General features: G+C 45.7%; 1 protein-coding gene, 1 long non-coding RNA gene and 1 pseudogene across 3 annotated transcripts; 2 read left to right on the top strand and 1 right to left on the bottom strand.

The window, feature by feature from the left end:
* Window positions 1-29530: 29530 nt before the first annotated feature.
* Window positions 29531-122937, top strand: LOC309621375 (uncharacterized protein; the record flags this gene model as incomplete). Its single annotated transcript, XM_082408886.1, has 9 exons — window positions 29531-29836; window positions 30197-30432; window positions 61567-61682; window positions 77257-77948; window positions 79294-80601; window positions 80836-81197; window positions 103316-103730; window positions 103849-103897; window positions 121036-122937. Coding segments are annotated over 9 exons (4896 nt in total), but the record flags the coding sequence as incomplete, so codon positions are not given.
* Window positions 122938-123218: 281 nt separating this feature from the next.
* On the bottom strand, window positions 123219-124318 carry LOC309621373 (heterogeneous nuclear ribonucleoprotein A3 pseudogene; annotated as a pseudogene). Its single transcript has one exon. The product of its transcript is annotated as a heterogeneous nuclear ribonucleoprotein A3 pseudogene (transcript).
* Window positions 124319-128457: 4139 nt separating this feature from the next.
* LOC309621374 lies at window positions 128458-138341 on the top strand. Its single transcript, XR_014239976.1, has 2 exons — window positions 128458-128594; window positions 134386-138341. It is a non-coding gene; the product is annotated as an uncharacterized lncRNA (long non-coding RNA).
* The last annotated feature ends 5838 nt before the right edge of the window (window positions 138342-144179 follow it).

Genomic DNA, 144179 nt, shown 5'->3' with positions numbered 1-144179 from the left:
GTATTCACTAAAATAGAGTGGGCAAAATTCACTTTCATAATATTGCATGGATAGTACAGAATGCCATTTGTTAGTAAATTCATTAGGCTTCGATACTTGCCACATACCCCAGTTTTCATTAATATCTATGGATTTCTTTTTCGTTAACGTAATATGCTTGTCATGATTTTTCTTTGTCTTTCTAGAACTTATTGTATCTTCCTCCATATAAATCATATGCAATAGATCAGCTTATTCATCTATTAATTATTACTGCTATTATTATTGGTGGTGGTGTTATAACCACTTTATAGGTGAGGAATCTGAAGTAATCAGATAACTTTTCCCTTTCCAAAAGCACTTAAGAAATCCACTTTCGGGTAATCATTTTGAGGTAGGATGAGAAACCAGGCTTGAAGAGGGCAAAAATGACTCTTTCAATTCACCAGTTGGACTGAGCTGTACGTCACCTCTAGGTAATAGCGTGGGAACTGCACAAGCAAAGGGAGACACTGAAGACGACCATGGTAATAGCCGTACTGTTTTCTAATGGACAAAAAAAATGCCTATATTATAAGTTCTATTTCTCCTGCTTTCTGGCAGTATCATGCTCAGAGTGGAGTCCTGGCAAGGAAGTCAGGATACTTAGGTTCTGAAACCTGGTAATGATACTAACATAATGAGAGAACTTGAACAAGTCAACCCGACCTCTCTGAGCCTCAGTTTCCTTACTCACGAAATGAGACTGAGAACATCGAAGTTCTCTAAGGGCCTCCTAGTTCTAAAATGCTTCCAGTCTAGGAAATAGCATAGAAGTCAATACGAGTGCAGGCTGAAGGGAAAGACAGGGCAGGGAGAAGGTTGCTTCCAGCCTAGAGAACAATCTCTGAACCACACCACTTGGCTCTTCTGCCCGTCTGTGCCCAAGATGGGAGCACAGGCAGTTAATAGAGAAGAGTGGAAAACTGCTCAGTCCTTACAGCCATCATTAACTGTCTGATTTTGGGTTTCTCAGGAAGTAGTGATAGTAGAGGTGTCCTGATAGCAAGAACCTTCAGATGATGCCGTTCCTCAAACGTAGTGAGAATTTCTCAACCTCCCTGAGTTTTTCATGACCCTCTTGTTCTTACAGAAAATTTCCAACATCCATCTCTACTTGGAACTCTAAATTCTCTGCAGCATTCTCCTCCTGTGGTGAGCAATGCAACTTCCCTAACACGAAGTGTCTGCAACTTCTCCAGAGTCTCTGCCCCTGCCGTCAGTTCGGCATCGGCTACTGGTACCCCTTTCCAGACACTCATGGGTAGTGCCTACCTTTACCAACATTCTAGCACGACTATGTTATCTGGAGTTACTGACCACAGCCAGATCTCCACTTCAGCTGCTTCCTATCCAGGTGTTCTTGAGTGGGACATCACAGCAAGCACTGAAAAGAATTCTTCTTCACTCGGAGACTTTACTCTGGCACTCACTGACCGCCACACAGCTGCCTCCTCCATGTTTCTGGCAGCCCAGTATGATAAAACTTCAGACGCCAAGAACATGGTCCCTCTACATCGATCGCTTTCTGCCAGCCTTGCTCAGGGAACACCATCTCAGATTCCAAATCAGGGGCAGAGCCGCCTGCCACTTCCCTGCCAGGAAGGAAGCCAGGTATATTACTATAACCAAGGCACACTGGGGTCTTTACTGTATGGAGAACTTGGCTCCTGCCCGCAATCCTACGGCTCGGCGTCATACACAGGAAGTCGGGCCTCTGGGCAACCAGAAATGGGAATGGGACTGAAGGAGATTCAGCCCACAAATATCCGACCACCAGCTTCCACCTCTGCAGTCTGCCACCCTGTGTCTGCTCAACGCATCACAGAAACAAGTTTTCAAGGTGAGTATAACAAACGCCAGAGAAAGTTGAAGAATGAGGTCGGCACTCAAAAATGGGGTCAAATCGACAGCTGGGAAGGGGTGTAGAGGCAGGTAGAATTTAGATCCTGAGCCTTTAATAACCACTACCTTCGCTCAGTGCCCTCTGTTTTTAGACTCTCTATGAGAACACCTAGGGCTTCCCTGGTGGCGCCGTGGTTAAGAATCCGCCTGCCAATGCAATGCGGGGGACACGGGTTCGAGCCCTGGTCTGCGAAGATCCCACATGCCGTGCAGCAACTAAGCGCATGTGCCACAACGACGGAGCCTGCATTCTAGAGCCCGTGAGCCTCAACTACCGAAGCCCACGTGCCTACAGCCCATGCTCCGCAACAAAGAGAAGCCACCGCGATGAGAAGCCCGCACACCGCAACCAAGAGTAGCCCCCGCTAGCCGCCAACTAGAGAAAGCCCGTGCACAGCAATGAGAGACCCAGTGCAGCCAAAAAAATAAATACGTAGAATAAATAAGTTCAAACAGTAAATAAATACATAAACATAAATTACAAAAAAAAGAACACCTAATGCAGGTGGGAAGGTGGGAGGGCCACTGTAGAGGTCATCTATGCTACATGTACAAGAACCCCGAGAGCACACCAATCGGTACCACACTTTTCACTGCTGTAGCCGATCGTTCCCCCTGTACTGCCACACTGTAGCACTCCCTTCCCTCATCTACTGCTATAGTCTCTTCGGAAGGTGTTTCAGAACTCTTGTTATGAGAGTGCCAGTTGAACTGTCCTCACTTCCTTCATTTATACCAGGATTGAAGACCTTGTGGTCCGAGATCCTGTCCAGAGAGCAAGCAGGCTAAGACTCTGTCTTTGTTGATGTATTTCATCAGCAAGGGCTCTACCCCCTCTCCTAGTTCATGGTGTGACGTGTTCTTGGCCTCTCGGGAAAGTGGGGAGAATGGAAAGGACCCTATATGAGAATGCTAGGCTTTGTAAAACATTTCAGGTTTTTAAAAATAAGACTCATTTTGTATTGGACTTATAACAGTCCTATGAAATACAAAGCGAGCCGAGAATCAGCGACAGGAAAGGCTCACCAGTAAGAATTACAACAGTCACCGCTTACCTCGTAGCATAGGGCACTGTCCATGATCCTTAAGAAGAGTTAGTAGAAATGCCTTGCCCATCTTGCCCCTGAACCCCTTGAAAGGTACACGACTGCTGTGTTGGTGTTTAGGGGGAGCATCTCACTTACCAGGGACTGACTTCTCCCTTGATCCCTTTGTAGGGATGGAGACCTCCCCCCTGGTGATGAAAAATTCCCTGGGATTGCAACCTCCAAGCCAGACGTTTTGTGTGACACAAAGTCAAGAACTCCCCAAGTCCTGCAGTAGCAGAAACAGCCACATACTTGAGAGTAACCCACCATCTGAACTTGGGGACATTTCAGTGACAGCTCCAGTCCAGAGTGCCAGGCGTCTCCTGGCCCTGCCTCCAGCTCCAAGCCAGGGACAAATAGAGAGTAAGCACGTGGATGATATCAAAACCAAGCTTTCAAAGCCTCTGGATGCCTACCAGATCCCAACAGAGAACCAAGATCCTCCACTACTCCCTTTAGGAATCCCTGATATTCACCAGCCGCTGGCCTGCACCGATCCCCTCAGCCAAGAGGAGCAGCCTGGTTCTGAAAATGCTGATCTGGGAGAGAACAGCCGGAGTCGTCAGGACCTAGGGACACTTGAAAATGGGATTGAACCTAGCAGTGGTCTTGCAGACATTACTACACTGGCGGAGGATATTCACCTTCCCCAGCTCTTTAATCCTTTGAAAGATCTTGATCAATCCCAAGGTCCCAACGTGATCAAAGCTAAAGACACCAGAGCCATTAAGGTGAATCAGGTGCAGGAAAAGCCAAGTGTCATAAAGGTTCCCTCTGATCAACCCAGGAAGAACAAACAGAAAGCCTCTGAGCCTATCAGTGGCGCTCCCAAGGCCAAAATCCAGCCAAAGAATCCAGAGTGCCTGTTAGGGGGAGAAGTGGTTACATGCCACGCTGCAGTCAGTGACAGGGCTCCTGTGAACACGGCCAAGCACTCTCAAGGCAAACCTCAGAAAGCTGCATCCAGAAAGATCAGCAAAACTAAGAGCCACGGGCAGGAAAAGACCAAAAGGACCAGAGGGAGAAACAAGGCTGAGGAGAACAAGCAGTCAGGGAACAAAGTCAAGGCAGAAGAGAAGCCAGCAATCCCCCACACGAAGCGAAAGGAACACCAAACTGAGCTTCTCCAACAGAGCTTTCAAAAGCCTCGAACCTCCCTTGGCGTGCGCATGCTGGAGTCTGTGAAGGTTCTTCATGCGCTGGGGAAGAAGAATGAGACGAAAACTGGGCTCTCTTCCTGTCGGCTCTTGGGAAAGTCAAGCAACCCCAAAGACCCCCAGCCACCCCCAGCTATCCAGCCATGGCGGCATACCCCACGTGAGGGGAAGGGTCCTGAGAAAACGCAAGTCCAAGCCCAGAAACCAGACAGCAGTGCTGAAACAGAGTGTCCGTCTCCAGCCCAGTATGAGCGGCCTCCTCCTGGGAAGGTCAAGTTGATACCTCTGCCTTTTTCTGCCTGGGACAAGCCTCAAGCTCGACCCGCTCCTCGGAGGCCACAGTCTCTGGCCTCACATCGGCCTGCTGGGGCTTACCGTGCCCAGCCTGGTTCTACTGACTCAGCTCAACCTGCTGCAGCCAATTCATCCCAGCCAGCTCCTGCCTCTTTGCCAGGCCCCGCCAAACCAGCTCAGCCAACTGTGACCAACCCAACCCAACCGGCTTGGACCAACCATACCCAGCCTCGTGTCCCTCAGTCTGCTGCTCCTAGGCCTGCACCCTCCAAAACTTCATCTGGCGCTCCTCTCCAGCGGGAGCCTGTTCCCCCTGCTGTGAATAAGCGCCAGTCCCCACCCAAGCTCCAAACCCAATTTCTACTCCAAGACTTCAGCAAGCAACGAGTTCCATGGAGGGAACCCAACGTGCCTGAGCCAGTCATGTCAAAGCCCATCGAACAAGAGCAGAGGCCAGAGCGAGAGGCCATGAAGAGGCGGGCTCAACAACAACGGGAGAATGCTGCCAGATACACCTCTTCGGGCAAGCTGCAATTTTTCACCGAGAGGGAAAACGAAATGGAAATTGCCGACTACTACGGATACGTCAAGTGAGAGCTGCTAGGATTCTTGGTGCCACCTTGGCTACCAGCTGTTCTTCCATACACAGGTAAGACAGGTATAGAACTGAGTAAGTAAATGGAATACAATTAATAGACGAGTAACAAACCTTTCGAATTTTCAGATGCTGCTAACTGGGGCGTGAGAAAGGAAGGACTGAAAGTTGGATGGGAGAATGAAGGAAAGGGGTAAAAACTGAGCAAAGAGGAAGGAACTTGGCCCAGGGCTAGGAAGGCCAAAAGAGACGTATGGATTTAGGAAAGGAAGCAGGAGCGAGGATGAAATGGCAGAAGTAAAAAGCAGGGTCAGAGGTCTGGGTTGAAAGAACACAATTGGAGTAGAGTTGAAGGTGACAGAAGATGAGTCTAGGTTTACTAGGAGAAATAGAAAAAGTCTCTCGGGGACGCTGGCCTTAAGTCTCACAACCACCAGATAGGTATTTCAGAAAACAAGAGGTTCAGGACACATCTCTGAAAGGTCTGAGTTGCCTTATTCAGGTGTGACTGTAGTGGGGGAATAGGGAAATCTACCAGAGAAGTGGCTAGGGCTCAGAGTTATCCTAGGGGCAGCTGACGACAGGGGCAGAGCCAAGGGAACTGCTGGATCAGGAGGCCCACGAACAAAGCAGGGGCATAGCCGCCTGTCACTTCCCTGCCAGGAAGGAAGCCAGGTATATTACTGTAACCAAGGCACACTGGGGTCTTTACTGTATGGAGAACTTGGCTCCTGCCCGCAATCCTACGGCTCGGCGTCACACACAGGAAGTAGGGCCTCTGGGCAACCAGAAATGGGAATGGGACTGAAGGAGATTCAGCCCACAAATATCCGACCACCAGCTTCCACCTCTGCAATCTGCCACCCTGTGTCTGCTCAACGCATCACAGAAACAAGTTTTCAAGGTGAGTATACAGACGGCAGAGAAAAGTTGAACAATGAGGTCAGCATTCAAAAATGGGGTCAAATCGACAGCTGGGAAGGGGTGTAGAGACAGGTAGAATTTAGATCCTGAGCCTTTAATAACCACTACCTTCTCTCAGTGCTCTCTGTTTTTAGACTCTATATGAGAACACCTAGGGCTTCCCTGGTGGCGCCTGCCAATGCAGGGGACACGGGTTCGAGCCCTGGTCTGCGAAGATCCCACATGCCGTGCAGCAACTAAGCGCATGTGCCACAACGACGGAGCCTGCATTCTAGAGCCCGTGAGCCTCAACTACCGAAGCCCACGTGCCTACAGCCCATGCTCCGCAACAAGAGAAGCCACCGCGATGAGATGCCCGCACACCGCAACCGAGAGTAGCCCCCGCTAGCCGCCAACTAGAGAAAGCCCGTGCACAGCAATGAGAGACCCAGTGCAGCCAAAAACATAAATACGTAGAATAAATAAGTTCAAACAGTAAATAAATACATAAACATAAATTACAAAAAAAAAGAACACCTAATGCAGGTGGGAAGGTGGGAGGGCCACCGTAGAGGTCATCTATGCTACATGTACAAGAACCCCGAGAGCACACCAATCGGTACCACACTTTTCACTGCTGTAGCCGATCGTTCCCCCTGTACTGCCACACTGTAGCACTCCCTTCCCTCATCTACTGCTATAGTCTCTTCGGAAGGTGTTTCAGAACTCTTGTTATGAGAGTGCCAGTTGAACTGTCCTCACTTCCTTCATTTATACCAGGATTGAAGACCTTGTGGTCCGAGATCCTGTCCAGAGAGCAAGCAGGCTAAGGCTCTGTCTTTGTTGATGTATTTCATCAGAAAGGGCTCTACCCCCTCTCCTAGTTCATGGTGTGAAGTGTTCTTGGCCTCTCGGGAAAGTGGGGAGAATGGAAAGGACCCTATATGAGAATGCTAGGCTCTGTAAAACATTTCAGGTTTTTAAAAATAAGACTCATTTTGTATTGGACTGACAACAGTCCTATGAAATACAAAGAAGGCCGAGAATCAGTGACAGGAAAGGATCACCAGTAAGAACTACAGCAGTCACCGCTTACCTCGTAGCATAGGGCACTGTCCGTGATCCTTAAGAAGAGTTAGTAGAAATGCCTTGCCCATCTTGCCCCTGAACCCCTTGAAAGGTACACGACTGCTGTGTTGGTGTTTAGGGGGAGCATCTCACTTACCAGGGACTGACTTCTCCCTTGATTCCTCTGTAGTGATGGAGACTTCCCCGCTGATGAAAAATTCCCTGGGATTGCAACCTCCAAGCCAGACAGCTTTCCTATGGAATGACAGAGAACTTGTCAAGGTGAAACACCAGTCTGCGGGAGAAAGGGAGGAAGAGAATGATGGAAATCGTTTCTGGGAAACTATTTTTACATTATGTGTTGTTTGTTCCCGGTAAATAAACTGAAATCTTCTTAACAGTACAACAAAATCTAAACCACTAAAGCCAACAATACAGGAGTATAACGTTCGACAAAAATTTCTTTGGCTGCGCAGCATGTGGGATCTTAGCTCCCCAACCAGGGATTGAACCCACGCCTGCTGCATTGGAAGCGCAGAGTCTTCACCACGGGACCACCGGGGAAGTCCCAGGACTATCACTTTTAAAGGAGAAGGTACAAACCCCTCGGTTCTATGAACTGGAGATTTTTAGTAAGAAGTCAATATATTTGTTGTTAGGCACATTTTATGTTAGGCTGTCTCCCTGCACAGGATGCAGGCGCCTTGAGAATGGAAGTCATATCCCTCTATAGTACGTCCCTCTTCTTTCTGCTTTGCAGTTTGCTGCTCCACTTGTTCAACCCCACCTAGTAATAACCTATACTTCCCTTGTTCCTGTTTTCCCATCTGGAAAACAGACAAAAGGCAACCAAACAACGCAAAGGTCTCAACAAATAAGGGATATCCAAAACCAGAGATGGCCAGAACTTCTGTACCCCTGATGAAATAGTCCTCATACAAAACCTGATAATCAAATTCCTTAATGCTAGGAATCACAGTGAAAAATAGTATCTGAACTGACTTCTGTCAGATGAGTGAGAACTAAGGTTAATTCAGTGTATCTGAAGCATAGAAAGTGAGGGCAAAAGTGGCACAAGATGGGACTAGAGAAGCAGAGAGGATTCTAGACCACGCAGAGTCTTAAAGGCCAACAGTGTGTTTTCTATTCTCAAAACAATGTTTGTGAGCGATGTTTATGAGCAACGTTCCAACTTGCTTTGAAGGTTTCTTGTGTGAAGAGTGGATTGGAAGGAAACAAGATATATGGACACTAGTTAGGACCTAATCGCAACAGACAGGCAAGTTCAGTATTAGGAAGTTGAGGAAGAGCTGGCTGACAGATTCCAAAGAAATTCAGGAGATGAACTGAAGCGGGCTTAATGGGGTAGGAGATGGAGGAAAGGAAGGTCTTAGGGAATTCAAGGGTTTACTGCACACATGAGCAAAGTCTCAAAATTAATCATTTGAACGTACAGAGGCGGATCTCCCAAATGACACCGGTTAGGAAGCAACGGTACGCCCTTTAGAATTCCTAGAGACAACACAAATCAACTGTTTCGATGGAAAATTCGGCGGGACTCTTGATTTCCATGGGAATACAGAGAAAAGAGACACTGATCTGGCTTGCAGGTATATTTAGGAAGCTGTTAGCCGGACATCACCTACTAGTATCATGTAAGTAGGCCGTCCGAAGTAGGAAGCTTAGGGGAAAAACCTGGAGGAAAACTTAAAAGCTTAAGCCACACCTCTACACTACACCACCTTTCACAATTTCTTCTCAGATAAGCATCATCCCCATCAGTGAAGAAACTCATTCGTACCTCATAATAGGAAAAACAGGCCTAAAGATTCAATGTGTGTCTTGGGAGGTCCCATCTATGCGATATCTTCCTGGGACCAGAAAAGGCCCCAGGAAGATCCATCTCTGCACCCCTGAAAGCTTACCACCAAGGAAAATGACTAGGTCCATAGATTTCCTCCCTCAGACCAGCTTACCTCACACATAGATCATTAGCAACTCCGCCCTTACTCACATTATCACAGTCACAAGAGTGGTTAGGGAGAAAAGCACTAACCAGGGGAACTAAAACAGAGGCAATCCAGGCCAAGCTGGGCTGGTGGCAGATATCTTGCTCCTTACGCTCGGGTGCATAATGCGACTCACCACAGTGCCTTTTTCACAGACCCTTTTGAACGTTTCTCCACAGAATCCAACAGCTCAAGTTAGTTCATGACGCTTCAAGGTCAACAATCGTCAAGAGAAAAACATGCAATATGTCTTACAATGTTGGATTCCTTACAAACAGGACAAGGAGATAACCATGTAGACAAAACCAGAGCATTTGAAAACATCTGTATTCTACAAACACACCAGTGAATGCTATAAATAAGGTACTATGACATAAAACAAAATGAAAACTAGATGTGAGACTGTTCTCTTCAGTGTACAGACTTCATGGCAGTTGCTGCACACTATCTAGCTACTTAGATCTTTAACTCTCTGTTCTGTTAATACCAAATGAGGCCCAAGTGTGTCAACCTGTTTCCCACAGAAACCAAAAAGTCTACATGCATCTCTTTTCTCCTGTGCCCTTTCACCTTACCTGCTCCCAATTCTCCACCAACGTCCTCCTCTTTCTCTAATTATTCTCCTCTTCATTTTGCTTGGCCTTGCCCCCAAGCATGCAAGACAGAGAGTCCTAGAGGTCCAAGATTCTAGAGTGGCTGTTTGCAAGGCGGAGGAGATTACAGTAACTGCCACACTGTATATACTTCTGTGCAAAGAAAAAGGGACAGTGTTCAGAATGTCTCTCACATATAACAAGAGCTGGAGATGGCAGGATACCTGTGTGGCCCAAGGAACTAGAGCTAGCAAATTATGGGCCAAACAATTGCAACCAAAGGCTGGAAGAGGAAAGGTCTGCAACCAGCTCTGTCTCCTAGCTCTCTGGTATTTGCTGCCAACGGGCAGAGTCTATTTCGTGAAGCATCAAGCACTGAAAAGAAGACTCCTGCTGCTGGAAGTTGACAGGAAGTAACGTCCAATGCAAGATCAAGGCTTGTCCTCGAAGCAATGCCCATAATGGAAGAAAAAAAAAAAAGAGAAAGCGGAAGAGAAACGTTAAGTCGCAAGTCCAACCTGGCCCCCAGCCTAGCCCAGCCCAAGGAAGGTAGGAGTCAAGGAGAAGAAACTAAAAGAGAAGAGCCTTGGACCACAACATTCTCCACAAGGTACACTCAACAAACTTCACCCTACTCTTGAACCAAGTTACAAAAAGAGCTTCTTAATCCCTACTTTGGCTCCTTAAAAGCTGCTATCAGTTCACTCATTAGACACATCTGATTTCAGAACAACTGTAATAGTTCAAACTAGATGGCTCTTTCCTTCCTAAGGATTATTAATTAAAGAAGATCTATATAGCTCTAAGTATATGATACATAAAATAGAATACTCTGTAGAATATAAGTAACTCTTAGTTCAGTGTATTAATGAACGTCTGTAAGAAATGTGGCAATGATTTCCCTAATGGAAGAGCCTGGGGGAGGTAAATCTGTCTTCTAGGATTTCCTCCCCAGAGCTCAGAAACTCAGGTGTTGTTTTAGCTCTCCTACACTCTCTTCACCCAAGCCCGCCTTCCTGTTGGGGATCGGACCTCCCTATTGGCTCTCTCATACCTTTCAACTGCCTGCTTTGTGACATCACTCTCCTACCAAACCTACTACCACTTGGTAGAGTCTTGGGGTTTCCGTGGAGCTGTTTGGACCAGTAACCAGTGACCTCTGTACTGGACACGTGCGCCGTTCAGCTGCAGCCACTCGGACATCCTCTAGTGTTGTCTCCTCATCCCTGGTACCTGCAGTGGATGCTTCCTCTTCTCTGACCATGTCAGGTAAGAAAAGAAACTTTGGAAAGTTTTGCGTTCGATTTCTTTTGCCCCTAAATTGAGTAAGTAGGAGATTCAAAATAGCATGGAATAATGAGGGAAAGTATTGAACTACAAGTCTGGAGACCTAATTTCAGTTTTGACTTTGACGTTTACTATCTGTGTGACTTTGGACAAATCACTGGCTGTCTCACAAAGCCTGTTGCTTTCCTTAACTGTTACGTTAGGATACCACGTTGGGTTGATCACTCTGATCCCCTTCTTTTCCAGTATTGAGCCTTAAAGGGTACCCATGTAGAAAACGAAATCAGACACTTCTCAAGAGTGTTTCAACAGAAACATAGAAAAGCCAGGGGACATAGAAAACTAGCAATATATACCAAGATGTTTCATCTCTAATGGTCTCCCTCCACTAGGATTTCGACTAGTTGAAAAGAGAGAATAGGGAGAGAGGATGGAGAGTACTGGGCTCTACAGGGAGGCACAGAGTCGAGCGTAAGGAAGTTTAGGATGGTTTTCATTAGCACAGGCCAACAGGCACCAAGAGATGGGAGAAAATGTAAGAATGAAGAGGGAAAGCATAGAGGAGCTCTCAAGAAAAACGGAGTTTGCAATGGAATGCTGATGGGAACCAAAGATTTTCAATTAAAGCAGAAACAGCACAGAGGGAAACCTGCTCAGAGCAGGGCAAAACCAAGTTGATGGTAGCAAACCCTTACATTAACAGACTAAGAAGGAAAGTAAGGCCAGAACAGGGGATCACCAGGAAAGGCAGCTTATCAGAAAAGTCATACTCCGTTTTCTTTCTTTTATTGCCTCTCTGAATACAGTTGGCCACTTGACAGTTTTGAATATAAACATTTTAGAAATACGTTTTAGAAATGATGCCTCCTATAAACAAGCAACCACAGTGGTTATCTAGGGGGCTGCTTTTCAGTGTTTTATTCTTTCTAATTTTTAAACTAGGTAGACATTTCACCAATTCAACATTTTAAGTGATATCTTCTAAATTGAATCAGAAGGACTATTTTCCTTGGTGTGATATGTAGGTTCTAAGGCAAGGCTGCTTTTCATTTTTACAGTTATTTCCTTCCTAACACAGAGAGCACATTGATCAACAGCCATCGTTCGCTTGTAGAGCTTAGCTACCGAAGAAGAAGAAGAAGAAGAAGAAAAAGTCAAGCCCCACATCTCTAATTCCCCCCACTTAGGGAATTCCCTGGCGGTCCAGTGCTTAGGACTCGGTGCTTTCACGGCCAGGGCCACGCGGCGCGGCCAAAGAAACAAAACAAACAAACATCCACGTTTATCGAAAACCATATTGTGGAGTCCTGTGGATTTTCTTACATTTGAAAATCTTTTTTAATTGGATTCTAGGCATGATGGTTTTTTGAGGTTTTGGGATGCCATCTTCTTGGATGCTGAAGATGATTCTAATCTAAGTTCTAGGATAAATCCAAAAACCTTCCTGATACATTTTAAGCTTCCTTTCTGCTTATTATATAAGCTATATTCATTGAAATATATATTTCTCCTAGGCTTAATACCTCTTACTTGCTGGGTAAAAATATGAAGGAGCACAATAATGAAACTCTTTTACACTTATTATTTTGCTGTCTGCTTCGTACCGGTTTTCATTGAAATACTTGTCTATATGTGTTGTGGCTACCTATACATGCACATTTATTGCATTCTGTTGCTTGTTATGCATTTTTTACTGACATACCTTCTCTGTCTGTATGCATTGGCTAGGAATTCATTCACCTCTATCACCTCCATCGTGTCTTCTGGTTAATAGTATTCACTAAAATAGAGTGGGCAAAATTCACTTTCATAATATTGCATGGATAGTACAGAATGCCATTTGTTAGTAAATTCATTAGGCTTCGATACTTGCCACATACCCCAGTTTTCATTAATATCTATGGATTTCTTTTTCGTTAACGTAATATGCTTGTCATGATTTTTCTTTGTCTTTCTAGAACTTATTGTATCTTCCTCCATATAAATCATAGGCAATAGATCAGCTTATTCATCTATTAATTATTACTGCTATTATTATTGGTGGTGGTGTTATAACCACTTTATAGGTGAGGAATCTGAAGTAATCAGATAACTTTTCCCTTTCCAAAAGCACTTAAGAAATCCACTTTCGGGTAATCATTTTGAGGTAGGATGAGAAACCAGGCTTGAAGAGGGCAAAAATGACTCTTTCAATTCACCAGTTGGACTGAGCTGTACGTCACCTCTAGGTAATAGCGTGGGAACTGCACAAGCAAAGGGAGACACTGAAGACGACCATGGTAATAGCCGTACTGTTTTCTAATGGACAAAAAAAATGCCTATATTATAAGTTCTATTTCTCCTGCTTTCTGGCAGTATCATGCTCAGAGTGGAGTCCTGGCAAGGAAGTCAGGATACTTAGGTTCTGAAACCTGGTAATGATACTAACATAATGAGAGAACTTGAACAAGTCAACCCGACCTCTCTGAGCCTCAGTTTCCTTACTCACGAAATGAGACTGAGAACATCGAAGTTCTCTAAGGGCCTCCTAGTTCTAAAATGCTTCCAGTCTAGGAAATAGCATAGAAGTCAATACGAGTGCAGGCTGAAGGGAAAGACAGGGCAGGGAGAAGGTTGCTTCCAGCCTAGAGAACAATCTCTGAACCACACCACTTGGCTCTTCTGCCCGTCTGTGCCCAAGATGGGAGCACAGGCAGTGAATAGAGAAGAGTGGAAAACTGCTCAGTCCTTACAGCCATCATTAACTGTCTGATTTTGGGTTTCTCAGGAAGTAGTGATAGTAGAGGTGTCCTGATAGCAAGAACCTTCAGATGATGCCGTTCCTCAAACGTAGTGAGAATTTCTCAACCTCCCTGAGTTTTTCATGACCCTCTTGTTCTTACAGAAAATTTCCAACATCCATCTCTACTTGGAACTCTAAATTCTCTGCAGCATTCTCCTCCTGTGGTGAGCAATGCAACTTCCCTAACACGAAGTGTCTGCAACTTCTCCAGAGTCTCTGCCCCTGCCGTCAGTTCGGCATCGGCTACTGGTACCCCTTTCCAGACACTCATGGGTAGTGCCTACCTTTACCAACATTCTAGCACGACTATGTTATCTGGAGTTACTGACCACAGCCAGATCTCCACTTCAGCTGCTTCCTATCCAGGTGTTCTTGAGTGGGACATCACAGCAAGCACTGAAAAGAATTCTTCTTCACTCGGAGACTTTACTCTGGCACTCACTGACCGCCACACAGCTGCCTCCTCCATGTTTCTGGCAGCCCAGTATGATAAAACTTCAGACGCCAAGAACATGGTCCCTCTACATCGATCGCTTTCTGCCAGCCTTGCTCAGGGAACACCATCTCAGATTCCAAATCAGGGGCAGAGCCGCCTGCCACTTCCCTGCCAGGAAGGAAGCCAGGTATATTACTATAACCAAGGCACACTGGGGTCTTTACTGTATGGAGAACTTGGCTCCTGCCCGCAATCCTACGGCTCGGCGTCATACACAGGAAGTCGGGCCTCTGGGCAACCAGAAATGGGAATGGGACTGAAGGAGATTCAGCCCACAAATATCCGACCACCAGCTTCCACCTCTGCAGTCTGCCACCCTGTGTCTGCTCAACGCATCACAGAAACAAGTTTTCAAGGTGAGTATAACAAACGCCAGAGAAAGTTGAAGAATGAGGTCGGCACTCAAAAATGGGGTCAAATCGACAGCTGGGAAGGGGTGTAGAGGCAGGTAGAATTTAGATCCTGAGCCTTTAATAACCACTACCTTCGCTCAGTGCCCTCTGTTTTTAGACTCTCTATGAGAACACCTAGGGCTTCCCTGGTGGCGCCGTGGTTAAGAATCCGCCTGCCAATGCAATGCGGGGGACACGGGTTCGAGCCCTGGTCTGCGAAGATCCCACATGCCGTGCAGCAACTAAGCGCATGTGCCACAACGACGGAGCCTGCATTCTAGAGCCCGTGAGCCTCAACTACCGAAGCCCACGTGCCTACAGCCCATGCTCCGCAACAAAGAGAAGCCACCGCGATGAGAAGCCCGCACACCGCAACCAAGAGTAGCCCCCGCTAGCCGCCAACTAGAGAAAGCCCGTGCACAGCAATGAGAGACCCAGTGCAGCCAAAAAAATAAATACGTAGAATAAATAAGTTCAAACAGTAAATAAATACATAAACATAAATTACAAAAAAAAGAACACCTAATGCAGGTGGGAAGGTGGGAGGGCCACTGTAGAGGTCATCTATGCTACATGTACAAGAACCCCGAGAGCACACCAATCGGTACCACACTTTTCACTGCTGTAGCCGATCGTTCCCCCTGTACTGCCACACTGTAGCACTCCCTTCCCTCATCTACTGCTATAGTCTCTTCGGAAGGTGTTTCAGAACTCTTGTTATGAGAGTGCCAGTTGAACTGTCCTCACTTCCTTCATTTATACCAGGATTGAAGACCTTGTGGTCCGAGATCCTGTCCAGAGAGCAAGCAGGCTAAGACTCTGTCTTTGTTGATGTATTTCATCAGCAAGGGCTCTACCCCCTCTCCTAGTTCATGGTGTGACGTGTTCTTGGCCTCTCGGGAAAGTGGGGAGAATGGAAAGGACCCTATATGAGAATGCTAGGCTTTGTAAAACATTTCAGGTTTTTAAAAATAAGACTCATTTTGTATTGGACTTATAACAGTCCTATGAAATACAAAGCGAGCCGAGAATCAGCGACAGGAAAGGCTCACCAGTAAGAATTACAACAGTCACCGCTTACCTCGTAGCATAGGGCACTGTCCATGATCCTTAAGAAGAGTTAGTAGAAATGCCTTGCCCATCTTGCCCCTGAACCCCTTGAAAGGTACACGACTGCTGTGTTGGTGTTTAGGGGGAGCATCTCACTTACCAGGGACTGACTTCTCCCTTGATCCCTTTGTAGGGATGGAGACCTCCCCCCTGGTGATGAAAAATTCCCTGGGATTGCAACCTCCAAGCCAGACGTTTTGTGTGACACAAAGTCAAGAACTCCCCAAGTCCTGCAGTAGCAGAAACAGCCACATACTTGAGAGTAACCCACCATCTGAACTTGGGGACATTTCAGTGACAGCTCCAGTCCAGAGTGCCAGGCGTCTCCTGGCCCTGCCTCCAGCTCCAAGCCAGGGACAAATAGAGAGTAAGCACGTGGATGATATCAAAACCAAGCTTTCAAAGCCTCTGGATGCCTACCAGATCCCAACAGAGAACCAAGATCCTCCACTACTCCCTTTAGGAATCCCTGATATTCACCAGCCGCTGGCCTGCACCGATCCCCTCAGCCAAGAGGAGCAGCCTGGTTCTGAAAATGCTGATCTGGGAGAGAACAGCCGGAGTCGTCAGGACCTAGGGACACTTGAAAATGGGATTGAACCTAGCAGTGGTCTTGCAGACATTACTACACTGGCGGAGGATATTCACCTTCCCCAGCTCTTTAATCCTTTGAAAGATCTTGATCAATCCCAAGGTCCCAACGTGATCAAAGCTAAAGACACCAGAGCCATTAAGGTGAATCAGGTGCAGGAAAAGCCAAGTGTCATAAAGGTTCCCTCTGATCAACCCAGGAAGAACAAACAGAAAGCCTCTGAGCCTATCAGTGGCGCTCCCAAGGCCAAAATCCAGCCAAAGAATCCAGAGTGCCTGTTAGGGGGAGAAGTGGTTACATGCCACGCTGCAGTCAGTGACAGGGCTCCTGTGAACACGGCCAAGCACTCTCAAGGCAAACCTCAGAAAGCTGCATCCAGAAAGATCAGCAAAACTAAGAGCCACGGGCAGGAAAAGACCAAAAGGACCAGAGGGAGAAACAAGGCTGAGGAGAACAAGCAGTCAGGGAACAAAGTCAAGGCAGAAGAGAAGCCAGCAATCCCCCACACGAAGCGAAAGGAACACCAAACTGAGCTTCTCCAACAGAGCTTTCAAAAGCCTCGAACCTCCCTTGGCGTGCGCATGCTGGAGTCTGTGAAGGTTCTTCATGCGCTGGGGAAGAAGAATGAGACGAAAACTGGGCTCTCTTCCTGTCGGCTCTTGGGAAAGTCAAGCAACCCCAAAGACCCCCAGCCACCCCCAGCTATCCAGCCATGGCGGCATACCCCACGTGAGGGGAAGGGTCCTGAGAAAACGCAAGTCCAAGCCCAGAAACCAGACAGCAGTGCTGAAACAGAGTGTCCGTCTCCAGCCCAGTATGAGCGGCCTCCTCCTGGGAAGGTCAAGTTGATACCTCTGCCTTTTTCTGCCTGGGACAAGCCTCAAGCTCGACCCGCTCCTCGGAGGCCACAGTCTCTGGCCTCACATCGGCCTGCTGGGGCTTACCGTGCCCAGCCTGGTTCTACTGACTCAGCTCAACCTGCTGCAGCCAATTCATCCCAGCCAGCTCCTGCCTCTTTGCCAGGCCCCGCCAAACCAGCTCAGCCAACTGTGACCAACCCAACCCAACCGGCTTGGACCAACCATACCCAGCCTCGTGTCCCTCAGTCTGCTGCTCCTAGGCCTGCACCCTCCAAAACTTCATCTGGCGCTCCTCTCCAGCGGGAGCCTGTTCCCCCTGCTGTGAATAAGCGCCAGTCCCCACCCAAGCTCCAAACCCAATTTCTACTCCAAGACTTCAGCAAGCAACGAGTTCCATGGAGGGAACCCAACGTGCCTGAGCCAGTCATGTCAAAGCCCATCGAACAAGAGCAGAGGCCAGAGCGAGAGGCCATGAAGAGGCGGGCTCAACAACAACGGGAGAATGCTGCCAGATACACCTCTTCGGGCAAGCTGCAATTTTTCACCGAGAGGGAAAACGAAATGGAAATTGCCGACTACTACGGATACGTCAAGTGAGAGCTGCTAGGATTCTTGGTGCCACCTTGGCTACCAGCTGTTCTTCCATACACAGGTAAGACAGGTATAGAACTGAGTAAGTAAATGGAATACAATTAATAGACGAGTAACAAACCTTTCGAATTTTCAGATGCTGCTAACTGGGGCGTGAGAAAGGAAGGACTGAAAGTTGGATGGGAGAATGAAGGAAAGGGGTAAAAACTGAGCAAAGAGGAAGGAACTTGGCCCAGGGCTAGGAAGGCCAAAAGAGACGTATGGATTTAGGAAAGGAAGCAGGAGCGAGGATGAAATGGCAGAAGTAAAAAGCAGGGTCAGAGGTCTGGGTTGAAAGAACACAATTGGAGTAGAGTTGAAGGTGACAGAAGATGAGTCTAGGTTTACTAGGAGAAATAGAAAAAGTCTCTCGGGGACGCTGGCCTTAAGTCTCACAACCACCAGATAGGTATTTCAGAAAACAAGAGGTTCAGGACACATCTCTGAAAGGTCTGAGTTGCCTTATTCAGGTGTGACTGTAGTGGGGGAATAGGGAAATCTACCAGAGAAGTGGCTAGGGCTCAGAGTTATCCTAGGGGCAGCTGACGACAGGGGCAGAGCCAAGGGAACTGCTGGATCAGGAGGCCCACGAACAAAGCAGGGGCATAGCCGCCTGTCACTTCCCTGCCAGGAAGGAAGCCAGGTATATTACTGTAACCAAGGCACACTGGGGTCTTTACTGTATGGAGAACTTGGCTCCTGCCCGCAATCCTACGGCTCGGCGTCACACACAGGAAGTAGGGCCTCTGGGCAACCAGAAATGGGAATGGGACTGAAGGAGATTCAGCCCACAAATATCCGACCACCAGCTTCCACCTCTGCAATCTGCCACCCTGTGTCTGCTCAACGCATCACAGAAACAAGTTTTCAAGGTGAGTATACAGACGGCAGAGAAAAGTTGAACAATGAGGTCAGCATTCAAAAATGGGGTCAAATCGACAGCTGGGAAGGGGTGTAGAGACAGGTAGAATTTAGATCCTGAGCCTTTAATAACCACTACCTTCTCTCAGTGCTCTCTGTTTTTAGACTCTATATGAGAACACCTAGGGCTTCCCTGGTGGCGCCTGCCAATGCAGGGGACACGGGTTCGAGCCCTGGTCTGCGAAGATCCCACATGCCGTGCAGCAACTAAGCGCATGTGCCACAACGACGGAGCCTGCATTCTAGAGCCCGTGAGCCTCAACTACCGAAGCCCACGTGCCTACAGCCCATGCTCCGCAACAAGAGAAGCCACCGCGATGAGATGCCCGCACACCGCAACCGAGAGTAGCCCCCGCTAGCCGCCAACTAGAGAAAGCCCGTGCACAGCAATGAGAGACCCAGTGCAGCCAAAAACATAAATACGTAGAATAAATAAGTTCAAACAGTAAATAAATACATAAACATAAATTACAAAAAAAAAGAACACCTAATGCAGGTGGGAAGGTGGGAGGGCCACCGTAGAGGTCATCTATGCTACATGTACAAGAACCCCGAGAGCACACCAATCGGTACCACACTTTTCACTGCTGTAGCCGATCGTTCCCCCTGTACTGCCACACTGTAGCACTCCCTTCCCTCATCTACTGCTATAGTCTCTTCGGAAGGTGTTTCAGAACTCTTGTTATGAGAGTGCCAGTTGAACTGTCCTCACTTCCTTCATTTATACCAGGATTGAAGACCTTGTGGTCCGAGATCCTGTCCAGAGAGCAAGCAGGCTAAGGCTCTGTCTTTGTTGATGTATTTCATCAGAAAGGGCTCTACCCCCTCTCCTAGTTCATGGTGTGAAGTGTTCTTGGCCTCTCGGGAAAGTGGGGAGAATGGAAAGGACCCTATATGAGAATGCTAGGCTCTGTAAAACATTTCAGGTTTTTAAAAATAAGACTCATTTTGTATTGGACTGACAACAGTCCTATGAAATACAAAGAAGGCCGAGAATCAGTGACAGGAAAGGATCACCAGTAAGAACTACAGCAGTCACCGCTTACCTCGTAGCATAGGGCACTGTCCGTGATCCTTAAGAAGAGTTAGTAGAAATGCCTTGCCCATCTTGCCCCTGAACCCCTTGAAAGGTACACGACTGCTGTGTTGGTGTTTAGGGGGAGCATCTCACTTACCAGGGACTGACTTCTCCCTTGATTCCTCTGTAGTGATGGAGACTTCCCCGCTGATGAAAAATTCCCTGGGATTGCAACCTCCAAGCCAGACAGCTTTCCTATGGAATGACAGAGAACTTGTCAAGGTGAAACACCAGTCTGCGGGAGAAAGGGAGGAAGAGAATGATGGAAATCGTTTCTGGGAAACTATTTTTACATTATGTGTTGTTTGTTCCCGGTAAATAAACTGAAATCTTCTTAACAGTACAACAAAATCTAAACCACTAAAGCCAACAATACAGGAGTATAACGTTCGACAAAAATTTCTTTGGCTGCGCAGCATGTGGGATCTTAGCTCCCCAACCAGGGATTGAACCCACGCCTGCTGCATTGGAAGCGCAGAGTCTTCACCACGGGACCACCGGGGAAGTCCCAGGACTATCACTTTTAAAGGAGAAGGTACAAACCCCTCGGTTCTATGAACTGGAGATTTTTAGTAAGAAGTCAATATATTTGTTGTTAGGCACATTTTATGTTAGGCTGTCTCCCTGCACAGGATGCAGGCGCCTTGAGAATGGAAGTCATATCCCTCTATAGTACGTCCCTCTTCTTTCTGCTTTGCAGTTTGCTGCTCCACTTGTTCAACCCCACCTAGTAATAACCTATACTTCCCTTGTTCCTGTTTTCCCATCTGGAAAACAGACAAAAGGCAACCAAACAACGCAAAGGTCTCAACAAATAAGGGATATCCAAAACCAGAGATGGCCAGAACTTCTGTACCCCTGATGAAATAGTCCTCATACAAAACCTGATAATCAAATTCCTTAATGCTAGGAATCACAGTGAAAAATAGTATCTGAACTGACTTCTGTCAGATGAGTGAGAACTAAGGTTAATTCAGTGTATCTGAAGCATAGAAAGTGAGGGCAAAAGTGGCACAAGATGGGACTAGAGAAGCAGAGAGGATTCTAGACCACGCAGAGTCTTAAAGGCCAACAGTGTGTTTTCTATTCTCAAAACAATGTTTGTGAGCGATGTTTATGAGCAACGTTCCAACTTGCTTTGAAGGTTTCTTGTGTGAAGAGTGGATTGGAAGGAAACAAGATATATGGACACTAGTTAGGACCTAATCGCAACAGACAGGCAAGTTCAGTATTAGGAAGTTGAGGAAGAGCTGGCTGACAGATTCCAAAGAAATTCAGGAGATGAACTGAAGCGGGCTTAATGGGGTAGGAGATGGAGGAAAGGAAGGTCTTAGGGAATTCAAGGGTTTACTGCACACATGAGCAAAGTCTCAAAATTAATCATTTGAACGTACAGAGGCGGATCTCCCAAATGACACCGGTTAGGAAGCAACGGTACGCCCTTTAGAATTCCTAGAGACAACACAAATCAACTGTTTCGATGGAAAATTCGGCGGGACTCTTGATTTCCATGGGAATACAGAGAAAAGAGACACTGATCTGGCTTGCAGGTATATTTAGGAAGCTGTTAGCCGGACATCACCTACTAGTATCATGTAAGTAGGCCGTCCGAAGTAGGAAGCTTAGGGGAAAAACCTGGAGGAAAACTTAAAAGCTTAAGCCACACCTCTACACTACACCACCTTTCACAATTTCTTCTCAGATAAGCATCATCCCCATCAGTGAAGAAACTCATTCGTACCTCATAATAGGAAAAACAGGCCTAAAGATTCAATGTGTGTCTTGGGAGGTCCCATCTATGCGATATCTTCCTGGGACCAGAAAAGGCCCCAGGAAGATCCATCTCTGCACCCCTGAAAGCTTACCACCAAGGAAAATGACTAGGTCCATAGATTTCCTCCCTCAGACCAGCTTACCTCACACATAGATCATTAGCAACTCCGCCCTTACTCACATTATCACAGTCACAAGAGTGGTTAGGGAGAAAAGCACTAACCAGGGGAACTAAAACAGAGGCAATCCAGGCCAAGCTGGGCTGGTGGCAGATATCTTGCTCCTTACGCTCGGGTGCATAATGCGACTCACCACAGTGCCTTTTTCACAGACCCTTTTGAACGTTTCTCCACAGAATCCAACAGCTCAAGTTAGTTCATGACGCTTCAAGGTCAACAATCGTCAAGAGAAAAACATGCAATATGTCTTACAATGTTGGATTCCTTACAAACAGGACAAGGAGATAACCATGTAGACAAAACCAGAGCATTTGAAAACATCTGTATTCTACAAACACACCAGTGAATGCTATAAATAAGGTACTATGACATAAAACAAAATGAAAACTAGATGTGAGACTGTTCTCTTCAGTGTACAGACTTCATGGCAGTTGCTGCACACTATCTAGCTACTTAGATCTTTAACTCTCTGTTCTGTTAATACCAAATGAGGCCCAAGTGTGTCAACCTGTTTCCCACAGAAACCAAAAAGTCTACATGCATCTCTTTTCTCCTGTGCCCTTTCACCTTACCTGCTCCCAATTCTCCACCAACGTCCTCCTCTTTCTCTAATTATTCTCCTCTTCATTTTGCTTGGCCTTGCCCCCAAGCATGCAAGACAGAGAGTCCTAGAGGTCCAAGATTCTAGAGTGGCTGTTTGCAAGGCGGAGGAGATTACAGTAACTGCCACACTGTATATACTTCTGTGCAAAGAAAAAGGGACAGTGTTCAGAATGTCTCTCACATATAACAAGAGCTGGAGATGGCAGGATACCTGTGTGGCCCAAGGAACTAGAGCTAGCAAATTATGGGCCAAACAATTGCAACCAAAGGCTGGAAGAGGAAAGGTCTGCAACCAGCTCTGTCTCCTAGCTCTCTGGTATTTGCTGCCAACGGGCAGAGTCTATTTCGTGAAGCATCAAGCACTGAAAAGAAGACTCCTGCTGCTGGAAGTTGACAGGAAGTAACGTCCAATGCAAGATCAAGGCTTGTCCTCGAAGCAATGCCCATAATGGAAGAAAAAAAAAAAAGAGAAAGCGGAAGAGAAACGTTAAGTCGCAAGTCCAACCTGGCCCCCAGCCTAGCCCAGCCCAAGGAAGGTAGGAGTCAAGGAGAAGAAACTAAAAGAGAAGAGCCTTGGACCACAACATTCTCCACAAGGTACACTCAACAAACTTCACCCTACTCTTGAACCAAGTTACAAAAAGAGCTTCTTAATCCCTACTTTGGCTCCTTAAAAGCTGCTATCAGTTCACTCATTAGACACATCTGATTTCAGAACAACTGTAATAGTTCAAACTAGATGGCTCTTTCCTTCCTAAGGATTATTAATTAAAGAAGATCTATATAGCTCTAAGTATATGATACATAAAATAGAATACTCTGTAGAATATAAGTAACTCTTAGTTCAGTGTATTAATGAACGTCTGTAAGAAATGTGGCAATGATTTCCCTAATGGAAGAGCCTGGGGGAGGTAAATCTGTCTTCTAGGATTTCCTCCCCAGAGCTCAGAAACTCAGGTGTTGTTTTAGCTCTCCTACACTCTCTTCACCCAAGCCCGCCTTCCTGTTGGGGATCGGACCTCCCTATTGGCTCTCTCATACCTTTCAACTGCCTGCTTTGTGACATCACTCTCCTACCAAACCTACTACCACTTGGTAGAGTCTTGGGGTTTCCGTGGAGCTGTTTGGACCAGTAACCAGTGACCTCTGTACTGGACACGTGCGCCGTTCAGCTGCAGCCACTCGGACATCCTCTAGTGTTGTCTCCTCATCCCTGGTACCTGCAGTGGATGCTTCCTCTTCTCTGACCATGTCAGGTAAGAAAAGAAACTTTGGAAAGTTTTGCGTTCGATTTCTTTTGCCCCTAAATTGAGTAAGTAGGAGATTCAAAATAGCATGGAATAATGAGGGAAAGTATTGAACTACAAGTCTGGAGACCTAATTTCACTTTTGACTTTGACGTTTACTATCTGTGTGACTTTGGACAAATCACTGGCTGTCTCACAAAGCCTGTTGCTTTCCTTAACTGTTACGTTAGGATACCACGTTGGGTTGATCACTCTGATCCCCTTCTTTTCCAGTATTGAGCCTTAAAGGGTACCCATGTAGAAAACGAAATCAGACACTTCTCAAGAGTGTTTCAACAGAAACATAGAAAAGCCAGGGGACATAGAAAACTAGCAATATATACCAAGATGTTTCATCTCTAATGGTCTCCCTCCACTAGGATTTCGACTAGTTGAAAAGAGAGAATAGGGAGAGAGGATGGAGAGTACTGGGCTCTACAGGGAGGCACAGAGTCGAGCGTAAGGAAGTTTAGGATGGTTTTCATTAGCACAGGCCAACAGGCACCAAGAGATGGGAGAAAATGTAAGAATGAAGAGGGAAAGCATAGAGGAGCTCTCAAGAAAAACGGAGTTTGCAATGGAATGCTGATGGGAACCAAAGATTTTCAATTAAAGCAGAAACAGCACAGAGGGAAACCTGCTCAGAGCAGGGCAAAACCAAGTTGATGGTAGCAAACCCTTACATTAACAGACTAAGAAGGAAAGTAAGGCCAGAACAGGGGATCACCAGGAAAGGCAGCTTATCAGAAAAGTCATACTCCGTTTTCTTTCTTTTATTGCCTCTCTGAATACAGTTGGCCACTTGACAGTTTTGAATATAAACATTTTAGAAATACGTTTTAGAAATGATGCCTCCTATAAACAAGCAACCACAGTGGTTATCTAGGGGGCTGCTTTTCAGTGTTTTATTCTTTCTAATTTTTAAACTAGGTAGACATTTCACCAATTCAACATTTTAAGTGATATCTTCTAAATTGAATCAGAAGGACTATTTTCCTTGGTGTGATATGTAGGTTCTAAGGCAAGGCTGCTTTTCATTTTTACAGTTATTTCCTTCCTAACACAGAGAGCACATTGATCAACAGCCATCGTTCGCTTGTAGAGCTTAGCTACCGAAGAAGAAGAAGAAGAAGAAGAAAAAGTCAAGCCCCACATCTCTAATTCCCCCCACTTAGGGAATTCCCTGGCGGTCCAGTGCTTAGGACTCGGTGCTTTCACGGCCAGGGCCACGCGGCGCGGCCAAAGAAACAAAACAAACAAACATCCACGTTTATCGAAAACCATATTGTGGAGTCCTGTGGATTTTCTTACATTTGAAAATCTTTTTTAATTGGATTCTAGGCATGATGGTTTTTTGAGGTTTTGGGATGCCATCTTCTTGGATGCTGAAGATGATTCTAATCTAAGTTCTAGGATAAATCCAAAAACCTTCCTGATACATTTTAAGCTTCCTTTCTGCTTATTATATAAGCTATATTCATTGAAATATATATTTCTCCTAGGCTTAATACCTCTTACTTGCTGGGTAAAAATATGAAGGAGCACAATAATGAAACTCTTTTACACTTATTATTTTGCTGTCTGCTTCGTACCGGTTTTCATTGAAATACTTGTCTATATGTGTTGTGGCTACCTATACATGCACATTTATTGCATTCTGTTGCTTGTTATGCATTTTTTACTGACATACCTTCTCTGTCTGTATGCATTGGCTAGGAATTCATTCACCTCTATCACCTCCATCGTGTCTTCTGGTTAATAGTATTCACTAAAATAGAGTGGGCAAAATTCACTTTCATAATATTGCATGGATAGTACAGAATGCCATTTGTTAGTAAATTCATTAGGCTTCGATACTTGCCACATACCCCAGTTTTCATTAATATCTATGGATTTCTTTTTCGTTAACGTAATATGCTTGTCATGATTTTTCTTTGTCTTTCTAGAACTTATTGTATCTTCCTCCATATAAATCATAGGCAATAGATCAGCTTATTCATCTATTAATTATTACTGCTATTATTATTGGTGGTGGTGTTATAACCACTTTATAGGTGAGGAATCTGAAGTAATCAGATAACTTTTCCCTTTCCAAAAGCACTTAAGAAATCCACTTTCGGGTAATCATTTTGAGGTAGGATGAGAAACCAGGCTTGAAGAGGGCAAAAATGACTCTTTCAATTCACCAGTTGGACTGAGCTGTACGTCACCTCTAGGTAATAGCGTGGGAACTGCACAAGCAAAGGGAGACACTGAAGACGACCATGGTAATAGCCGTACTGTTTTCTAATGGACAAAAAAAATGCCTATATTATAAGTTCTATTTCTCCTGCTTTCTGGCAGTATCATGCTCAGAGTGGAGTCCTGGCAAGGAAGTCAGGATACTTAGGTTCTGAAACCTGGTAATGATACTAACATAATGAGAGAACTTGAACAAGTCAACCCGACCTCTCTGAGCCTCAGTTTCCTTACTCACGAAATGAGACTGAGAACATCGAAGTTCTCTAAGGGCCTCCTAGTTCTAAAATGCTTCCAGTCTAGGAAATAGCATAGAAGTCAATACGAGTGCAGGCTGAAGGGAAAGACAGGGCAGGGAGAAGGTTGCTTCCAGCCTAGAGAACAATCTCTGAACCACACCACTTGGCTCTTCTGCCCGTCTGTGCCCAAGATGGGAGCACAGGCAGTGAATAGAGAAGAGTGGAAAACTGCTCAGTCCTTACAGCCATCATTAACTGTCTGATTTTGGGTTTCTCAGGAAGTAGTGATAGTAGAGGTGTCCTGATAGCAAGAACCTTCAGATGATGCCGTTCCTCAAACGTAGTGAGAATTTCTCAACCTCCCTGAGTTTTTCATGACCCTCTTGTTCTTACAGAAAATTTCCAACATCCATCTCTACTTGGAACTCTAAATTCTCTGCAGCATTCTCCTCCTGTGGTGAGCAATGCAACTTCCCTAACACGAAGTGTCTGCAACTTCTCCAGAGTCTCTGCCCCTGCCGTCAGTTCGGCATCGGCTACTGGTACCCCTTTCCAGACACTCATGGGTAGTGCCTACCTTTACCAACATTCTAGCACGACTATGTTATCTGGAGTTACTGACCACAGCCAGATCTCCACTTCAGCTGCTTCCTATCCAGGTGTTCTTGAGTGGGACATCACAGCAAGCACTGAAAAGAATTCTTCTTCACTCGGAGACTTTACTCTGGCACTCACTGACCGCCACACAGCTGCCTCCTCCATGTTTCTGGCAGCCCAGTATGATAAAACTTCAGACGCCAAGAACATGGTCCCTCTACATCGATCGCTTTCTGCCAGCCTTGCTCAGGGAACACCATCTCAGATTCCAAATCAGGGGCAGAGCCGCCTGCCACTTCCCTGCCAGGAAGGAAGCCAGGTATATTACTATAACCAAGGCACACTGGGGTCTTTACTGTATGGAGAACTTGGCTCCTGCCCGCAATCCTACGGCTCGGCGTCATACACAGGAAGTCGGGCCTCTGGGCAACCAGAAATGGGAATGGGACTGAAGGAGATTCAGCCCACAAATATCCGACCACCAGCTTCCACCTCTGCAGTCTGCCACCCTGTGTCTGCTCAACGCATCACAGAAACAAGTTTTCAAGGTGAGTATAACAAACGCCAGAGAAAGTTGAAGAATGAGGTCGGCACTCAAAAATGGGGTCAAATCGACAGCTGGGAAGGGGTGTAGAGGCAGGTAGAATTTAGATCCTGAGCCTTTAATAACCACTACCTTCGCTCAGTGCCCTCTGTTTTTAGACTCTCTATGAGAACACCTAGGGCTTCCCTGGTGGCGCCGTGGTTAAGAATCCGCCTGCCAATGCAATGCGGGGGACACGGGTTCGAGCCCTGGTCTGCGAAGATCCCACATGCCGTGCAGCAACTAAGCGCATGTGCCACAACGACGGAGCCTGCATTCTAGAGCCCGTGAGCCTCAACTACCGAAGCCCACGTGCCTACAGCCCATGCTCCGCAACAAAGAGAAGCCACCGCGATGAGAAGCCCGCACACCGCAACCAAGAGTAGCCCCCGCTAGCCGCCAACTAGAGAAAGCCCGTGCACAGCAATGAGAGACCCAGTGCAGCCAAAAAAATAAATACGTAGAATAAATAAGTTCAAACAGTAAATAAATACATAAACATAAATTACAAAAAAAAGAACACCTAATGCAGGTGGGAAGGTGGGAGGGCCACTGTAGAGGTCATCTATGCTACATGTACAAGAACCCCGAGAGCACACCAATCGGTACCACACTTTTCACTGCTGTAGCCGATCGTTCCCCCTGTACTGCCACACTGTAGCACTCCCTTCCCTCATCTACTGCTATAGTCTCTTCGGAAGGTGTTTCAGAACTCTTGTTATGAGAGTGCCAGTTGAACTGTCCTCACTTCCTTCATTTATACCAGGATTGAAGACCTTGTGGTCCGAGATCCTGTCCAGAGAGCAAGCAGGCTAAGACTCTGTCTTTGTTGATGTATTTCATCAGCAAGGGCTCTACCCCCTCTCCTAGTTCATGGTGTGACGTGTTCTTGGCCTCTCGGGAAAGTGGGGAGAATGGAAAGGACCCTATATGAGAATGCTAGGCTTTGTAAAACATTTCAGGTTTTTAAAAATAAGACTCATTTTGTATTGGACTTATAACAGTCCTATGAAATACAAAGCGAGCCGAGAATCAGCGACAGGAAAGGCTCACCAGTAAGAATTACAACAGTCACCGCTTACCTCGTAGCATAGGGCACTGTCCATGATCCTTAAGAAGAGTTAGTAGAAATGCCTTGCCCATCTTGCCCCTGAACCCCTTGAAAGGTACACGACTGCTGTGTTGGTGTTTAGGGGGAGCATCTCACTTACCAGGGACTGACTTCTCCCTTGATCCCTTTGTAGGGATGGAGACCTCCCCCCTGGTGATGAAAAATTCCCTGGGATTGCAACCTCCAAGCCAGACGTTTTGTGTGACACAAAGTCAAGAACTCCCCAAGTCCTGCAGTAGCAGAAACAGCCACATACTTGAGAGTAACCCACCATCTGAACTTGGGGACATTTCAGTGACAGCTCCAGTCCAGAGTGCCAGGCGTCTCCTGGCCCTGCCTCCAGCTCCAAGCCAGGGACAAATAGAGAGTAAGCACGTGGATGATATCAAAACCAAGCTTTCAAAGCCTCTGGATGCCTACCAGATCCCAACAGAGAACCAAGATCCTCCACTACTCCCTTTAGGAATCCCTGATATTCACCAGCCGCTGGCCTGCACCGATCCCCTCAGCCAAGAGGAGCAGCCTGGTTCTGAAAATGCTGATCTGGGAGAGAACAGCCGGAGTCGTCAGGACCTAGGGACACTTGAAAATGGGATTGAACCTAGCAGTGGTCTTGCAGACATTACTACACTGGCGGAGGATATTCACCTTCCCCAGCTCTTTAATCCTTTGAAAGATCTTGATCAATCCCAAGGTCCCAACGTGATCAAAGCTAAAGACACCAGAGCCATTAAGGTGAATCAGGTGCAGGAAAAGCCAAGTGTCATAAAGGTTCCCTCTGATCAACCCAGGAAGAACAAACAGAAAGCCTCTGAGCCTATCAGTGGCGCTCCCAAGGCCAAAATCCAGCCAAAGAATCCAGAGTGCCTGTTAGGGGGAGAAGTGGTTACATGCCACGCTGCAGTCAGTGACAGGGCTCCTGTGAACACGGCCAAGCACTCTCAAGGCAAACCTCAGAAAGCTGCATCCAGAAAGATCAGCAAAACTAAGAGCCACGGGCAGGAAAAGACCAAAAGGACCAGAGGGAGAAACAAGGCTGAGGAGAACAAGCAGTCAGGGAACAAAGTCAAGGCAGAAGAGAAGCCAGCAATCCCCCACACGAAGCGAAAGGAACACCAAACTGAGCTTCTCCAACAGAGCTTTCAAAAGCCTCGAACCTCCCTTGGCGTGCGCATGCTGGAGTCTGTGAAGGTTCTTCATGCGCTGGGGAAGAAGAATGAGACGAAAACTGGGCTCTCTTCCTGTCGGCTCTTGGGAAAGTCAAGCAACCCCAAAGACCCCCAGCCACCCCCAGCTATCCAGCCATGGCGGCATACCCCACGTGAGGGGAAGGGTCCTGAGAAAACGCAAGTCCAAGCCCAGAAACCAGACAGCAGTGCTGAAACAGAGTGTCCGTCTCCAGCCCAGTATGAGCGGCCTCCTCCTGGGAAGGTCAAGTTGATACCTCTGCCTTTTTCTGCCTGGGACAAGCCTCAAGCTCGACCCGCTCCTCGGAGGCCACAGTCTCTGGCCTCACATCGGCCTGCTGGGGCTTACCGTGCCCAGCCTGGTTCTACTGACTCAGCTCAACCTGCTGCAGCCAATTCATCCCAGCCAGCTCCTGCCTCTTTGCCAGGCCCCGCCAAACCAGCTCAGCCAACTGTGACCAACCCAACCCAACCGGCTTGGACCAACCATACCCAGCCTCGTGTCCCTCAGTCTGCTGCTCCTAGGCCTGCACCCTCCAAAACTTCATCTGGCGCTCCTCTCCAGCGGGAGCCTGTTCCCCCTGCTGTGAATAAGCGCCAGTCCCCACCCAAGCTCCAAACCCAATTTCTACTCCAAGACTTCAGCAAGCAACGAGTTCCATGGAGGGAACCCAACGTGCCTGAGCCAGTCATGTCAAAGCCCATCGAACAAGAGCAGAGGCCAGAGCGAGAGGCCATGAAGAGGCGGGCTCAACAACAACGGGAGAATGCTGCCAGATACACCTCTTCGGGCAAGCTGCAATTTTTCACCGAGAGGGAAAACGAAATGGAAATTGCCGACTACTACGGATACGTCAAGTGAGAGCTGCTAGGATTCTTGGTGCCACCTTGGCTACCAGCTGTTCTTCCATACACAGGTAAGACAGGTATAGAACTGAGTAAGTAAATGGAATACAATTAATAGACGAGTAACAAACCTTTCGAATTTTCAGATGCTGCTAACTGGGGCGTGAGAAAGGAAGGACTGAAAGTTGGATGGGAGAATGAAGGAAAGGGGTAAAAACTGAGCAAAGAGGAAGGAACTTGGCCCAGGGCTAGGAAGGCCAAAAGAGACGTATGGATTTAGGAAAGGAAGCAGGAGCGAGGATGAAATGGCAGAAGTAAAAAGCAGGGTCAGAGGTCTGGGTTGAAAGAACACAATTGGAGTAGAGTTGAAGGTGACAGAAGATGAGTCTAGGTTTACTAGGAGAAATAGAAAAAGTCTCTCGGGGACGCTGGCCTTAAGTCTCACAACCACCAGATAGGTATTTCAGAAAACAAGAGGTTCAGGACACATCTCTGAAAGGTCTGAGTTGCCTTATTCAGGTGTGACTGTAGTGGGGGAATAGGGAAATCTACCAGAGAAGTGGCTAGGGCTCAGAGTTATCCTAGGGGCAGCTGACGACAGGGGCAGAGCCAAGGGAACTGCTGGATCAGGAGGCCCACGAACAAAGCAGGGGCATAGCCGCCTGTCACTTCCCTGCCAGGAAGGAAGCCAGGTATATTACTATAACCAAGGCACACTGGGGTCTTTACTGTATGGAGAACTTGGCTCCTGCCCGCAATCCTACGGCTCGGCGTCACACACAGGAAGTAGGGCCTCTGGGCAACCAGAAATGGGAATGGGACTGAAGGAGATTCAGCCCACAAATATCCGACCACCAGCTTCCACCTCTGCAGTCTGCCACCCTGTGTCTGCTCAACGCATCACAGAAACAAGTTTTCAAGGTGAGTATACAGACGGCAGAGAAAAGTTGAACAATGAGGTCAGCATTCAAAAATGGGGTCAAATCGACAGCTGGGAAGGGGTGTAGAGACAGGTAGAATTTAGATCCTGAGCCTTTAATAACCACTACCTTCTCTCAGTGCTCTCTGTTTTTAGACTCTATATGAGAACACCTAGGGCTTCCCTGGTGGCGCCTGCCAATGCAGGGGACACGGGTTCGAGCCCTGGTCTGCGAAGATCCCACATGCCGTGCAGCAACTAAGCGCATGTGCCACGACGACGGAGCCTGCATTCTAGAGCCCGTGAGCCTCAACTACCGAAGCCCACGTGCCTACAGCCCATGCTCCGCAACAAGAGAAGCCACCGCGATGAGATGCCCGCACACCGCAACCGAGAGTAGCCCCCGCTAGCCGCCAACTAGAGAAAGCCCGTGCACAGCAATGAGAGACCCAGTGCAGCCAAAAACATAAATACGTAGAATAAATAAGTTCAAACAGTAAATAAATACATAAACATAAATTACAAAAAAAAAGAACACCTAATGCAGGTGGGAAGGTGGGAGGGCCACCGTAGAGGTCATCTATGCTACATGTACAAGAACCCCGAGAGCACACCAATCGGTACCACACTTTTCACTGCTGTAGCCGATCGTTCCCCCTGTACTGCCACACTGTAGCACTCCCTTCCCTCATCTACTGCTATAGTCTCTTCGGAAGGTGTTTCAGAACTCTTGTTATGAGAGTGCCAGTTGAACTGTCCTCACTTCCTTCATTTATACCAGGATTGAAGACCTTGTGGTCCGAGATCCTGTCCAGAGAGCAAGCAGGCTAAGGCTCTGTCTTTGTTGATGTATTTCATCAGAAAGGGCTCTACCCCCTCTCCTAGTTCATGGTGTGAAGTGTTCTTGGCCTCTCGGGAAAGTGGGGAGAATGGAAAGGACCCTATATGAGAATGCTAGGCTCTGTAAAACATTTCAGGTTTTTAAAAATAAGACTCATTTTGTATTGGACTGACAACAGTCCTATGAAATACAAAGAAGGCCGAGAATCAGTGACAGGAAAGGATCACCAGTAAGAACTACAGCAGTCACCGCTTACCTCGTAGCATAGGGCACTGTCCGTGATCCTTAAGAAGAGTTAGTAGAAATGCCTTGCCCATCTTGCCCCTGAACCCCTTGAAAGGTACACGACTGCTGTGTTGGTGTTTAGGGGGAGCATCTCACTTACCAGGGACTGACTTCTCCCTTGATTCCTCTGTAGTGATGGAGACTTCCCCGCTGATGAAAAATTCCCTGGGATTGCAACCTCCAAGCCAGACAGCTTTCCTATGGAATGACAGAGAACTTGTCAAGGTGAAACACCAGTCTGCGGGAGAAAGGGAGGAAGAGAATGATGGAAATCGTTTCTGGGAAACTATTTTTACATTATGTGTTGTTTGTTCCCGGTAAATAAACTGAAATCTTCTTAACAGTACAACAAAATCTAAACCACTAAAGCCAACAATACAGGAGTATAACGTTCGACAAAAATTTCTTTGGCTGCGCAGCATGTGGGATCTTAGCTCCCCAACCAGGGATTGAACCCACGCCTGCTGCATTGGAAGCGCAGAGTCTTCACCACGGGACCACCGGGGAAGTCCCAGGACTATCACTTTTAAAGGAGAAGGTACAAACCCCTCGGTTCTATGAACTGGAGATTTTTAGTAAGAAGTCAATATATTTGTTGTTAGGCACATTTTATGTTAGGCTGTCTCCCTGCACAGGATGCAGGCGCCTTGAGAATGGAAGTCATATCCCTCTATAGTACGTCCCTCTTCTTTCTGCTTTGCAGTTTGCTGCTCCACTTGTTCAACCCCACCTAGTAATAACCTATACTTCCCTTGTTCCTGTTTTCCCATCTGGAAAACAGACAAAAGGCAACCAAACAACGCAAAGGTCTCAACAAATAAGGGATATCCAAAACCAGAGATGGCCAGAACTTCTGTACCCCTGATGAAATAGTCCTCATACAAAACCTGATAATCAAATTCCTTAATGCTAGGAATCACAGTGAAAAATAGTATCTGAACTGACTTCTGTCAGATGAGTGAGAACTAAGGTTAATTCAGTGTATCTGAAGCATAGAAAGTGAGGGCAAAAGTGGCACAAGATGGGGCTAGAGAAGCAGAGAGGATTCTAGACCACGCAGAGTCTTAAAGGCCAACAGTGTGTTTTCTATTCTCAAAACAATGCTTGTGAGCGATGTTTATGAGCAACGTTCCAACTTGCTTTGAAGGTTTCTTGTGTGAAGAGTGGATTGGAAGGAAACAAGATATATGGACACCAGTTAGGACCTAATCGCAACGGACAGGCAAGTTCAGTATTAGGAAGTTGAGGAAGAGCTGGCTGACAGATTCCAAAGAAATTCAGGAGATGAACTGAAGCGGGCTTAATGGGGTAGGAGATGGAGGAAAGGAAGGTCTTAGGGAATTCAAGGGTTTACTGCACACATGAGCAAAGTCTCAAAATTAATCATTTGAACGTACAGAGGCGGATCTCCCAAATGACACCGGTTAGGAAGCAACGGTACGCCCTTTAGAATTCCTAGAGACAACACAAATCAACTGTTTCGATGGAAAATTCGGCGGGACTCTTGATTTCCATGGGAATACAGAGAAAAGAGACACTGATCTGGCTTGCAGGTATATTTAGGAAGTTGTTAGCCGGACATCACCTACTAGTATCATGTAAGTAGGCCGTCCGAAGTAGGAAGCTTAGGGGAAAAACCTGGAGGAAAACTTAAAAGCTTAAGCCACACCTCTACACTACACCACCTTTCACAATTTCTTCTCAGATAAGCATCATCCCCATCAGTGAAGAAACTCGTTCGTACCTCATAATAGGAAAAACAGGCCTAAAGATTCAATGTGTGTCTTGGGAGGTCCCATCTATGCGATATCTTCCTGGGACCAGAAAAGGCCCCAGGAAGATCCATCTCTGCACCCCTGAAAGCTTACCACCAAGGAAAATGACTAGGTCCATAGATTTCCTCCCTCAAACCAGCTTACCTCACACATAGATCATTAGCAACTCCGCCCTTACTCACATTATCACAGTCACAAGAGTGGTTAGGGAGAAAAGCACTAACCAGGGGAACTAAAACAGAGGCAATCCAGGCCAAGCTGGGCTGGTGGCAGATATCTTGCTCCTTACGCTCGGGTGCATAATGCGACTCACCACAGTGCCTTTTTCACAGACCCTTTTGAACGTTTCTCCACAGAATCCAACAGCTCAAGTTAGTTCATGACGCTTCAAGGTCAACAATCGTCAAGAGAAAAACATGCAATATGTCTTACAATGTTGGATTCCTTACAAACAGGACAAGGAGATAACCATGTAGACAAAACCAGAGCATTTGAAAACATCTGTATTCTACAAACACACCAGTGAATGCTATAAATAAGGTACTATGACATAAAACAAAATGAAAACTAGATGTGAGACTGTTCTCTTCAGTGTACAGACTTCATGGCAGTTGCTGCACACTATCTAGCTACTTAGATCTTTAACTCTCTGTTCTGTTAATACCAAATGAGGCCCAAGTGTGTCAACCTGTTTCCCACAGAAACCAAAAAGTCTACATGCATCTCTTTTCTCCTGTGCCCTTTCACCTTACCTGCTCCCAATTCTCCACCAACGTCCTCCTCTTTCTCTAATTATTCTCCTCTTCATTTTGCTTGGCCTTGCCCCCAAGCATGCAAGACAGAGAGTCCTAGAGGTCCAAGATTCTAGAGTGGCTGTTTGCAAGGCGGAGGAGATTACAGTAACTGCCACACTGTATATACTTCTGTGCAAAGAAAAAGGGACAGTGTTCAGAATGTCTCTCACATATAACAAGAGCTGGAGATGGCAGGATACCTGTGTGGCCCAAGGAACTAGAGCTAGCAAATTATGGGCCAAACAATTGCAACCAAAGGCTGGAAGAGGAAAGGTCTGCAACCAGCTCTGTCTCCTAGCTCTCTGGTATTTGCTGCCAACGGGCAGAGTCTATTTCGTGAAGCATCAAGCACTGAAAAGAAGACTCCTGCTGCTGGAAGTTGACAGGAAGTAACGTCCAATGCAAGATCAAGGCTTGTCCTCGAAGCAATGCCCATAATGGAAGAAAAAAAAAAAAGAGAAAGCGGAAGAGAAACGTTAAGTCGCAAGTCCAACCTGGCCCCCAGCCTAGCCCAGCCCAAGGAAGGTAGGAGTCAAGGAGAAGAAACTAAAAGAGAAGAGCCTTGGACCACAACATTCTCCACAAGGTACACTCAACAAACTTCACCCTACTCTTGAACCAAGTTACAAAGAGAGCTTCTTAATCCCTACTTTGGCTCCTTAAAAGCTGCTATCAGTTCACTCATTAGACACATATGATTTCAGAACAACTGTAATAGTTCAAACTAGATGGCTCTTTCCTTCCTAAGGATTATTAATTAAAGAAGATCTATATAGCTCTAAGTATATGATACATAAAATAGAATACTCTGTAGAATATAAGTAACTCTTAGTTCAGTGTATTAATGAACGTCTGTAAGAAATGTGGCAATGATTTCCCTAATGGAAGAGCCTGGGGGAGGTAAATCTGTCTTCTAGGATTTCCTCCTCCCCAAAGCTCAGAAACTCAGGTGTTGTTTTAGCTCTCCTACACTCTCTTCACCCAAGCCCGCCTTCCTGTTGGGGATCGGACCTCCCTATTGGCTCTCTCATACCTTTCAACTGCCTGCTTTGTGACATCACTCTCCTACCAAACCTACTACCACTTGGTAGAGTCTTGGGGTTTCCGTGGAGCTGTTTGGACCAGTAACCAGTGACCTCTGTACTGGACACGTGCGCCGTTCAGCTGCAGCCACTCGGACATCCTCTAGTGTTGTCTCCTCATCCCTTGTACCTGCAGTGGATGCTTCCTCTTCTCTGACCATGTCAGGTAAGAAAAGAAACTTTGGAAAGTTTTGCGTTCGATTTCTTTTGCCCCTAAATTGAGTAAGTAGGAGATTCAAAATAGCATGGAATAATGAGGGAAAGTATTGAACTACAAGTCTGGAGACCTAATTTCAGTTTTGACTTTGACGTTTACTATCTGTGTGACTTTGGACAAATCACTGGCTGTCTCACAAAGCCTGTTGCTTTCCTTAACTGTTACGTTAGGATACCACGTTGGGTTGATCACTCTGATCCCCTTCTTTTCCAGTATTGAGCCTTAAAGGGTACCCATGTAGAAAACGAAATCAGACACTTCTCAAGAGTGTTTCAACAGAAACATAGAAAAGCCAGGGGACATAGAAAACTAGCAATATATACCAAGATGTTTCATCTCTAATGGTCTCCCTCCACTAGGATTTCGACTAGTTGAAAAGAGAGAATAGGGAGAGAGGATGGAGAGTACTGGGCTCTACAGGGAGGCACAGAGTCGAGCGTAAGGAAGTTTAGGATGGTTTTCATTAGCACAGGCCAACAGGCACCAAGAGATGGGAGAAAATGTAAGAATGAAGAGGGAAAGCATAGAGGAGCTCTCAAGAAAAACGGAGTTTGCAATGGAATGCTGATGGGAACCAAAGATTTTCAATTAAAGCAGAAACAGCACAGAGGGAAACCTGCTCAGAGCAGGGCAAAACCAAGTTGATGGTAGCAAACCCTTACATTAACAGACTTAAGAAGGAAAGTAAGGCCAGAACAGGGGATCACCGGGAAAGGCAGCTTATCAGAAAAGTCATACTCCGTTTTCTTTCTTTTATTGCCTCTCTGAATACAGTTGGCCACTTGACAGTTTTGAATATAAACATTTTAGAAATACGTTTTAGAAATGATGCCTCCTATAAACAAGCAACCACAGTGGTTATCTAGGGGGCTGCTTTTCAGTGTTTTATTCTTTCTAATTTTTAAACTAGGTAGACATTTCACCAATTCAACATTTTAAGTGATATCTTCTAAATTGAATCAGAAGGACTATTTTCCTTGGTGTGATATGTAGGTTCTAAGGCAAGGCTGCTTTTCATTTTTACAGTTATTTCCTTCCTAACACAGAGAGCACATTGATCAACAGCCATCGTTCGCTTGTAGAGCTTAGCTACCGAAGAAGAAGAAGAAAAAGTCAAGCCCCACATCTCTAATTCCCCCCCCCACTTAGGGAATTCCCTGGCGGTCCAGTGCTTAGGACTCGGTGCTTTCACGGCCAGGGCCACGCGGCGCGGCCAAAGAAACAAAACAAACAAACATCCACGTTTATCGAAAACCATATTGTGGAGTCCTGTGGATTTTCTTACATTTGAAAATCTTTTTTAATTGGATTCTAGGCATGATGGTTTTTTGAGGTTTTGGGATGCCATCTTCTTGGATGCTGAAGATGATTCTAATCTAAGTTCTAGGATAAATCCAAAAACCTTCCTGATACATTTTAAGCTTCCTTTCTGCTTATTATATAAGCTATATTCATTGAAATATATATTTCTCCTAGGCTTAATACCTCTTACTTGCTGGGTAAAAATATGAAGGAGCACAATAATGAAACTCTTTTACACTTATTATTTTGCTGTCTGCTTCGTACCGGTTTTCATTGAAATACTTGTCTATATGTGTTGTGGCTACCTATACATGCACATTTATTGCATTCTGTTGCTTGTTATGCATTTTTTACTGACATACCTTCTCTGTCTGTATGCATTGGCTAGGAATTCATTCACCTCTATCACCTCCATCGTGTTTTCTGGTTAATAGTATTCACTAAAATAGAGTGGGCAAAATTCACTTTCATAATATTGCATGGATGGTACAGAATGCCATTTGTTAGTAAATTCATTAGGCTTCGATACTTGCCACATACCCCAGTTTTCATTAATATCTATGGATTTCTTTTTCGTTAACGTAATATGCTTGTCATGATTTTTCTTTGTCTTTCTAGAACTTATTGTATCTTCCTCCATATAAATCATACGCAATAGATCAGCTTATTCATCTATTAATTATTACTGCTATTATTATTGGTGGTGGTGTTATAACCACTTTATAGGTGAAGAATCTGAAGTAATCAGATAACTTTTCCCTTTCCAAAAGCACTTAAGAAATCCACTTTCGGGTAATCATTTTGAGGTAGGATGAGAAACCGGGCTTGAAGAGGGCAAAAATGACTCTTTCAATTCACCAGTTGGACTGAGCTGTACGTCACCTCTAGGTAATAGCGTGGGAACTGCACAAGCAAAGGGAGACACCGAAGACGACAATGGTAATAGCCGTACTGTTTTCTAATGGACAAAAAAAATGCCTATATTATAAGTTCTATTTCTCCTGCTTTCTGGCAGTATCATGCTCAGAGTGGAGTCCTGGCAAGGAAGTCAGGATACTTAGGTTCTGAAACCTGGTAATGATACTAACATAATGAGAGAACTTGAACAAGTCAACCCGACCTCTCTGAGCCTCAGTTTCCTTACTCACGAAATGAGACTGAGAACATCGAAGTTCTCTAAGGGCCTCCTAGTTCTAAAATGCTTCCAGTCTAGGAAATAGCATAGAAGTCAATACGAGTGCAGGCTGAAGGGAAAGACAGGGCAGGGAGAAGGTTGCTTCCAGCCTAGAGAACAATCTCTGAACCACACCACTTGGCTCTTCTGCCCGTCTGTGCCCAAGATGGGAGCACAGGCAGTTAATAGAGAAGAGTGGAAAACTGCTCAGTCCTTACAGCCATCATCAACTGTCTGATTTTGGGTTTCTCAGGAAGTAGTGATAGTAGAGGTGTCCTGATAGCAAGAACCTTCAGATGATGCCGTTCCTCAAACGTAGTGAGAATTTCTCAACCTCCCTGAGTTTTTCATGACCCTCTTGTTCTTACAGAAAATTTCCAACATCCATCTCTACTTGGAACTCTAAATTCTCTGCAGCATTCTCCTCCTGTGGTGAGCAATGCAACTTCCCTAACACGAAGTGTCTGCAACTTCTCCAGAGTCTCTGCCCCTGCCGTCAGTTCGGCATCGGCTACTGGTACCCCTTTCCAGACACTCATGGGTAGTGCCTACCTTTACCAACATTCTAGCACGACTATGTTATCTGGAGTTACTGACCACAGCCAGATCTCCACTTCAGCTGCTTCCTATCCAGGTGTTCTTGAGTGGGACATCACAGCAAGCACTGAAAAGAATTCTTCTTCACTCGGAGACTTTACTCTGGCACTCACTGACCGCCACACAGCTGCCTCCTCCATGTTTCTGGCAGCCCAGGATGATAAAACTTCAGACGCCAAGAACATGGTCCCTCTACATCCATCGCTTTCTGCCAGCCTTGCTCAGGGAACACCATCTCAGATTCCAAATCAGGGGCAGAGCCGCCTGCCACTTCCCTGCCAGGAAGGGAGCCAGGTATATTACTATAACCAAGGCACACTGGGGTCTTTACTGTATGGAGAACTTGGCTCCTGCCCGCAATCCTACGGCTCGGCGTCATACACAGGAAGTCGGGCCTCTGGGCAACCAGAAATGGGAATGGGACCGAAGGAGATTCAGCCCACAAATATCCGACCACCAGCTTCCACCTCTGCAGTCTGCCACCCTGTGTCTGCTCAACGCATCACAGAAACAAGTTTTCAAGGTGAGTATAACAAACGCCAGAGAAAGTTGAAGAATGAGGTCGGCATTCAAAAATGGGGTCAAATCGACAGCTGGGAAGGGGTGTAGAGGCAGGTAGAATTCAGATCCTGAGCCTTTAATAACCACTACCTTCGCTCAGTGCCCTCTGTTTTTAGACTCTCTATGAGAACACCTAGGGCTTCCCTGGTGGCGCCGTGGTTAAGAATCCGCCTGCCAATGCAATGCGGGGGACACGGGTTCGAGCCCTGGTCTGCGAAGATCCCACATGCCGTGCAGCAACTAAGCGCATGTGCCACAACGACGGAGCCTGCATTCTAGAGCCCGTGAGCCTCTACTACCGAAGCCCACGTGCCTACAACCCATGCTCCGCAACAAAGAGAAGCCACCGCGATGAGAAGCCCGCACACCGCAACCAAGAGTAGCCCCCGCTAGCCGCCAACTAGAGAAAGCCCGTGCACAGCAATGAGAGACCCAGTGCAGCCAAAAAAATAAATACGTAGAATAAATAAGTTCAAACAGTAAATAAATACATAAACATAAATTACAAAAAAAAGAACACCTAATGCAGGTGGGAAGGTGGGAGGGCCACCGTAGAGGTCATCTATGCTACATGTACAAGAACCCCGAGAGCACACCAATCGGTACCACACTTTTCACTGCTGTAGCCGATCGTTCCCCCTGTACTGCCACACTGTAGCACTCCCTTCCCTCATCTACTGCTATAGTCTCTTCGGAAGGTGTTTCAGAACTCTTGTTATGAGAGTGCCAGTTGAACTGTCCTCACTTCCTTCATTTATACCAGGATTGAAGACCTTGTGGTCCGAGATCCTGTCCAGAGAGCAAGCAGGCTAAGGCTCTGTCTTTGTTGATGTATTTCATCAGAAAGGGCTCTACCCCCTCTCCTAGTTCATGGTGTGAAGTGTTCTTGGCCTCTCGGGAAAGTGGGGAGAATGGAAAGGACCCTATATGAGAATGCTAGGCTCTGTAAAACATTTCAGGTTTTTAAAAATAAGACTCATTTTGTATTGGACTGACAACAGTCCTATGAAATACAAAGAAGGCCGAGAATCAGTGACAGGAAAGGATCACCAGTAAGAACTACAGCAGTCACCGCTTACCTCGTAGCATAGGGCACTGTCCGTGATCCTTAAGAAGAGTTAGTAGAAATGCCTTGCCCATCTTGCCCCTGAACCCCTTGAAAGGTACACGACTGCTGTGTTGGTGTTTAGGGGGAGCATCTCACTTACCAGGGACTGACTTCTCCCTTGATTCCTCTGTAGTGATGGAGACTTCCCCGCTGATGAAAAATTCCCTGGGATTGCAACCTCCAAGCCAGACAGCTTTCCTATGGAATGACAGAGAACTTGTCAAGGTGAAACACCAGTCTGCGGGAGAAAGGGAGGAAGAGAATGATGGAAATCGTTTCTGGGAAACTATTTTTACATTATGTGTTGTTTGTTCCCGGTAAATAAACTGAAATCTTCTTAACAGTACAACAAAATCTAAACCACTAAAGCCAACAATACAGGAGTATAACGTTCGACAAAAATTTCTTTGGCTGCGCAGCATGTGGGATCTTAGCTCCCCAACCAGGGATTGAACCCACGCCTGCTGCATTGGAAGCGCAGAGTCTTCACCACGGGACCACCGGGGAAGTCCCAGGACTATCACTTTTAAAGGAGAAGGTACAAACCCCTCGGTTCTATGAACTGGAGATTTTTAGTAAGAAGTCAATATATTTGTTGTTAGGCACATTTTATGTTAGGCTGTCTCCCTGCACAGGATGCAGGCGCCTTGAGAATGGAAGTCATATCCCTCTATAGTACGTCCCTCTTCTTTCTGCTTTGCAGTTTGCTGCTCCACTTGTTCAACCCCACCTAGTAATAACCTATACTTCCCTTGTTCCTGTTTTCCCATCTGGAAAACAGACAAAAGGCAACCAAACAACGCAAAGGTCTCAACAAATAAGGGATATCCAAAACCAGAGATGGCCAGAACTTCTGTACCCCTGATGAAATAGTCCTCATACAAAACCTGATAATCAAATTCCTTAATGCTAGGAATCACAGTGAAAAATAGTATCTGAACTGACTTCTGTCAGATGAGTGAGAACTAAGGTTAATTCAGTGTATCTGAAGCATAGAAAGTGAGGGCAAAAGTGGCACAAGATGGGACTAGAGAAGCAGAGAGGATTCTAGACCACGCAGAGTCTTAAAGGCCAACAGTGTGTTTTCTATTCTCAAAACAATGTTTGTGAGCGATGTTTATGAGCAACGTTCCAACTTGCTTTGAAGGTTTCTTGTGTGAAGAGTGGATTGGAAGGAAACAAGATATATGGACACTAGTTAGGACCTAATCGCAACAGACAGGCAAGTTCAGTATTAGGAAGTTGAGGAAGAGCTGGCTGACAGATTCCAAAGAAATTCAGGAGATGAACTGAAGCGGGCTTAATGGGGTAGGAGATGGAGGAAAGGAAGGTCTTAGGGAATTCAAGGGTTTACTGCACACATGAGCAAAGTCTCAAAATTAATCATTTGAACGTACAGAGGCGGATCTCCCAAATGACACCGGTTAGGAAGCAACGGTACGCCCTTTAGAATTCCTAGAGACAACACAAATCAACTGTTTCGATGGAAAATTCGGCGGGACTCTTGATTTCCATGGGAATACAGAGAAAAGAGACACTGATCTGGCTTGCAGGTATATTTAGGAAGCTGTTAGCCGGACATCACCTACTAGTATCATGTAAGTAGGCCGTCCGAAGTAGGAAGCTTAGGGGAAAAACCTGGAGGAAAACTTAAAAGCTTAAGCCACACCTCTACACTACACCACCTTTCACAATTTCTTCTCAGATAAGCATCATCCCCATCAGTGAAGAAACTCATTCGTACCTCATAATAGGAAAAACAGGCCTAAAGATTCAATGTGTGTCTTGGGAGGTCCCATCTATGCGATATCTTCCTGGGACCAGAAAAGGCCCCAGGAAGATCCATCTCTGCACCCCTGAAAGCTTACCACCAAGGAAAATGACTAGGTCCATAGATTTCCTCCCTCAAACCAGCTTACCTCACACATAGATCATTAGCAACTCCGCCCTTACTCACATTATCACAGTCACAAGAGTGGTTAGGGAGAAAAGCACTAACCAGGGGAACTAAAACAGAGGCAATCCAGGCCAAGCTGGGCTGGTGGCAGATATCTTGCTCCTTACGCTCGGGTGCATAATGCGACTCACCACAGTGCCTTTTTCACAGACCCTTTTGAACGTTTCTCCACAGAATCCAACAGCTCAAGTTAGTTCATGACGCTTCAAGGTCAACAATCGTCAAGAGAAAAACATGCAATATGTCTTACAATGTTGGATTCCTTACAAACAGGACAAGGAGATAACCATGTAGACAAAACCAGAGCATTTGAAAACATCTGTATTCTACAAACACACCAGTGAATGCTATAAATAAGGTACTATGACATAAAACAAAATGAAAACTAGATGTGAGACTGTTCTCTTCAGTGTACAGACTTCATGGCAGTTGCTGCACACTATCTAGCTACTTAGATCTTTAACTCTCTGTTCTGTTAATACCAAATGAGGCCCAAGTGTGTCAACCTGTTTCCCACAGAAACCAAAAAGTCTACATGCATCTCTTTTCTCCTGTGCCCTTTCACCTTACCTGCTCCCAATTCTCCACCAACGTCCTCCTCTTTCTCTAATTATTCTCCTCTTCATTTTGCTTGGCCTTGCCCCCAAGCATGCAAGACAGAGAGTCCTAGAGGTCCAAGATTCTAGAGTGGCTGTTTGCAAGGCGGAGGAGATTACAGTAACTGCCACACTGTATATACTTCTGTGCAAAGAAAAAGGGACAGTGTTCAGAATGTCTCTCACATATAACAAGAGCTGGAGATGGCAGGATACCTGTGTGGCCCAAGGAACTAGAGCTAGCAAATTATGGGCCAAACAATTGCAACCAAAGGCTGGAAGAGGAAAGGTCTGCAACCAGCTCTGTCTCCTAGCTCTCTGGTATTTGCTGCCAACGGGCAGAGTCTATTTCGTGAAGCATCAAGCACTGAAAAGAAGACTCCTGCTGCTGGAAGTTGACAGGAAGTAACGTCCAATGCAAGATCAAGGCTTGTCCTCGAAGCAATGCCCATAATGGAAGAAAAAAAAAAAAGAGAAAGCGGAAGAGAAACGTTAAGTCGCAAGTCCAACCTGGCCCCCAGCCTAGCCCAGCCCAAGGAAGGTAGGAGTCAAGGAGAAGAAACTAAAAGAGAAGAGCCTTGGACCACAACATTCTCCACAAGGTACACTCAACAAACTTCACCCTACTCTTGAACCAAGTTACAAAAAGAGCTTCTTAATCCCTACTTTGGCTCCTTAAAAGCTGCTATCAGTTCACTCATTAGACACATCTGATTTCAGAACAACTGTAATAGTTCAAACTAGATGGCTCTTTCCTTCCTAAGGATTATTAATTAAAGAAGATCTATATAGCTCTAAGTATATGATACATAAAATAGAATACTCTGTAGAATATAAGTAACTCTTAGTTCAGTGTATTAATGAACGTCTGTAAGAAATGTGGCAATGATTTCCCTAATGGAAGAGCCTGGGGGAGGTAAATCTGTCTTCTAGGATTTCCTCCCCAGAGCTCAGAAACTCAGGTGTTGTTTTAGCTCTCCTACACTCTCTTCACCCAAGCCCGCCTTCCTGTTGGGGATCGGACCTCCCTATTGGCTCTCTCATACCTTTCAACTGCCTGCTTTGTGACATCACTCTCCTACCAAACCTACTACCACTTGGTAGAGTCTTGGGGTTTCCGTGGAGCTGTTTGGACCAGTAACCAGTGACCTCTGTACTGGACACGTGCGCCGTTCAGCTGCAGCCACTCGGACATCCTCTAGTGTTGTCTCCTCATCCCTGGTACCTGCAGTGGATGCTTCCTCTTCTCTGACCATGTCAGGTAAGAAAAGAAACTTTGGAAAGTTTTGCGTTCGATTTCTTTTGCCCCTAAATTGAGTAAGTAGGAGATTCAAAATAGCATGGAATAATGAGGGAAAGTATTGAACTACAAGTCTGGAGACCTAATTTCAGTTTTGACTTTGACGTTTACTATCTGTGTGACTTTGGACAAATCACTGGCTGTCTCACAAAGCCTGTTGCTTTCCTTAACTGTTACGTTAGGATACCACGTTGGGTTGATCACTCTGATCCCCTTCTTTTCCAGTATTGAGCCTTAAAGGGTACCCATGTAGAAAACGAAATCAGACACTTCTCAAGAGTGTTTCAACAGAAACATAGAAAAGCCAGGGGACATAGAAAACTAGCAATATATACCAAGATGTTTCATCTCTAATGGTCTCCCTCCACTAGGATTTCGACTAGTTGAAAAGAGAGAATAGGGAGAGAGGATGGAGAGTACTGGGCTCTACAGGGAGGCACAGAGTCGAGCGTAAGGAAGTTTAGGATGGTTTTCATTAGCACAGGCCAACAGGCACCAAGAGATGGGAGAAAATGTAAGAATGAAGAGGGAAAGCATAGAGGAGCTCTCAAGAAAAACGGAGTTTGCAATGGAATGCTGATGGGAACCAAAGATTTTCAATTAAAGCAGAAACAGCACAGAGGGAAACCTGCTCAGAGCAGGGCAAAACCAAGTTGATGGTAGCAAACCCTTACATTAACAGACTAAGAAGGAAAGTAAGGCCAGAACAGGGGATCACCAGGAAAGGCAGCTTATCAGAAAAGTCATACTCCGTTTTCTTTCTTTTATTGCCTCTCTGAATACAGTTGGCCACTTGACAGTTTTGAATATAAACATTTTAGAAATACGTTTTAGAAATGATGCCTCCTATAAACAAGCAACCACAGTGGTTATCTAGGGGGCTGCTTTTCAGTGTTTTATTCTTTCTAATTTTTAAACTAGGTAGACATTTCACCAATTCAACATTTTAAGTGATATCTTCTAAATTGAATCAGAAGGACTATTTTCCTTGGTGTGATATGTAGGTTCTAAGGCAAGGCTGCTTTTCATTTTTACAGTTATTTCCTTCCTAACACAGAGAGCACATTGATCAACAGCCATCGTTCGCTTGTAGATCTTAGCTACCGAAGAAGAAGAAGAAGAAGAAGAAAAAGTCAAGCCCCACATCTCTAATTCCCCCCACTTAGGGAATTCCCTGGCGGTCCAGTGCTTAGGACTCGGTGCTTTCACGGCCAGGGCCACGCGGCGCGGCCAAAGAAACAAAACAAACAAACATCCACGTTTATCGAAAACCATATTGTGGAGTCCTGTGGATTTTCTTACATTTGAAAATCTTTTTTAATTGGATTCTAGGCATGATGGTTTTTTGAGGTTTTGGGATGCCATCTTCTTGGATGCTGAAGATGATTCTAATCTAAGTTCTAGGATAAATCCAAAAACCTTCCTGATACATTTTAAGCTTCCTTTCTGCTTATTATATAAGCTATATTCATTGAAATATATATTTCTCCTAGGCTTAATACCTCTTACTTGCTGGGTAAAAATATGAAGGAGCACAATAATGAAACTCTTTTACACTTATTATTTTGCTGTCTGCTTCGTACCGGTTTTCATTGAAATACTTGTCTATATGTGTTGTGGCTACCTATACATGCACATTTATTGCATTCTGTTGCTTGTTATGCATTTTTTACTGACATACCTTCTCTGTCTGTATGCATTGGCTAGGAATTCATTCACCTCTATCACCTCCATCGTGTCTTCTGGTTAATAGTATTCACTAAAATAGAGTGGGCAAAATTCACTTTCATAATATTGCATGGATAGTACAGAATGCCATTTGTTAGTAAATTCATTAGGCTTCGATACTTGCCACATACCCCAGTTTTCATTAATATCTATGGATTTCTTTTTCGTTAACGTAATATGCTTGTCATGATTTTTCTTTGTCTTTCTAGAACTTATTGTATCTTCCTCCATATAAATCATATGCAATAGATCAGCTTATTCATCTATTAAATATTACTGCTATTATTATTGGTGGTGGTGTTATAACCACTTTACAGGTGAGGAATCTGAAGTAATCAGATAACTCTTCCCTTTCCAAAAGCACTTAAGAAATCCACTTTCGGGTAATCATTTTGAGGTAGGATGAGAAACCAGGCTTGAAGAGGGCAAAAATGACTCTTTCAATTCACCAGTTGGACTGAGCTGTACGTCACCTCTAGGTAATAGCGTGGGAACTGCACAAGCAAAGGGAGACACTGAAGACGACCATGGTAATAGCCGTACTGTTTTCTAATGGACAAAAAAAATGCCTATATTATAAGTTCTATTTCTCCTGCTTTCTGGCAGTATCATGCTCAGAGTGGAGTCCTGGCAAGGAAGTCAGGATACTTAGGTTCTGAAACCTGGTAATGATACTAACATAATGAGAGAACTTGAACAAGTCAACCCGACCTCTCTGAGCCTCAGTTTCCTTACTCACGAAATGAGACTGAGAACATCGAAGTTCTCTAAGGGCCTCCTAGTTCTAAAATGCTTCCAGTCTAGGAAATAGCATAGAAGTCAATACGAGTGCAGGCTGAAGGGAAAGACAGGGCAGGGAGAAGGTTGCTTCCAGCCTAGAGAACAATCTCTGAACCACACCACTTGGCTCTTCTGCCCGTCTGTGCCCAAGATGGGAGCACAGGCAGTTAATAGAGAAGAGTGGAAAACTGCTCAGTCCTTACAGCCATCATTAACTGTCTGATTTTGGGTTTCTCAGGAAGTAGTGATAGTAGAGGTGTCCTGATAGCAAGAACCTTCAGATGATGCCGTTCCTCAAACGTAGTGAGAATTTCTCAACCTCCCTGAGTTTTTCATGACCCTCTTGTTCTTACAGAAAATTTCCAACATCCATCTCTACTTGGAACTCTAAATTCTCTGCAGCATTCTCCTCCTGTGGTGAGCAATGCAACTTCCCTAACACGAAGTGTCTGCAACTTCTCCAGAGTCTCTGCCCCTGCCGTCAGTTCGGCATCGGCTACTGGTACCCCTTTCCAGACACTCATGGGTAGTGCCTACCTTTACCAACATTCTAGCACGACTATGTTATCTGGAGTTACTGACCACAGCCAGATCTCCACTTCAGCTGCTTCCTATCCAGGTGTTCTTGAGTGGGACATCACAGCAAGCACTGAAAAGAATTCTTCTTCACTCGGAGACTTTACTCTGGCACTCACTGACCGCCACACAGCTGCCTCCTCCATGTTTCTGGCAGCCCAGTATGATAAAACTTCAGACGCCAAGAACATGGTCCCTCTACATCGATCGCTTTCTGCCAGCCTTGCTCAGGGAACACCATCTCAGATTCCAAATCAGGGGCAGAGCCGCCTGCCACTTCCCTGCCAGGAAGGAAGCCAGGTATATTACTATAACCAAGGCACACTGGGGTCTTTACTGTATGGAGAACTTGGCTCCTGCCCGCAATCCTACGGCTCGGCGTCATACACAGGAAGTCGGGCCTCTGGGCAACCAGAAATGGGAATGGGACTGAAGGAGATTCAGCCCACAAATATCCGACCACCAGCTTCCACCTCTGCAGTCTGCCACCCTGTGTCTGCTCAACGCATCACAGAAACAAGTTTTCAAGGTGAGTATAACAAACGCCAGAGAAAGTTGAAGAATGAGGTCGGCACTCAAAAATGGGGTCAAATCGACAGCTGGGAAGGGGTGTAGAGGCAGGTAGAATTTAGATCCTGAGCCTTTAATAACCACTACCTTCGCTCAGTGCCCTCTGTTTTTAGACTCTCTATGAGAACACCTAGGGCTTCCCTGGTGGCGCCGTGGTTAAGAATCCGCCTGCCAATGCAATGCGGGGGACACGGGTTCGAGCCCTGGTCTGCGAAGATCCCACATGCCGTGCAGCAACTAAGCGCATGTGCCACAACGACGGAGCCTGCATTCTAGAGCCCGTGAGCCTCAACTACCGAAGCCCACGTGCCTACAGCCCATGCTCCGCAACAAAGAGAAGCCACCGCGATGAGAAGCCCGCACACCGCAACCAAGAGTAGCCCCCGCTAGCCGCCAACTAGAGAAAGCCCGTGCACAGCAATGAGAGACCCAGTGCAGCCAAAAAAATAAATACGTAGAATAAATAAGTTCAAACAGTAAATAAATACATAAACATAAATTACAAAAAAAAGAACACCTAATGCAGGTGGGAAGGTGGGAGGGCCACTGTAGAGGTCATCTATGCTACATGTACAAGAACCCCGAGAGCACACCAATCGGTACCACACTTTTCACTGCTGTAGCCGATCGTTCCCCCTGTACTGCCACACTGTAGCACTCCCTTCCCTCATCTACTGCTATAGTCTCTTCGGAAGGTGTTTCAGAACTCTTGTTATGAGAGTGCCAGTTGAACTGTCCTCACTTCCTTCATTTATACCAGGATTGAAGACCTTGTGGTCCGAGATCCTGTCCAGAGAGCAAGCAGGCTAAGACTCTGTCTTTGTTGATGTATTTCATCAGCAAGGGCTCTACCCCCTCTCCTAGTTCATGGTGTGACGTGTTCTTGGCCTCTCGGGAAAGTGGGGAGAATGGAAAGGACCCTATATGAGAATGCTAGGCTTTGTAAAACATTTCAGGTTTTTAAAAATAAGACTCATTTTGTATTGGACTTATAACAGTCCTATGAAATACAAAGCGAGCCGAGAATCAGCGACAGGAAAGGCTCACCAGTAAGAATTACAACAGTCACCGCTTACCTCGTAGCATAGGGCACTGTCCATGATCCTTAAGAAGAGTTAGTAGAAATGCCTTGCCCATCTTGCCCCTGAACCCCTTGAAAGGTACACGACTGCTGTGTTGGTGTTTAGGGGGAGCATCTCACTTACCAGGGACTGACTTCTCCCTTGATCCCTTTGTAGGGATGGAGACCTCCCCCCTGGTGATGAAAAATTCCCTGGGATTGCAACCTCCAAGCCAGACGTTTTGTGTGACACAAAGTCAAGAACTCCCCAAGTCCTGCAGTAGCAGAAACAGCCACATACTTGAGAGTAACCCACCATCTGAACTTGGGGACATTTCAGTGACAGCTCCAGTCCAGAGTGCCAGGCGTCTCCTGGCCCTGCCTCCAGCTCCAAGCCAGGGACAAATAGAGAGTAAGCACGTGGATGATATCAAAACCAAGCTTTCAAAGCCTCTGGATGCCTACCAGATCCCAACAGAGAACCAAGATCCTCCACTACTCCCTTTAGGAATCCCTGATATTCACCAGCCGCTGGCCTGCACCGATCCCCTCAGCCAAGAGGAGCAGCCTGGTTCTGAAAATGCTGATCTGGGAGAGAACAGCCGGAGTCGTCAGGACCTAGGGACACTTGAAAATGGGATTGAACCTAGCAGTGGTCTTGCAGACATTACTACACTGGCGGAGGATATTCACCTTCCCCAGCTCTTTAATCCTTTGAAAGATCTTGATCAATCCCAAGGTCCCAACGTGATCAAAGCTAAAGACACCAGAGCCATTAAGGTGAATCAGGTGCAGGAAAAGCCAAGTGTCATAAAGGTTCCCTCTGATCAACCCAGGAAGAACAAACAGAAAGCCTCTGAGCCTATCAGTGGCGCTCCCAAGGCCAAAATCCAGCCAAAGAATCCAGAGTGCCTGTTAGGGGGAGAAGTGGTTACATGCCACGCTGCAGTCAGTGACAGGGCTCCTGTGAACACGGCCAAGCACTCTCAAGGCAAACCTCAGAAAGCTGCATCCAGAAAGATCAGCAAAACTAAGAGCCACGGGCAGGAAAAGACCAAAAGGACCAGAGGGAGAAACAAGGCTGAGGAGAACAAGCAGTCAGGGAACAAAGTCAAGGCAGAAGAGAAGCCAGCAATCCCCCACACGAAGCGAAAGGAACACCAAACTGAGCTTCTCCAACAGAGCTTTCAAAAGCCTCGAACCTCCCTTGGCGTGCGCATGCTGGAGTCTGTGAAGGTTCTTCATGCGCTGGGGAAGAAGAATGAGACGAAAACTGGGCTCTCTTCCTGTCGGCTCTTGGGAAAGTCAAGCAACCCCAAAGACCCCCAGCCACCCCCAGCTATCCAGCCATGGCGGCATACCCCACGTGAGGGGAAGGGTCCTGAGAAAACGCAAGTCCAAGCCCAGAAACCAGACAGCAGTGCTGAAACAGAGTGTCCGTCTCCAGCCCAGTATGAGCGGCCTCCTCCTGGGAAGGTCAAGTTGATACCTCTGCCTTTTTCTGCCTGGGACAAGCCTCAAGCTCGACCCGCTCCTCGGAGGCCACAGTCTCTGGCCTCACATCGGCCTGCTGGGGCTTACCGTGCCCAGCCTGGTTCTACTGACTCAGCTCAACCTGCTGCAGCCAATTCATCCCAGCCAGCTCCTGCCTCTTTGCCAGGCCCCGCCAAACCAGCTCAGCCAACTGTGACCAACCCAACCCAACCGGCTTGGACCAACCATACCCAGCCTCGTGTCCCTCAGTCTGCTGCTCCTAGGCCTGCACCCTCCAAAACTTCATCTGGCGCTCCTCTCCAGCGGGAGCCTGTTCCCCCTGCTGTGAATAAGCGCCAGTCCCCACCCAAGCTCCAAACCCAATTTCTACTCCAAGACTTCAGCAAGCAACGAGTTCCATGGAGGGAACCCAACGTGCCTGAGCCAGTCATGTCAAAGCCCATCGAACAAGAGCAGAGGCCAGAGCGAGAGGCCATGAAGAGGCGGGCTCAACAACAACGGGAGAATGCTGCCAGATACACCTCTTCGGGCAAGCTGCAATTTTTCACCGAGAGGGAAAACGAAATGGAAATTGCCGACTACTACGGATACGTCAAGTGAGAGCTGCTAGGATTCTTGGTGCCACCTTGGCTACCAGCTGTTCTTCCATACACAGGTAAGACAGGTATAGAACTGAGTAAGTAAATGGAATACAATTAATAGACGAGTAACAAACCTTTCGAATTTTCAGATGCTGCTAACTGGGGCGTGAGAAAGGAAGGACTGAAAGTTGGATGGGAGAATGAAGGAAAGGGGTAAAAACTGAGCAAAGAGGAAGGAACTTGGCCCAGGGCTAGGAAGGCCAAAAGAGACGTATGGATTTAGGAAAGGAAGCAGGAGCGAGGATGAAATGGCAGAAGTAAAAAGCAGGGTCAGAGGTCTGGGTTGAAAGAACACAATTGGAGTAGAGTTGAAGGTGACAGAAGATGAGTCTAGGTTTACTAGGAGAAATAGAAAAAGTCTCTCGGGGACGCTGGCCTTAAGTCTCACAACCACCAGATAGGTATTTCAGAAAACAAGAGGTTCAGGACACATCTCTGAAAGGTCTGAGTTGCCTTATTCAGGTGTGACTGTAGTGGGGGAATAGGGAAATCTACCAGAGAAGTGGCTAGGGCTCAGAGTTATCCTAGGGGCAGCTGACGACAGGGGCAGAGCCAAGGGAACTGCTGGATCAGGAGGCCCACGAACAAAGCAGGGGCATAGCCGCCTGTCACTTCCCTGCCAGGAAGGAAGCCAGGTATATTACTGTAACCAAGGCACACTGGGGTCTTTACTGTATGGAGAACTTGGCTCCTGCCCGCAATCCTACGGCTCGGCGTCATACACAGGAAGTCGGGCCTCTGGGCAACCAGAAATGGGAATGGGACTGAAGGAGATTCAGCCCACAAATATCCGACCACCAGCTTCCACCTCTGCAGTCTGCCACCCTGTGTCTGCTCAACGCATCACAGAAACAAGTTTTCAAGGTGAGTATAACAAACGCCAGAGAAAGTTGAAGAATGAGGTCGGCACTCAAAAATGGGGTCAAATCGACAGCTGGGAAGGGGTGTAGAGGCAGGTAGAATTTAGATCCTGAGCCTTTAATAACCACTACCTTCGCTCAGTGCCCTCTGTTTTTAGACTCTCTATGAGAACACCTAGGGCTTCCCTGGTGGCGCCGTGGTTAAGAATCCGCCTGCCAATGCAATGCGGGGGACACGGGTTCGAGCCCTGGTCTGCGAAGATCCCACATGCCGTGCAGCAACTAAGCGCATGTGCCACAACGACGGAGCCTGCATTCTAGAGCCCGTGAGCCTCAACTACCGAAGCCCACGTGCCTACAGCCCATGCTCCGCAACAAAGAGAAGCCACCGCGATGAGAAGCCCGCACACCGCAACCAAGAGTAGCCCCCGCTAGCCGCCAACTAGAGAAAGCCCGTGCACAGCAATGAGAGACCCAGTGCAGCCAAAAAAATAAATACGTAGAATAAATAAGTTCAAACAGTAAATAAATACATAAACATAAATTACAAAAAAAAGAACACCTAATGCAGGTGGGAAGGTGGGAGGGCCACTGTAGAGGTCATCTATGCTACATGTACAAGAACCCCGAGAGCACACCAATCGGTACCACACTTTTCACTGCTGTAGCCGATCGTTCCCCCTGTACTGCCACACTGTAGCACTCCCTTCCCTCATCTACTGCTATAGTCTCTTCGGAAGGTGTTTCAGAACTCTTGTTATGAGAGTGCCAGTTGAACTGTCCTCACTTCCTTCATTTATACCAGGATTGAAGACCTTGTGGTCCGAGATCCTGTCCAGAGAGCAAGCAGGCTAAGACTCTGTCTTTGTTGATGTATTTCATCAGCAAGGGCTCTACCCCCTCTCCTAGTTCATGGTGTGACGTGTTCTTGGCCTCTCGGGAAAGTGGGGAGAATGGAAAGGACCCTATATGAGAATGCTAGGCTTTGTAAAACATTTCAGGTTTTTAAAAATAAGACTCATTTTGTATTGGACTTATAACAGTCCTATGAAATACAAAGCGAGCCGAGAATCAGCGACAGGAAAGGCTCACCAGTAAGAATTACAACAGTCACCGCTTACCTCGTAGCATAGGGCACTGTCCATGATCCTTAAGAAGAGTTAGTAGAAATGCCTTGCCCATCTTGCCCCTGAACCCCTTGAAAGGTACACGACTGCTGTGTTGGTGTTTAGGGGGAGCATCTCACTTACCAGGGACTGACTTCTCCCTTGATCCCTTTGTAGGGATGGAGACCTCCCCCCTGGTGATGAAAAATTCCCTGGGATTGCAACCTCCAAGCCAGACGTTTTGTGTGACACAAAGTCAAGAACTCCCCAAGTCCTGCAGTAGCAGAAACAGCCACATACTTGAGAGTAACCCACCATCTGAACTTGGGGACATTTCAGTGACAGCTCCAGTCCAGAGTGCCAGGCGTCTCCTGGCCCTGCCTCCAGCTCCAAGCCAGGGACAAATAGAGAGTAAGCACGTGGATGATATCAAAACCAAGCTTTCAAAGCCTCTGGATGCCTACCAGATCCCAACAGAGAACCAAGATCCTCCACTACTCCCTTTAGGAATCCCTGATATTCACCAGCCGCTGGCCTGCACCGATCCCCTCAGCCAAGAGGAGCAGCCTGGTTCTGAAAATGCTGATCTGGGAGAGAACAGCCGGAGTCGTCAGGACCTAGGGACACTTGAAAATGGGATTGAACCTAGCAGTGGTCTTGCAGACATTACTACACTGGCGGAGGATATTCACCTTCCCCAGCTCTTTAATCCTTTGAAAGATCTTGATCAATCCCAAGGTCCCAACGTGATCAAAGCTAAAGACACCAGAGCCATTAAGGTGAATCAGGTGCAGGAAAAGCCAAGTGTCATAAAGGTTCCCTCTGATCAACCCAGGAAGAACAAACAGAAAGCCTCTGAGCCTATCAGTGGCGCTCCCAAGGCCAAAATCCAGCCAAAGAATCCAGAGTGCCTGTTAGGGGGAGAAGTGGTTACATGCCACGCTGCAGTCAGTGACAGGGCTCCTGTGAACACGGCCAAGCACTCTCAAGGCAAACCTCAGAAAGCTGCATCCAGAAAGATCAGCAAAACTAAGAGCCACGGGCAGGAAAAGACCAAAAGGACCAGAGGGAGAAACAAGGCTGAGGAGAACAAGCAGTCAGGGAACAAAGTCAAGGCAGAAGAGAAGCCAGCAATCCCCCACACGAAGCGAAAGGAACACCAAACTGAGCTTCTCCAACAGAGCTTTCAAAAGCCTCGAACCTCCCTTGGCGTGCGCATGCTGGAGTCTGTGAAGGTTCTTCATGCGCTGGGGAAGAAGAATGAGACGAAAACTGGGCTCTCTTCCTGTCGGCTCTTGGGAAAGTCAAGCAACCCCAAAGACCCCCAGCCACCCCCAGCTATCCAGCCATGGCGGCATACCCCACGTGAGGGGAAGGGTCCTGAGAAAACGCAAGTCCAAGCCCAGAAACCAGACAGCAGTGCTGAAACAGAGTGTCCGTCTCCAGCCCAGTATGAGCGGCCTCCTCCTGGGAAGGTCAAGTTGATACCTCTGCCTTTTTCTGCCTGGGACAAGCCTCAAGCTCGACCCGCTCCTCGGAGGCCACAGTCTCTGGCCTCACATCGGCCTGCTGGGGCTTACCGTGCCCAGCCTGGTTCTACTGACTCAGCTCAACCTGCTGCAGCCAATTCATCCCAGCCAGCTCCTGCCTCTTTGCCAGGCCCCGCCAAACCAGCTCAGCCAACTGTGACCAACCCAACCCAACCGGCTTGGACCAACCATACCCAGCCTCGTGTCCCTCAGTCTGCTGCTCCTAGGCCTGCACCCTCCAAAACTTCATCTGGCGCTCCTCTCCAGCGGGAGCCTGTTCCCCCTGCTGTGAATAAGCGCCAGTCCCCACCCAAGCTCCAAACCCAATTTCTACTCCAAGACTTCAGCAAGCAACGAGTTCCATGGAGGGAACCCAACGTGCCTGAGCCAGTCATGTCAAAGCCCATCGAACAAGAGCAGAGGCCAGAGCGAGAGGCCATGAAGAGGCGGGCTCAACAACAACGGGAGAATGCTGCCAGATACACCTCTTCGGGCAAGCTGCAATTTTTCACCGAGAGGGAAAACGAAATGGAAATTGCCGACTACTACGGATACGTCAAGTGAGAGCTGCTAGGATTCTTGGTGCCACCTTGGCTACCAGCTGTTCTTCCATACACAGGTAAGACAGGTATAGAACTGAGTAAGTAAATGGAATACAATTAATAGACGAGTAACAAACCTTTCGAATTTTCAGATGCTGCTAACTGGGGCGTGAGAAAGGAAGGACTGAAAGTTGGATGGGAGAATGAAGGAAAGGGGTAAAAACTGAGCAAAGAGGAAGGAACTTGGCCCAGGGCTAGGAAGGCCAAAAGAGACGTATGGATTTAGGAAAGGAAGCAGGAGCGAGGATGAAATGGCAGAAGTAAAAAGCAGGGTCAGAGGTCTGGGTTGAAAGAACACAATTGGAGTAGAGTTGAAGGTGACAGAAGATGAGTCTAGGTTTACTAGGAGAAATAGAAAAAGTCTCTCGGGGACGCTGGCCTTAAGTCTCACAACCACCAGATAGGTATTTCAGAAAACAAGAGGTTCAGGACACATCTCTGAAAGGTCTGAGTTGCCTTATTCAGGTGTGACTGTAGTGGGGGAATAGGGAAATCTACCAGAGAAGTGGCTAGGGCTCAGAGTTATCCTAGGGGCAGCTGACGACAGGGGCAGAGCCAAGGGAACTGCTGGATCAGGAGGCCCACGAACAAAGCAGGGGCATAGCCGCCTGTCACTTCCCTGCCAGGAAGGAAGCCAGGTATATTACTGTAACCAAGGCACACTGGGGTCTTTACTGTATGGAGAACTTGGCTCCTGCCCGCAATCCTACGGCTCGGCGTCACACACAGGAAGTAGGGCCTCTGGGCAACCAGAAATGGGAATGGGACTGAAGGAGATTCAGCCCACAAATATCCGACCACCAGCTTCCACCTCTGCAGTCTGCCACCCTGTGTCTGCTCAACGCATCACAGAAACAAGTTTTCAAGGTGAGTATACAGACGGCAGAGAAAAGTTGAACAATGAGGTCAGCATTCAAAAATGGGGTCAAATCGACAGCTGGGAAGGGGTGTAGAGACAGGTAGAATTTAGATCCTGAGCCTTTAATAACCACTACCTTCTCTCAGTGCTCTCTGTTTTTAGACTCTATATGAGAACACCTAGGGCTTCCCTGGTGGCGCCTGCCAATGCAGGGGACACGGGTTCGAGCCCTGGTCTGCGAAGATCCCACATGCCGTGCAGCAACTAAGCGCATGTGCCACGACGACGGAGCCTGCATTCTAGAGCCCGTGAGCCTCAACTACCGAAGCCCACGTGCCTACAGCCCATGCTCCGCAACAAGAGAAGCCACCGCGATGAGATGCCCGCACACCGCAACCGAGAGTAGCCCCCGCTAGCCGCCAACTAGAGAAAGCCCGTGCACAGCAATGAGAGACCCAGTGCAGCCAAAAACATAAATACGTAGAATAAATAAGTTCAAACAGTAAATAAATACATAAACATAAATTACAAAAAAAAAGAACACCTAATGCAGGTGGGAAGGTGGGAGGGCCACCGTAGAGGTCATCTATGCTACATGTACAAGAACCCCGAGAGCACACCAATCGGTACCACACTTTTCACTGCTGTAGCCGATCGTTCCCCCTGTACTGCCACACTGTAGCACTCCCTTCCCTCATCTACTGCTATAGTCTCTTCGGAAGGTGTTTCAGAACTCTTGTTATGAGAGTGCCAGTTGAACTGTCCTCACTTCCTTCATTTATACCAGGATTGAAGACCTTGTGGTCCGAGATCCTGTCCAGAGAGCAAGCAGGCTAAGGCTCTGTCTTTGTTGATGTATTTCATCAGAAAGGGCTCTACCCCCTCTCCTAGTTCATGGTGTGAAGTGTTCTTGGCCTCTCGGGAAAGTGGGGAGAATGGAAAGGACCCTATATGAGAATGCTAGGCTCTGTAAAACATTTCAGGTTTTTAAAAATAAGACTCATTTTGTATTGGACTGACAACAGTCCTATGAAATACAAAGAAGGCCGAGAATCAGTGACAGGAAAGGATCACCAGTAAGAACTACAGCAGTCACCGCTTACCTCGTAGCATAGGGCACTGTCCGTGATCCTTAAGAAGAGTTAGTAGAAATGCCTTGCCCATCTTGCCCCTGAACCCCTTGAAAGGTACACGACTGCTGTGTTGGTGTTTAGGGGGAGCATCTCACTTACCAGGGACTGACTTCTCCCTTGATTCCTCTGTAGTGATGGAGACTTCCCCGCTGATGAAAAATTCCCTGGGATTGCAACCTCCAAGCCAGACAGCTTTCCTATGGAATGACAGAGAACTTGTCAAGGTGAAACACCAGTCTGCGGGAGAAAGGGAGGAAGAGAATGATGGAAATCGTTTCTGGGAAACTATTTTTACATTATGTGTTGTTTGTTCCCGGTAAATAAACTGAAATCTTCTTAACAGTACAACAAAATCTAAACCACTAAAGCCAACAATACAGGAGTATAACGTTCGAAAAAAATTTCTTTGGCTGCGCAGCATGTGGGATCTTAGCTCCCCAACCAGGGATTGAACCCACGCCTGCTGCATTGGAAGCGCAGAGTCTTCACCACGGGACCACCGGGGAAGTCCCAGGACTATCACTTTTAAAGGAGAAGGTACAAACCCCTCGGTTCTATGAACTGGAGATTTTTAGTAAGAAGTCAATATATTTGTTGTTAGGCACATTTTATGTTAGGCTGTCTCCCTGCACAGGATGCAGGCGCCTTGAGAATGGAAGTCATATCCCTCTATAGTACGTCCCTCTTCTTTCTGCTTTGCAGTTTGCTGCTCCACTTGTTCAACCCCACCTAGTAATAACCTATACTTCCCTTGTTCCTGTTTTCCCATCTGGAAAACAGACAAAAGGCAACCAAACAACGCAAAGGTCTCAACAAATAAGGGATATCCAAAACCAGAGATGGCCAGAACTTCTGTACCCCTGATGAAATAGTCCTCATACAAAACCTGATAATCAAATTCCTTAATGCTAGGAATCACAGTGAAAAATAGTATCTGAACTGACTTCTGTCAGATGAGTGAGAACTAAGGTTAATTCAGTGTATCTGAAGCATAGAAAGTGAGGGCAAAAGTGGCACAAGATGGGGCTAGAGAAGCAGAGAGGATTCTAGACCACGCAGAGTCTTAAAGGCCAACAGTGTGTTTTCTATTCTCAAAACAATGCTTGTGAGCGATGTTTATGAGCAACGTTCCAACTTGCTTTGAAGGTTTCTTGTGTGAAGAGTGGATTGGAAGGAAACAAGATATATGGACACCAGTTAGGACCTAATCGCAACAGACAGGCAAGTTCAGTATTAGGAAGTTGAGGAAGAGCTGGCTGACAGATTCCAAAGAAATTCAGGAGATGAACTGAAGCGGGCTTAATGGGGTAGGAGATGGAGGAAAGGAAGGTCTTAGGGAATTCAAGGGTTTACTGCACACATGAGCAAAGTCTCAAAATTAATCATTTGAACGTACAGAGGCGGATCTCCCAAATGACACCGGTTAGGAAGCAACGGTACGCCCTTTAGAATTCCTAGAGACAACACAAATCAACTGTTTCGATGGAAAATTCGGCGGGACTCTTGATTTCCATGGGAATACAGAGAAAAGAGACACTGATCTGGCTTGCAGGTATATTTAGGAAGCTGTTAGCCGGACATCACCTACTAGTATCATGTAAGTAGGCCGTCCGAAGTAGGAAGCTTAGGGGAAAAACCTGGAGGAAAACTTAAAAGCTTAAGCCACACCTCTACACTACACCACCTTTCACAATTTCTTCTCAGATAAGCATCATCCCCATCAGTGAAGAAACTCGTTCGTACCTCATAATAGGAAAAACAGGCCTAAAGATTCAATGTGTGTCTTGGGAGGTCCCATCTATGCGATATCTTCCTGGGACCAGAAAAGGCCCCAGGAAGATCCATCTCTGCACCCCTGAAAGCTTACCACCAAGGAAAATGACTAGGTCCATAGATTTCCTCCCTCAAACCAGCTTACCTCACACATAGATCATTAGCAACTCCGCCCTTACTCACATTATCACAGTCACAAGAGTGGTTAGGGAGAAAAGCACTAACCAGGGGAACTAAAACAGAGGCAATCCAGGCCAAGCTGGGCTGGTGGCAGATATCTTGCTCCTTACGCTCGGGTGCATAATGCGACTCACCACAGTGCCTTTTTCACAGACCCTTTTGAACGTTTCTCCACAGAATCCAACAGCTCAAGTTAGTTCATGACGCTTCAAGGTCAACAATCGTCAAGAGAAAAACATGCAATATGTCTTACAATGTTGGATTCCTTACAAACAGGACAAGGAGATAACCATGTAGACAAAACCAGAGCATTTGAAAACATCTGTATTCTACAAACACACCAGTGAATGCTATAAATAAGGTACTATGACATAAAACAAAATGAAAACTAGATGTGAGACTCTTCTCTTCAGTGTACAGACTTCATGGCAGTTGCTGCACACTATCTAGCTACTTAGATCTTTAACTCTCTGTTCTGTTAATACCAAATGAGGCCCAAGTGTGTCAACCTGTTTCCCACAGAAACCAAAAAGTCTACATGCATCTCTTTTCTCCTGTGCCCTTTCACCTTACCTGCTCCCAATTCTCCACCAACGTCCTCCTCTTTCTCTAATTATTCTCCTCTTCATTTTGCTTGGCCTTGCCCCCAAGCATGCAAGACAGAGAGTCCTAGAGGTCCAAGATTCTAGAGTGGCTGTTTGCAAGGCGGAGGAGATTACAGTAACTGCCACACTGTATATACTTCTGTGCAAAGAAAAAGGGACAGTGTTCAGAATGTCTCTCACATATAACAAGAGCTGGAGATGGCAGGATACCTGTGTGGCCCAAGGAACTAGAGCTAGCAAATTATGGGCCAAACAATTGCAACCAAAGGCTGGAAGAGGAAAGGTCTGCAACCAGCTCTGTCTCCTAGCTCTCTGGTATTTGCTGCCAACGGGCAGAGTCTATTTCGTGAAGCATCAAGCACTGAAAAGAAGACTCCTGCTGCTGGAAGGTGACAGGAAGTAACGTCCAATGCAAGATCAAGGCTTGTCCTCGAAGCAATGCCCATAATGGAAGAAAAAAAAAAAAGAGAAAGCGGAAGAGAAATGTTAAGTCGCAAGTCCAACCTGGCCCCCAGCCTAGCCCAGCCCAAGGAAGGTAGGAGTCAAGGAGAAGAAACTGAAAGAGAAGAGCCTTGGACCACAACATTCTCCACAAGGTACACTCAAGAAACTTCACCCTACTCTTGAACCAAGTTACAAAGAGAGCTTCTTAATCCCTACTTTGGCTCCTTAAAAGCTGCTATCAGTTCACTCATTAGACACATCTGATTTCAGAACAACTGTAATAGTTCAAACTAGATGGCTCTTTCCTTCCTAAGGATTATTAATTAAAGAAGATCTATATAGCTCTAAGTATATGATACATAAAATAGAATACTCTGTAGAATATAAGTAACTCTTAGTTCAGTGTATTAATGAACGTCTGTAAGAAATGTGGCAATGATTTCCCTAATGGAAGAGCCTGGGGGAGGTAAATCTGTCTTCTAGGATTTCCTCCTCCCCAAAGCTCAGAAACTCAGGTGTTGTTTTAGCTCTCCTACACTCTCTTCACCCAAGCCCGCCTTCCTGTTGGGGATCGGACCTCCCTATTGGCTCTCTCATACCTTTCAACTGCCTGCTTTGTGACATCACTCTCCTCCCAAACCTACTACCACTTGGTAGAGCCTTGGGGTTTCCGTGGAGCTGTTTGGACCAGTAACCAGTGACCTCTGTACTGGACACGTGCGCCGTTCAGCTGCAGCCACTCAGACATCCTCTAGTGTTGTCTCCTCATCCCTTGTACCTGCAGTGGATGCTTCCTCTTCTCTGACCATGTCAGGTAAGAAAAGAAACTTTGGAAAGTTTTGCGTTCGATTTCTTTTGCCCCTAAATTGAGTAGGAGATTCAAAATAGCATGGAATAATGAGGGAAAGTATTGAACTACAAGTCTGGAGACCTAATTTCACTTTTGACTTTGACGTTTACTATCTGTGTGACTTTGGACAAATCACTGGCTGTCTCACAAAGCCTGTTGCTTTCCTTAACTGTTACGTTAGGATACCACGTTGGGTTGATCACTCTGATCCCCTTCTTTTCCAGTATTGAGCCTTAAAGGGTACCCATGTAGAAAACGAAATCAGACACTTCTCAAGAGTGTTTCAACAGAAACATAGAAAAGCCAGGGGACATAGAAAACTAGCAATATATACCAAGATGTTTCATCTCTAATGGTCTCCCTCCACTAGGATTTCGACTAGTTGAAAAGAGAGAATAGGGAGAGAGGATGGAGAGTACTGGGCTCTACAGGGAGGCACAGAGTCGAGCGTAAGGAAGTTTAGGATGGTTTTCATTAGCACAGGCCAACAGGCACCAAGAGATGGGAGAAAATGTAAGAATGAAGAGGGAAAGCATAGAGGAGCTCTCAAGAAAAACGGAGTTTGCAATGGAATGCTGATGGGAACCAAAGATTTTCAATTAAAGCAGAAACAGCACAGAGGGAAACCTGCTCAGAGCAGGGCAAAACCAAGTTGATGGTAGCAAACCCTTACATTAACAGACTTAAGAAGGAAAGTAAGGCCAGAACAGGGGATCACCGGGAAAGGCAGCTTATCAGAAAAGTCATACTCCGTTTTCTTTCTTTTATTGCCTCTCTGAATACAGTTGGCCACTTGACAGTTTTGAATATAAACATTTTAGAAATACGTTTTAGAAATGATGCCTCCTATAAACAAGCAACCACAGTGGTTATCTAGGGGGCTGCTTTTCAGTGTTTTATTCTTTCTAATTTTTAAACTAGGTAGACATTTCACCAATTCAACATTTTAAGTGATATCTTCTAAATTGAATCAGAAGGACTATTTTCCTTGGTGTGATATGTAGGTTCTAAGGCAAGGCTGCTTTTCATTTTTACAGTTATTTCCTTCCTAACACAGAGAGCACATTGATCAACAGCCATCGTTCGCTTGTAGAGCTTAGCTACCGAAGAAGAAGAAGAAAAAGTCAAGCCCCACATCTCTAATTCCCCCCCCCACTTAGGGAATTCCCTGGCGGTCCAGTGCTTAGGACTCGGTGCTTTCACGGCCAGGGCCACGCGGCGCGGCCAAAGAAACAAAACAAACAAACATCCACGTTTATCGAAAACCATATTGTGGAGTCCTGTGGATTTTCTTACATTTGAAAATCTTTTTTAATTGGATTCTAGGCATGATGGTTTTTTGAGGTTTTGGGATGCCATCTTCTTGGATGCTGAAGATGATTCTAATCTAAGTTCTAGGATAAATCCAAAAACCTTCCTGATACATTTTAAGCTTCCTTTCTGCTTATTATATAAGCTATATTCATTGAAATATATATTTCTCCTAGGCTTAATACCTCTTACTTGCTGGGTAAAAATATGAAGGAGCACAATAATGAAACTCTTTTACACTTATTATTTTGCTGTCTGCTTCGTACCGGTTTTCATTGAAATACTTGTCTATATGTGTTGTGGCTACCTATACATGCACATTTATTGCATTCTGTTGCTTGTTATGCATTTTTTACTGACATACCTTCTCTGTCTGTATGCATTGGCTAGGAATTCATTCACCTCTATCACCTCCATCGTGTTTTCTGGTTAATAGTATTCACTAAAATAGAGTGGGCAAAATTCACTTTCATAATATTGCATGGATGGTACAGAATGCCATTTGTTAGTAAATTCATTAGGCTTCGATACTTGCCACATACCCCAGTTTTCATTAATATCTATGGATTTCTTTTTCGTTAACGTAATATGCTTGTCATGATTTTTCTTTGTCTTTCTAGAACTTATTGTATCTTCCTCCATATAAATCATACGCAATAGATCAGCTTATTCATCTATTAATTATTACTGCTATTATTATTGGTGGTGGTGTTATAACCACTTTATAGGTGAAGAATCTGAAGTAATCAGATAACTTTTCCCTTTCCAAAAGCACTTAAGAAATCCACTTTCGGGTAATCATTTTGAGGTAGGATGAGAAACCGGGCTTGAAGAGGGCAAAAATGACTCTTTCAATTCACCAGTTGGACTGAGCTGTACGTCACCTCTAGGTAATAGCGTGGGAACTGCACAAGCAAAGGGAGACACCGAAGACGACAATGGTAATAGCCGTACTGTTTTCTAATGGACAAAAAAAATGCCTATATTATAAGTTCTATTTCTCCTGCTTTCTGGCAGTATCATGCTCAGAGTGGAGTCCTGGCAAGGAAGTCAGGATACTTAGGTTCTGAAACCTGGTAATGATACTAACATAATGAGAGAACTTGAACAAGTCAACCCGACCTCTCTGAGCCTCAGTTTCCTTACTCACGAAATGAGACTGAGAACATCGAAGTTCTCTAAGGGCCTCCTAGTTCTAAAATGCTTCCAGTCTAGGAAATAGCATAGAAGTCAATACGAGTGCAGGCTGAAGGGAAAGACAGGGCAGGAAGAAGGTTGCTTCCAGCCTAGAGAACAATCTCTGAACCACACCACTTGGCTCTTCTGCCCGTCTGTGCCCAAGATGGGAGCACAGGCAGTTAATAGAGAAGAGTGGAAAACTGCTCAGTCCTTACAGCCATCATCAACTGTCTGATTTTGGGTTTCTCAGGAAGTAGTGATAGTAGAGGTGTCCTGATAGCAAGAACCTTCAGATGATGCCGTTCCTCAAACGTAGTGAGAATTTCTCAACCTCCCTGAGTTTTTCATGACCCTCTTGTTCTTACAGAAAATTTCCAACATCCATCTCTACTTGGAACTCTAAATTCTCTGCAGCATTCTCCTCCTGTGGTGAGCAATGCAACTTCCCTAACACGAAGTGTCTGCAACTTCTCCAGAGTCTCTGCCCCTGCCGTCAGTTCGGCATCGGCTACTGGTACCCCTTTCCAGACACTCATGGGTAGTGCCTACCTTTACCAACATTCTAGCACGACTATGTTATCTGGAGTTACTGACCACAGCCAGATCTCCACTTCAGCTGCTTCCTATCCAGGTGTTCTTGAGTGGGACATCACAGCAAGCACTGAAAAGAATTCTTCTTCACTCGGAGACTTTACTCTGGCACTCACTGACCGCCACACAGCTGCCTCCTCCATGTTTCTGGCAGCCCAGGATGATAAAACTTCAGACGCCAAGAACATGGTCCCTCTACATCCATCGCTTTCTGCCAGCCTTGCTCAGGGAACACCATCTCAGATTCCAAATCAGGGGCAGAGCCGCCTGCCACTTCCCTGCCAGGAAGGGAGCCAGGTATATTACTATAACCAAGGCACACTGGGGTCTTTACTGTATGGAGAACTTGGCTCCTGCCCGCAATCCTACGGCTCGGCGTCATACACAGGAAGTCGGGCCTCTGGGCAACCAGAAATGGGAATGGGACCGAAGGAGATTCAGCCCACAAATATCCGACCACCAGCTTCCACCTCTGCAGTCTGCCACCCTGTGTCTGCTCAACGCATCACAGAAACAAGTTTTCAAGGTGAGTATAACAAACGCCAGAGAAAGTTGAAGAATGAGGTCGGCATTCAAAAATGGGGTCAAATCGACAGCTGGGAAGGGGTGTAGAGGCAGGTAGAATTCAGATCCTGAGCCTTTAATAACCACTACCTTCGCTCAGTGCCCTCTGTTTTTAGACTCTCTATGAGAACACCTAGGGCTTCCCTGGTGGCGCCGTGGTTAAGAATCCGCCTGCCAATGCAATGCGGGGGACACGGGTTCGAGCCCTGGTCTGCGAAGATCCCACATGCCGTGCAGCAACTAAGCGCATGTGCCACAACGACGGAGCCTGCATTCTAGAGCCCGTGAGCCTCTACTACCGAAGCCCACGTGCCTACAACCCATGCTCCGCAACAAAGAGAAGCCACCGCGATGAGAAGCCCGCACACCGCAACCAAGAGTAGCCCCCGCTAGCCGCCAACTAGAGAAAGCCCGTGCACAGCAATGAGAGACCCAGTGCAGCCAAAAAAATAAATACGTAGAATAAATAAGTTCAAACAGTAAATAAATACATAAACATAAATTACAAAAAAAAGAACACCTAATGCAGGTGGGAAGGTGGGAGGGCCACTGTAGAGGTCATCTATGCTACATGTACAAGAACCCCGAGAGCACACCAATCGGTACCACACTTTTCACTGCTGTAGCCGATCGTTCCCCCTGTACTGCCACACTGTAGCACTCCCTTCCCTCATCTACTGCTACAGTCTCTTCGGAAGGTGTTTCAGAACTCTTGTTATGAGAGTGCCAGTTGAACTGTCCTCACTTCCTTCATTTATACCAGGATTGAAGACCTTGTGGTCCGAGATCCTGTCCAGAGAGCAAGCAGGCTAAGACTCTGTCTTTGTTGATGTATTTCATCAGCAAGGGCTCTACCCCCTCTCCTAGTTCATGGTGTGACGTGTTCTTGGCCTCTCGGGAAAGTGGGGAGAATGGAAAGGACCCTATATGAGAATGCTAGGCTTTGTAAAACATTTCAGGTTTTTAAAAATAAGACTCATTTTGTATTGGACTTATAACAGTCCTATGAAATACAAAGCGAGCCGAGAATCAGCGACAGGAAAGGCTCACCAGTAAGAATTACAACAGTCACCGCTTACCTCGTAGCATAGGGCACTGTCCATGATCCTTAAGAAGAGTTAGTAGAAATGCCTTGCCCATCTTGCCCCTGAACCCCTTGAAAGGTACACGACTGCTGTGTTGGTGTTTAGGGGGAGCATCTCACTTACCAGGGACTGACTTCTCCCTTGATCCCTTTGTAGGGATGGAGACCTCCCCCCTGGTGATGAAAAATTCCCTGGGATTGCAACCTCCAAGCCAGACGTTTTGTGTGACACAAAGTCAAGAACTCCCCAAGTCCTGCAGTAGCAGAAACAGCCACATACTTGAGAGTAACCCACCATCTGAACTTGGGGACATTTCAGTGACAGCTCCAGTCCAGAGTGCCAGGCGTCTCCTGGCCCTGCCTCCAGCTCCAAGCCAGGGACAAATAGAGAGTAAGCACGTGGATGATATCAAAACCAAGCTTTCAAAGCCTCTGGATGCCTACCAGATCCCAACAGAGAACCAAGATCCTCCACTACTCCCTTTAGGAATCCCTGATATTCACCAGCCGCTGGCCTGCACCGATCCCCTCAGCCAAGAGGAGCAGCCTGGTTCTGAAAATGCTGATCTGGGAGAGAACAGCCGGAGTCGTCAGGACCTAGGGACACTTGAAAATGGGATTGAACCTAGCAGTGGTCTTGCAGACATTACTACACTGGCGGAGGATATTCACCTTCCCCAGCTCTTTAATCCTTTGAAAGATCTTGATCAATCCCAAGGTCCCAACGTGATCAAAGCTAAAGACACCAGAGCCATTAAGGTGAATCAGGTGCAGGAAAAGCCAAGTGTCATAAAGGTTCCCTCTGATCAACCCAGGAAGAACAAACAGAAAGCCTCTGAGCCTATCAGTGGCGCTCCCAAGGCCAAAATCCAGCCAAAGAATCCAGAGTGCCTGTTAGGGGGAGAAGTGGTTACATGCCACGCTGCAGTCAGTGACAGGGCTCCTGTGAACACGGCCAAGCACTCTCAAGGCAAACCTCAGAAAGCTGCATCCAGAAAGATCAGCAAAACTAAGAGCCACGGGCAGGAAAAGACCAAAAGGACCAGAGGGAGAAACAAGGCTGAGGAGAACAAGCAGTCAGGGAACAAAGTCAAGGCAGAAGAGAAGCCAGCAATCCCCCACACGAAGCGAAAGGAACACCAAACTGAGCTTCTCCAACAGAGCTTTCAAAAGCCTCGAACCTCCCTTGGCGTGCGCATGCTGGAGTCTGTGAAGGTTCTTCATGCGCTGGGGAAGAAGAATGAGACGAAAACTGGGCTCTCTTCCTGTCGGCTCTTGGGAAAGTCAAGCAACCCCAAAGACCCCCAGCCACCCCCAGCTATCCAGCCATGGCGGCATACCCCACGTGAGGGGAAGGGTCCTGAGAAAACGCAAGTCCAAGCCCAGAAACCAGACAGCAGTGCTGAAACAGAGTGTCCGTCTCCAGCCCAGTATGAGCGGCCTCCTCCTGGGAAGGTCAAGTTGATACCTCTGCCTTTTTCTGCCTGGGACAAGCCTCAAGCTCGACCCGCTCCTCGGAGGCCACAGTCTCTGGCCTCACATCGGCCTGCTGGGGCTTACCGTGCCCAGCCTGGTTCTACTGACTCAGCTCAACCTGCTGCAGCCAATTCATCCCAGCCAGCTCCTGCCTCTTTGCCAGGCCCCGCCAAACCAGCTCAGCCAACTGTGACCAACCCAACCCAACCGGCTTGGACCAACCATACCCAGCCTCGTGTCCCTCAGTCTGCTGCTCCTAGGCCTGCACCCTCCAAAACTTCATCTGGCGCTCCTCTCCAGCGGGAGCCTGTTCCCCCTGCTGTGAATAAGCGCCAGTCCCCACCCAAGCTCCAAACCCACTTTCTACTCCAAGACTTCAGCAAGCAACGAGTTCCATGGAGGGAACCCAACGTGCCTGAGCCAGTCATGTCAAAGCCCATCGAACAAGAGCAGAGGCCAGAGCGAGAGGCCATGAAGAGGCGGGCTCAACAACAACGGGAGAATGCTGCCAGATACACCTCTTCGGGCAAGCTGCAATTTTTCACCGAGAGGGAAAACGAAATGGAAATTGCCGACTACTACGGATACGTCAAGTGAGAGCTGCTAGGATTCTTGGTGCCACCTTGGCTACCAGCTGTTCTTCCATACACAGGTAAGACAGGTATAGAACTGAGTAAGTAAATGGAATACAATTAATAGACGAGTAACAAACCTTTCGAATTTTCAGATGCTGCTAACTGGGGCGTGAGAAAGGAAGGACTGAAAGTTGGATGGGAGAATGAAGGAAAGGGGTAAAAACTGAGCAAAGAGGAAGGAACTTGGCCCAGGGCTAGGAAGGCCAAAAGAGACGTATGGATTTAGGAAAGGAAGCAGGAGCGAGGATGAAATGGCAGAAGTAAAAAGCAGGGTCAGAGGTCTGGGTTGAAAGAACACAATTGGAGTAGAGTTGAAGGTGACAGAAGATGAGTCTAGGTTTACTAGGAGAAATAGAAAAAGTCTCTCGGGGACGCTGGCCTTAAGTCTCACAACCACCAGATAGGTATTTCAGAAAACAAGAGGTTCAGGACACATCTCTGAAAGGTCTGAGTTGCCTTATTCAGGTGTGACTGTAGTGGGGGAATAGGGAAATCTACCAGAGAAGTGGCTAGGGCTCAGAGTTATCCTAGGGGCAGCTGACGACAGGGGCAGAGCCAAGGGAACTGCTGGATCAGGAGGCCCACGAACAAAGCAGGGGCATAGCCGCCTGTCACTTCCCTGCCAGGAAGGAAGCCAGGTATATTACTATAACCAAGGCACACTGGGGTCTTTACTGTATGGAGAACTTGGCTCCTGCCCGCAATCCTACGGCTCGGCGTCACACACAGGAAGTAGGGCCTCTGGGCAACCAGAAATGGGAATGGGACTGAAGGAGATTCAGCCCACAAATATCCGACCACCAGCTTCCACCTCTGCAATCTGCCACCCTGTGTCTGCTCAACGCATCACAGAAACAAGTTTTCAAGGTGAGTATACAGACGGCAGAGAAAAGTTGAACAATGAGGTCAGCATTCAAAAATGGGGTCAAATCGACAGCTGGGAAGGGGTGTAGAGACAGGTAGAATTTAGATCCTGAGCCTTTAATAACCACTACCTTCTCTCAGTGCTCTCTGTTTTTAGACTCTATATGAGAACACCTAGGGCTTCCCTGGTGGCGCCTGCCAATGCAGGGGACACGGGTTCGAGCCCTGGTCTGCGAAGATCCCACATGCCGTGCAGCAACTAAGCGCATGTGCCACGACGACGGAGCCTGCATTCTAGAGCCCGTGAGCCTCAACTACCGAAGCCCACGTGCCTAGAGCCCATGCTCCGCAACAAGAGAAGCCACCGCGATGAGATGCCCGCACACCGCAACCGAGAGTAGCCCCCGCTAGCCGCCAACTAGAGAAAGCCCGTGCACAGCAATGAGAGACCCAGTGCAGCCAAAAACATAAATACGTAGAATAAATAAGTTCAAACAGTAAATAAATACATAAACATAAATTACAAAAAAAAAGAACACCTAATGCAGGTGGGAAGGTGGGAGGGCCACTGTAGAGGTCATCTATGCTACATGTACAAGAACCCCGAGAGCACACCAATCGGTACCACACTTTTCACTGCTGTAGCCGATCATTCCCCCTGTACTGCCACACTGTAGCACTCCCTTCCCTCATCTACTGCTATAGTCTCTTTGGAAGGTGTTTCCGAACTCTTGTTATCAGAGTGCCAGTTGAACTGTCCTCACTTCCTTCATTTATACCAGGATTGAAGACCTTGTGGTCCGAGATCCTGTCCAGAGAGCAAGCAGGCTAAGGCTCTGTCTTTGTTGATGTATTTCATCAGAAAGGGCTCTACCCCCTCTCCTAGTTCATGGTGTGAAGTGTTCTTGGCCTCTCGGGAAAGTGGGGAGAATGGAAAGGACCCTATATGAGAATGCTAGGCTCTGTAAAACATTTCAGGTTTTTAAAAATAAGACTCATTTTGTATTGGACTGACAACAGTCCTATGAAATACAAAGAAGGCCGAGAATCAGTGACAGGAAAGGATCACCAGTAAGAACTACAGCAGTCACCGCTTACCTCGTAGCATAGGGCACTGTCCGTGATCCTTAAGAAGAGTTAGTAGAAATGCCTTGCCCATCTTGCCCCTGAACCCCTTGAAAGGTACACGACTGCTGTGTTGGTGTTTAGGGGGAGCATCTCACTTACCAGGGACTGACTTCTCCCTTGATTCCTCTGTAGTGATGGAGACTTCCCCGCTGATGAAAAATTCCCTGGGATTGCAACCTCCAAGCCAGACAGCTTTCCTATGGAATGACAGAGAACTTGTCAAGGTGAAACACCAGTCTGCGGGAGAAAGGGAGGAAGAGAATGATGGAAATCGTTTCTGGGAAACTATTTTTACATTATGTGTTGTTTGTTCCCGGTAAATAAACTGAAATCTTCTTAACAGTACAACAAAATCTAAACCACTAAAGCCAACAATACAGGAGTATAACGTTCGACAAAAATTTCTTTGGCTGCGCAGCATGTGGGATCTTAGCTCCCCAACCAGGGATTGAACCCACGCCTGCTGCATTGGAAGCGCAGAGTCTTCACCACGGGACCACCGGGGAAGTCCCAGGACTATCACTTTTAAAGGAGAAGGTACAAACCCCTCGGTTCTATGAACTGGAGATTTTTAGTAAGAAGTCAATATATTTGTTGTTAGGCACATTTTATGTTAGGCTGTCTCCCTGCACAGGATGCAGGCGCCTTGAGAATGGAAGTCATATCCCTCTATAGTACGTCCCTCTTCTTTCTGCTTTGCAGTTTGCTGCTCCACTTGTTCAACCCCACCTAGTAATAACCTATACTTCCCTTGTTCCTGTTTTCCCATCTGGAAAACAGACAAAAGGCAACCAAACAACGCAAAGGTCTCAACAAATAAGGGATATCCAAAACCAGAGATGGCCAGAACTTCTGTACCCCTGATGAAATAGTCCTCATACAAAACCTGATAATCAAATTCCTTAATGCTAGGAATCACAGTGAAAAATAGTATCTGAACTGACTTCTGTCAGATGAGTGAGAACTAAGGTTAATTCAGTGTATCTGAAGCATAGAAAGTGAGGGCAAAAGTGGCACAAGATGGGGCTAGAGAAGCAGAGAGGATTCTAGACCACGCAGAGTCTTAAAGGCCAACAGTGTGTTTTCTATTCTCAAAACAATGTTTGTGAGCGATGTTTATGAGCAACGTTCCAACTTGCTTTGAAGGTCTCTTGTGTGAAGAGTGGATTGGAAGGAAACAAGATATATGGACACTAGTTAGGACCTAATCGCAACAGACAGGCAAGTTCAGTATTAGGAAGTTGAGGAAGAGCTGGCTGACAGATTCCAAAGAAATTCAGGAGATGAACTGAAGCGGGCTTAATGGGGTAGGAGATGGAGGAAAGGAAGGTCTTAGGGAATTCAAGGGTTTACTGCACACATGAGCAAAGTCTCAAAATTAATCATTTGAACGTACAGAGGCAGATCTCCCAAATGACACCGGTTAGGAAGCAACGGTACGCCCTTTAGAATTCCTAGAGACAACACAAATCAACTGTTTCGATGGAAAATTCGGCGGGACTCTTGATTTCCATGGGAATACAGAGAAAAGAGACACTGATCTGGCTTGCAGGTATATTTAGGAAGCTGTTAGCCGGACATCACCTACTAGTATCATGTAAGTAGGCCGTCCGAAGTAGGAAGCTTAGGGGAAAAACCTGGAGGAAAACTTAAAAGCTTAAGCCACACCTCTACACTACACCACCTTTCACAATTTCTTCTCAGATAAGCATCATCCCCATCAGTGAAGAAACTCGTACCTCATAATAGGAAAAACAGGCCTAAAGATTCAATGTGTGTCTTGGGAGGTCCCATCTATGCGATATCTTCCTGGGACCAGAAAAGGCCCCAGGAAGATCAATCTCTGCACCCCTGAAAGCTTACCACCAAGGAAAATGACTAGGTCCATAGATTTCCTCCCTCAAACCAGCTTACCTCACACATAGATCATTAGCAACTCCGCCCTTACTCACATTATCACAGTCACAAGAGTGGTTAGGGAGAAAAGCACTAACCAGGGGAACTAAAACAGAGGCAATCCAGGCCAAGCTGGGCTGGTGGCAGATATCTGCTCCTTACGCTCGGGTGCATAATGCGACTCACCACAGTGCCTTTTTCACAGACCCTTTTGAACGTTTCTCCACAGAATCCAACAGCTCAAGTTAGTTCATGACGCTTCAAGGTCAACAATCGTCAAGAGAAAAACATGCAATATGTCTTACAATGTTGGATTCCTTACAAACAGGACAAGGAGATAACCATGTAGACAAAACCAGAGCATTTGAAAACATCTGTATTCTACAAACACACCAGTGAATGCTATAAATAAGGTACTATGACATAAAACAAAATGAAAACTAGATGTGAGACTGTTCTCTTCAGTGTACAGACTTCATGGCAGTTGCTGCACACTATCTAGCTACTTAGATCTTTAACTCTCTGTTCTGTTAATACCAAATGAGGCCCAAGTGTGTCAACCTGTTTCCCACAGAAACCAAAAAGTCTACATGCATCTCTTTTCTCCTGTGCCCTTTCACCTTACCTGCTCCCAATTCTCCACCAACGTCCTCCTCTTTCTCTAATTATTCTCCTCTTCATTTTGCTTGGCCTTGCCCCCAAGCATGCAAGACAGAGAGTCCTAGAGGTCCAAGATTCTAGAGTGGCTGTTTGCAAGGCGGAGGAGATTACAGTAACTGCCACACTGTATATACTTCTGTGCAAAGAAAAAGGGACAGTGTTCAGAATGTCTCTCACATATAACAAGAGCTGGAGATGGCAGGATACCTGTGTGGCCCAAGGAACTAGAGCTAGCAAATTATGGGCCAAACAATTGCAACCAAAGGCTGGAAGAGGAAAGGTCTGCAACCAGCTCTGTCTCCTAGCTCTCTGGTATTTGCTGCCAACGGGCAGAGTCTATTTCGTGAAGCATCAAGCACTGAAAAGAAGACTCCTGCTGCTGGAAGTTGACAGGAAGTAACGTCCAATGCAAGATCAAGGCTTGTCCTCGAAGCAATGCCCATAATGGAAGAAAAAAAAAAAAGAGAAAGCGGAAGAGAAACGTTAAGTCGCAAGTCCAACCTGGCCCCCAGCCTAGCCCAGCCCAAGGAAGGTAGGAGTCAAGGAGAAGAAACTAAAAGAGAAGAGCCTTGGACCACAACATTCTCCACAAGGTACACTCAACAAACTTCACCCTACTCTTGAACCAAGTTACAAAAAGAGCTTCTTAATCCCTACTTTGGCTCCTTAAAAGCTGCTATCAGTTCACTCATTAGACACATATGATTTCAGAACAACTGTAATAGTTCAAACTAGATGGCTCTTTCCTTCCTAAGGATTATTAATTAAAGAAGATCTATATAGCTCTAAGTATATGATACATAAAATAGAATACTCTGTAGAATATAAGTAACTCTTAGTTCAGTGTATTAATGAACGTCTGTAAGAAATGTTGCAATGATTTCCCTAATGGAAGAGCCTGGGGGAGGTAAATCTGTCTTCTAGGATTTCCTCCCCAGAGCTCAGAAACTCAGGTGTTGTTTTAGCTCTCCTACACTCTCTTCACCCAAGCCCGCCTTCCTGTTGGGGATCGGACCTCCCTATTGGCTCTCTCATACCTTTCAACTGCCTGCTTTGTGACATCACTCTCCTACCAAACCTACTACCACTTGGTAGAGTCTTGGGGTTTCCGTGGAGCTGTTTGGACCAGTAACCAGTGACCTCTGTACTGGACACGTGCGCCGTTCAGCTGCAGCCACTCGGACATCCTCTAGTGTTGTCTCCTCATCCCTGGTACCTGCAGTGGATGCTTCCTCTTCTCTGACCATGTCAGGTAAGAAAAGAAACTTTGGAAAGTTTTGCGTTCGATTTCTTTTGCCCCTAAATTGAGTAGGAGATTCAAAATAGCATGGAATAATGAGGGAAAGTATTGAACTACACGTCTGGAGACCTAATTTCAGTTTTGACTTTGACGTTTACTATCTGTGTGACTTTGGACAAATCACTGGCTGTCTCACAAAGCCTGTTGCTTTCCTTAACTGTTACGTTAGGATACCACGTTGGGTTGATCACTCTGATCCCCTTCTTTTCCAGTATTGAGCCTTAAAGGGTACCCATGTAGAAAACGAAATCAGACACTTCACAAGAGTGTTTCAACAGAAACATAGAAAAGCCAGGGGACATAGAAAACTAGCAATATATACCAAGATGTTTCATCTCTAATGGTCTCCCTCCACTAGGATTTCGACTAGTTGAAAAGAGAGAATAGGGAGAGAGGATGGAGAGTACTGGGCTCTACAGGGAGGCACAGAGTCGAGCGTAAGGAAGTTTAGGATGGTTTTCATTAGCACAGGCCAACAGGCACCAAGAGATGGGAGAAAATGTAAGAATGAAGAGGGAAAGCATAGAGGAGCTCTCAAGAAAAACGGAGTTTGCAATGGAATGCTGATGGGAACCAAAGATTTTCAATTAAAGCAGAAACAGCACAGAGGGAAACCTGCTCAGAGCAGGGCAAAACCAAGTTGATGGTAGCAAACCCTTACATTAACAGACTAAGAAGGAAAGTAAGGCCAGAACAGGGGATCACCAGGAAAGGCAGCTTATCAGAAAAGTCATACTCCGTTTTCTTTCTTTTATTGCCTCTCTGAATACAGTTGGCCACTTGACAGTTTTGAATATAAACATTTTAGAAATACGTTTTAGAAATGATGCCTCCTATAAACAAGCAACCACAGTGGTTATCTAGGGGGCTGCTTTTCAGTGTTTTATTCTTTCTAATTTTTAAACTAGGTAGACATTTCACCAATTCAACATTTTAAGTGATATCTTCTAAATTGAATCAGAAGGACTATTTTCCTTGGTGTGATATGTAGGTTCTAAGGCAAGGCTGCTTTTCATTTTTACAGTTATTTCCTTCCTAACACAGAGAGCACATTGATCAACAGCCATCGTTCGCTTGTAGATCTTAGCTACCGAAGAAGAAGAAGAAGAAGAAGAAAAAGTCAAGCCCCACATCTCTAATTCCCCCCACTTAGGGAATTCCCTGGCGGTCCAGTGCTTAGGACTCGGTGCTTTCACGGCCAGGGCCACGCGGCGCGGCCAAAGAAACAAAACAAACAAACATCCACGTTTATCGAAAACCATATTGTGGAGTCCTGTGGATTTTCTTACATTTGAAAATCTTTTTTAATTGGATTCTAGGCATGATGGTTTTTTGAGGTTTTGGGATGCCATCTTCTTGGATGCTGAAGATGATTCTAATCTAAGTTCTAGGATAAATCCAAAAACCTTCCTGATACATTTTAAGCTTCCTTTCTGCTTATTATATAAGCTATATTCATTGAAATATATATTTCTCCTAGGCTTAATACCTCTTACTTGCTGGGTAAAAATATGAAGGAGCACAATAATGAAACTCTTTTACACTTATTATTTTGCTGTCTGCTTCGTACCGGTTTTCATTGAAATACTTGTCTATATGTGTTGTGGCTACCTATACATGCACATTTATTGCATTCTGTTGCTTGTTATGCATTTTTTACTGACATACCTTCTCTGTCTGTATGCATTGGCTAGGAATTCATTCACCTCTATCACCTCCATCGTGTCTTCTGGTTAATAGTATTCACTAAAATAGAGTGGGCAAAATTCACTTTCATAATATTGCATGGATAGTACAGAATGCCATTTGTTAGTAAATTCATTAGGCTTCGATACTTGCCACATACCCCAGTTTTCATTAATATCTATGGATTTCTTTTTCGTTAACGTAATATGCTTGTCATGATTTTTCTTTGTCTTTCTAGAACTTATTGTATCTTCCTCCATATAAATCATACGCAATAGATCAGCTTATTCATCTATTAATTATTACTGCTATTATTATTGGTGGTGGTGTTATAACCACTTTATAGGTGAGGAATCTGAAGTAATCAGATAACTTTTCCCTTTCCAAAAGCACTTAAGAAATCCACTTTCGGGTAATCATTTTGAGGTAGGATGAGAAACCAGGCTTGAAGAGGGCAAAAATGACTCTTTCAATTCACCAGTTGGACTGAGCTGTACGTCACCTCTAGGTAATAGCGTGGGAACTGCACAAGCAAAGGGAGACACTGAAGACGACCATGGTAATAGCCGTACTGTTTTCTAATGGACAAAAAAAATGCCTATATTATAAGTTCTATTTCTCCTGCTTTCTGGCAGTATCATGCTCAGAGTGGAGTCCTGGCAAGGAAGTCAGGATACTTAGGTTCTGAAACCTGGTAATGATACTAACATAATGAGAGAACTTGAACAAGTCAACCCGACCTCTCTGAGCCTCAGTTTCCTTACTCACGAAATGAGACTGAGAACATCGAAGTTCTCTAAGGGCCTCCTAGTTCTAAAATGCTTCCAGTCTAGGAAATAGCATAGAAGTCAATACGAGTGCAGGCTGAAGGGAAAGACAGGGCAGGGAGAAGGTTGCTTCCAGCCTAGAGAACAATCTCTGAACCACACCACTTGGCTCTTCTGCCCGTCTGTGCCCAAGATGGGAGCACAGGCAGTTAATAGAGAAGAGTGGAAAACTGCTCAGTCCTTACAGCCATCATTAACTGTCTGATTTTGGGTTTCTCAGGAAGTAGTGATAGTAGAGGTGTCCTGATAGCAAGAACCTTCAGATGATGCCGTTCCTCAAACGTAGTGAGAATTTCTCAACCTCCCTGAGTTTTTCATGACCCTCTTGTTCTTACAGAAAATTTCCAACATCCATCTCTACTTGGAACTCTAAATTCTCTGCAGCATTCTCCTCCTGTGGTGAGCAATGCAACTTCCCTAACACGAAGTGTCTGCAACTTCTCCAGAGTCTCTGCCCCTGCCGTCAGTTCGGCATCGGCTACCGGTACCCCTTTCCAGACACTCATGGGTAGTGCCTACCTTTACCAACATTCTAGCACGACTATGTTATCTGGAGTTACTGACCACAGCCAGATCTCCACTTCAGCTGCTTCCTATCCAGGTGTTCTTGAGTGGGACATCACAGCAAGCACTGAAAAGAATTCTTCTTCACTCGGAGACTTTACTCTGGCACTCACTGACCGCCACACAGCTGCCTCCTCCATGTTTCTGGCAGCCCAGTATGATAAAACTTCAGACGCCAAGAACATGGTCCCTCTACATCCATCGCTTTCTGCCAGCCTTGCTCAGGGAACACCATCTCAGATTCCAAATCAGGGGCAGAGCCGCCTGTCACTTCCCTGCCAGGACGGAAGCCAGGTATATTACTATAACCAAGGCACACTGGGGTCTTTACTGTATGGAGAACTTGGCTCCTGCCCGCAATCCTACGGCTCGGCGTCATACACAGGAAGTCGGGCCTCTGGGCAACCAGAAATGGGAATGGGACTGAAGGAGATTCAGCCCACAAATATCCGACCACCAGCTTCCACCTCTGCAGTCTGCCACCCTGTGTCTGCTCAACGCATCACAGAAACAAGTTTTCAAGGTGAGTATAACAAACGCCAGAGAAAGTTGAAGAATGAGGTCGGCACTCAAAAATGGGGTCAAATCGACAGCTGGGAAGGGGTGTAGAGGCAGGTAGAATTTAGATCCTGAGCCTTTAATAACCACTACCTTCGCTCAGTGCCCTCTGTTTTTAGACTCTCTATGAGAACACCTAGGGCTTCCCTGGTGGCGCCGTGGTTAAGAATCCGCCTGCCAATGCAATGCGGGGGACACGGGTTCGAGCCCTGGTCTGCGAAGATCCCACATGCCGTGCAGCAACTAAGCGCATGTGCCACAACGACGGAGCCTGCATTCTAGAGCCCGTGAGCCTCAACTACCGAAGCCCACGTGCCTACAGCCCATGCTCCGCAACAAAGAGAAGCCACCGCGATGAGAAGCCCGCACACCGCAACCAAGAGTAGCCCCCGCTAGCCGCCAACTAGAGAAAGCCCGTGCACAGCAATGAGAGACCCAGTGCAGCCAAAAAAATAAATACGTAGAATAAATAAGTTCAAACAGTAAATAAATACATAAACATAAATTACAAAAAAAAGAACACCTAATGCAGGTGGGAAGGTGGGAGGGCCACTGTAGAGGTCATCTATGCTACATGTACAAGAACCCCGAGAGCACACCAATCGGTACCACACTTTTCACTGCTGTAGCCGATCGTTCCCCCTGTACTGCCACACTGTAGCACTCCCTTCCCTCATCTACTGCTATAGTCTCTTCGGAAGGTGTTTCAGAACTCTTGTTATGAGAGTGCCAGTTGAACTGTCCTCACTTCCTTCATTTATACCAGGATTGAAGACCTTGTGGTCCGAGATCCTGTCCAGAGAGCAAGCAGGCTAAGACTCTGTCTTTGTTGATGTATTTCATCAGCAAGGGCTCTACCCCCTCTCCTAGTTCATGGTGTGACGTGTTCTTGGCCTCTCGGGAAAGTGGGGAGAATGGAAAGGACCCTATATGAGAATGCTAGGCTTTGTAAAACATTTCAGGTTTTTAAAAATAAGACTCATTTTGTATTGGACTTATAACAGTCCTATGAAATACAAAGCGAGCCGAGAATCAGCGACAGGAAAGGCTCACCAGTAAGAATTACAACAGTCACCGCTTACCTCGTAGCATAGGGCACTGTCCATGATCCTTAAGAAGAGTTAGTAGAAATGCCTTGCCCATCTTGCCCCTGAACCCCTTGAAAGGTACACGACTGCTGTGTTGGTGTTTAGGGGGAGCATCTCACTTACCAGGGACTGACTTCTCCCTTGATCCCTTTGTAGGGATGGAGACCTCCCCCCTGGTGATGAAAAATTCCCTGGGATTGCAACCTCCAAGCCAGACGTTTTGTGTGACACAAAGTCAAGAACTCCCCAAGTCCTGCAGTAGCAGAAACAGCCACATACTTGAGAGTAACCCACCATCTGAACTTGGGGACATTTCAGTGACAGCTCCAGTCCAGAGTGCCAGGCGTCTCCTGGCCCTGCCTCCAGCTCCAAGCCAGGGACAAATAGAGAGTAAGCACGTGGATGATATCAAAACCAAGCTTTCAAAGCCTCTGGATGCCTACCAGATCCCAACAGAGAACCAAGATCCTCCACTACTCCCTTTAGGAATCCCTGATATTCACCAGCCGCTGGCCTGCACCGATCCCCTCAGCCAAGAGGAGCAGCCTGGTTCTGAAAATGCTGATCTGGGAGAGAACAGCCGGAGTCGTCAGGACCTAGGGACACTTGAAAATGGGATTGAACCTAGCAGTGGTCTTGCAGACATTACTACACTGGCGGAGGATATTCACCTTCCCCAGCTCTTTAATCCTTTGAAAGATCTTGATCAATCCCAAGGTCCCAACGTGATCAAAGCTAAAGACACCAGAGCCATTAAGGTGAATCAGGTGCAGGAAAAGCCAAGTGTCATAAAGGTTCCCTCTGATCAACCCAGGAAGAACAAACAGAAAGCCTCTGAGCCTATCAGTGGCGCTCCCAAGGCCAAAATCCAGCCAAAGAATCCAGAGTGCCTGTTAGGGGGAGAAGTGGTTACATGCCACGCTGCAGTCAGTGACAGGGCTCCTGTGAACACGGCCAAGCACTCTCAAGGCAAACCTCAGAAAGCTGCATCCAGAAAGATCAGCAAAACTAAGAGCCACGGGCAGGAAAAGACCAAAAGGACCAGAGGGAGAAACAAGGCTGAGGAGAACAAGCAGTCAGGGAACAAAGTCAAGGCAGAAGAGAAGCCAGCAATCCCCCACACGAAGCGAAAGGAACACCAAACTGAGCTTCTCCAACAGAGCTTTCAAAAGCCTCGAACCTCCCTTGGCGTGTGCATGCTGGAGTCTGTGAAGGTTCTTCATGCGCTGGGGAAGAAGAATGAGACGAAAACTGGGCTCTCTTCCTGTCGGCTCTTGGGAAAGTCAAGCAACCCCAAAGACCCCCAGCCACCCCCAGCTATCCAGCCATGGCGGCATACCCCACGTGAGGGGAAGGGTCCTGAGAAAACGCAAGTCCAAGCCCAGAAACCAGACAGCAGTGCTGAAACAGAGTGTCCGTCTCCAGCCCAGTATGAGCGGCCTCCTCCTGGGAAGGTCAAGTTGATACCTCTGCCTTTTTCTGCCTGGGACAAGACTCAAGCTCGACCCGCTCCTCGGAGGCCACAGTCTCTGGCCTCACATCGGCCTGCTGGGGCTTACCGTGCCCAGCCTGGTTCTACTGACTCAGCTCAACCTGCTGCAGCCAATTCATCCCAGCCAGCTCCTGCCTCTTTGCCAGGCCCCGCCAAACCAGCTCAGCCAACTGTGACCAACCCAACCCAACCGGCTTGGCCCAACCATACCCAGCCTCGTGTCCCTCAGTCTGCTGCTCCTAGGCCTGCACCCTCCAAAACTTCATCTGGCGCTCCTCTCCAGCGGGAGCCTGTTCCCCCTGCTGTGAATAAGCGCCAGTCCCCACCCAAGCTCCAAACCCACTTTCTACTCCAAGACTTCAGCAAGCAACGAGTTCCATGGAGGGAACCCAACGTGCCTGAGCCAGTCATGTCAAAGCCCATCGAACAAGAGCAGAGGCCAGAGCGAGAGGCCATGAAGAGGCGGGCTCAACAACAACGGGAGAATGCTGCCAGATACACCTCTTCGGGCAAGCTGCAATTTTTCACCGAGAGGGAAAACGAAATGGAAATTGCCGACTACTACGGATACGTCAAGTGAGAGCTGCTAGGATTCTTGGTGCCACCTTGGCTACCAGCTGTTCTTCCATACACAGGTAAGACAGGTATAGAACTGAGTAAGTAAATGGAATACAATTAATAGACGAGTAACAAACCTTTCGAATTTTCAGATGCTGCTAACTGGGGCGTGAGAAAGGAAGGACTGAAAGTTGGATGGGAGAATGAAGGAAAGGGGTAAAAACTGAGCAAAGAGGAAGGAACTTGGCCCAGGGCTAGGAAGGCCAAAAGAGACGTATGGATTTAGGAAAGGAAGCAGGAGCGAGGATGAAATGGCAGAAGTAAAAAGCAGGGTCAGAGGTCTGGGTTGAAAGAACACAATTGGAGTAGAGTTGAAGGTGACAGAAGATGAGTCTAGGTTTACTAGGAGAAATAGAAAAAGTCTCTCGGGGACGCTGGCCTTAAGTCTCACAACCACCAGATAGGTATTTCAGAAAACAAGAGGTTCAGGACACATCTCTGAAAGGTCTGAGTTGCCTTATTCAGGTGTGACTGTAGTGGGGGAATAGGGAAATCTACCAGAGAAGTGGCTAGGGCTCAGAGTTATCCTAGGGGCAGCTGACGACAGGGGCAGAGCCAAGGGAACTGCTGGATCAGGAGGCCCACGAACAAAGCAGGGGCATAGCCGCCTGTCACTTCCCTGCCAGGAAGGAAGCCAGGTATATTACTATAACCAAGGCACACTGGGGTCTTTACTGTATGGAGAACTTGGCTCCTGCCCGCAATCCTACGGCTCGGCGTCACACACAGGAAGTAGGGCCTCTGGGCAACCAGAAATGGGAATGGGACTGAAGGAGATTCAGCCCACAAATATCCGACCACCAGCTTCCACCTCTGCAATCTGCCACCCTGTGTCTGCTCAACGCATCACAGAAACAAGTTTTCAAGGTGAGTATACAGACGGCAGAGAAAAGTTGAACAATGAGGTCAGCATTCAAAAATGGGGTCAAATCGACAGCTGGGAAGGGGTGTAGAGACAGGTAGAATTTAGATCCTGAGCCTTTAATAACCACTACCTTCTCTCAGTGCTCTCTGTTTTTAGACTCTATATGAGAACACCTAGGGCTTCCCTGGTGGCGCCTGCCAATGCAGGGGACACGGGTTCGAGCCCTGGTCTGCGAAGATCCCACATGCCGTGCAGCAACTAAGCGCATGTGCCACAACGACGGAGCCTGCATTCTAGAGCCCGTGAGCCTCAACTACCGAAGCCCACGTGCCTACAGCCCATGCTCCGCAACAAGAGAAGCCACCGCGATGAGATGCCCGCACACCGCAACCGAGAGTAGCCCCCGCTAGCCGCCAACTAGAGAAAGCCCGTGCACAGCAATGAGAGACCCAGTGCAGCCAAAAACATAAATACGTAGAATAAATAAGTTCAAACAGTAAATAAATACATAAACATAAATTACAAAAAAAAAGAACACCTAATGCAGGTGGGAAGGTGGGAGGGCCACTGTAGAGGTCATCTATGCTACATGTACAAGAACCCCGAGAGCACACCAATCGGTACCACACTTTTCACTGCTGTAGCCGATCATTCCCCCTGTACTGCCACACTGTAGCACTCCCTTCCCTCATCTACTGCTATAGTCTCTTTGGAAGGTGTTTCCGAACTCTTGTTATCAGAGTGCCAGTTGAACTGTCCTCACTTCCTTCATTTATACCAGGATTGAAGACCTTGTGGTCCGAGATCCTGTCCAGAGAGCAAGCAGGCTAAGGCTCTGTCTTTGTTGATGTATTTCATCAGAAAGGGCTCTACCCCCTCTCCTAGTTCATGGTGTGAAGTGTTCTTGGCCTCTCGGGAAAGTGGGGAGAATGGAAAGGACCCTATATGAGAATGCTAGGCTCTGTAAAACATTTCAGGTTTTTAAAAATAAGACTCATTTTGTATTGGACTGACAACAGTCCTATGAAATACAAAGAAGGCCGAGAATCAGTGACAGGAAAGGATCACCAGTAAGAACTACAGCAGTCACCGCTTACCTCGTAGCATAGGGCACTGTCCGTGATCCTTAAGAAGAGTTAGTAGAAATGCCTTGCCCATCTTGCCCCTGAACCCCTTGAAAGGTACACGACTGCTGTGTTGGTGTTTAGGGGGAGCATCTCACTTACCAGGGACTGACTTCTCCCTTGATTCCTCTGTAGTGATGGAGACTTCCCCGCTGATGAAAAATTCCCTGGGATTGCAACCTCCAAGCCAGACAGCTTTCCTATGGAATGACAGAGAACTTGTCAAGGTGAAACACCAGTCTGCGGGAGAAAGGGAGGAAGAGAATGATGGAAATCGTTTCTGGGAAACTATTTTTACATTATGTGTTGTTTGTTCCCGGTAAATAAACTGAAATCTTCTTAACAGTACAACAAAATCTAAACCACTAAAGCCAACAATACAGGAGTATAACGTTCGACAAAAATTTCTTTGGCTGCGCAGCATGTGGGATCTTAGCTCCCCAACCAGGGATTGAACCCACGCCTGCTGCATTGGAAGCGCAGAGTCTTCACCACGGGACCACCGGGGAAGTCCCAGGACTATCACTTTTAAAGGAGAAGGTACAAACCCCTCGGTTCTATGAACTGGAGATTTTTAGTAAGAAGTCAATATATTTGTTGTTAGGCACATTTTATGTTAGGCTGTCTCCCTGCACAGGATGCAGGCGCCTTGAGAATGGAAGTCATATCCCTCTATAGTACGTCCCTCTTCTTTCTGCTTTGCAGTTTGCTGCTCCACTTGTTCAACCCCACCTAGTAATAACCTATACTTCCCTTGTTCCTGTTTTCCCATCTGGAAAACAGACAAAAGGCAACCAAACAACGCAAAGGTCTCAACAAATAAGGGATATCCAAAACCAGAGATGGCCAGAACTTCTGTACCCCTGATGAAATAGTCCTCATACAAAACCTGATAATCAAATTCCTTAATGCTAGGAATCACAGTGAAAAATAGTATCTGAACTGACTTCTGTCAGATGAGTGAGAACTAAGGTTAATTCAGTGTATCTGAAGCATAGAAAGTGAGGGCAAAAGTGGCACAAGATGGGGCTAGAGAAGCAGAGAGGATTCTAGACCACGCAGAGTCTTAAAGGCCAACAGTGTGTTTTCTATTCTCAAAACAATGTTTGTGAGCGATGTTTATGAGCAACGTTCCAACTTGCTTTGAAGGTCTCTTGTGTGAAGAGTGGATTGGAAGGAAACAAGATATATGGACACTAGTTAGGACCTAATCGCAACAGACAGGCAAGTTCAGTATTAGGAAGTTGAGGAAGAGCTGGCTGACAGATTCCAAAGAAATTCAGGAGATGAACTGAAGCGGGCTTAATGGGGTAGGAGATGGAGGAAAGGAAGGTCTTAGGGAATTCAAGGGTTTACTGCACACATGAGCAAAGTCTCAAAATTAATCATTTGAACGTACAGAGGCAGATCTCCCAAATGACACCGGTTAGGAAGCAACGGTACGCCCTTTAGAATTCCTAGAGACAACACAAATCAACTGTTTCGATGGAAAATTCGGCGGGACTCTTGATTTCCATGGGAATACAGAGAAAAGAGACACTGATCTGGCTTGCAGGTATATTTAGGAAGCTGTTAGCCGGACATCACCTACTAGTATCATGTAAGTAGGCCGTCCGAAGTAGGAAGCTTAGGGGAAAAACCTGGAGGAAAACTTAAAAGCTTAAGCCACACCTCTACACTACACCACCTTTCACAATTTCTTCTCAGATAAGCATCATCCCCATCAGTGAAGAAACTCGTACCTCATAATAGGAAAAACAGGCCTAAAGATTCAATGTGTGTCTTGGGAGGTCCCATCTATGCGATATCTTCCTGGGACCAGAAAAGGCCCCAGGAAGATCAATCTCTGCACCCCTGAAAGCTTACCACCAAGGAAAATGACTAGGTCCATAGATTTCCTCCCTCAAACCAGCTTACCTCACACATAGATCATTAGCAACTCCGCCCTTACTCACATTATCACAGTCACAAGAGTGGTTAGGGAGAAAAGCACTAACCAGGGGAACTAAAACAGAGGCAATCCAGGCCAAGCTGGGCTGGTGGCAGATATCTGCTCCTTACGCTCGGGTGCATAATGCGACTCACCACAGTGCCTTTTTCACAGACCCTTTTGAACGTTTCTCCACAGAATCCAACAGCTCAAGTTAGTTCATGACGCTTCAAGGTCAACAATCGTCAAGAGAAAAACATGCAATATGTCTTACAATGTTGGATTCCTTACAAACAGGACAAGGAGATAACCATGTAGACAAAACCAGAGCATTTGAAAACATCTGTATTCTACAAACACACCAGTGAATGCTATAAATAAGGTACTATGACATAAAACAAAATGAAAACTAGATGTGAGACTGTTCTCTTCAGTGTACAGACTTCATGGCAGTTGCTGCACACTATCTAGCTACTTAGATCTTTAACTCTCTGTTCTGTTAATACCAAATGAGGCCCAAGTGTGTCAACCTGTTTCCCACAGAAACCAAAAAGTCTACATGCATCTCTTTTCTCCTGTGCCCTTTCACCTTACCTGCTCCCAATTCTCCACCAACGTCCTCCTCTTTCTCTAATTATTCTCCTCTTCATTTTGCTTGGCCTTGCCCCCAAGCATGCAAGACAGAGAGTCCTAGAGGTCCAAGATTCTAGAGTGGCTGTTTGCAAGGCGGAGGAGATTACAGTAACTGCCACACTGTATATACTTCTGTGCAAAGAAAAAGGGACAGTGTTCAGAATGTCTCTCACATATAACAAGAGCTGGAGATGGCAGGATACCTGTGTGGCCCAAGGAACTAGAGCTAGCAAATTATGGGCCAAACAATTGCAACCAAAGGCTGGAAGAGGAAAGGTCTGCAACCAGCTCTGTCTCCTAGCTCTCTGGTATTTGCTGCCAACGGGCAGAGTCTATTTCGTGAAGCATCAAGCACTGAAAAGAAGACTCCTGCTGCTGGAAGTTGACAGGAAGTAACGTCCAATGCAAGATCAAGGCTTGTCCTCGAAGCAATGCCCATAATGGAAGAAAAAAAAAAAAGAGAAAGCGGAAGAGAAACGTTAAGTCGCAAGTCCAACCTGGCCCCCAGCCTAGCCCAGCCCAAGGAAGGTAGGAGTCAAGGAGAAGAAACTAAAAGAGAAGAGCCTTGGACCACAACATTCTCCACAAGGTACACTCAACAAACTTCACCCTACTCTTGAACCAAGTTACAAAAAGAGCTTCTTAATCCCTACTTTGGCTCCTTAAAAGCTGCTATCAGTTCACTCATTAGACACATATGATTTCAGAACAACTGTAATAGTTCAAACTAGATGGCTCTTTCCTTCCTAAGGATTATTAATTAAAGAAGATCTATATAGCTCTAAGTATATGATACATAAAATAGAATACTCTGTAGAATATAAGTAACTCTTAGTTCAGTGTATTAATGAACGTCTGTAAGAAATGTTGCAATGATTTCCCTAATGGAAGAGCCTGGGGGAGGTAAATCTGTCTTCTAGGATTTCCTCCCCAGAGCTCAGAAACTCAGGTGTTGTTTTAGCTCTCCTACACTCTCTTCACCCAAGCCCGCCTTCCTGTTGGGGATCGGACCTCCCTATTGGCTCTCTCATACCTTTCAACTGCCTGCTTTGTGACATCACTCTCCTACCAAACCTACTACCACTTGGTAGAGTCTTGGGGTTTCCGTGGAGCTGTTTGGACCAGTAACCAGTGACCTCTGTACTGGACACGTGCGCCGTTCAGCTGCAGCCACTCGGACATCCTCTAGTGTTGTCTCCTCATCCCTGGTACCTGCAGTGGATGCTTCCTCTTCTCTGACCATGTCAGGTAAGAAAAGAAACTTTGGAAAGTTTTGCGTTCGATTTCTTTTGCCCCTAAATTGAGTAGGAGATTCAAAATAGCATGGAATAATGAGGGAAAGTATTGAACTACACGTCTGGAGACCTAATTTCAGTTTTGACTTTGACGTTTACTATCTGTGTGACTTTGGACAAATCACTGGCTGTCTCACAAAGCCTGTTGCTTTCCTTAACTGTTACGTTAGGATACCACGTTGGGTTGATCACTCTGATCCCCTTCTTTTCCAGTATTGAGCCTTAAAGGGTACCCATGTAGAAAACGAAATCAGACACTTCACAAGAGTGTTTCAACAGAAACATAGAAAAGCCAGGGGACATAGAAAACTAGCAATATATACCAAGATGTTTCATCTCTAATGGTCTCCCTCCACTAGGATTTCGACTAGTTGAAAAGAGAGAATAGGGAGAGAGGATGGAGAGTACTGGGCTCTACAGGGAGGCACAGAGTCGAGCGTAAGGAAGTTTAGGATGGTTTTCATTAGCACAGGCCAACAGGCACCAAGAGATGGGAGAAAATGTAAGAATGAAGAGGGAAAGCATAGAGGAGCTCTCAAGAAAAACGGAGTTTGCAATGGAATGCTGATGGGAACCAAAGATTTTCAATTAAAGCAGAAACAGCACAGAGGGAAACCTGCTCAGAGCAGGGCAAAACCAAGTTGATGGTAGCAAACCCTTACATTAACAGACTAAGAAGGAAAGTAAGGCCAGAACAGGGGATCACCAGGAAAGGCAGCTTATCAGAAAAGTCATACTCCGTTTTCTTTCTTTTATTGCCTCTCTGAATACAGTTGGCCACTTGACAGTTTTGAATATAAACATTTTAGAAATACGTTTTAGAAATGATGCCTCCTATAAACAAGCAACCACAGTGGTTATCTAGGGGGCTGCTTTTCAGTGTTTTATTCTTTCTAATTTTTAAACTAGGTAGACATTTCACCAATTCAACATTTTAAGTGATATCTTCTAAATTGAATCAGAAGGACTATTTTCCTTGGTGTGATATGTAGGTTCTAAGGCAAGGCTGCTTTTCATTTTTACAGTTATTTCCTTCCTAACACAGAGAGCACATTGATCAACAGCCATCGTTCGCTTGTAGATCTTAGCTACCGAAGAAGAAGAAGAAGAAGAAGAAAAAGTCAAGCCCCACATCTCTAATTCCCCCCACTTAGGGAATTCCCTGGCGGTCCAGTGCTTAGGACTCGGTGCTTTCACGGCCAGGGCCACGCGGCGCGGCCAAAGAAACAAAACAAACAAACATCCACGTTTATCGAAAACCATATTGTGGAGTCCTGTGGATTTTCTTACATTTGAAAATCTTTTTTAATTGGATTCTAGGCATGATGGTTTTTTGAGGTTTTGGGATGCCATCTTCTTGGATGCTGAAGATGATTCTAATCTAAGTTCTAGGATAAATCCAAAAACCTTCCTGATACATTTTAAGCTTCCTTTCTGCTTATTATATAAGCTATATTCATTGAAATATATATTTCTCCTAGGCTTAATACCTCTTACTTGCTGGGTAAAAATATGAAGGAGCACAATAATGAAACTCTTTTACACTTATTATTTTGCTGTCTGCTTCGTACCGGTTTTCATTGAAATACTTGTCTATATGTGTTGTGGCTACCTATACATGCACATTTATTGCATTCTGTTGCTTGTTATGCATTTTTTACTGACATACCTTCTCTGTCTGTATGCATTGGCTAGGAATTCATTCACCTCTATCACCTCCATCGTGTCTTCTGGTTAATAGTATTCACTAAAATAGAGTGGGCAAAATTCACTTTCATAATATTGCATGGATAGTACAGAATGCCATTTGTTAGTAAATTCATTAGGCTTCGATACTTGCCACATACCCCAGTTTTCATTAATATCTATGGATTTCTTTTTCGTTAACGTAATATGCTTGTCATGATTTTTCTTTGTCTTTCTAGAACTTATTGTATCTTCCTCCATATAAATCATACGCAATAGATCAGCTTATTCATCTATTAATTATTACTGCTATTATTATTGGTGGTGGTGTTATAACCACTTTATAGGTGAGGAATCTGAAGTAATCAGATAACTTTTCCCTTTCCAAAAGCACTTAAGAAATCCACTTTCGGGTAATCATTTTGAGGTAGGATGAGAAACCAGGCTTGAAGAGGGCAAAAATGACTCTTTCAATTCACCAGTTGGACTGAGCTGTACGTCACCTCTAGGTAATAGCGTGGGAACTGCACAAGCAAAGGGAGACACTGAAGACGACCATGGTAATAGCCGTACTGTTTTCTAATGGACAAAAAAAATGCCTATATTATAAGTTCTATTTCTCCTGCTTTCTGGCAGTATCATGCTCAGAGTGGAGTCCTGGCAAGGAAGTCAGGATACTTAGGTTCTGAAACCTGGTAATGATACTAACATAATGAGAGAACTTGAACAAGTCAACCCGACCTCTCTGAGCCTCAGTTTCCTTACTCACGAAATGAGACTGAGAACATCGAAGTTCTCTAAGGGCCTCCTAGTTCTAAAATGCTTCCAGTCTAGGAAATAGCATAGAAGTCAATACGAGTGCAGGCTGAAGGGAAAGACAGGGCAGGGAGAAGGTTGCTTCCAGCCTAGAGAACAATCTCTGAACCACACCACTTGGCTCTTCTGCCCGTCTGTGCCCAAGATGGGAGCACAGGCAGTTAATAGAGAAGAGTGGAAAACTGCTCAGTCCTTACAGCCATCATTAACTGTCTGATTTTGGGTTTCTCAGGAAGTAGTGATAGTAGAGGTGTCCTGATAGCAAGAACCTTCAGATGATGCCGTTCCTCAAACGTAGTGAGAATTTCTCAACCTCCCTGAGTTTTTCATGACCCTCTTGTTCTTACAGAAAATTTCCAACATCCATCTCTACTTGGAACTCTAAATTCTCTGCAGCATTCTCCTCCTGTGGTGAGCAATGCAACTTCCCTAACACGAAGTGTCTGCAACTTCTCCAGAGTCTCTGCCCCTGCCGTCAGTTCGGCATCGGCTACCGGTACCCCTTTCCAGACACTCATGGGTAGTGCCTACCTTTACCAACATTCTAGCACGACTATGTTATCTGGAGTTACTGACCACAGCCAGATCTCCACTTCAGCTGCTTCCTATCCAGGTGTTCTTGAGTGGGACATCACAGCAAGCACTGAAAAGAATTCTTCTTCACTCGGAGACTTTACTCTGGCACTCACTGACCGCCACACAGCTGCCTCCTCCATGTTTCTGGCAGCCCAGTATGATAAAACTTCAGACGCCAAGAACATGGTCCCTCTACATCCATCGCTTTCTGCCAGCCTTGCTCAGGGAACACCATCTCAGATTCCAAATCAGGGGCAGAGCCGCCTGCCACTTCCCTGCCAGGAAGGAAGCCAGGTATATTACTATAACCAAGGCACACTGGGGTCTTTACTGTATGGAGAACTTGGCTCCTGCCCGCAATCCTACGGCTCGGCGTCACACACAGGAAGTCGGGCCTCTGGGCAACCAGAAATGGGAATGGGACTGAAGGAGATTCAGCCCACAAATATCCGACCACCAGCTTCCACCTCTGCAGTCTGCCACCCTGTGTCTGCTCAACGCATCACAGAAACAAGTTTTCAAGGTGAGTATAACAAACGCCAGAGAAAGTTGAAGAATGAGGTCGGCACTCAAAAATGGGGTCAAATCGACAGCTGGGAAGGGGTGTAGAGGCAGGTAGAATTTAGATCCTGAGCCTTTAATAACCACTACCTTCGCTCAGTGCCCTCTGTTTTTAGACTCTCTATGAGAACACCTAGGGCTTCCCTGGTGGCGCCGTGGTTAAGAATCCGCCTGCCAATGCAATGCGGGGGACACGGGTTCGAGCCCTGGTCTGCGAAGATCCCACATGCCGTGCAGCAACTAAGCGCATGTGCCACAACGACGGAGCCTGCATTCTAGAGCCCGTGAGCCTCAACTACCGAAGCCCACGTGCCTACAGCCCATGCTCCGCAACAAAGAGAAGCCACCGCGATGAGAAGCCCGCACACCGCAACCAAGAGTAGCCCCCGCTAGCCGCCAACTAGAGAAAGCCCGTGCACAGCAATGAGAGACCCAGTGCAGCCAAAAAAATAAATACGTAGAATAAATAAGTTCAAACAGTAAATAAATACATAAACATAAATTACAAAAAAAAGAACACCTAATGCAGGTGGGAAGGTGGGAGGGCCACTGTAGAGGTCATCTATGCTACATGTACAAGAACCCCGAGAGCACACCAATCGGTACCACACTTTTCACTGCTGTAGCCGATCGTTCCCCCTGTACTGCCACACTGTAGCACTCCCTTCCCTCATCTACTGCTATAGTCTCTTCGGAAGGTGTTTCAGAACTCTTGTTATGAGAGTGCCAGTTGAACTGTCCTCACTTCCTTCATTTATACCAGGATTGAAGACCTTGTGGTCCGAGATCCTGTCCAGAGAGCAAGCAGGCTAAGACTCTGTCTTTGTTGATGTATTTCATCAGCAAGGGCTCTACCCCCTCTCCTAGTTCATGGTGTGACGTGTTCTTGGCCTCTCGGGAAAGTGGGGAGAATGGAAAGGACCCTATATGAGAATGCTAGGCTTTGTAAAACATTTCAGGTTTTTAAAAATAAGACTCATTTTGTATTGGACTTATAACAGTCCTATGAAATACAAAGCGAGCCGAGAATCAGCGACAGGAAAGGCTCACCAGTAAGAATTACAACAGTCACCGCTTACCTCGTAGCATAGGGCACTGTCCATGATCCTTAAGAAGAGTTAGTAGAAATGCCTTGCCCATCTTGCCCCTGAACCCCTTGAAAGGTACACGACTGCTGTGTTGGTGTTTAGGGGGAGCATCTCACTTACCAGGGACTGACTTCTCCCTTGATCCCTTTGTAGGGATGGAGACCTCCCCCCTGGTGATGAAAAATTCCCTGGGATTGCAACCTCCAAGCCAGACGTTTTGTGTGACACAAAGTCAAGAACTCCCCAAGTCCTGCAGTAGCAGAAACAGCCACATACTTGAGAGTAACCCACCATCTGAACTTGGGGACATTTCAGTGACAGCTCCAGTCCAGAGTGCCAGGCGTCTCCTGGCCCTGCCTCCAGCTCCAAGCCAGGGACAAATAGAGAGTAAGCACGTGGATGATATCAAAACCAAGCTTTCAAAGCCTCTGGATGCCTACCAGATCCCAACAGAGAACCAAGATCCTCCACTACTCCCTTTAGGAATCCCTGATATTCACCAGCCGCTGGCCTGCACCGATCCCCTCAGCCAAGAGGAGCAGCCTGGTTCTGAAAATGCTGATCTGGGAGAGAACAGCCGGAGTCGTCAGGACCTAGGGACACTTGAAAATGGGATTGAACCTAGCAGTGGTCTTGCAGACATTACTACACTGGCGGAGGATATTCACCTTCCCCAGCTCTTTAATCCTTTGAAAGATCTTGATCAATCCCAAGGTCCCAACGTGATCAAAGCTAAAGACACCAGAGCCATTAAGGTGAATCAGGTGCAGGAAAAGCCAAGTGTCATAAAGGTTCCCTCTGATCAACCCAGGAAGAACAAACAGAAAGCCTCTGAGCCTATCAGTGGCGCTCCCAAGGCCAAAATCCAGCCAAAGAATCCAGAGTGCCTGTTAGGGGGAGAAGTGGTTACATGCCACGCTGCAGTCAGTGACAGGGCTCCTGTGAACACGGCCAAGCACTCTCAAGGCAAACCTCAGAAAGCTGCATCCAGAAAGATCAGCAAAACTAAGAGCCACGGGCAGGAAAAGACCAAAAGGACCAGAGGGAGAAACAAGGCTGAGGAGAACAAGCAGTCAGGGAACAAAGTCAAGGCAGAAGAGAAGCCAGCAATCCCCCACACGAAGCGAAAGGAACACCAAACTGAGCTTCTCCAACAGAGCTTTCAAAAGCCTCGAACCTCCCTTGGCGTGCGCATGCTGGAGTCTGTGAAGGTTCTTCATGCGCTGGGGAAGAAGAATGAGACGAAAACTGGGCGCTCTTCCTGTCGGCTCTTGGGAAAGTCAAGCAACCCCAAAGACCCCCAGCCACCCCCAGCTATCCAGCCATGGCGGCATACCCCACGTGAGGGGAAGGGTCCTGAGAAAACGCAAGTCCAAGCCCAGAAACCAGACAGCAGTGCTGAAACAGAGTGTCCGTCTCCAGCCCAGTATGAGCGGCCTCCTCCTGGGAAGGTCAAGTTGATACCTCTGCCTTTTTCTGCCTGGGACAAGCCTCAAGCTCGACCCGCTCCTCGGAGGCCACAGTCTCTGGCCTCACATCGGCCTGCTGGGGCTTACCGTGCCCAGCCTGGTTCTACTGACTCAGCTCAACCCGCTGCAGCCAATTCATCCCAGCCAGCTCCTGCCTCTTTGCCAGGCCCCGCCAAACCAGCTCAGCCAACTGTGACCAACCCAACCCAACCGGCTTGGACCAACCATACCCAGCCTCGTGTCCCTCAGTCTGCTGCTCCTAGGCCTGCACCCTCCAAAACTTCATCTGGCGCTCCTCTCCAGCGGGAGCCTGTTCCCCCTGCTGTGAATAAGCGCCAGTCCCCACCCAAGCTCCAAACCCACTTTCTACTCCAAGACTTCAGCAAGCAACGAGTTCCATGGAGGGAACCCAACGTGCCTGAGCCAGTCATGTCAAAGCCCATCGAACAAGAGCAGAGGCCAGAGCGAGAGGCCATGAAGAGGCGGGCTCAACAACAACGGGAGAATGCTGCCAGATACACCTCTTCGGGCAAGCTGCAATTTTTCACCGAGAGGGAAAACGAAATGGAAATTGCCGACTACTACGGATACGTCAAGTGAGAGCTGCTAGGATTCTTGGTGCCACCTTGGCTACCAGCTGTTCTTCCATACACAGGTAAGACAGGTATAGAACTGAATAAGTAAATGGAATACAATTAATAGACGAGTAACAAACCTTTCGAATTTTCAGATGCTGCTAACTGGGGCGTGAGAAAGGAAGGACTGAAAGTTGGATGGGAGAATGAAGGAAAGGGGTAAAAACTGAGCAAAGAGGAAGGAACTTGGCCCAGGGCTAGGAAGGCCAAAAGAGACGTATGGATTTAGGAAAGGAAGCAGGAGCGAGGATGAAATGGCAGAAGTAAAAAGCAGGGTCAGAGGTCTGGGTTGAAAGAACACAATTGGAGTAGAGTTGAAGGTGACAGAAGATGAGTCTAGGTTTACTAGGAGAAATAGAAAAAGTCTCTCGGGGACGCTGGCCTTAAGTCTCACAACCACCAGATAGGTATTTCAGAAAACAAGAGGTTCAGGACACATCTCTGAAAGGTCTGAGTTGCCTTATTCAGGTATGACTGTAGTGGGGGAATAGGGAAATCTACCAGAGAAGTGGCTAGGGCTCAGAGTTATCCTAGGGGCAGCTGACGACAGGGGCAGAGCCAAGGGAACTGCTGGATCAGGAGGCCCACGAACAAAGCAGGGGCATAGCCGCCTGTCACTTCCCTGCCAGGAAGGAAGCCAGGTATATTACTATAACCAAGGCACACTGGGGTCTTTACTGTATGGAGAACTTGGCTCCTGCCCGCAATCCTACGGCTCGGCGTCACACACAGGAAGTAGGGCCTCTGGGCAACCAGAAATGGGAATGGGACTGAAGGAGATTCAGCCCACAAATATCCGACCACCAGCTTCCACCTCTGCAATCTGCCACCCTGTGTCTGCTCAACGCATCACAGAAACAAGTTTTCAAGGTGAGTATACAGACGGCAGAGAAAAGTTGAACAATGAGGTCAGCATTCAAAAATGGGGTCAAATCGACAGCTGGGAAGGGGTGTAGAGACAGGTAGAATTTAGATCCTGAGCCTTTAATAACCACTACCTTCTCTCAGTGCTCTCTGTTTTTAGACTCTATATGAGAACACCTAGGGCTTCCCTGGTGGCGCCTGCCAATGCAGGGGACACGGGTTCGAGCCCTGGTCTGCGAAGATCCCACATGCCGTGCAGCAACTAAGCGCATGTGCCACAACGACGGAGCCTGCATTCTAGAGCCCGTGAGCCTCAACTACCGAAGCCCACGTGCCTACAGCCCATGCTCCGCAACAAGAGAAGCCACCGCGATGAGATGCCCGCACACCGCAACCGAGAGTAGCCCCCGCTAGCCGCCAACTAGAGAAAGCCCGTGCACAGCAATGAGAGACCCAGTGCAGCCAAAAACATAAATACGTAGAATAAATAAGTTCAAACAGTAAATAAATACATAAACATAAATTACAAAAAAAAAGAACACCTAATGCAGGTGGGAAGGTGGGAGGGCCACTGTAGAGGTCATCTATGCTACATGTACAAGAACCCCGAGAGCACACCAATCGGTACCACACTTTTCACTGCTGTAGCCGATCATTCCCCCTGTACTGCCACACTGTAGCACTCCCTTCCCTCATCTACTGCTATAGTCTCTTCGGAAGGTGTTTCAGAACTCTTGTTATCAGAGTGCCAGTTGAACTATCCTCACTTCCTTCATTTATACCAGGATTGAAGACCTTGTGGTCCGAGATCCTGTCCAGAGAGCAAGCAGGCTAAGACTCTGTCTTTGTTGATGTATTTCATCAGAAAGGGCTCTACCCCCTCTCCTAGTTCATGGTGTGAAGTGTTCTTGGCCTCTCGGGAAAGTGGGGAGAATGGAAAGGACCCTATATGAGAATGCTAGGCTCTGTAAAACATTTCAGGTTTTTAAAAATAAGACTCATTTTGTATTGGACTGACAACAGTCCTATGAAATACAAAGAAGGCCGAGAATCAGTGACAGGAAAGGATCACCAGTAAGAACTACAGCAGTCACCGCTTACCTCGTAGCATAGGGCACTGTCCGTGATCCTTAAGAAGAGTTAGTAGAAATGCCTTGCCCATCTTGCCCCTGAACCCCTTGAAAGGTACACGACTGCTGTGTTGGTGTTTAGGGGGAGCATCTCACTTACCAGGGACTGACTTCTCCCTTGATTCCTCTGTAGTGATGGAGACTTCCCCGCTGATGAAAAATTCCCTGGGATTGCAACCTCCAAGCCAGACAGCTTTCCTATGGAATGACAGAGAACTTGTCAAGGTGAAACACCAGTCTGCGGGAGAAAGGGAGGAAGAGAATGATGGAAATCGTTTCTGGGAAACTATTCTTACATTATGTGTTGTTTGTTCCCGGTAAATAAACTGAAATCTTCTTAACAGTAAAACAAAATCTAAACCACTAAAGCCAATAATACAGGAGTATAACGTTCGAAAAAAATTTCTTTGGCTGCGCAGCATGTGGGATCTTAGCTCCCCAACCAGGGATTGAACCCACGCCTGCTGCATTGGAAGCGCAGAGTCTTCACCACGGGACCACCGGGGAAGTCCCAGGACTATCACTTTTAAAGGAGAAGGTACAAACCCCTCGGTTCTATGAACTGGAGATTTTTAGTAAGAAGTCAATATATTTGTTGTTAGGCACATTTTATGTTAGGCTGTCTCCCTGCACAGGATGCAGGCGCCTTGAGAATGGAAGTCATATCCCTCTATAGTACGTCCCTCTTCTTTCTGCTTTGCAGTTTGCTGCTCCACTTGTTCAACCCCACCTAGTAATAACCTATACTTCCCTCGTTCCTGTTTTCCCATCTGGAAAACAGACAAAAGGCAACCAAACAACGCAAGGTCTCAACAAATAAGGGATATCCAAAACCAGAGATGGCCAGAACTTCTGTATCCCTTCATGAAACCTAGCCCAGTGTTCAATACTTAGGTATCATTAATACATGCGTGTTGACTGAAACAGTTGAAACTCAATTCTTCCACTTCCCAGTTTAGTTTTAGTCCTCATACAAAACCTGATAATCAACTTGCTTAATGCCAGGGATCACAGTGAAAAATAATATCTGAACTGACTTCTGTCAGATGAGTGAGAACTAAGGTTAATTCAGTGTATCTGAAGCATAGAAAGTGAGGGCAAAAGTGGCATAAGATGGGGCTAGAGAAGCAGAGAGGATTCTAGACCACGCAGAGTCTTAAAGGCCAACACTGTGTTTTCTATTCTCAAAACAATGCTTGTGAGCGATGTTTATGAGCAATGTTCCAACTTGCTTTGAAGGTTTTTTGTGTGAAGAATGGATTGGAAGGAAACAAGATATATGGACACTAGTTAGGACCTAATCACAACACACAGGCAAGTTCAGTATTAGGGTGTTGAGGGAGAGCTGACAGATTCCAAAGAAATTCAGGAGATAAACTGAAGCGGGCTTAATGGGGTATGAGATGGAGGAAAGGAAGGTCTTAGGGAATTAAAGGGTTTACTGCACACATGAGCAAAGTCTCAAAATTAATCATTTGAACGTACAGAGGTAGATCTCTCAAATGACTCCGGTTAGGAAGCAACGGTACGCCCTTTAGAATTCCTAGAGACAACACAAATCAACTGTTTCGATGGAAAGTTCGGCGGGACCGGTGCGTTTTTTCACTCCAACTTAGCTCCAGTTCCTATTACTCACATCTTCTGTGCCAAAACAACACACCTGGAGGAACTGAAGGGGATTCCGTTTTGGTAATTAAGGAGTGTCCCCAACACTGACAGTCCCATCTTAAAAAGCACTCCCTCTGCATTTTACCCGAGGAGCAATGGCCAGAGCCTCCCTTTGAAAACGATGGGCAGAAATGAGAACATCACACACTGTCCCTTTCAGCTACTGTGAACTGAGCCGCGAGACGACCAATACCCCCTGGCACAGCGCGGACGGGCCAGCGCGCGGGGGCAACAGGGACAGGAGACAGCACAAGAGACGAAGCCCAGGCCCAGGGGCCAAGGCCTATTACCTTTCCGGCATGTGCAAAACATAAAACAGAAGCAATATTGTAACAAATTCATTAAAGACTTAAGAAAAAAACAAAACTCAGATGCTAAAGTGCCTACTCTAACCACTATACTATATTGCTTCTATAAAACAAGCACTAAACCTCAGATACAGAAAAAAACCCTTTTCGTGTCCTCACACCTAGGTCAAAATTACAAAGCGTTAATTCAGGAGACAGAAAGGGAAGGAATAAATCTGAATGAATCTGAGTCAGAACACAGTGCTATAACCTTAGGCAAATTCCACAATACCCATGCCTCAACATGGCAAATTCCACAATACCCATGCCTCAACCTCCCTATCTATAAAGGAGTTAACCACACCAGCGCTAACCATTACTTGCCTCCTGGTAGCTTGTGAGTGTTAATTAATATTTGTAATAAATACACAGATCATCAGTTGAAAGAAACAAGGAAAACTACAGCGTTATTATTATTGCCTTGTTGCTAGAGCTAAACACCACAAATCAACATAAATAACTTATGTACACCAAGAATGTAGGGTTTGAATATGTACTTTGAAAGGCAATCATATAATTAGTTGTTTCACCTCTAATTGCTTTTCCTTTTTTTTTTTTTTTAATTTAAAAAAGCAATACAGGGACTTCCCTGGTGGTTCAGTGGTAAAGAATCCGTCCTGCAATGCAGGGGACGCGGGTTCGATTCCCGGTCGGGGAACTAAGATCCCACATGCCGCGGGGCAACTAAGCCCTCGCACCAAACTACTGAGCTCGCACACCTCAATGAGGTAGCCCACGTGCAGCAAACTACAGAGCCCACGCGCTCTGGAGCCTGCACGCCACAACTACAGAGCCCACGTGCCACAACTAGAGAGAGAAAACCCGCACGCCACAACTAGAGAGAAGCTCTCATGCTGCAACGAAGAGCCCGTGCGCCGCAACGACAATAAAGATCCCACATGCCTTAACGAAGGTCCCGCGTGCCGCAACTAAGACCCAATACAGCCAATCAACCAATCAATCAATCAAGTGGGGCGGGGGGAGCAATACAGGAATTTCCCTGGCAGTCCAGTGGTTAAGACTCCAAGCTCCCAATGCAGGGGGCACGGGCTCGATCCCTGATTGGGGAACCAAGATCCCACATGTGGCACAGCGTAGCCGAAAAAAAAAACAAAAAAAGCAACACATACCCTACGGCATTTATCCCAGAGAACGCATGTTCGCACAAAAAAAGGTACACAAATGTCCACAGCATCTCTATCAGTAATAGTCAGGAAATGGGAAAAAAACTCAGATGTTCTTCAATGGGCAAGTGATTAAACAAACTGAAGTACAGCCAAACCATGGAATACTACTCAGCAATTAAAAAGAAAGCGGCACTGGGACCTCTCTGGTGTTCCAGCGGTTAAGACTCTGCACTCTCAATGCAGGGGGCCCAGGTTCCATCCCTGGTCAGGGAACTAGATCCCGCATGCTGCAACTAAAGACCCGCACAGCCAAATAAATAAATAAATATTTTTTTTAAAAAAGAGGAGCACTGTTGATTCATGCAATTTGGATGACTCTCCAGGGAATTACACTGATTGAAAAAGGCCAATCCAAAAGGTTGCATACTGGGAATTCCCTGGCGGTCCAGTGTTTAGCACTCAGCACTTTCACTACCTGGGCTGGGTTCAATCCTTGGTCGGGGAACTAAGATCGCACAACCGGCAGCGCAGCCAAAAAAAAATTTTTTTTACTTAAAAAAAAAAAAAGGTTACACACTATATGATTTTATTCACATAACATTCTTTTTTTTTAATTAATTAGTTAATTTGTTTTATTTTTGGCTGCGTTGGGTCTTCGTTGCTGCGTGTGGGCTTTCTCTAGTTGCGGCGAGCGGGGGCTACTCTTTGTTGCAGTGTGCGGGCTTCTCGCTGCGGTGGCTTCTCTTGTTGCAGAGCACGGGCTCTAGGCACGCGGGCTTCAGTAGTTGTGGCACGTGGGCTCAGTAGTTGTGGCTCCCGGGCTCTAAAGCGCAGGCTCAGTCGTTGTGGCGCATGGGCTTAGTTGCTCCGCGGCATGTGGGATCTTCCCGGACAAGGGATCAAACCCATGTCCCCTGCAATGGCAGGCAGATTCTTAACCGCTGCGCCACCAGGGAAGTCCCACATAACATTCTTGAAATGACAGGTTGCCAGGGACAGATAGGGCCGGGGGAGTGGGAGACGGGCCATCTTCCCCAGGGGGTATTTTCCCTTGATCATCTGCACAAAAACTTTATTGCAACTTTATCCACTGCACTATCAGATCATTATGATTTGGTGGGGAGTGGGGGAGCAGCAGTGGCTATAAAATGGCATCAGGAGAGATCCTGTGGGATGGAAATGTTCTCTATCTTGACTGTGTCAATGGCAATACCCAGGTTGTGACAGTATACTATGATTCTGTAAGATGTTACCATTGGGGAAAACTGGGTAAAGGACACACAGGAGCTATCGCACTATTATTTCTTACAACTGCATGTAAACCTACAATAATCTGTACACAAAAAGTTTAATCAGAAATGAAGGCAACACATGCCTCTTGTAACAAGTAAAACAATAGTCTGTGGTCAGTCTCTTTCTCTACCCGTCCCATTCCCTCCCTCTTGAGATAACCATGCAAACTCACTGCTCATACAAACAGGCATGCATTTAATACTTTCTGTTTACTGTATCAAAATGGGATCATACATACTACATATTACCCTGCAGCCTACCTTCTTCACCCATCATCCCTATATCATAGAGAGCTTAAAAAAAAAAAATTTTTTTTTAAGTGCCAAGCAGGATGGCAGGTATAGAAAATTTTCTGACTAGGGCAAATCTGACAAATGTTTACCGTGCTAATGTGCCATAGCTCAGCCAGGTGCATTCAGTGAGAGCACAATATGCAAGTAGCATTCTAAAGAGATCTGCAAAAAATGCAAGGTCTTCAGCAGCTCTTCGAGGATCCCATCCCCCTCTCTGCCTCCTCCATGGAACCATCCCATGGAGGTTGAACAGTTTAACTCCATTTGCCCCTCCTGCTGTTTGTGCTTTCGTTGTATACTTCTGTTCTACATCTCCACAAGACATTATTACTGTCACTTATTTACAAAATAACATATAAATATAAAGGTGTATGTACCTGGGTATATGTACATGTATATATTAGACACACACACACTTTAAGTGCTCTTTGTTCTTTCCTGCAGTTGTGTTCTTTTTTTTGGGGGGGGGGGGGCAAGTTTTTATATTGGTAAAGTTCTGTACTACTAGAAATATAAGATTTGAAAAGAAAAGTGAGACTTGAGGATCATCTGTGGAGCTTATCCTCATTCTCCTGCTGACGCATTATGTGTTTATAATTTGAGAACTGCAGATAAATACAAACTGGTCTTCTCCATACTTGCTCACTAAGGAATTCCTCATTTCTAGGAAACGTCTATTTCAAGGAAAGGAAACAAACAAAAACACCTAGTGCACTAGATGATTAAAAGGTACACATTTTATAGCCTGAGTTCGAGAAAAAAATTACCCAAGAAACGGCCTTTTTCCCTAGGAGCCAGCTTCTACTAGGGGAGTCTAGGGTTCTCTAGGCAAAGAAAAAAAACTTGCCAGTTTAAACAGAATAACAGAAACGTTCAGCCAATCAAATATACAGAACTCATCACTTGCAGTGAGGAATGAAAGGCCTGTATCAACAGAAAAAATAAATGGCACCGGCAACGTCTGCAACAGAAAACAAACAGGAAATCCTTTAAAAAGCCAAAATTGCAAAGACAGACGAACAGGGTATGAAATTACACGCCGGGCAATGCACCTGTTAAAGGAAAAGAGGCGCACACCAAGTCTGAAGTCTTAAGAATTCGGTGTTTAACACTACTTCTGCATGCTGCCCAGCAGAAAACTCGGGTCCTGGCTTAATCCACAACGCACACTTCATTTAAGGAGGTGAACTGCTTGGTCTGACTCAGTTTCTTATTCTGTAAAATGAATGCAACACAGCTGTCGTGAGTCCCCAAAGAATTCTGCACAAACGCTTTGTAACTCCAAAGTGCTGTGCAAATCAGAGCAGCCCTTCTCTCCTTCACATTCGTTGGACTTAGAATTTCAGAAGTTTAGCTGAAAATATAGACGACTCGGAAGCAAGGGACTGAGAGTGGCCCACACAGGTGGAAAGAAATGCAGAAACTGGAGCACCTCATACAAACCGCAAGAGACCACGTTCACGTGCACACGTTATCAGTAACAGAAAACGCCACCGGTAGCAACTGTAAACCACTGAGAGGACCAGCAACGACATGTGTCCAAATCCAGCCGGCAGCACAGCCTCGTCGGCGGCAATGCCTTAAACACAGCTCCCCGCACTCCGCGGCCTAACAAGATCCACTTTTTCCAAAAAGTTTAGCAACTTGCCAAGTACACTGGCGTAGTTCACCTTTTTTAATTGCTAAGCAAACATGCAGGGGAGTTGAGACAATCAAGGGAATGTTCAGCCTTCCTCAAAAATAAGATCCAGGAAATTCACGTTTTGCTTGAACAGTTTCATGTCTAAAACTGATCACAAACCTCTGTTTGATGTTGTTTTCTCGCTGCTGGCCAATGAGCCCGGGAAAGAGAACCAATTCTTTCAAACAGGGAGGGCTCTCTGCACTCTTCAGCTAAACCAGCGAGGCTTTACCACCGTCACGTTTAAAATAATGAGGAGGATGCCTCCATAGAGTTTACCGGGCTGCGCTAATCACGAGGGGCCTCGGGCGCCCAGGGCGGATCCCAGCGCCGGTGGCCGCGGGACCGGACGCCCTCCCCGGGACCCCCCCAGGACCCCCTCCCCGGGACGCGGCCGCGGGACAGGACGCCCCCCAGAACCCCTGCCCGGGACGCAGCTGCGGGACAGGACGCCCCCCAGACCCCTGCCCGGGACGCAGCTGCGGGACAGGACGCCCCCCAGAACCCCTGCCCGGGACGCGGCCGCGGGACACGAAGCTCCCCCCTCCCCAGGAACCCCTCCCCAGAGCGCGGGCCTCGCCGCCGTCTCGCAGCACCCGCCGCGCTCACCGCGGGCCGGGAGCCCCCTCAGGCCGACTGGCCCCCGCCCGCCGCCCGGCCTCCCTCCGGCCCGCGCCACCCGCCGCGCTCACCGCGTTTTTCTTCTGCACCATCTTGTCCATCTTCTTGGCAATGCGGACCACCTCGTCCTCCATGGCCCTGGCAGGCCTGCCCCGCGCCGGGCCGCGGGGGACGGGAAACGACCGGAGCTGGCCGGGCGGCAGGTAAGCCCAGGCGTCGGCGAGGGCCCTCACCAGGCGTCACCGAGGCGCTTCTTCACTCACGACGACTGCGACGGCGGGGGCGGCGGCGGCGGCGGCGGCGGCGCTCCTCCCACGCAGGCAGCGCCAATCGAGCTCCCAGCTCGCGGCGGCGGCGGCGCTCCTCCCCCGCAGGCAGCGCCAATCGAGCTCCCAGCTCGCGGCGGCGGCCGCGGCGGCGCTCCTCCCCCGCAAGCAGCGCCAATCCAGCTCGCGGCGGCGGCGGCGGCGGCGGCGCTCCTCCCCCGCAGGCAGTGCCAAGCGAGCTCCCAGCTCGCGGCGGCGGCGCTCCTCCCCCGCAGGCAGCGACAATCGAGCTCCCGGCTCGCGGCGGCGACGGCGGCGCTCCTCCCCCGCAGGGAGCGCCAGTCGAGCTCCCAGCTCGCGGCGGCGGCGGCGGCGCTCCTCCCCCGCAGGCAGCGCCAACCGAGCTCCCAGCTCGCGGCGGCGACGGCGGCGGCGCTCCTCCCACGCAGGCAGCGCCAATCGAGCTCCCAGCTCGCGGCGGCGGCGCTCCTCCCCCGCAGGCAGCGCCAATCGAGCTCCCAGCTCGTGGCGGCGGCGGCGGCGGCGGCGGCGGCGGCGCTCCTCCCCCGCAGGGCAGCGCCAATCGAGCTCCCAGTTCGCGGCGGCGGCGGCGGCGCTCCTCCCCCGCAGGCAGCGCCAAACGAGCTCCCAGCTCGCGGCGGCGGCGGCGGCGGCGCTCCTCCCCCGCAGGCAGCGCCAATCCAGCTCGCGGCGGCGGCGGCGGCGGCGGCGCTCCTCCCCCGCAGGCAGTGCCAAGCGAGCTCCCAGCTCGCGGCGGCGGCGCTCCTGCCCCGCAGGCAGCGCCAAGCGAGCTCCCAGCTCGCGGCGGCGACGGCGGCGGCGCTGCTCCTCCCCCACAGGCAGCGCCAATCGAGCTCCCAGCTCACGGCGGCGGCGGCGGCGGCGCTCCTCCCCCGCAGGGAGCGCCAGTCGAGCTCCCAGCTCGCGGCGGCGGCGGCGGCGGCGGCGGCGGCGGCGGCGCTCCTCCCCCGCAGGCAGCGCCAATGGAGCTCCCAGCTCGCGGCGGCGGCGGCGGCGGCGCTCCTCCCCCGCAGGCAGCGCCAAACGAGCTCCCAGCTCGCGGCGGCGGCCGCGGCGGCGCTCCTCCCCCGCAGGCAGCGCCAATCCAGCTCGCGGCGGCGGCGGCGCTCCTCCCCCGCAGGCAGTGCCAAGCGAGCTCCCAGCTCGCGGCGGCGGCGCTCCTCCCCCGCAGGCAGCGACAATCGAGCTCCCGGCTCGCGGCGGCGACGGCGGCGCTCGTCCCCCGCAGGGAGCGCCAGTCGAGCTCCCAGCTCGTGGCGGCGGCGGCGGCGGCGCTCCTCCCCCGCAGGGAGCGCCAATCGAGCTCCCAGCTCGCGGCGGCGGCGGCGCTCCTCCCCCGCAGGCAGCGCCAATCGCGCTCCCAGCTCTGTTCTTTTGTTTTTTTTTTTTTGAATTCTGAGATTTTTCATTTGAAGTAAATCTTAAAGCTATTAAATTCACAAATATGCTAATTTAAATACCCAATTCTATTATCTAAAACACACATTGCAAACATACAAATATCTATTCTCTCCACATGTCAGAGCCCATTCATTTCATGGTTTGGAAATGGGGAGAATAGATCCCCTTAAACTGCAAGTCAGCAGGTGTTTCTTTACAGTTAACTTTAGCAAAATTCATACAAAATATTAATGAACAATGATCTTCTTTACTTGTTAACTCACAAGGAAACACCTTCAAAACTGCATTTTGTTAAAGTTTCTGTACTAAAATGTAGAAAAACTGAACTACACAAATATTGAAAAGTTTAAAATTCCTTAATTTTTTATTCCTGGTACCACTACCACAATTTACAGGGCAATATACCTGATGTAATGAAAAGAAAAAGACAAAGCTACAACAGATAAAAGACCTCAGGAATGTACATCTAATTGACCCTCCGTTGCATGAATCAATAGCTGCACTTTTTGCAAACTGTGGCTAGGACAGTCCTGAACAAGAAGGGTTTCCTGTTTAAGCTGCAGTAACTTTTCTGACTATGGATCATCGTTCCTTCTGCGGCAGGTTTTTACAGTTCCTCTAATGCATTTGGGACGACTGTCTCAAAGTAACCTGCAGCTTTCCTGACAACTCCTCGCTCTCTCTCCTGCTAAGAACTGTAGCCCTTTTCTTCTGAGTTTTGAGAACCTTCTGCTACCATATCCACCACTTCCACCACCAGATCCATAACCACCACCATAGGGACTTCCCGAGCTTCTTCCACCAAAACTGCCCCCCTTCATGGGTCCATAATTTGATTGCTGTTGTCCACTATAATTTCCAAAATCATTATAGCTCCCACCACCACCACCATAGTTACCTCCAAAATTTCCTCCTTCATTGTAAGCATCATATCCTCCACCACCGCCACCATATCCACCATCTTGGTTTCCATATCCTGGTCCACCACCACCATAGCCTCCTCTACTACTGTAACCAGGACCACCACCATCGTTACCACCGTCGCCTCCAAATCCGTTTTATCCACCATCACCTCCTCCATAACTACCTCTGCTGCCACCACCTCCACCACCATAGCCTCCTCTTCCACCAAAGTTTCCACCACGGCCAAAGTTACCTCCACCACCTCCAAAGTTTCCTCCACGACCCATAAAGTTGCCAGATCCACCTCCACGACCTCTCTGTGATCCAGCAGATTGCATTTCTTGTTTAGAAAGGGCCTTTTTCACTTACAATTATGCCCATTAATAGTGTGGTATTTCTGAACAACAATTTTATCAACTGTATCATGATCATCAAAAGTTACAAAAGCAAATCCTCTCTTTTTTCCACTCTGCCTGTCTTCCATAACTCCTATGGTTTCAATCTTGCCATACTTTTCAAAGTAGTCTCTCGAATTACATTCTTCTGTATCTTCTTTAATACCACCAACAAAAATTTTCTTCACTGTTAGACGGGCACCAGGCTTTACAGAATCCTCTCTAGAAACAGCTCTCTTTGGTTCCACTACACGCCCATCAACCTTGTGTGGTCGAGCACACATTGCTGCATCCACCTCTTCAACCCAAGAGTAAGTCACAAAACCTAAGCCCCTGGAACGGTTTGTCTGGGGGTCTCTCATCACCACACAATCTGTAAGTGTGCCCCATTTCTCAAAATGTTCTCTTAAGCTATCGTCTGTAGTTTCAAAGCTCAGACCACCAATAAACAGTTTTCTCAACTGTTCTGGTTCCTTTGGATCATGGCCCTCCTCCCCCCGGCGGCGGCGGCGGCCGGAGTCGGGCTGGGGGCGACCGGGCGGCGGTTTTACCTCCGTTTTGAGACCGGACTCGCCTCTTCCAAGTCGAGTTCAATATGGGACCGAGAGCCCAGCTCTGTTCTATGTTGGGCCATTTTACTTCAGCCCAAAAAAATTTCTTCTAGTATTCCCTAAGGTCTGCTGGGGATCAGTTTTCTTATTTTTCATTTATCTGTATTTGATTTTTTAAAATTGATTCCAATTTTCTGTTGAGATTCTCCATATTTTAATCTATTAACCCCCATCTTTTACTCTCAATATAGTCATTTTAAAGTTCTGTGCTAACTCCAGAATCTGAATTCCCTCTAAATCAATTTTTCTTGGTTTTTTTTTTTTTTTTTTTTTTTTTTGTCTTAAGTTTTAGTCACTTTTTCCTGCTTCAGGAATTTCATAATTTTTGATTGTGTGCTGGACGTGGTGAATAAAAAATTCATAGAGACTGAAGATGCTATTACTTTGCACCAGAGAAGATTTACCCTTTTCTCTGTGAATCAGAGTGGCTGATCATTTCAGTCATTTCAGGAATTTTACTAGGTCAGAACTGGGTTGGAGCTTTAGTTGTCTCATCCTACCTATGATTTTTCCTAATTTGTGGCCTCCCTGGATTTTTGCTGTGAGCCTGACAGGTCTTTGATTCTTCAATAAATACAGTCAGTTATTGACTTCAGTCTTTCAGATGTTTGAATTCAGCTCTTTAGGCTCTCAGTTCTCACAGCTTCAGAGTATGGCAAATGTAAGGAGAGACCAGCTATGTATTTGTTGCCGTTACACTTTCTCAGTGAAAATTTGTCTCATAAACACTGAAACATTGCAGATGATTTCACTTTTTCTGACTCAGCCCCCTTCTTGGGGATGGCACTTCTGGGTTTTTACTGTGAGTCTGGTAGGTCTCTAATTCCTCACTTTGGAAAGTTCTCTCCCTCAGGCATTAGGTATTTAGCTTCCTGCTTTATATAGGTTCAAAAACTGGCAAATGTCTTGAAGAGGAGACCTAATGATTGTCACAGGCCCCTTTATCTAGCGGGATTTGGTTTGTTAGTGCCATGACTGTGCAGGAAATTTCACTCTGCTTTCTTGGCTCAGTCCCCCATCATCCTATACCACCCTGACACTAAGGAAATGTCCTGTGGGGGAAATCGGCTTGACATTCTGCTAGATTTCACTCCATCATGCCAGCAAATGAGTTCATCAAAAGGTATGGTGATTTCTCTTTTCCAGTGGAGTATGTCTCCCTACACCAAACCCCTGCTCCAAATCTCTAAATGTCCCTCTCTAGCATATTAGTTGATATTGTTTCTTGATTGCTTCCTTAGCTCGATGATCTTTTATTCAAGTTTGTTTGCTCGTTGCAGCAGGAGTGATGGCCTGTGCCTACCTAGTGCAGGCATGTTATTATGGAGATATGGCTTTGGTCCCAGACACCACAATAAGGAGAATATCATAAGAAAGCAAGTCACACGAGTTGTTTGGTTTCCCAGTGCATGTACAAGTTATGTTTATGCTATACTGTAGTCTATTAAGTGTGCAATAGCATTATGTCTAAAAAAAGTACATATCTTAATTTGAAAGTAGACTTTAAGAATGCTACCCATCATCTGAGCCTTCAGCAAGCTGTAATCTTTTTGCAATAGTAACATCAAAGATCACTGATCACAGATCATGTAACAAGTATAATAGTGAAAAAGTTTGAAATATTGTGAGACTTACCAAAACATGACATAGAGACACGAAGTGAGCAAATGCTGTTGGAAAAATGGCACCACCAGTAGAGCTGCTTGACACAGGGTTGCCACAAACCTTCAATTTGTAAAAAAAAAAAAAGCATTATCTGCAAGGTACAATAAAGTGAAGTGCAATAAAGTGAGGTATGCCTATGCATCCTGCCTCAAAGCAGAAGTCCTATTTAGATCACCTTTAATTTCTCTCTATGATATATCAATAGTTTTCTATTCTAATAGGGTTCTTACATTTTTTATTACACTTATTATTAGGTATATGATGTTTTGATGATAATGTAGATGGCATATTTTTTAGTTTTTAATTTTATAACTTTTCAGACACAGAAAAATGTTAGTGGAATTTTTTAATGTTTGGTCTCTTATCTGGCAACTCTTCTAAAAACTAACTGATATTCTAATAAGTTATCTGTAGATGGTTTTGGATTTTCTGTATCCTTAATTATATCAACTATGGAAAGTGACAGTATGATTTCTTCCTTTCTTAGCCTTATATTTCTGATTTCTTTTTCCTGCCTTACTGCTAATGCCATTTAATACTTTTACTAATAGGTTGAATAGAAAAGGTAAGAGTTGGCATTCTTATTTTGTTCCTAATCTTACAGTGGACGTTCTCCACATTTCACTATAAATAGGATGGTGGCTCTAAAGTTTTTTGTAGTTTCCCTTTGCTATGAGTTTTTAATCATACATAATTATTGAATTTTATCAAATGCTTTATCTGACTATACTGATATGATCATATACATTTTCTCCTTTATTTTATGGATGTGGTGCATGACATTTATTGATATTTGAATGTTAACTCACCTTGCATTTCTGGAGTAAAACAACTTGGTAGGAATTCACACACACACACACACACACACACACACACACATTCACTCACTCACACACTCTACATTTGATTGTCTAACATTTTGTGTATGATTTTTGCTTCTGTATACATAAGGGAGATGGGCCTATTTTCTTTTCTCATAATTGTCCTTTTAATTAGTGAATAGTATATAGAGGGTAGAGATTTAAAAGACCTTTTAAAAGGTCTTCTTCTTCTGTGATATAATACAATACAGTATTACTCCATTTTTTAAAAATGACCTTTTTCATTTTCAAATAATTTCAAATCTGCAGAAAAGATACAAACAGAGTTCCCTTTACCTCTCTCCCAGTTTTTCCTATTGCTAACATCTTATACTACCATAGTATATTTTTCAAAATTAAAAAGCCAACATTTATACATTACTATTAACTAAACTTAAGACTTTTTTTGGATTTCACCAGTTTTCCTGTTAATGACCTTTTTCTGTTCTAGGACCCAATCCAGTATATCACATTCCACTTAGTTAGTTGTCATGTCTCCTTAGTCTTCTCTGGTCTATGACAGTTCCTCATTCCTTCCTTGTTTTTCATGATTTTGACAGTCTTGAGGAATATTTGTCTGATATTTTGTAGAATTGTTCTCAGTCTGGGTTTGGCTGATGTTTTTCTCATGATTCGACTGGAGTTATAGGTTTTGACAAAGAATACCGCAGAAGCGAAGTAACCGTCTCATCACATCATAACAGAGAGTATGTAGTGTCTCCGTGACATCACTGGTGATGTGAAACATCATCACTTGCATAACATGGTGTTTGCTTGGTTTCTCCACTGTAAAGTTACTTTTTCTCCCATTTTATACTGTCTTTGGAATTCAATCATTAAGGCCAGCCCAGGACTGGACTTAAGGGGAAGATTAAGCTTCACCTCCACCTCCTTGGGGAGGAGATGGATGCCGGGGGGGGGGCGGGGGGGGGCGGGGGGGAGGTTACCTACATATGGAATTCTTCTGTTGGCAAGATTTGTCTTCTCCCTCCCTCCTATTATTTATTTATTTATACACTCATTTATTTACTCCATTATGTTTTAATATGGATTCTTTATAATCTATATACATAATTACAACCTTAAAAACCTCTGGTTCCCCCACTGACATATAAACTTTTTGAGGAAAGGCTCTGTTTCTTTTTTATTTTTGTACACTCTATGCGTTTAGCATAGTCCCCTAATTTATAGTGGACTTCCAGTAATTATTTTTTAATGGATATCTTTCCACTTCAACTGAAAAGTACCCTTTCCTTATATAATAGCATTCTAAATCCAAAATAAAAGTAGATTTTAAAATAAGTAAAAGTAAACTCATGCATGATCACCCTGTAATAAGTATGTAAAAAAGCACAGGGTACTGCAGAAATAACTTAACCATTTGAGTTGGATGTGTCTCCAAAAAATATTGAAGCCACATTTGGAAAGAAATTACAGTATTTGATAAGCCAAGGATATGACCTGCTGTGTGCTTTCTCTTTTTTGTTCAGATCACCAAAGGAGATTAAGACCCCGTTTTCTCCCTTCTCTGGAAAATTATCATCTGATGCAGTCACTCAGATAACAACAGAGAGTCCAGGAAAAACCATGTTTTCATCTGAGATTTTTGTTAATGCTGAAGATCGTGGACATGATATTCCAGACCTCAGTACACAGAAGTTGGGCAAAGTTCCTGTCAAGTTTGCTTCATCATCTTCAGTCCAACAGATTACTGTTCTTCATGGCACAGATGGTAAGAGAATTTTAGGTCACATTACCAACTTTTGTGTGTCATTAACTAAGAAATTTCTTGATTGGGTCTTTCTAGTTAGAAAACCTAATTTTAATTTTAAGCATTAGGTTGTACATGATTAAAACATCTTTTATTTACATAGCTATGAAGAGAATATAATTTATTATGTTTTTACTTCAATTTCTAGTGAAGTTAACAACCTATGTGAAACTCATGCTACTTGTGGCTGACGTATTTTCAACTCATAATACTTGTCATAAGAATGCAAGTAGTTCATGAAAACATAAAAACTATAGAGGTTCAATTTTAGGGAGGTAGATAACTATTTGGCATTGTTTCTTTTACTATTGTTTTGCATGATACAGTGAACAGATAGCAAACACAATACCAGTCTATTTCTTGCTCAAGAAACGTTGAGCAGGGACCCAGGTTGACTGTGACTCTGCTTTCTTTAAAACATGGAACCTTGGATTCATCATCATAGTCAACTGGAAGGGACGAAAAGCATGGAGGAGCACATGTTGGGAGGCTTTTATGGGCTAGGCCTAGGTGTGGCCCACATCACTTTCCACTGACTAGGAATAGTTTAGCTGTGCTTTCCAGGATGAAGAAGAAATGAGTTTTGGTGAACAGCTAGCAATTTCTACCATAAGGTCTACATTTAGAGTGTTCCTATGCTATCATGACAGTGATATTTTTATAGTGCTTATACTATATAACATTCAAAATTATAGCAAGTTATTTTCTTTTTCAGACCAGTAACTGGAAAGTTAAGTTCCCATTCTACCTCCAAATGAGGGTGGGAACTTTCAATTACTAATTTTAAAGTATTCAACAGTTTGTACAAATCTATTCAAAATATATTTTAAGTTTTCCTACTTGTGCAAAAAGTTTATCTGTCTGTAGGTATAAATGGAATATGCCTAAATGTATAAAGAAAATTGCTTAGTTCCACATGTAAATTGCACTGAATTTAATTTGAATAAATACATTTATATGTTGAAATGGTTATATTTCTTTTCTTTTTTTTTTTTTTTACTTTTATTTATTTTATTTTTGGCTGTGTTGGGTCTTCATCGCTGCGTGCAGCCTTTCTCTAGTTGCGGCGAGCGGGGGCTACTCTTCGTTGCGGTGCACGGGCTTCTCATTGCGGTGGCTTCTCTTGTGGTGGAGCACGGGCTCTAGGCGCGTGGGCTTCGGTGCATGGGCTCAGTAGTTGTGGCTCGCGGGCTCTAGAGCGCAGGCTCAGTAGTTGTGGCACATGGGCTTAGTTGCTCCGCGGCATGGGGGATCTTCCCGGACCAGGGCTGGCACCCGTGTCCCCTGCATTGGCAGGCGGATTCTTAACCACTGCGCTATCAGGGAAACCCGAGATGGTTATATTTCTTATACATTTTTATTGTGATATAAAATTATGCCCCCCAAATGTATAGTCTAATCAATATCACACAGAACACCTTTAATGTGTCAGTTACCTATTGCCACCGTGATACTGTATAAGAACCTCGAAAATCTCAGTGCTTTATAACAACAGACATTTGCTTTCCTCACTCATGGGCTTATGAGTCAGTTGGAGTTTGGCATCAGGATGCAAAAACGGTTTGGGTCTGTTCCACATGCCTTGTACTGAAACCCAGGCTACTCTGGGTATGCTGTTTTCATGTTGGTGGCAGAGCACAGGAGAGGAAATCCAACTGTGAAAGTGTATTTTATACCTCTTCTGACATCAAATGGATCGGTCTACATAGAGCCCACAGTTCACGGTCTTACCTTTACATACAGGTACTTGGTAGAAAGGACTCCTTTAAAAGAGAAATATTATTTGGTTTAATAATAAAAGAATTTTAACTCTGTGGATTCAGAAGTAAAATTTTAAAAAATATTTTAAAAGTATACAGAATAGGGCTTCCCTGGTGGCGCAGTGGTTAAGAATCCACCTGCCAATGCAATGCGGGGGACACGGGTTCGAGCCCTGGTCTGCGAAGATCCCACATGCCGTGGAGCAACTAAGCCCATGTGCCACAACTACTGAGCCTGCATTCTAGAGCCCGTGAGCCGCAACTACCGAAGCCCACGCGCCTAGAGCGCATGCTCCGCAACAATAGACGCCACCGCGATGAGACGCCCGCACACCGCAACCAAGAGTAGCCCCCGCTAGCCGCCAACTAGAGAAAGCCCGTGCACAGCAATGAAGACCCAGTGCAGCCAAAAAAATAAACACATAGAATAAATAAGTTCAAACAATAAATAAATAAATAAACATAAATTAAAAAAAAAAAGAACACCTAATGCAGGTGGGAAGGTGAGAGGGCCACTGTAAAGGTCATCTATGCTACATGTACAAGAACCCCGAGAGCACACCAATAGGTACCACATTTTTCACTGCTGTAGCCGATCATTCCCCCTGTACTACCACACTGTAGCACTCCCTTCCCTCATCTACTGCTATAGTCTCTTTGGAAGGTGTTTCACAACTCTTGTTATGAGAGTGCCAGTTGAACTGTCCTCACTTCCTTCATTTATACCAGGATTGAAGACCTTGTAGTCCGAGATCCTGTCCAGAGAGCAAGCAGGCTAAGACTCTGTCTTTGTTGACGTATTTCATCAGAAAGGGCTCTACCCCCTCTCCTAGTTCATGGTGTGAAGCGTTCATAGCCTCTTGGGAAAGTGGGGAGAATTGAAAGGACTCTATATGAGAATGCTAGGCTTTGTAAAACATTTCAGTTTTTTAAAAATAAGACTCATTTTCTATTGGACTTATAACAGTCCTATGAAATACAAAGAAAGCCGAGAATCAGTGACAGGAAATGATCACCAGTAAGAATTACAACAGTCACCGCTTACCTCCGTAGCTTACGGCACTGTCCATGGTCCTTAAGAAGAGTTAGTAGAAATGCCTTGCCCATCTTGCCCCTGAACCCCTTGAAAGGTACACGACTGCTGTGTTGGTGTTTAGGGGGAGCATCTCACTTACCAGGGACTGACTTCTCCCTTGATCCCTCTGTAGTGATGGAGACTTCCCCGCTGATGAAAAATTCCCTGGGATTGCAACCTCCAAGCCAGACAGCTTTCCTATGGAAAGACAGAGAGCTTGTAAAGATGAAACACCAGTCTGCGGGAGAAAGGGAAGAAGAGAATGATGGAAATCGTTTCTGGGAAACTATTTTTACATTATGTTTTGTTTGTTCCTGGTAAATAAACTGAAATCTTCTTAACATTAAAACAAAATCTAAACCACTAAATTCAATAATACAGGAGTATAACTTTTGAAAAAAATTTCTTTGGCTGCGCAGCATGTGGGATCTTAGCTCCCCAACCAGGAATTGAACCCACGCCTGCTGCATTGGAAGCGCAGAGTCTTCACCACTGGACCACCAGGGAAGTCCCAGGAATATCACTTTTAAAGGAGAAGTTATAAACACCTTGGTTATATGAACTGCAGATTTTTAGTAAGAAGTCAATATATTTTTTGTTAGGCACATTTTATGTTAGGCTGTCTCCCTGCACAGGATGCAGGCGCCTTGAGAATGGAAATCATATCCCTCTATAGTACGTCCCTCTTCTTTCTGCCTTGCAGTTTGCTGCTCCACTTGTTCAACCCCACCTAGTAATAACCTATACTTCCCTCGTTCCTGTTTTCCCATCTTGAAAACAGACAAAAGGCAACCAAACAACGCAAAGGTCTCAACAAATAAGGGATATCCAAAACCAGAGATGGCCAGAACTTCTGTATCCCTCATGAAACCTAGCCCGGTGTTCAATATGTAGGTATCATTAATACATGCGTGTTGACTGAAACAGTTTAAACTCAATTCTTCCACTTCCCAGTTTAGTTTTAGTCCTCATACAAAACCTGATAATCAACTTGCTTAATGCTAGGGATCACAGTGAAAAATAATATCTGAACTGACTTCTGTCAGATGAGTGAGAACTAAGGTTAATTCAGTGTATCTGAAGCATAGAAAGTGAGGGCACAAGTGGCACAAGATGGGGCTAGAGAAGCAGAGAGGATTCTAGACCACGCAGAGTCTTAAAGGCCAACACTGTGTTTTCTATTCTCAAAACAATGTTTGTGAGCGATGTTTATGAGCAATGTTCCAACTTGCCTTGAAGGGTTTTTGTGTGAAGAATGGATTGGAAGGAAACAAGATATATGGACACTAGTTAGGACCTAATCGCAACACACAGGCAAGTTCAGTATTAGGGTGTTGAGGGAGAGCTGACAGATTCCAAAGAAATTCAGGAGATGAACTGAAGCGGGCTTAATGGGGTAGGAGATGGAGGAAAGGAAGGTCTTAGGGAATTAAAGGGTTTACTGCACACATGAGCAAAGTCTCAAAATTAATCATTTGAACGTACAGAGGTAGATCTCTCAAATGACTCCGGTTAGGAAGCAACGGTACGCCCTTTAGAATTCCTAGAGACAACACAAATCAACTGTTTCGATGGAAAATTCGGCGGGACCGGTGCGTTTTTTCACTCCAACTTAGCTCCAGTTCCTATTACTCACATCTTCTGTGCCAAAACAACACACCTGGAGGAACTGAAGGGGATTCCGTTTTGGTAATTAAGGAGTGTCCCCAACACTGACAGTCCCATCTTAAAAAGCACTCCCTCTGCATTTTACCCGAGGAGCAATGGCCAGAGCCTCCCTTTGAAAACGATGGGCAGAAATGAGAACATCACACACAGTCCCTTTCAGCTACTGTGAACTGAGCCGCGAGACGACCAATACCCCCTGGCACAGCGCGGACGGGCCAGCGCGCGGGGGCAACAGGGACAGGAGACAGCACAAGAGACGAAGCCCAGGCCCAGGGGCCAAGGCCTATTACCTTTCCGGCATGTGCAAAACATAAAACAGAAGCAATATTGTAACAAATTCATTAAAGACTTAAGAAAAAAACAAAACTCAGATGCTAAAGTGCCTACTCTAACCACTATACTATATTGCTTCTATAAAACAAGCACTAAACCTCAGATACAGAAAAAAACCCTTTTCGTGTCCTCACACCTAGGTCAAAATTACAAAGCGTTAATTCAGGAGACAGAAAGGGAAGGAATAAATCTGAATGAATCTGAGTCAGAACACAGTGCTATAACCTTAGGCAAATTCCACAATACCCATGCCTCAACATGGCAAATTCCACAATACCCATGCCTCAACCTCCCTATCTATAAAGGAGTTAACCACACCAGCGCTAACCATTACTTGCCTCCTGGTAGCTTGTGAGTGTTAATTAATATTTGTAATAAATACACAGATCATCAGTTGAAAGAAACAAGGAAAACTACAGCGTTATTATTATTGCCTTGTTGCTAGAGCTAAACACCACAAATCAACATAAATAACTTATGTACACCAAGAATGTAGGGTTTGAATATGTACTTTGAAAGGCAATCATATAATTAGTTGTTTCACCTCTAATTGCTTTTCCTTTTTTTTTTTTTTTTAATTTAAAAAAGCAATACAGGGACTTCCCTGGTGGTTCAGTGGTAAAGAATCCGTCCTGCAATGCAGGGGACGCGGGTTCGATTCCCGGTCGGGGAACTAAGATCCCACATGCCGCGGGGCAACTAAGCCCTCGCACCAAACTACTGAGCTCGCACACCTCAATGAGGTAGCCCACGTGCAGCAAACTACAGAGCCCACGCGCTCTGGAGCCTGCACGCCACAACTACAGAGCCCACGTGCCACAACTAGAGAGAGAAAACCCGCACGCCACAACTAGAGAGAAGCTCTCATGCTGCAACGAAGAGCCCGTGCGCCGCAACGACAATAAAGATCCCACATGCCTTAACGAAGGTCCCGCGTGCCGCAACTAAGACCCAATACAGCCAATCAACCAATCAATCAATCAAGTGGGGCGGGGGGAGCAATACAGGAATTTCCCTGGCAGTCCAGTGGTTAAGACTCCAAGCTCCCAATGCAGGGGGCACGGGCTCGATCCCTGATTGGGGAACCAAGATCCCACATGTGGCACAGCGTAGCCGGAAAAAAAACAAAAAAAGCAACACATACCCTACGGCATTTATCCCAGAGAACGCATGTTCGCACAAAAAAAGGTACACAAATGTCCACAGCATCTCTATCAGTAATAGTCAGGAAATGGGAAAAAAACTCAGATGTTCTTCAATGGGCAAGTGATTAAACAAACTGAAGTACAGCCAAACCATGGAATACTACTCAGCAATTAAAAAGAAAGCGGCACTGGGACCTCTCTGGTGTTCCAGCGGTTAAGACTCTGCACTCTCAATGCAGGGGGCCCAGGTTCCATCCCTGGTCAGGGAACTAGATCCCGCATGCTGCAACTAAAGACCCGCACAGCCAAATAAATAAATAAATATTTTTTTTTAAAAAAGAGGAGCACTGTTGATTCATGCAATTTGGATGACTCTCCAGGGAATTACACTGATTGAAAAAGGCCAATCCAAAAGGTTGCATACTGGGAATTCCCTGGCGGTCCAGTGTTTAGCACTCAGCACTTTCACTACCTGGGCTGGGTTCAATCCTTGGTCGGGGAACTAAGATCGCACAACCGGCAGCGCAGCCAAAAAAAAATTTTTTTTACTTAAAAAAAAAAAAAGGTTACACACTATATGATTTTATTCACATAACATTCTTTTTTTTTAATTAATTAGTTAATTTGTTTTATTTTTGGCTGCGTTGGGTCTTCGTTGCTGCGTGTGGGCTTTCTCTAGTTGCGGCGAGCGGGGGCTACTCTTTGTTGCAGTGTGCGGGCTTCTCGCTGCGGTGGCTTCTCTTGTTGCAGAGCACGGGCTCTAGGCACGCGGGCTTCAGTAGTTGTGGCACGTGGGCTCAGTAGTTGTGGCTCCCGGGCTCTAAAGCGCAGGCTCAGTCGTTGTGGCGCATGGGCTTAGTTGCTCCGCGGCATGTGGGATCTTCCCGGACAAGGGATCAAACCCATGTCCCCTGCAATGGCAGGCAGATTCTTAACCGCTGCGCCACCAGGGAAGTCCCACATAACATTCTTGAAATGACAGGTTGCCAGGGACAGATAGGGCCGGGGGAGTGGGAGACGGGCCATCTTCCCCAGGGGGTATTTTCCCTTGATCATCTGCACAAAAACTTTATTGCAACTTTATCCACTGCACTATCAGATCATTATGATTTGGTGGGGAGTGGGGGAGCAGCAGTGGCTATAAAATGGCATCAGGAGAGATCCTGTGGGATGGAAATGTTCTCTATCTTGACTGTGTCAATGGCAATACCCAGGTTGTGACAGTATACTATGATTCTGTAAGATGTTACCATTGGGGAAAACTGGGTAAAGGACACACAGGAGCTATCGCACTATTATTTCTTACAACTGCATGTAAACCTACAATAATCTGTACACAAAAAGTTTAATCAGAAATGAAGGCAACACATGCCTCTTGTAACAAGTAAAACAATAGTCTGTGGTCAGTCTCTTTCTCTACCCGTCCCATTCCCTCCCTCTTGAGATAACCATGCAAACTCACTGCTCATACAAACAGGCATGCATTTAATACTTTCTGTTTACTGTACCAAAATGGGATCATACATACTACATATTACCCTGCAGCCTACCTTCTTCACCCATCATCCCTATATCATAGAGAGCTTAAAAAAAAAAAATTTTTTTTTAAGTGCCAAGCAGGATGGCAGGTATAGAAAATTTTCTGACTAGGGCAAATCTGACAAATGTTTACCGTGCTAATGTGCCATAGCTCAGCCAGGTGCATTCAGTGAGAGCACAATATGCAAGTAGCATTCTAAAGAGATCTGCAAAAAATGCAAGGTCTTCAGCAGCTCTTCGAGGATCCCATCCCCCTCTCTGCCTCCTCCATGGAACCATCCCATGGAGGTTGAACAGTTTAACTCCATTTGCCCCTCCTGCTGTTTGTGCTTTCGTTGTATACTTCTGTTCTACATCTCCACAAGACATTATTACTGTCACTTATTTACAAAATAACATATAAATATAAAGGTGTATGTACCTGGGTATATGTACATGTATATATTAGACACACACACACTTTAAGTGCTCTTTGTTCTTTCCTGCAGTTGTGTTCTTTTTTTTGGGGGGGGGGGGGCAAGTTTTTATATTGGTAAAGTTCTGTACTACTAGAAATATAAGATTTGAAAAGAAAAGTGAGACTTGAGGATCATCTGTGGAGCTTATCCTCATTCTCCTGCTGACGCATTATGTGTTTATAATTTGAGAACTGCAGATAAATACAAACTGGTCTTCTCCATACTTGCTCACTAAGGAATTCCTCATTTCTAGGAAACGTCTATTTCAAGGAAAGGAAACAAACAAAAACACCTAGTGCACTAGATGATTAAAAGGTACACATTTTATAGCCTGAGTTCGAGAAAAAAATTACCCAAGAAACGGCCTTTTTCCCTAGGAGCCAGCTTCTACTAGGGGAGTCTAGGGTTCTCTAGGCAAAGAAAAAAAACTTGCCAGTTTAAACAGAATAACAGAAACGTTCAGCCAATCAAATATACAGAACTCATCACTTGCAGTGAGGAATGAAAGGCCTGTATCAACAGAAAAAATAAATGGCACCGGCAACGTCTGCAACAGAAAACAAACAGGAAATCCTTTAAAAAGCCAAAATTGCAAAGACAGACGAACAGGGTATGAAATTACACGCCGGGCAATGCACCTGTTAAAGGAAAAGAGGCGCACACCAAGTCTGAAGTCTTAAGAATTCGGTGTTTAACACTACTTCTGCATGCTGCCCAGCAGAAAACTCGGGTCCTGGCTTAATCCACAACGCACACTTCATTTAAGGAGGTGAACTGCTTGGTCTGACTCAGTTTCTTATTCTGTAAAATGAATGCAACACAGCTGTCGTGAGTCCCCAAAGAATTCTGCACAAACGCTTTGTAACTCCAAAGTGCTGTGCAAATCAGAGCAGCCCTTCTCTCCTTCACATTCGTTGGACTTAGAATTTCAGAAGTTTAGCTGAAAATATAGACGACTCGGAAGCAAGGGACTGAGAGTGGCCCACACAGGTGGAAAGAAATGCAGAAACTGGAGCACCTCATACAAACCGCAAGAGACCACGTTCACGTGCACACGTTATCAGTAACAGAAAACGCCACCGGTAGCAACTGTAAACCACTGAGAGGACCAGCAACGACATGTGTCCAAATCCAGCCGGCAGCACAGCCTCGTCGGCGGCAATGCCTTAAACACAGCTCCCCGCACTCCGCGGCCTAACAAGATCCACTTTTTCCAAAAAGTTTAGCAACTTGCCAAGTACACTGGCGTAGTTCACCTTTTTTAATTGCTAAGCAAACATGCAGGGGAGTTGAGACAATCAAGGGAATGTTCAGCCTTCCTCAAAAATAAGATCCAGGAAATTCACGTTTTGCTTGAACAGTTTCATGTCTAAAACTGATCACAAACCTCTGTTTGATGTTGTTTTCTCGCTGCTGGCCAATGAGCCCGGGAAAGAGAACCAATTCTTTCAAACAGGGAGGGCTCTCTGCACTCTTCAGCTAAACCAGCGAGGCTTTACCACCGTCACGTTTAAAATAATGAGGAGGATGCCTCCATAGAGTTTACCGGGCTGCGCTAATCACGAGGGGCCTCGGGCGCCCAGGGCGGATCCCAGCGCCGGTGGCCGCGGGACCGGACGCCCTCCCCGGGACCCCCCCAGGACCCCCTCCCCGGGACGCGGCCGCGGGACAGGACGCCCCCCAGAACCCCTGCCCGGGACGCAGCTGCGGGACAGGACGCCCCCCAGACCCCTGCCCGGGACGCAGCTGCGGGACAGGACGCCCCCCAGAACCCCTGCCCGGGACGCGGCCGCGGGACACGAAGCTCCCCCCTCCCCAGGAACCCCTCCCCAGAGCGCGGGCCTCGCCGCCGTCTCGCAGCACCCGCCGCGCTCACCGCGGGCCGGGAGCCCCCTCAGGCCGACTGGCCCCCGCCCGCCGCCCGGCCTCCCTCCGGCCCGCGCCGCCCGCCGCGCTCACCGCGTTTTTCTTCTGCACCATCTTGTCCATCTTCTTGGCAATGCGGACCACCTCGTCCTCCATGGCCCTGGCAGGCCTGCCCCGCGCCGGGCCGCGGGGGACGGGAAACGAGCGGAGCTGGCCGGGCGGCAGGTAAGCCCAGGCGTCGGCGAGGGCCCTCACCAGGCGTCACCGAGGCGCTTCTTCACTCACGACGACTGCGACGGCGGGGGCGGCGGCGGCGGCGGCGCTCCTCCCACGCAGGCAGCGCCAATCGAGCTCCCAGCTCGCGGCGGCGACGGCGGCGGCGCTCCTCCCACGCAGGCAGCGCCAATCGAGCTCCCAGCTCGCGGCGGCGACGGCGGCGGCGCTCCTCCCACGCAGGCAGCGCCAATCGAGCTCCCAGCTCGCGGCGGCGGCGGCGGCGGCGCTCCTCCCACGCAGGCAGCGCCAATCGAGCTCCCAGCTCGCGGCGGCGGCGGCGGCGGCGGCGGCGCTCCTCCCCCGCAAGCAGCGCCAATCCAGCTCGCGGCGGCGGCGGCGGCGGCGGCGCTCCTCCCCCGCAGGCAGTGCCAAGCGAGCTCCCAGCTCGCGGCGGCGGCGCTCCTCCCCCGCAGGCAGCGACAATCGAGCTCCCGGCTCGCGGCGGCGACGGCGGCGCTCCTCCCCCGCAGGGAGCGCTAGTCGAGCTCCCAGCTCGCGGCGGCGGCGGCGGCGCTCCTCCCCCGCAGGCAGCACCAACCGAGCTCCCAGCTCGCGGCGGCGACGGCGGCGGCGCTCCTCCCACGCAGGCAGCGCCAAACGAGCTCCCAGCTCGCGGCGGCGGCGGCGGCGGCGCTCCTCCCACGCAGGCAGCGCCAATCCAGCTCGCGGCGGCGGCGGCGGCGGCGGCGGCGGCGGCGGCGCTCCTCCCCCGCAGGCAGTGCCAAGCGAGCTCCCAGCTCGCGGCGGCGGCGCTCCTCCCCCGCAGGCAGCGCCAATCGAGCTCCCGGCTCGCGGCGGCGACGGCGGCGCTCCTCCCCCGCAGGCAGCGCCAATCGAGCTCCCAGCTCGCGGCGGCGACGGCGGCGGCGCTCCTCCCCCGCAGGCAGCGCCAATCGAGCTCCCAGCTCGCGGCGGCGGCGGCGGCGGCGCTCCTCCCCCGCAGGGAGCGCCAGTCGAGCTCCCAGCTCGCGGCGGCGGCGGCGGCGGCGGCGCTCCTCCCCCGCAGGCAGCGCCAATGGAGCTCCCAGCTCGCGGCGGCGGCGGCGGCGGCGCTCCTCCCCCGCAGGCAGCGCCAAACGAGCTCCCAGCTCGCGGCGGCGGCCGCGGCGGCGCTCCTCCCCCGCAGGCAGCGCCAATCCAGCTCGCGGCGGCGGCGGCGCTCCTCCCCCGCAGGCAGTGCCAAGCGAGCTCCCAGCTCGCGGCGGCGGCGCTCCTCCCCCGCAGGCAGCGACAATCGAGCTCCCGGCTCGCGGCGGCGACGGCGGCGCTCGTCCCCCGCAGGGAGCGCCAGTCGAGCTCCCAGCTCGTGGCGGCGGCGGCGGCGGCGCTCCTCCCCCGCAGGGAGCGCCAATCGAGCTCCCAGCTCGCGGCGGCGGCGGCGCTCCTCCCCCGCAGGCAGCGCCAATCGCGCTCCCAGCTCTGTTCTTTTGTTTTTTTTTTTTTTGAATTCTGAGATTTTTCATTTGAAGTAAATCTTAAAGCTATTAAATTCACAAATATGCTAATTTAAATACCCAATTCTATTATCTAAAACACACATTGCAAACATACAAATATCTATTCTCTCCACATGTCAGAGCCCATTCATTTCATGGTTTGGAAATGGGGAGAATAGATCCCCTTAAACTGCAAGTCAGCAGGTGTTTCTTTACAGTTAACTTTAGCAAAATTCATACAAAATATTAATGAACAATGATCTTCTTTACTTGTTAACTCACAAGGAAACACCTTCAAAACTGCATTTTGTTAAAGTTTCTGTACTAAAATGTAGAAAAACTGAACTACACAAATATTGAAAAGTTTAAAATTCCTTAATTTTTTATTCCTGGTACCACTACCACAATTTACAGGGCAATATACCTGATGTAATGAAAAGAAAAAGACAAAGCTACAACAGATAAAAGACCTCAGGAATGTACATCTAATTGACCCTCCGTTGCATGAATCAATAGCTGCACTTTTTGCAAACTGTGGCTAGGACAGTCCTGAACAAGAAGGGTTTCCTGTTTAAGCTGCAGTAACTTTTCTGACTATGGATCATCGTTCCTTCTGCGGCAGGTTTTTACAGTTCCTCTAATGCATTTGGGACGACTGTCTCAAAGTAACCTGCAGCTTTCCTGACAACTCCTCGCTCTCTCTCCTGCTAAGAACTGTAGCCCTTTTCTTCTGAGTTTTGAGAACCTTCTGCTACCATATCCACCACTTCCACCACCAGATCCATAACCACCACCATAGGGACTTCCCGAGCTTCTTCCACCAAAACTGCCCCCCTTCATGGGTCCATAATTTGATTGCTGTTGTCCACTATAATTTCCAAAATCATTATAGCTCCCACCACCACCACCATAGTTACCTCCAAAATTTCCTCCTTCATTGTAAGCATCATATCCTCCACCACCGCCACCATATCCACCATCTTGGTTTCCATATCCTGGTCCACCACCACCATAGCCTCCTCTACTACTGTAACCAGGACCACCACCATCGTTACCACCGTCGCCTCCAAATCCGTTTTATCCACCATCACCTCCTCCATAACTACCTCTGCTGCCACCACCTCCACCACCATAGCCTCCTCTTCCACCAAAGTTTCCACCACGGCCAAAGTTACCTCCACCACCTCCAAAGTTTCCTCCACGACCCATAAAGTTGCCAGATCCACCTCCACGACCTCTCTGTGATCCAGCAGATTGCATTTCTTGTTTAGAAAGGGCCTTTTTCACTTACAATTATGCCCATTAATAGTGTGGTATTTCTGAACAACAATTTTATCAACTGTATCATGATCATCAAAAGTTACAAAAGCAAATCCTCTCTTTTTTCCACTCTGCCTGTCTTCCATAACTCCTATGGTTTCAATCTTGCCATACTTTTCAAAGTAGTCTCTCGAATTACATTCTTCTGTATCTTCTTTAATACCACCAACAAAAATTTTCTTCACTGTTAGACGGGCACCAGGCTTTACAGAATCCTCTCTAGAAACAGCTCTCTTTGGTTCCACTACACGCCCATCAACCTTGTGTGGTCGAGCACACATTGCTGCATCCACCTCTTCAACCCAAGAGTAAGTCACAAAACCAAAGCCCCTGGAACGGTTTGTCTGGGGGTCTCTCATCACCACACAATCTGTAAGTGTGCCCCATTTCTCAAAATGTTCTCTTAAGCTATCGTCTGTAGTTTCAAAGCTCAGACCACCAATAAACAGTTTTCTCAACTGTTCTGGTTCCTTTGGATCATGGCCCTCCTCCCCCCGGCGGCGGCGGCGGCCGGAGTCGGGCTGGGGGCGACCGGGCGGCGGTTTTACCTCCGTTTTGAGACCGGACTCGCCTCTTCCAAGTCGAGTTCAATATGGGACCGAGAGCCCAGCTCTGTTCTATGTTGGGCCATTTTACTTCAGCCCAAAAAAATTTCTTCTAGTATTCCCTAAGGTCTGCTGGGGATCAGTTTTCTTATTTTTCATTTATCTGTATTTGATTTTTTAAAATTGATTCCAATTTTCTGTTGAGATTCTCCATATTTTAATCTATTAACCCCCATCTTTTACTCTCAATATAGTCATTTTAAAGTTCTGTGCTAACTCCAGAATCTGAATTCCCTCTAAATCAATTTTTCTTGGTTTTTTTTTTTTTTTTTTTTTTTTTGTCTTAAGTTTTAGTCACTTTTTCCTGCTTCAGGAATTTCATAATTTTTGATTGTGTGCTGGACGTGGTGAATAAAAAATTCATAGAGACTGAAGATGCTATTACTTTGCACCAGAGAAGATTTACCCTTTTCTCTGTGAATCAGAGTGGCTGATCATTTCAGTCATTTCAGGAATTTTACTAGGTCAGAACTGGGTTGGAGCTTTAGTTGTCTCATCCTACCTATGATTTTTCCTAATTTGTGGCCTCCCTGGATTTTTGCTGTGAGCCTGACAGGTCTTTGATTCTTCAATAAATACAGTCAGTTATTGACTTCAGTCTTTCAGATGTTTGAATTCAGCTCTTTAGGCTCTCAGTTCTCACAGCTTCAGAGTATGGCAAATGTAAGGAGAGACCAGCTATGTATTTGTTGCCGTTACACTTTCTCAGTGAAAATTTGTCTCATAAACACTGAAACATTGCAGATGATTTCACTTTTTCTGACTCAGCCCCCTTCTTGGGGATGGCACTTCTGGGTTTTTACTGTGAGTCTGGTAGGTCTCTAATTCCTCACTTTGGAAAGTTCTCTCCCTCAGGCATTAGGTATTTAGCTTCCTGCTTTATATAGGTTCAAAAACTGGCAAATGTCTTGAAGAGGAGACCTAATGATTGTCACAGGCCCCTTTATCTAGCGGGATTTGGTTTGTTAGTGCCATGACTGTGCAGGAAATTTCACTCTGCTTTCTTGGCTCAGTCCCCCATCATCCTATACCACCCTGACACTAAGGAAATGTCCTGTGGGGGAAATCGGCTTGACATTCTGCTAGATTTCACTCCATCATGCCAGCAAATGAGTTCATCAAAAGGTATGGTGATTTCTCTTTTCCAGTGGAGTATGTCTCCCTACACCAAACCCCTGCTCCAAATCTCTAAATGTCCCTCTCTAGCATATTAGTTGATATTGTTTCTTGATTGCTTCCTTAGCTCGATGATCTTTTATTCAAGTTTGTTTGCTCGTTGCAGCAGGAGTGATGGCCTGTGCCTACCTAGTGCAGGCATGTTATTATGGAGATATGGCTTTGGTCCCAGACACCACAATAAGGAGAATATCATAAGAAAGCAAGTCACACGAGTTGTTTGGTTTCCCAGTGCATGTACAAGTTATGTTTATGCTATACTGTAGTCTATTAAGTGTGCAATAGCATTATGTCTAAAAAAAGTACATATCTTAATTTGAAAGTAGACTTTAAGAATGCTACCCATCATCTGAGCCTTCAGCAAGCTGTAATCTTTTTGCAATAGTAACATCAAAGATCACTGATCACAGATCATGTAACAAGTATAATAGTGAAAAAGTTTGAAATATTGTGAGACTTACCAAAACATGACATAGAGACACGAAGTGAGCAAATGCTGTTGGAAAAATGGCACCACCAGTAGAGCTGCTTGACACAGGGTTGCCACAAACCTTCAATTTGTAAAAAAAAAAAAGCATTATCTGCAAGGTACAATAAAGTGAAGTGCAATAAAGTGAGGTATGCCTATGCATCCTGCCTCAAAGCAGAAATCCTATTTAGATCACCTTTAATTTCTCTCTATGATATATCAATAGTTTTCTATTCTAATAGGGTTCTTACATTTTTTATTACACTTATTATTAGGTATATGATGTTTTGATGATAATGTAGATGGCATATTTTTTAGTTTTTAATTTTATAACTTTTCAGACACAGAAAAATGTTAGTGGAATTTTTTAATGTTTGGTCTCTTATCTGGCAACTCTTCTAAAAACTAACTGATATTCTAATAAGTTATCTGTAGATGGTTTTGGATTTTCTGTATCCTTAATTATATCAACTATGGAAAGTGACAGTATGATTTCTTCCTTTCTTAGCCTTATATTTCTGATTTCTTTTTCCTGCCTTACTGCTAATGCCATTTAATACTTTTACTAATAGGTTGAATAGAAAAGGTAAGAGTTGGCATTCTTATTTTGTTCCTAATCTTACAGTGGACGTTCTCCACATTTCACTATAAATAGGATGGTGGCTCTAAAGTTTTTTGTAGTTTCCCTTTGCTATGAGTTTTTAATCATACATAATTATTGAATTTTATCAAATGCTTTATCTGACTATACTGATATGATCATATACATTTTCTCCTTTATTTTATGGATGTGGTGCATGACATTTATTGATATTTGAATGTTAACTCACCTTGCATTTCTGGAGTAAAACAACTTGGTAGGAATTCACACACACACACACACACACACACACACACACATTCACTCACTCACACACTCTACATTTGATTGTCTAACATTTTGTGTATGATTTTTGCTTCTGTATACATAAGGGAGATGGGCCTATTTTCTTTTCTCATAATTGTCCTTTTAATTAGTGAATAGTATATAGAGGGTAGAGATTTAAAAGACCTTTTAAAAGGTCTTCTTCTTCTGTGATATAATACAATACAGTATTACTCCATTTTTTAAAAATGACCTTTTTCATTTTCAAATAATTTCAAATCTGCAGAAAAGATACAAACAGAGTTCCCTTTACCTCTCTCCCAGTTTTTCCTATTGCTAACATCTTATACTACCATAGTATATTTTTCAAAATTAAAAAGCCAACATTTATACATTACTATTAACTAAACTTAAGACTTTTTTTGGATTTCACCAGTTTTCCTGTTAATGACCTTTTTCTGTTCTAGGACCCAATCCAGTATATCACATTCCACTTAGTTAGTTGTCATGTCTCCTTAGTCTTCTCTGGTCTATGACAGTTCCTCATTCCTTCCTTGTTTTTCATGATTTTGACAGTCTTGAGGAATATTTGTCTGATATTTTGTAGAATTGTTCTCAGTCTGGGTTTGGCTGATGTTTTTCTCATGATTCGACTGGAGTTATAGGTTTTGACAAAGAATACCGCAGAAGCGAAGTAACCGTCTCATCACATCATAACAGAGAGTATGTAGTGTCTCCGTGACATCACTGGTGATGTGAAACATCATCACTTGCATAACATGGTGTTTGCTTGGTTTCTCCACTGTAAAGTTACTTTTTCTCCCATTTTATACTGTCTTTGGAATTCAATCATTAAGGCCAGCCCAGGACTGGACTTAAGGGGAAGATTAAGCTTCACCTCCACCTCCTTGGGGAGGAGATGGATGCCGGGGGGGGGCGGGGGGGGGGCGGGGGGGAGGTTACCTACATATGGAATTCTTCTGTTGGCAAGATTTGTCTTCTCCCTCCCTCCTATTATTTATTTATTTATACACTCATTTATTTACTCCATTATGTTTTAATATGGATTCTTTATAATCTATATACATAATTACAACCTTAAAAACCTCTGGTTCCCCCACTGACATATAAACTTTTTGAGGAAAGGCTCTGTTTCTTTTTTATTTTTGTACACTCTATGCGTTTAGCATAGTCCCCTAATTTATAGTGGACTTCCAGTAATTATTTTTTAATGGATATCTTTCCACTTCAACTGAAAAGTACCCTTTCCTTATATAATAGCATTCTAAATCCAAAATAAAAGTAGATTTTAAAATAAGTAAAAGTAAACTCATGCATGATCACCCTGTAATAAGTATGTAAAAAAGCACAGGGTACTGCAGAAATAACTTAACCATTTGAGTTGGATGTGTCTCCAAAAAATATTGAAGCCACATTTGGAAAGAAATTACAGTATTTGATAAGCCAAGGATATGACCTGCTGTGTGCTTTCTCTTTTTTGTTCAGATCACCAAAGGAGATTAAGACCCCGTTTTCTCCCTTCTCTGGAAAATTATCATCTGATGCAGTCACTCAGATAACAACAGAGAGTCCAGGAAAAACCATGTTTTCATCTGAGATTTTTGTTAATGCTGAAGATCGTGGACATGATATTCCAGACCTCAGTACACAGAAGTTGGGCAAAGTTCCTGTCAAGTTTGCTTCATCATCTTCAGTCCAACAGATTACTGTTCTTCATGGCACAGATGGTAAGAGAATTTTAGGTCACATTACCAACTTTTGTGTGTCATTAACTAAGAAATTTCTTGATTGGGTCTTTCTAGTTAGAAAACCTAATTTTAATTTTAAGCATTAGGTTGTACATGATTAAAACATCTTTTATTTACATAGCTATGAAGAGAATATAATTTATTATGTTTTTACTTCAATTTCTAGTGAAGTTAACAACCTATGTGAAACTCATGCTACTTGTGGCTGACGTATTTTCAACTCATAATACTTGTCATAAGAATGCAAGTAGTTCATGAAAACATAAAAACTATAGAGGTTCAATTTTAGGGAGGTAGATAACTATTTGGCATTGTTTCTTTTACTATTGTTTTGCATGATACAGTGAACAGATAGCAAACACAATACCAGTCTATTTCTTGCTCAAGAAACGTTGAGCAGGGACCCAGGTTGACTGTGACTCTGCTTTCTTTAAAACATGGAACCTTGGATTCATCATCATAGTCAACTGGAAGGGACGAAAAGCATGGAGGAGCACATGTTGGGAGGCTTTTATGGGCTAGGCCTAGGTGTGGCCCACATCACTTTCCACTGACTAGGAATAGTTTAGCTGTGCTTTCCAGGATGAAGAAGAAATGAGTTTTGGTGAACAGCTAGCAATTTCTACCATAAGGTCTACATTTAGAGTGTTCCTATGCTATCATGACAGTGATATTTTTATAGTGCTTATACTATATAACATTCAAAATTATAGCAAGTTATTTTCTTTTTCAGACCAGTAACTGGAAAGTTAAGTTCCCATTCTACCTCCAAATGAGGGTGGGAACTTTCAATTACTAATTTTAAAGTATTCAACAGTTTGTACAAATCTATTCAAAATATATTTTAAGTTTTCCTACTTGTGCAAAAAGTTTATCTGTCTGTAGGTATAAATGGAATATGCCTAAATGTATAAAGAAAATTGCTTAGTTCCACATGTAAATTGCACTGAATTTAATTTGAATAAATACATTTATATGTTGAAATGGTTATATTTCTTTTCTTTTTTTTTTTTTTACTTTTATTTATTTTATTTTTGGCTGTGTTGGGTCTTCATCGCTGCGTGCAGCCTTTCTCTAGTTGCGGCGAGCGGGGGCTACTCTTCGTTGCGGTGCACGGGCTTCTCATTGCGGTGGCTTCTCTTGTGGTGGAGCACGGGCTCTAGGCGCGTGGGCTTCGGTGCATGGGCTCAGTAGTTGTGGCTCGCGGGCTCTAGAGCGCAGGCTCAGTAGTTGTGGCACATGGGCTTAGTTGCTCCGCGGCATGGGGGATCTTCCCGGACCAGGGCTGGCACCCGTGTCCCCTGCATTGGCAGGCGGATCCTTAACCACTGCGCTATCAGGGAAACCCGAGATGGTTATATTTCTTATACATTTTTATTGTGATATAAAATTATGCCCCCCAAATGTATAGTCTAATCAATATCACACAGAACACCTTTAATGTGTCAGTTACCTATTGCCACCGTGATACTGTATAAGAACCTCGAAAATCTCAGTGCTTTATAACAACAGACATTTGCTTTCCTCACTCATGGGCTTATGAGTCAGTTGGAGTTTGGCATCAGGATGCAAAAACGGTTTGGGTCTGTTCCACATGCCTTGTACTGAAACCCAGGCTACTCTGGGTATGCTGTTTTCATGTTGGTGGCAGAGCACAGGAGAGGAAATCCAACTGTGAAAGTGTATTTTATACCTCTTCTGACATCAAATGGATCGGTCTACATAGAGCCCACAGTTCACGGTCTTACCTTTACATACAGGTACTTGGTAGAAAGGACTCCTTTAAAAGAGAAATATTATTTGGTTTAATAATAAAAGATTTTTAACTCTGTGGATTCAGAAGTAAAATTTTAAAAATATTTTAAAAGTATACAGAATAGCATGTTGAATTTATGACTATGTGTCCACTGCTCTGAATTAACAAATTAAGAGTAATATGCTATATGTTTATATTTAGTTCCATTTGCAAGTTTTTTGAAGGAATAAAGTTTATGGTTGGACTTTCTTCTTTACCCTTCTGCAGTCCTTTCTTTCTCTCCCAGGAACAACCATTATTTGCTGAATAGTCGCTTCTTCCCCCAGAGATAGGCAGTCCAAAGTAACTTTAAGACTTCTGCATCCAAACAGAAAGTTGTTGAGAATTTCAAAAAGCCACTTATCTTGCCTCTGAATTCTCCATCTCCACATGGTAGCCATTCTTGCTCTGGGTCCATTGTAATTCTGCCCAATTGTTGTTGTCCATTTTCTGCAAACTTTGAACTAAATGGTAAATTTAACCATCACCACCAAGCTTTATATACACTGGTGGAGGAAGAAAACTACTAAGTCAATATTCTAACAATAATGACTACAGCAACGTCCAAAGAGAAGTAGAGGCTACAGCCTATTTTTCCTGTTATTTAAATTCTTCCAGCCTCTATACATTTCTTCATTCTCCTTGAATTCAGCCAGGTTCTCATTGGCTGGGGCTTTGCCTGATAGGTTGGTACAAGTATTCCTAAGTAGTCTAAGGCTTTGCTAGCCCTGCATAGGTTTAAGGTCATTTTTTGTTAATTTCTATGACCAGGCTTGGTAAAGTGGTCCCCTAGGTGTAAGCCATACTCCTACTGACTTTCTTCTTTTAAGGTAACCTTATTTCTCCCTGATAGTTAAGGTCAATTGTAGTTTTAGTCAACACTATGGCATCCTATTCCCTGTATTGTTTCAGTGACATAAAGAATGTAAAATGACTAGATGGCTCCTGTCTCCCGGTAGAAGTGCCCCTCCCTTATTTCTAAGATCTTCCATCAAACAAAGCAGAGTCACAGAGATAGAAAGCAAAAGATTTTAAAGGCTTCTGCCTTTGTTCCTAAATATATGCATTCTGTCTGTAGGATAGGCAAGTGCCATATGTGGTTCTGAGCACATGCCGTATTTGGCAAGCTAGCATTCCAGCCTCAGAAAGTGATGCCTCCCAGCTTGTGCCATGACAGTTATCAGTAAATTGTTCACTCGCTTTTTTGTTTTTGAGTTTACCATAGCTGTGGGTGATCAGGCTTGTGAGGAGAACAGTGACTCCCTTTAGGCATCAGCCTGTTGTCTCATTTCCTTCACTATGAAGTCAGTTCCTTGGTTGGAAGCAGGGTACTAGTAATATGGATTCCATGTCAAATCATCAGAATGATGGAGTGGTCAAGGATGGTAACACAATTCTAAGTAATATAAAAGTTGTTATTGCGTCCAGAATGAAGGAGATCTCATTCTACTCTGGGACTATCAGACTCTGTCTAGAGTATTTTGATTTTTATAAACTAGACATGGGCAACTAGGAGTCCATCTAGAGGTGATTACAGGATGCAAGAGAAGACCATGGTCCATAAGGATAAACTGAAGAAGCTGTTGTGTTTAATCAGGAGAAGTGGTAGCTATCTACAAAATTCTATTTGAATGAGCAGTACAACCCCATGAATACTGAGGAGTAACCTAAACAAGAATTTTATAGGACTCATGTGATGGCAATACTAATCCTTTGTGTAGGCATAGAAAAGGAGAGTAGACTAAAAGGAGGGATGGGATATTTCTGAATGGGAAAATTGAATATTTAAAGATGTCATTTATTCCCAAATGAATTTAAACTCTAATGTAATTCTACTCAAAATTCTAATGGAATTGTTCTTTTGAACTTGTTTAATTGATCTTAAGTTTTTTCCGGAAGACTAATAAAGAAAATACTGGAAAAGAAGAGTAATGGGGAGGATAAATTTTAGCAGCAGCCGGTGGAGTGTTTTAATGGGATGCCTGGAAGTTGCAGACATTATTCTCACCCTTGACCTATGGGCCCAGACTTAGTCATATGTCCATACATGTCTGCAAGGGAGATTGGGAAATACAGTGTACAGATGAGCAGTATGTACCCAGCTAAATATCAAAATGCTGTTACAGAGAGAGAGAGAGAGTTTCTACCACATCATGAAAGAAAAACAAGTGTATAGAAAAAGATTTCAGGGACTTCCCTGGTGGCGCAGTGGTTAAGAATCCACCTGCCAGTGCAGGGGACACGGGTTCGAGCCCTGGTCCGGGAAGATCCCACATGCCGCAGAGCAACTAAGCCCGTGTGCCACAACTACTGAGCCTGTGCTCTAGAGCCTGCGAGCCACAACTACTGAGCCCATGCTCCACAACTACTGAAGCCTGCGTGCCTAGAGCCTGTGCTCCACAACAAGAGAAGCCACTGCAGTGAGAAGAGTGAGAAGCTCGCGCACCACAACGAACAGTAGCCCCCCCACACCGCAACTAGAGAAAGCCCGCGTGCAGCAATGAAGACCCAATGAAGCAAAAAAATAAGAAGAAGAAGAAAAAGATTTCATCTTCTATAATAATCAAATTACTACCATGTCACAGACATTTTAGAAAGAATTTTAGCAGTTAGTATTTAAAAAAAAGAAACTTTATAAATGACATAATTTTTCACTCTGAAATCAGAAAACTTATGTGAAATGGGGCAGCAGGGGAGAATGGGTATGCTATAAACAGGAAGTCTTTATTACAGAATTCTTTATTATTGAAAATTTAATCCAGCCTAAATTTTTAACATTATGAGAAGGGTTAAATACACTTAATGTGTAGTAGAATGATAAAAAATGTGAAGATAGGAAATAAAATGAATATTTTATTATCAATGTAAAGTAGAAAAACTGAATTCCACATTATACATACTATACACAACTATGTAAACAAATAAGAAATACAGAGGAAAGACCTGTAGAAATACATTAAAATATTAATAATAGTTATCTTTGAGTGGTAAGACTTTGTCTTTTTTATTTCTGTGTATTTTTTTAATATTGAGAAGTTATACTTTTTTAATGGGAAACTTATTTTGAAAATCTGCCACATAGAAGAGAATTAGATTTACTTTCTATGACTCTGGAGGGAGAACCTTCAAAGATCAGTAGTAGGGGTTAACAACGACCAGGTTTGGGTTCAATATAAGATAAAGTGTTTCTTAGTTAGAGCCATCTAAATATGGAATAGATTGCTAGGAAGTCGTCTTCTCAATGAATCCTACCCTTACCACTCTATTTAAACTGCATCCTGCTGCAATTTCCCAAATACTTCTAATCTTCCTCAGCATTTTCTAATTTTTGGGGGGGGAGTGGCTGTTTTGGGTCTTTGTTGCTGCACACGGGCTTTCCCTAGCTGTGGTGAGTAGGGGCTACTCTTCGTTGTGGTGCATGGGTTTCTTATTGTGGTGGCTTCTCCTGTTGCAGAGCGTGGGCTCTAGGCGCACAGGCTTCAGTAGTTGCAGCACGAGGGCTCAGTACTCGCAGCACAAGGGCCCTAGAGCACGTGGGCTTCAGTAGTTGCGGCACATGGGCTCAGTAGTTGTGGCGCTCGGGCTCTAGGGCGGGCGGGCTTTGGTAGTTGTGGCACGCAGGCTCAGTAGTTGTGGTGCACAGGCTTAGTTGCTCCACAGCATGTGAGATCTTCCCAGACCAGGTATCGAACCCCTGTCCCCTGCATTGGCAGGCAGATTCTTAACCCACTGCACCACCAGGGAAGTCCCAGTATTTTCTAATTTTTTATGTCACTAATAATTTATAAAAATACTAGATGATTTACTTATTTAGTATGCTAATTGTTTACTGTCTATCTCCCTCTTCTAGAATGCTAGTTTACTGATACATTCCAAGAATCTTGACCACTGCTTGGCACATTAAAGGTGCTTAATATTTGTTCAGTTAATTAATAAATGTTTTCTTATTAATTATTCTGATCTTTATGTCCTTAGGCCAGCCTTTACTGTTGCCATATAAGCCTTCTGGTAGTACAAAGATGTACTATGTTCCCCAATTAAGACAAATTCCTTCATCTCTGGATTCCAAGTCAGACACCACCATTGAGAGCTCACACTCAGGTATTATGCAGAAATTATTCAAAATTTTATTTTTTGAAATTTTATTTGTGGATTGGCTGTTTAATTCTGGATGACATATGAAAGCTCAGTGCTCTTTAATCTTTAAGTGAAACATGGAGATTTTCATGACACAGGCTCTGGTTCAGATAGGTGAGTTATTTGGTCAGATGTATTGTGTACACTCAAACATTTGATAAATATTTGAAGAAAATTGTATGAACAGTTACTTGTTTGGGTTAGTGGACTCCATCTAGGACAAAGGTTTCCAAGTTTTCTCTGTTCACAGTCACCTTAGTGTTTGGGTGATTTCTTTTCTCATCATCGTGGGGATATAAATCATCAGCAGCATATAAATACATGAAGTATTTTTTCAGACACTAAGCTATTATGTTATTAGGGTATAAAAATACTTAGCGTTTTGATCTTACAGCTTAATAAGCAAAAATATTTTTCGTTTTGTGTTTGAAAGAAAACATTTTACTTTGTTCAGAAATATGCATAATTACTTGCTAACGAGATATGTGTGGCTATTAGGGCACAGTTTCTCAAACCTTGAGATGAGATTGGACACAACCACCCTCATTTATTGCTTTTGTTACAGAAACCGTCAAAAATCCAACTCTGCAGAGATACAGACAGCAGCATTGAAAGGAATGTAGCAGTATCTAATGTTGAAACTTTAAACTATCTTTAGCGATTAGTTTTTGTCCTGTACACCAGATATTACATATCACTCTTTCTCTAGAATTTTAAAATATCCCACAACATCCCTGTGAGATCACCACAATAGAACTGCAGATTTAGAAAATGAATAGCATCCTGTGGAGGAACTGAATAAATATTTTCTGTGGAAAATTATAAGGATACAGAGTTGGTATGGTGCGGGGTTTTGATTGTTGGGATAACATATTGATTGGTCCACAGGAGTTGACTTGGTTCAGTTTAGATATAAATTGTTCATGATTTGTCAATAGACATCTTTATAGGTGTAGAAATTAAAAAGAAAGTAGTTGTCCCTGGTCTTACGCAGATTTTCTGTTAATTTTAAGAGGACCCAACTAGTATCTAATGGTAACTGAGTTAAAGCCCCGATATAATTGCTCCTGATTTCCCACTGTGATGCCACTGAAAAAAAGAACCACAAAATGCTCATATGTTAGGATTGATTATGAAGCCTATAACCAGGAACTGGAAGAAATTTTCACTACCTGCATGGCTATGATTTTAAAAACTCACTTAGTGGCTACGAGACATAAAACAAGCTTACTTAATTGATTGTAGGTAGGAAAATCTTTTATCTCAGTCTCACTTTCAGCCCCCTAGTTCAGAAGACAGAATGTACCAATAGAAGTCTAATCAGGTGTTCCAGTATTTTTTGAGGCCTCCTGTGTACTTCTATTCATTTACATCCTAACTCTTCCCTTTGGAGACATTAACTTTGAGAAAAATTGGACAGTAGTGGGAAGAGGAAATGACTCAGGGATGGTACACTGTATCCTGAGAAATACTGTCCGTATAAATAAAGTACTGAATGCATCAGTTAGACAAGAAGAGATCTGTTGGCTATATATACTTGAGGTTGTCATTTATCATGTTCTGCATCTATTCTGAGAGTGAGGGAGTTGACAGTAGAAAATAATAGTTTCTTAGACCAGTAGAGCTGATCTAGATGAAAGCCTAGGAATTGTTCTGATAGATAGTGTCTATTAGTATGTTGTGATTCTATAGATACTAGAAAGATCCAACTAGAGTTTGGGGCCAAGGGCAAGTCATAAACCATTGCAGATATTTGGACCAAATAATTTCTCCTCAGTTGAGAATGAGTAAACAATTGAACTCATAAAATTCTTTTAGAGACAAAAACAAAGGGACTTCCCTGGTGGCGCAGTGGTTAAGAATCCGCCTGCCAATACAGAGGACACGGGTTCCAGCCCTGGTCCGGGAAGATCCCACATGCCACAGAGCAACTAAGCCTGTGCGCCACAACTACTGAGCCTGCGCTTTAGAGCCTGCGAGCCACGACTACTGAAGCCCGCATGCCTAGAGCCCGTGCTCCACAACAAGAGAAGCCACTGCAATGAGAAGCCCGCGCACTGCAACGAAATGTAGCCCCCGCTCGCCGCAACTAGAGGAAGCCCGTGCACAGCACCGAAGACCCTACACAGGCAAAAATAAAAATAAATAAATTAAAAACAAAACAAAAACAAAAAAACAAGGCAAAGGTAACCTCGCAAAGAAAGAGATAGATGTTAGAGATTTACTCATTAGGTCAAGTAACACTCTGAAGTAGTAACAGGATTTCATTTATATCTGACAGTAAGTTCTGTGAAGATAGGTACTATGTCTTTTTTTTTGTAAGCCATTTTATACCTCATACCAATATATAATATAGATGTTATTTTTATATTCATTTAAAGACATTTAAATATTTTGTGTACTAGTACTGTCAATAGGAGCAAAAAGCCATGGGGAGAGAACTGGTTGGGATTTTTAAAACAAAGTGAGGAGTTAATAGCAGAAAAAAATGGTGGAGTAAAGACCTCCAACATTTTGCCCTGTGATAAAAGCAACAGAATTTTGGCAAAACTTTATGGAAAACTTTTCCAAAACTCGAAATTAACCAAAGGCTTGTAGCTTTTGTAGTAAGCATTTATTCAAGAAAAATGGCTGAACCTTGATAAGAATAGTAAGCTTGTGGCATTTTACCTTGCCCTATTCTCATTGCCACACTCAGCTCAGTGATAACCTTGAAAAATATCAGCCTGCATTCCCAGGACTGGAGGGAGCAGAACAGAGCTGGACCTCTTTCACAATTTCATTCCCAAAGAATTGTCAGTATTTGATCTGTCTGATGGCTCTCTGGAAGACTCCACTCAAAAGGCTTATCTTTATTTGACCTTACCCAGAGCTATCCAGTGCGTATGAGCCTCTGTGTCTATGTGTGAGGTGTTTGTCAAATAACACTTACAGGCAAGTGTTTTATTTTAGTTTCTTAAATATTTATTTATTTTATTTATTTATTTTGGCTGCGCCGGGTCTTAGTTGCACCACTCAGGATCTTCGTTGCGGCATGCGGACTCCTTAGTTGCAGGACCTAGTTCCCTGACCAGGGATCGATCCCGGGGCCCCTGCATTGGGAGCCCGGAGTCTTACCCCCTAGACCACCAGGGAAGTCCCCAGGCAACTGTTTTAATGTCACAATGCAGGAGGCAGTGGATAACACTTTAGACAAACAATAGACTAACCAAAAGCTTTAATGGAAAAACTGAGGATGAGATGTCCATAGATATTTTGAAAAGCATTGATATATTCCTAGGACTCTAGAAGACCACAAGTGTGCACAGGCCTGAGTGCATGCTCAGGAAAGATCTGAGAGGGGCCTACCCTTTACCTTTGGCTGCCCTTGAGGCTCTGGGCAAGAAGAAAGGGAAGGCTAAGGCAGAATTGATAACTCCCTGCCCTCAGCATTGATGGCTATGTGCACGTAGTCCCTCGGCAAAGACTGGGAGATTTATTGTTTCTAGATGTTTAAGGATACCTCCATCTAGGCATTAGCTGACCACTAAGCTAGTTGAGTGGCAGCTTCAGTAGACTTCATAGAATTTGTTCAGAAAAGTTACTTAAAAAAAAAACAGCGTAAAGCAACAGCAGGAAACTGTAGGGAGGTAGTAGACTCTGATTTCCAGGGTTGTCACATTATATTTTTTAAGATGTCGAGTTTTCAACAAAAAGTTACAAGATATGGAAATTCAAAGTAAAAACAAAATATATGGACCATACAAAAGTTTAGAAACTGTCTGTGAGGAATCTCAGACATTGGACTTACTAAATGAAGATGTTAAAATAGCTATTTAAAATATGTTCAAAGAACTAAATGAAACCATGTCTAAAGAAGTATAGGGAGAGGGGCAAGATGGCGGAAGAGTAAGACGAGGAGATCACCTTCCTTCCCACAGATACAGTAGAAATACATCTACACGTGGAACTGCTCCTACAGAACACCCACTGAACGCTGGCAGAAGACGTCAGAACTCCCAAAAGGCAAGAGACTCCCCACGTACTTGGGTAGGGCAAAAGAAAAAAGAAAAAACAGAGACAAAAGAATAGGGACAGGACCTGCACCAGTGGGAGGGAGCTGTGAAGGAGGAAAGGTTTCCACACACTAGGAAGCCCCTTCACGGGCAGAGACTGTGGGTGGCAGAGGGGGGAAGCTTCGGAGCCACGGAGGAGAGCGCAGCCACAGGGGTGCGGAGGGCAAAGCGGAGAGATTCCCGCACGGAGGAGCGGTGCTGAGTGGCACTCACCAGCCCGAGAGGCTTGTCTGCTCAGCCGCTGGGGCGGGTGGGGGCTGGGAGCTGAGGCTCGGGCTTCGGTGCTAGCCGAGAGGGAGTCCGGGAAAAAGTCTGCAGCTGCCAAAGAGGCAAGAGACTTTTTCTTGCCTCTTTGTTTCGTGGCGCGCAAGGAGAGGGGATTCAGAGCGCCGCCTAAACGAGCTCCAGAGACGGGCGCGAGCCGCGGCTATAAGCGCGGACCCCAGAGGCGGGCGCGAGCCGTGGCTAACAGCGCGGACCCCAGAGACGGGCGTGAGCCGCGGTTATCAGCGTGGACCCCAGAGACGGGCGGGAGACGCTAAGGCTGCTGCTGCCGCCACCAAGAAGCCTGTGTGCGAGCACAGGTCACTCTACACACCGCCCCTCCCGGGAGCCTGTGCAGCTCGCCACTGCCAGGGTCCCGTGATCCAGGGACAACTTCGCCGGGAGAACGCACGGCGCGCCTCAGGCTGCTGCAACGTCACGCCGGCCTCTGCTGCCGCAGGCTTGCCCCGCCTCCTCCATACCGCTCCCTCCCCCCGGCCTGAGTGAGCCAGAGCTCCCGAAGCAGCTGCTTCTTTAACCCCGTCCTGTCTGGGCGGGGAACAGACGCCCTCAGGCGACCTACACGCAGAGGCGGGTCCAAATCCAAAGCTGAACTCCGGGAGCTGTACGAACAAAGAAGAGAAAGGGAAGTCTCTCCCAGCAGCCTCAGAAGCAGTGGGTTAAAGCTCCACAAACAACTTGATGTGCCTGCATCTGTTGAATACCTGAATAGACAACGAATCATCCCAAATTCAAGAGGTGGACTTTGGGAGCAGAATATATTAATTTTTCCCCTTTTCCTTTTTTTGTGAGTGTATATGTGTATGCTTCTGGGTGAGATTTTGTCTGTATAGCTTTGCTTTCACCATTAGTCCTAGGGTTAGGTCCGTCCATGTTTTTTTTCTTTGTTTTTTTGTTCACTCAAAAAAATTTTTTTTCCTAATAAATGTTTTCTTAATATTTTTTCCCTTATTTTCTATTTTTAGAAATTAAAAAAAAATTTTAATAAGTTTTTTCATATTTTTTATTTTAAAAAATTAAACATTTTTTCTTAATAAATTTTTTTCTTAATAATTTTTTTCTTATTTTTTACTACAAAAAATTAATAAATCTATTTTTAAAAATTAAAAAAAAATTTTTTTCTGAATACATTTATTCTTAATTTTTTTTCTTATTTTTTATTATAATAGCTTTATTTTATTTTATTTTATCCTCTTTCTTTCTTTCTTTCTATTTTTTTCTCCTTTTTATTCTGAGCCATGTGGACGAAAGGCTCTTGGTGCTCCAGCCAGGCATCAGGGCTGTGCCTCTGAGGTGGGAGAGCCAACTTCAGGACACTGGTCCACAAGAGACCTCCCTTCTCCACGTAACATCAAACGGTGAAAATCTCTCAGAGACCTCCATCTCAACATCAAGACCCAGCTTAACTCAACGACCAGCAAGCTACAGTGCTGGACACCCTATGCCAAACAACTAGCAAGACAGGAATACAGCCCCATCCATTAGCAGAGAGGCTGCCTAAAATCATAATAAGGCCACAGACACCCCAAAACACACCACCAGACGTGGACGTGCCCACCAGAAAGACAAAATCCAACCTCATCCACCAGAACACAGGCACTAGTCCCCTCCACCAGGAAGCCTACACAACCCACTGAACCAACCTTAGCCACTGGGGACAGATACCAAAAGCAACGGGAACTACGAACCTGCAGCCTGTGAAAAGGAGACCCCAAACACAGTAAGATAAGCAAAATGAGAAGACAAAAAACCACACAGCAGGTGAAGGAGCAGGGTCAAAACACACCAGACCTAACAGATGAAGAGGAAATAGGCAGTCTACCTGAAAAAGAATTCAGAATAATGATAGTAAAGATGATCCAAAATCTTGGAAATAGAATAGACAAAATGCAAGAAACATTTAACAAGGACGTAGAAGAACTAGAGAGGAACCAAGCAACGATGAAAAACACAATAAATGAAATTAAAAATACTCTAGACGGGATCAATAGCAGAATAACTGAGGCAGAAGAACGGATAAGTGACCTGGAAGATAAAATAGTGGAAATAACGACTGCAGAGCAGAATAAAGAAAAAAGAATGAAAAGAACTGAGGACAGTCTCAGAGACCTCTGGGACAACATTAAACGCACCAACATTCGAATTATAGGGGTCCCAGAAGAAGAAGAGAAAAAGAAAGGGACTGAGAAAATATTTGAAGAGATTATAGTTGAAAACTTCCCTAATATGGGAAAGGAAATAGTTAATCAAGTCCTGGAAGCACAGAGAGTCCCATACAGGATAAATCCAAGGAGAAACATGCCAAGACACATATTAATCAAACTATCAAAAATTAAATATAAAGAAAGCATATTAAGAGCAGCAAGGGAAAAACAACAAATAACACACAAGGGAATCCCCATAAGGTTAACATCTGATCTTTCAGCAGAAACTCTGCAAGCCAGAAGGGAGTGGCAGGATATACTTAAAGTCATGAAGGAGAAAAACCTACAACCAAGGTTACTCTACCCAGCAAGGATCTCATTCAGATTCGATGGAGAAATGAAAACCTTTACAGACAAGCAAAAGCTGAGAGAGTTCAGCACCACCAAACCAGCTTTACAACAAATGCTAAAGGAACTTCTCTAGGCAAGAAACACAAGAGAAGGAAAACACCTACAATAACAAACATAAACTATTTAAGAAAATGGGAATAGGAACATACATATCAATAATTACCTTAAATATAAATGGATTAAATGCTCCCACCAAAAGACACAGACTGGCTGAATGGATACAAAAGCAAGACCCATATATATGCTGTCTACAAGAGACCCACTTCAGACCTAGAGACACATACAGACTGAAAGTGAGGGGATGGAAAAAGATATTCCATGCAAATGGAAATCAAAAGAAAGCTGGAGTAGCAATTCTCATATCAGACAAAATAGACTTTAAAATAAAGACTATTACAAGAGACAAAGAAGGACACTATATAATGATCAAGGGATCGATCCAAGAAGAAGATATAACAATTGTAAACATTTATGCACCCAACATAGGAGCACCTCAGTACATAAGGCAAATACTAACAGCCATAAAAGGGGAAATCGACAGCAACACAATCATAGTAGGGGACTTTAACACCCCACTTTCACCAATGGACAGATCATCCAAAATGAAAATAAATAAGGAAACACGAGCTTTAAATGATACATTAAACAAGATGGACTTAATTGATATTTATAGGACATTCCACCCAAAAACAACAGAATACACATTTTTCTCAAGTGCTCATGGAACATTCTCCAGGATAGATCATATCTTGGGTCACAAAACAAGCCTTGGTAAATTTAAGAAAATTGAAATCGTATCAAGTATCTTTTCTGACCACAACGCTATGAGACTAGATATCAATTACAGGAAAAGGTCTGTAAAAAATACAAACACATGGAGGCTACACAATACACTACTTATTAACGAAGTGATCACTGAAGAAATCAAAGGGGAAATCAAAAAATACCTAGAAACAAATGACAATGGAGACACGACGACCCAAAACCTATGGGACGCAGCAAAAGCAGTGCTAAGAGGGAAGTTTATAGCAATAGAAGCCTACATCAAGAAACAGGAAACATCTCGAATAAACAACCTAACCTTGCACCTAAAGCAATTAGAGAAAGAAGAACAAAAAAACCCCAAAGCTAGCAGAAGGAAAGAAATCATAAAGATCAGATCAGAAATAAATGAAAAAGAAATGAAGGAAACAATAGCAAAAATCAATGAAACTAAAAGCTGGTTCTTCAAGAAGATAAACAAAATTGATAAACCATTAGCCAGACTCATCAAGAGAAAAAGGGAGAAGACTCAAATCAATAGAATTAGAAATGAAAAAGGAGAAGTAACCACTGACACTGCAGAAATACAAACGATCATGAGAGATTACTACAAGCAACTCTATGCCAATAAAATGGACAACCTGGAAGAAATGGACAGATGCTTAGAAATGCACAACCCACCGAGACTGAACCAGGAAGAAATAGAAAATATGAACAGACCGATCACAAGCACTGAAATTGAAACTGTGATTAAAAATCTTCCAACAAACAAAAGCCCAGGACCAGATGGCTTCACAGGCGAATTCTATCAAACATTTAGAGAAGAGCTAACACCTATCCTTCTCAAACTCTTCCAAAATATTGCAGAGGGAGGAACACTCCCCAACTCATTCTACGAGGCCACCATCACCCTGATACCAAAACCAGACAAAGATGTCACAAAGAAAGAAAACTACAGGCCAATATCACTGATGAACACAGATGCAAAAATCCTCAACAAAATACTAGCAAACAGAATCCAACAGCACATTAAAAGGATCATACACCATGATCAAGTGGGGTTTATTCCAGGAATGCAAGGATTCTTCAATATACGCAAATCAATCAACGTGAATACATCATATTAACAAATTGAAGGAGAAAAACCATATGATCATCTCAATAGATGCAGAGAAAGCTTTCGACAAAATTCAACACCCATTTATGATAAAAGCCCTGCAGAAAGTAGGCATAGAGGGAACTTTCCTCAACATAATAAAGGCCATATATGACAAACCCACAGCCAACATTGTCCTCAATGGTGAAAAACTGAAACCATTTCCACTAAGATCAGGAACAAGACAAGGTTGCCCACTCTCACCACTATTATTCAACATAGTTTTGGAAGTTTTAGCCACAGCAATCAGAGAAGAAAAAGAAATAAAAGGAATCCAAATCGGAAAAGAAGAAGTAAAGCTGTCACTGTTTGCAGATGACATGATACTATACATAGAGAATCCTAAAACTGGCACCAGAAAACTACTAGAGCTAATCAATGAATTTGGTAAAGTAGCAGGATACAAAATTAATGCACAGAAATCTCTTGCCTTCCTATATACTAATGATGAAAAATCTGAAAGTGAAATTAAGAGAACACTCCCGTTTACCATTGCAACAAAAAGAATAAAATATCTAGGAATAAACCTACCTAAGGAGACAAAAGACCTGTATGCCGAAAATTATAGGACACTGATGAAAGAAATTAAAGATGATACAAATAGATGGAGAGATATACCATGTTCTTGGATTGGAAGAATCAACATTGTGAAAATGACTCTACTACCCAAAGAAATCTACAGATTCAATGCAATCCCTATCAAACTACCACTGGCATTTTTCACAGAACTAGAACCAAAAATTTCACAATTTCTATGGAGACACAAAAGACCCCGAATAGCCAAAGCAATCTTGAGAACGAAAAATGGAGCTGGAGGAA

This window comes from Balaenoptera borealis, assembly GCF_965194805.1.
Source record: "Balaenoptera borealis genome assembly, contig: HAP1_SCAFFOLD_362, whole genome shotgun sequence".
In the NCBI taxonomy this organism is placed as follows: domain Eukaryota; kingdom Metazoa; phylum Chordata; class Mammalia; order Artiodactyla; family Balaenopteridae; genus Balaenoptera; species Balaenoptera borealis.
This window is presented reverse-complemented; position numbering and strand designations above follow the sequence as displayed.